The sequence below is a fragment of the Bos mutus genome, chromosome 19, assembly GCF_027580195.1.
Source record: "Bos mutus isolate GX-2022 chromosome 19, NWIPB_WYAK_1.1, whole genome shotgun sequence".
NCBI classification, from domain to species: Eukaryota; Metazoa; Chordata; class Mammalia; order Artiodactyla; family Bovidae; genus Bos; species Bos mutus.
This window is the reverse complement of record NC_091635.1, coordinates 25,589,250-25,733,428: the sequence shown is the minus strand read 5'-3', so window position 1 is coordinate 25,733,428 and position 144,179 is coordinate 25,589,250. Positions and strand designations below refer to the sequence as shown.

General features: G+C 38.7%; 1 protein-coding gene and 1 non-coding gene across 2 annotated transcripts; both read left to right on the top strand.

Annotated features, from left to right (window-relative positions):
• The first annotated feature begins 33,583 nt into the window (after positions 1-33,583).
• Positions 33,584-138,046, top strand: NPEPPS (aminopeptidase puromycin sensitive). The gene is made up of 23 exons (XM_070389753.1): positions 33,584-33,954; positions 41,655-41,739; positions 89,660-89,737; positions 98,809-98,930; positions 106,630-106,737; positions 107,998-108,198; positions 108,644-108,740; positions 108,856-108,889; positions 110,318-110,432; positions 112,654-112,818; positions 113,656-113,760; positions 114,191-114,251; positions 115,796-115,905; positions 118,663-118,726; positions 120,491-120,630; positions 122,483-122,617; positions 123,866-124,085; positions 128,810-128,952; positions 129,569-129,625; positions 132,655-132,762; positions 133,242-133,397; positions 133,668-133,715; positions 136,566-138,046. Exons 1-23 carry the CDS (start codon positions 33,832-33,834, stop codon positions 136,716-136,718), a joined length of 2,628 nt encoding a protein of 875 aa, XP_070245854.1. The 5' UTR covers positions 33,584-33,831; the 3' UTR covers positions 136,719-138,046.
• LOC138984070 (U6 spliceosomal RNA) lies at positions 97,683-97,786 on the top strand. The gene has a single exon (XR_011461423.1). It is a non-coding gene; the product is annotated as a U6 spliceosomal RNA (small nuclear RNA).
• Positions 138,047-144,179: the final 6,133 nt, after the last annotated feature.

Below are 144,179 nucleotides of genomic sequence, written 5' to 3'. Positions count from 1 at the left end.
TTGGGGATGTTCTTCAGTTCCAGCTCTTCGGGGTGGAAGCTGTGTGAATGCAGGAAACTTCCACTAGAGGGTACCAAGGTTTCACTGGCATCTCTGATCACAAAGAGGCCTATGCAAACCCAACAGTTACAGGGTTTTTTTAGTACTTACATTCAGAGATTAAGAGATCTCCATTCATTATTCCTTACCTGGTCTGCTTCTTACTGCTCCTGGAAGGCTTAAGAAGTCTCCACTCTTGACATTATTTTGATTTAACTTGACATCAAATCAAAGGCAGCTTGGTATAGTGGAATTCAACTGGCTGGGTCCACTACTTTGGAATTCTATGGGCACATTATTTAACTTTTCTGAGGCCCAATGTACCCATCTGTGAAATGGGGATAATAAAATTTACTATTTTAAATAAGAAAATTTACCATGTAGGGCTGTTGTGAACACTAAAATCCTATATGAAAACTTGTGACTGGTACACAGTAGGTACATAAAATTGTGTCTTAACTAGTGGAGAGTCCTCAGAATTGCCACAAACAGGGAATGGTGTTGAGGAAAGAAAGGTGAATTTTTGGAAGCCAAGTATACCTCCAAACAAGAAATGTAACTTTTTGCCATTTTGCTCTTGAGTCTTAGAGGTTTCCGGGCTTGTGCTTCTTGGTCCTGCCCAGCCTCCGCCCTCGTTCCTATTCTGTTCTCTGTGTCAGCCCAGCCATGGCACTCTTCTGCCTTTTTCTCATCTTGATTTCCTTGGAGGTGGGTTTATTTTCTACTTCCTTCTCACTTCCTTGACAAAAAGTCCTTTGTATTTTGCCCTGCGTTTTCTGAAGAGCCACCTCTCCACCTGGTTCTGTTCTTCCCTTCTCATCTCTCCTATAGTCATTTCTGGGGTGGAATGTACCATCTGTTTCTGAGACTGAGCAGAAGTTTGGGAAAGAGGGAGGGCGAGCATGTCAGGGCTTGCATGTCAGCAGACACGTTACAGCTGCAGGGCAAACCAGGGTGAAACCGCAAGCCAGAGGCCCCAGGGCAGGCAGCGGTAAGGCCCGCCCCTCAGCTCCTCTCTCATCTCTCTCTCACCCCAGAGGTTTCCTGGCAGGAGTGGGAGAGGTTGGTATCGAGTCCTTGAGCCCTGACTCATTCCCTGACCTAGTTGGGTGTTACCCAGTTATCTCCCAAACCTTTCTCCAAAGGCCTTTACAACACCAACAGTGTCATCCCAGAAAACAGAAGAAGCAAGCACACCACCTATGAACTCCATGCCCATCTGAGGATCCCAACAACAAATAAGTTTGCCGTTCTCATAGCTTTATATACCACCCAGGAGGTTACACTGGTTATAAAGTAAACAAAATCATCTCACCCTGAGAAATCAGCTATTTTTGCTTTACAGAAATAATCATGTTTAACTTTTTCCAGAGAGAATAAAATTATGATTTTATTTTTCTTGGGCAGGGGAAGGGGCTGGGGTAAGGGTGGATGAGGTGAACGAGGACTGGAACACTGAGCCAGGAAGTGACTGGCTGTTATCACAAAATGAGTCAGGATTCTATATAGGGACTAACTCAGGTCTCCTAACCCCACCCCAAATTCCATTCTCTTTGCCTCAGTCTAGTTACTTTTGGACTTTTGTAATGTTCCAGGTTTTCTGGACCCTCACAGAAGTTCTTAAAATCTCCAAGATTCCTGAGAGCTTAATAGGAGCTTCTAGACTTCATACATGTCCCTCTCACTGTTTGTCCTGTGGAAATGTGAGTTGTATGTCTGTTTCCTCCTCAACAGACTGTTGAAAACACGTCAGAGTTATTTAAGATTCAAAGAGCGATGTAGTAAGTTATCTGTGTGAGCTGAGATCTTGGAGACAGGAGATTCCATTTTTAAATCATTCGTTGGTGTTCACCTATTACTGTCCTTCTGTGCCACCGTGCTAGCGGATGCTGACGGTTATTTCCTTACCTCCCCTTTACGCAAAGGTCCCAGTCACTCCCTCACTAGGGTCATGCTTCCTGAAGACAGGAGCTGGTTTCCAAGAAAGCAGATTTTCGCTTTATCCTTTGGCAGAGAGAATGGAGTCATTGCACACAGGCCAGAACATTCTTTCTGCCAGAGCTTCCCATCTGGAAGAAAAGAGAAAAAGAGTTTCAGAGTTTCCATAAGGTCTGCCTAAAAAAGGGGAGGAAGGCATAGTGAGCCCTCGGGAGGGAAGATGAAAGCTACAGGGCTGGAACCCCAAGTTCCATTGTCTGCAAAGAATATCAGATTCTGCAGGCCTGAAACCCTGACCTGGCAGCTCCTACCTTCCCCTTCCTCCTCACCCTTAGCCAGGATTTATTCTGTTCCCTATTCCTTTAACTTTTCACGTGTATTTATCTGTCTTGCCTATCCCATCTCAGAATTTTCCCTCTATTCTTTGTTCTTTATGTACTTCCCTTCCAGTTTTGTGCTCTCCCTATGGGTGACTCTAAAATACTCCTAGACTACTTCTTGATGCGTCTCACAAAAATAAGATTGAAGCATTAGAAGGAACTTTCTCACAACCTGTGATGTATGGAAGGACTGCAGTGGGTCCAGAGAGCCTCTGAAATTGAATGCTAATTTAATGCATATATGCATCTTTCTGGAAGAAGGCCCAGAGCTCCTATCAAGTTCTTAGATCTTCCATTCAGATCCCTGCCTCTTGACCCTGTAGTTCAGTGTGTTTTAGTGTAAAGCTGAGAACCCAAGTTAATTTTGGAAACTAGAATAATTCTATTTTTTAAAATGAAAAAAAATTAGAAAATATCAATGTGTATCACATGTAGTAAGGACACTAGTTTTGATTAATGTGATACAAAATGTATTTGTATGATAATTTGTTATTTTTATATATAAAATCAAAACATCTAATCTCATTCATTTCATGAATATTTATTGAGTTACCATAGATGTTGCTCTGGTCACTGGGACTATGGAAAATGAAAAGAGACATTTCTGGTCCACAAGCAGCTTGCATTTAGTAGGAAAGAAGTACACAAAAACATTGCAAAAGAATATTAAGTCCCACTGCAGAAGGTGCAGGGTATAAAAGAGAGTATGGGACTTCCCTGGTGGCACAGTGGCTAGGAATCCACCTGCCAATGCAGAGGCCCTGGGTTGATTCCTGGTCGAGGAAGATTCCATGTGTCTCGAGCAAATAAGAGCCCATATGTCACAACTACTGAAGCCCATGCACCTAGAGCATGTACCCCACAACAAGAGAAGCCACCAGAGTGAGAAGCCTGTGTACCACAACGAAGAGTTGCCCCTCTCACTACAACTAAAGAAAGCCTGAGTGCAGCAGCAAAGACCCAGCGTGACCAAAAATAAATAAGAGTATGACACATTATTTAGAGTTCAGGTGGGGCCATGCTCGGGTAGTGTGTGGAGAGATGAGTAAGAATTTGCAGGATACATAGCAAGAAGATGTGCAATTCGAAGCATGGGGATTGACACGCACCAAGACACAGCAGTGTAAGACAACACAAGGATGGCCTGGGCTGCTGTCAGAGTGGTCTGGTGTGTTGTCCCTGTACTGTGGAGAGGTTGGATTCTTAGGCGAGATCATGGACAGTCTCCCACTAAATACAGAAATGCTTAATATTCCTAACAGACTGCTCTGCCTGGGCTCTTTCAATGAGATAGAACTGAGAATTTTGTGAAGCAGCTCATTGTATTCTTGAGCATCTGATTGTGACAAATTCCTTCCTATACTGATGTAATTGCTTCCCTTGTTCAACCATTGATTCTCATTTACCTTCTGCAGCATAGCAAAAGGAGTTGACATTGCCTTCTATTAGGTTGAACCAAATGAAGTTGCGTTTTTATAAATCAAGATAGTAGGATGGTTGGCGATTTCATGTTGTTAGCCTGTGCTTGAAAAAAGCCAGTTATTTGAGGACAGTTATTATTTATCTACCTTGCTCTTCTCTTCCCAATATCTAATATCTTTAAACTCCATCAAATTCTTCCTTACTTGGGAAGTTACTAGATCCTTTTTCAACCTGATCTCTCCCTGGACATACACTGGTTCATCAGTGTCTTTTTTTTTTTTTTTTAATATTCATTCATTTATTTATTTTGACTGTGCCAGGTCTTAGTTGCGGCACACGGGGTCTTTGATCTTCGTTGTGGCACGCAGGATCTTGAGTTGTGGTATTTGAACTCTTACTTGTGGCATGTGGGATCTAGTTCCCCAACTAGGAGCTGAACCTGGGCCCCCTACATTAGGAGCACAGAGTCTTAGCCACTAGACCAAAAGAGGGAAGTCCCCATCGATAGCTTTTTAAACATGAGGTACCCAGAACCGGTCAGATCTGGGTAAAAGATCTTTTAATTAAAGCACAGATCTCTTTTTATCCGACATTGTGTCTTTTCATGAAACTGTGACTACATTTGGTTTGGTGAATCCTAAATCTTTCATATAAAATGCTGTCAAGGCAGCCCCACTCCTTCCTATACAATTGATTTTTCTTGGCTGCACCACCCAGCATGCAGGATCTTAGTTCCTTTATCAGGATAAAACCCATGCCCCCTGCAGTGGAAGCTCAGAGTCTTACCCATTGGACAGCCAGGGAAGTCCCCTACATCTGGGGTTTTATTTTATCCTTGTCAAGTTTCATTTTCTTGATTTTGGCATTTTGTTCTAATCTGTCAAGATGAGTTTATTTTAAAACATTTTTAATTGAAGGATAGTTGATTTGCAAGGTTTCAGGTGTTCAGCAATTCAGTTATACATATATTTCTTTTCCGTTATAGGTTATTACAAGATACTGAGTACAGCTCTCTGTGCAGGTCCTTGTTCTTCCCTATTTTACATATAGTACTTTGTATCTGTTCATTTATCCCTCCCCACCTTTTGCCTTTGCTAACCATGAATTTGTCTTCTGTATCTGTGAGTCTATTTCTGTGTCGTAAATCAGTTCACTTGTATCATTTCTTTTCAGATTCATATATAAGTAGTATCATAGGATACTTGTCAGTCTAAGATCATTTTAAATCTCGCTTCTAACTGCTGAACCTGCCCCCCACAACTAGACAGTCCTTGCACCACCACGAAAGATCCCACATGATGAAAGGAAGATCCTGCATGACACAACTAAGGCCCCATGCAGCCAAATAAATAAATATTTATATGAATAAATAAATCCTGCTTCTATCATCCATTCTATTATCTTTCCCAGCTAGATCACTATCTAAGCTACTGATTTTAAAAATATCTAATACACCAGTGATTCCTTCATGGATCACAGCCTTGTCCTGGTGAAGGGACTTGTATAACTCAAGCTATGAGCCATGCCGTGCAGGGCCCCTAACACTGATGGATCATAGTGGAGAGTTCTGACAAAATGTGGTCCACTGGAGGAGGGAATGGCAAAACACTCTAGTATTCTTGCCGTGAGACCCCGTGAACAGTATGAAAATGCAAAAAGATCTGACACTGGACGATGAGTCAGCAGGTGTCCACTGTGCTACTGGGGAAAAGCAGGGGGCAATTATGAATAGCTCCAGAAAGAATGAAGCATCTGGGCCAAAGCAGAAATGACACTCAGTTGTGGATGTGTCTGGTGGTGAAAGTAAAGTCTGATGCTATAACAAACAATATTGCATAGGAACCTGGAATGTTAGGTCCATGAATCAAGGTAAATTGGACGTGGTCAAGCAGGAGATGACAAGAGTGCACATTGACATCTTAGGAATCAGTGAACTAAAGTGGATGGGAATGGGTGAATTTAATTCAGATGACCATTATATCTACTGCTGTGGGCAAGAATGCCTTAGAAGAAATGGAGTAGCCCTCATAGTCAACAAAAAAGTCCAAATTCAGTACTTGGGTGCAATCTCAAAAATGATAGAATGTTTTTGGTTCATTTTTGAGGCAAAGTGTTCAACATCACAGTAATTCAAGTCCATGCCCGAACCATTGATGCCAGTGAAGCTGAAGTAGACCACTTGTATGAAGACCGACATGATCTTCTAGAACTAACACCAAAAAAAGATGTCCTCTTCATCATAAGGGATTGGAATGCAAAAGTAGGAAGTCAAGATATACCTGGACTAACAGGCAAGTTCGATGGTTCAAGGGCTTACCTGATGGCTCTGATAGTAAAGAATCTGCCTGCAATGCAGGAAACCTGGGCTTGATCCCTAGGTTGGAAAGATCCCTTGCAGAAGGGTATGGCTACCTACTCCAGTATTCTTGCCTGGAGAATTCCATGAATTGGACACGACTGAATGACTAACACTATCACTTTTTACTTTCATTTTTTTGGCCTTGGAGTACAAAAAGAAGCAGAACAAAGGCTAACAAAGTTTTGCCAAGAGAACACACTGGTCATAGCAAACACTGTTTTCCAAAAACACAAGAGATGACTCTACCCATGGACATCACCAAATGGTCAATAGCAAAATCAGATTGATTATGTTTTTTGCAGCCAAAGATGGAGAAGCTCTATACAGTCAGTGAAAATAAGACCTGGAGCCAGCCGTGGCTCTGATCATGAGTTCCTTATTGTGAAATTCAGGCTTAAACTGAGGAAAGTAGGGAAAACTGCTAGGTCATTCAGGTAAGACCTAAATTGAATCCTATATGATTATACAGTGGAGGTGATGAATACATTCAAGGGATAGATCTGACAGAGTGCCTGAAGAACTATGGACAGAAGTTCATAACACTATACAGGAAACAGTGACCAAAACCATCCCAAAGAAAAAGAAATTCAAGAAGGCAGAGAGGTTGTCTGAGGAGGCTTTACAAATGGCTGAGGAAAGAAGAGAAGTAAAAAGGGAGAAAGGAAAAGATAATACCCAACTGAATGCAGAGTTTGAGAATAGCAAGGAGAGATAAGAAGGCCTTCTTAAATGAACAATGCAAAGAAAAAGAGGAAAACAGTAGAATGAGAAAGACTAGGTATCTTCAAGAAAATTGGAAAACTAAGGGAACATTTCATGCAAGTATGGGCACAATAAAGGACAGAAACAGTAGGGACCTAACAGAGGCAGAAGAGATTAAGAAGAGGTGGCAAGAATACACAGAAGAACCATACAAAAAAGGTCTTAATGATCAGGATAACCACGATGGTGTGGTCACTCACCTGGAGCCATGCATCCTGGAATGTGAAGTCAAGTGGGCCTTAGGAAGCATTACTACAAACAAAGCTAGTGGAGGTGATATAATTCCAGCGGAGCTATTTCACATCCTAAAAGATGATGCTATTCAAGTGCTGCACTCAATATGTCAGCAAATTTGGAAAACTCAGCTGTGGCCACAGGGCTGGAAAAGCTCAGTTTTCATTCCAGTCCCAAAGAAGGACAGTGCCAAAGAATGTACAAGCTACCGAACGTACAAGCTTCGCTCATCTCACATGCTAGTAAGGTTACACTCAAAATCCTTCAAGCTAGGCTTTAGCGATAAGTGAACTGAAAACTTCCAGATGTACAAGCTGGGTTTAGAAAAGGCAGAGGAACCAATGATCAAATGGCCAACATTCGCTAGAATCATAGAGAAAGCAAGGGAATTTCAGAAAAGCATCTGCTTTATTGACTACGTGAAAGCATTTGACTTGTGGATCACAACAAACTATGAAAGATTCTTAAAGAGATGGGAATACCAGACCACCTTACCTGTCTCTGAGAAACTTATATGCAGGTTAAGCAACAACAGTTACAACCTTATATGGAACAACTGACTGGTTCCAAATTGTGAAAGGACTACGTCATGGCTGTATATTGTCACTCTGTTTATTTAATATATATACAGAGTACATCATACAAAATGCTGGGCTGGATGAATCACAAGTGTGAATCAAGACTGCTGGGAGAAATATTAACAGCCTCAGATATGCAGATAATATCACTCTAATGGCAGAAAGTGAAGAGGAACTAAAGAGCCTCTTGATGAGGTGTGAAAGAGGATAGTGAAAAACTGGCTTGGAACTCAATATCCAAAAAACTAAGATCATGGCAGCTGGTCCTGTCACTTCAAGGCAAATAGAAGGGGGAAAAGTGGAAGCAATGACAGATTTTATTTTCTTGGGCTCCAAAATCACTGTGGACAGTGACTGCAGCCATGAAATTAAGAGACACTTGCTCCTTGGAAGAAAAGCTGTGACAAACCTAGACAGCCTATAAAAAGCAAAGACATCACTTTCCTGACAAAGGTTTGGATAGTTAAAGCTATGATTTTTCCAGTAGTTATGTACAGATGTGAGAGTTGGACCATAAAGAAGGTTAAGCACTAAAGAATTTATGCTTTTGAACTGTGGTGCTGGAGAAGATTCTTGAGAGTCCCCTGGATTGCAAGAACATTAAACCATGTCAATCCTACAGAAAATCAACCCTGAATAGATGCCAAGAGCCAACTCATGGGAAACGACCCTGATGCTGGGAAAGACTGAAGGCAAAAGGAGAAGAGGGTGGCAGAGGATGAAATGGCATCACGGACTCAATGGACATGAATTTGGGTGGACTCCAGGAGATGGTAAAGGACAGAGAGGTCTAACGTGCTGCAGACCATGGAGTCACAGAGAGTTGGACACGACTTAGTGACTGAACAACAATACGACAGTGAAGTCCCTCTCTTTATTGATATCAAATTTTTTAATCAGTATCCTTTGAGCTCAGTTGATAAGCTAGTTAAAAATCTATATAGCTGTGATTATCCACCCACATTGCTTCAGGCTCATTTTCTTAGCCCTATCTACCTGCTCCTTTACTACCTTTCTCTGATCTGTTCCTAGTCCATTAAGCAAACCAGAACCACTCAGGCACCACACAAGTACAGATCTGTTTGGGCCCTACAAACACCAGCAGCTTTTAAAGGTATTTTCAGTGACTTCTCCATTTGCTAATTCCCCACCTGTTGTCATGCCGCTCTTCCCTCTGTGAAACTCTGCAGAGACTTGTCATTCCCAACTCTCATTACCCGCACCACCCACTCCATACATGATGTCTCTGTGTTCGAGGATATAGACTCCAGCTTAGACTTCATCATTGCTCCTCCACTTGGCTCTTGGTGCTCTCTCTCTGCCTGTGATAGAGCTCTTTTTTTATTTAGCTTGGCTATTATTCCATAAATAATATGTGTAACTTTGCCTCAATCTTTTTAATGACTACATAGTATTCTACTGCATAGATAGACAATACTGACGGACGCTTAGGTGGTTCCCCAAATTTTGGCATTACAAAGAGGCCATAAGTCTGTTTGCAAATACCAAGGTAGGATAAATACCTGGAAATAGAATGGAAGGATCAAAAGATATGTAGCTTTTATTTTTATTTTTTATTTTTTTTCAGCATCCATAAATAATATTTTATTGGAGCATAGCTATATCCATTCATTTACATATTGTCGTTGGCAGGTTTCTGGTTCATGCTTTTTAAATTGTGTTGAAGGTCTAGAGCCTATACCTTGCCTAACCTAGCTAAGAAGTCTTTGTTGAACCCAAGGCCACACTTTTCTTCAATGTTTTCGTCTACAAGTTTTATACTTTTAGTCATTTTATTTAGTTCTGTAATCTATTGTTTACAGTTTTGTAATACATTGAGTTAGTTTTCATATAGGTATGAAGTATGGGTTGAGGTTTATTTTTTTACACAGTGGATTTCCAATTACTATTTTTACACATGGATTTTCTGTTGTTTTAAAGGACTATACTTTATTGTTGAGTTACCTAGGCATCTTTTTAAAAAAGTAGTGACCATTTAAGTATTGGACTGTTCTGGACTCTGTTTTATTGTATGTGTGTTGATGCTTTACCAATATTTGATTACTTCTGTAGTTTTTATGGTAAGTCTTGAAATTAGGTAGTGTGAGTTCTTCAGTTGTTTTCTTTTTCAAAATGTGTTGCCTAATTGGAGAGTTTTGCTTTTCCATACAAATTTTAGATTTAGCTTGTCAATTTGTTTAAAGAATTCTTGCTGAGATTGTGATTTGAGATGACATTGAATCAATTTATAGAGAATTGATATCTTAACAGTACTGAAACTTCTCATGATGAATATAGAATATTTCTCCTATTAATTAGACCTCTTTTAATTCTTAGTATTTTATAGTTCTTACCAAAGAAAGTCTGCTTATATTTTGCTAGATTAATACCTTAGACTTTTCTTTCTTTTATTTTTGATGCCATTTGCATACTACTTTTAAAAATTTTGATTTCCAACTGTCTATTGCTAGTATACAAAAATGCAATTGTTTTTTGTATATCGAGCATGTATCTTGTGACTTTGCTGCTGCTGCTGCTAAGTCGCTTCAGTCATGTCCGACTCTGTGTAACTCCATAGACGGCAGCCCACCAGGCTCCCCCATCCCTGGGATTCTCCAGGCGAGAACACTGGAGTGGGTTGCCATTACCTTCTCCAGATGTGTAGCTTTTAATTTTGGTAGTGCCAAGTTACTCTCCAAGGAGTTGTACCATTTTACCTCAGTGGTAGTTTAGAGCTCAGCAACATAAACAATTTTGATCTTGTTCTTAAAAGATATCTTGCTATTATACTATTGGAAATTTGAAATGGCTTTTAATTTTTCCCTTCTCCCTCATTTCTCCTCCTTACTCTGATTGCTCCCCAACCCTGAACTCCAGATTCTTCTCACTCATTTGTACAAAGTCATTCCACTGTCTCCAGACCCTGATGATTAACTCTGCCCCAGCCCTGCATTTACACATACAAACCTCAGCATAGTAAACCTGCTTCCCTCCAAAGGCATCTTTCTTAGTAATAACAATATTGAGCGTGTTCATGTATTAACTGATTTAATCAACCTTGTGACGCAGCTACTGTTGTTATCCCTACTTCATGTGTAAGGAAATTGAGGTATAAAGAGGTTAAGTAGCTTGTCCAAGGTCACACAGTTTAAAAATTGCACAAATACTATTTGAACCTAGATAGCATGTCTCTAGAGATCACACTCTAAACCCCTACAGACAGATTCCTCTCCTGAGAGATTAGTCTGTTTAGGTTCTTATCAAATTCTAACCTTTCTTAGGGCTTCCTATGGTATAAATCAGACTCTGGTCTCTACCCTGATCCCTATCTAGCCCACAGCAGGTTCTATTAGTAGCTCTGCCCACAAACGTGTCTGGAAAAAATGAGTTTCAGAACCGCCTTATTTAGCCTGTGACAGAGGAAAAAGTATGGGGTGGAATCACAGGCAAAGGGGACAGCAGTCAAGCCCTCTCTCTCCCTTTGCAGAGGTGCGGCCTCCCTGTTCTGTTCTCTGGGTGGTTCTTCCCAGACAGGAAGGGAGCAGTTGGCTTAGTCAGTCTAATTTTCCCTGGAACTCAGCACACTGAAATCCAGGAGTGCCTGAGGCCAACTTAGGCAAGTTCTTCTATTCAATTAACATTCGTTTGAGTCCCAACAATGGGCCAGACCCTATGCAGTGTAAGGGTACAACATAAGTCACATACTCTACAAGTGAAGATAAGCACTTCAATTACCAATTACCTGCAACATGGTATCTCAATAGTTTGAACCTTGAGTGCATTGTTTGGAGTGGGGGAGGGCAAGAGGAGAAAGGGAAAATGGAAAGTACAGATAAAGTGCGTATCCCTGGTGTTTTAATTGTAAGGAAACAATCCAGATTAGGGAAAGTTAGAAAGTTAGTAACTCAGCTTCAGGAAGGATTTCTGGCAGAAGGAAGGCACCTTTGCAAGTACTGTAGTTCTTCAAATGCAAGTGAGGTCAAATACCTAGCCTATTTATCTGTGGGTAGGAAGGTATGAGGGCAAAGGGCAGTCAGGAAAAGTTCCAAGATCCATAATAGTGGGGGCAGGGGCATCTGTGAAATGCTAATTCCTACTTGGCAGCTTTTCTGGAAATTGTGATGGTAGCTGGTGGTGGGAAAAATCACTGAAATCACCAGTGACCACAACCCTTTCCCTGCCTCTGGGTGACTGGCTATCATCTGAGCCATTCCAGTTGTTGACAGGCTGCTGTGGATCCTTTCTTTTCTTCCTCCCTCCCTCCTTCCATTCCTCCCTCATTTCTTTCTTTCTCTCCCCCACCCCAACCACCACACAACTTGTGGGATCCAAGAGTCCTAACCATTGGACCACCAGGCAACCCCTCTTTCTTCTTTTCTTTCTTTCTTTTTGCTTGTGGGATCTTAGGTCCCTAACCAGGAATCAAACCCATGCTCTTGGTAGCAAAAGCATGGAGCCCTAACCACTGGACTGCCAGGGAATTCCCTCTTTCTCTTTCTTTCCTTACTTCTTTTTAGGTAGGAGGAAGGGAGGAATGAAAAAAGATTCATTTTTCTATGAGCAAATGAATAAGCAAGCCACATCTTCTACATTAACTAGACAGCCTCTTGTAGGATAAAAAGGCCTGGCCAAGGGATTCAGTCAGCAGAGAGACCCAGTTTCTGGCTTCAGATCTTTGTGAGCCTTGGAAATTCACAACCTATCTGTACACCACTTCTCATTTGTGCTGTGGGAATAATACGTTTTTGTCCCTCAATGATATTCCAAAAAAGGAAAGAAAGGAATAATAGATAAACATTTAAAGGCCTCAGGAAATGGTACTCAATAGGGATATATTTTACTTTTTTAAATAATTTCTCAGATTGTTTCAGTAAAATAAAAAGGCCACGGTTGATATGCTGTTTTATTAAATGGGTGCTGAGTGTTGCTAAGGGGCCTCTTTTGAGTAATTTCCTCTTCTTAATTGGGACAGAAATTCTGGCCATTGATAGAAACATAAAAGGGCCAAAATAGAACTCGACTGTTCTACAGCTTCTGGTTCTCAATAGACTTCCACTTAAGGATTTTGTTCTATTCCAAAGCTAAGTCATTAAAGCAGGGGCTAGTTCTAATGAAGAGGATATTTATGAAGAAATATAGATAATGCAAAGAGAAAGGAAAGGCAAGAAAAAAAATGCACTGATGAACTACAAATGGTCATAAAATTTGGAAACATGGGTGAATATACTTAATAAAAGATTTATGAATATTACAATACAAAACATGCTATGTTCAATAATATTACACAATATGTTCCTCACTAAAGATGCCTTGTTCAATGCCATGGGCCAAGCTGCAGTGCATACAGTGCTAATGCTATTCCTACCATCCCTTGCAAATGAGTCTATGATGCCTTATCTCATATAATTTATCTCTGATTTTTTTCACTGAATAAACATACATATCCCAGAAGAAGTAATCAAGGGGGTTCAATCTGTAAAAATATAAACTATTCTCTATGTTTGCAGACTTTATGACTATCTCGTAGCTTCTACAGAAATGAACATAGAGAACAGATGCAAAGAGGATGGTAGAGAGTCTAGAGAAAGATAGAGGGTAAAAGTAGAAACACAGAGGGTGTGACCATGGAAACAAAACTGGGTGGGGGGGCAGGGAACAGAGAGCGAAATAGGCAGATAGACACAGTCAGAGATCCTTTGGAAAATAATGCAACGTATCAGGGAGACAGGACAGAGAAGGACAGAAAAGCAGGTCAGAAAGGAAGGAAGTATTTTTTTTTTAACTTTTTATCTTATATTGGAGTATAGCCAACTAACAATGTTGTGACAGTTCCAGGTGGATAGCAAAGGGACTCAGCCATATATTTACATGTATCCATCCTCCCCCAAACTCTCCTCCCATGCAGGCTGCCCCATGGAATTGACGGAGTTCTGTGTTTTACACAGTAGGACCTTGTTGGTTATCCATTTTAAATATGTGTGTGTGTGCGTGATGATCCCAAACTCCCTAACTCTCCCTTCCCCCCATCCTTCCCTCATGACAACCATAAGTTCCTTCTCCAAGTCTGTGAATCTATTTCTGTTTTATAAATAACTTCATTTGTATCATTTCTCTTTAGATTCCACATAAAAGGAATGTCATATGATAGCTCGTCCTTCCTGTCTGACTTACTTCACTCAGTACGGCAGTCAGTCCCTAGGTCCATCCATGTTGCTGTAGCTGGAATTATTTTGCTATTTTTACGGCTTCCCAGGTAGTGCTTGTTGTTCAGTCACTAAGTCATGTCTGACTCTTTGCGACCCCATGGAATGCAGCACAGTAAGCTTCCCAGTCCTTCATCATCTCCCGGAGTTTGCTCAAATTCATGTCCATTGAGTCAGTGATGCTATTTAACCATCTCATCCTCTGTCGCCCCCTTCTCCTCTTCCCTTCAGTCTTTCCCAGCATCAGGGTCTTTTCCAATGAGTCAGCTCATCAGGTGGCCAAAGCATTGGAGCTTCAGTTTCAGCATCAGTCCTTCTAATGTATATTCAGGGTTGACTTCCTTTAAGATTGACTGGTTTGATCTCTTTGTTGTTCAACTCTCAAGAGTCTTCTCCAACACCACAGTTCAAAAGCATAAGTTTTTCAGTGCTCAGCTTTCTCTAAGGTCCAACTGGCACATCCATATGTGACTACTGAAAAAACCGTAGCTTTGACTATAGGGATATTTTTCCACAAAGCAAAGAATACACAGGTGGCGCTAGTGGTAAAGAATCTGCCTGCCAATGCAGGAGACATGGGTTCAATCCTTGGGTGGGGAAGATTCCCTGGAATAGGAAATGGCAACCCACTCTGAATTCTTGCCTGGAAACCTTCATGGACAGAGGAGCCCAATGGGTTACAGTCCATGGGGCCGCAGAGACAGAGTGACTGAGCACAGCACATGGCTGAGTAGTATTCCACTGTATATATGCACCACCTCTTCTTTATCCATTCATCTGTCGATGAACATTTAGGTTGCTTCCATGTCTTGGCTATTGTAAATACTGCTGCTGTGTACAGCTGTCAATATTTAAATGAAACAGGTGATGGAAGCACATCTGCTCTTGCATGGACCAAATTCAGATCAGATCAGATCAGTCGCTCAGTTGTGTCCGACTCTTTGGGACCCCATGAATCGCAGCACGCCAGGCCTCCCTGTCCATCACCAACTCCCGGAGTTCACTCAGACTCACGTCCATCGAGTCAGTGATGCCATTCAGCCATCTCATCCTCTGTCATCCCCTTCTCCTCCTGCCCCCAATCCCTCCCAGCATCAGAGTCTTTTCCAATGAGTCAACTCTTCGTATGAGGTGGCCAAAGTACTGGAGTTTCGGCTTTAACATCATTCCTTCCAAAGAAATCCCAGGGCTGATCTCCTTTAGAATGCACTGGTTGGATCTCCTTGCAGTCCAAGGGACTCTCAAGAGTCTTCTCCAACACCACAGTTCAAAAGCATCAATTCTTCGGCGCTCAGCCTTCTTCACAGTCCAACTCTCACATCCATACATGACCACAGGAAAAACCATAGTCTTGACTAGACGAACCTTTGTTGGCAAAGTAATGTCTCTGCTTTTGAATATGCTATCTAGGTAGGTCATCACTTTCCTTCCAAGGAGTAAGCGTCTTTTAATTTCATGGCTGCAGTCACCATCTGCAGTGATTTTGGAGCCCAGAAAAATAAAGTCTGACACTGTTTCCACTGTTTCCCCATCTATTTGCCATGAAGTGATGGGACCGGATGCCATGATCTTCATTTTCTGAATGTTGAGCTTTAAGCCAACTTTTTCACTCTCCACTTTCACCTTCATCAAGAGGCTTTTTAGTTCCTCTTCACTTTCTGCCATAAGGGTGCTGTCATCTGCATATCTGAGGTTATTGATACTTCTCCTGGTAATCTTGATTCCAGCTTGTGTTTCTTCCAGTCCAGTGTTTCTCATGATGTACTCTGCATATAAGTTAAATAAACAGGGTGACAATATACAGCCTTGACGAACTCCTTTTCCTATTTGGAACCAGTCTGTTGTTCCATGTCCAGTTCTAACTGTTGCTTCCTGACCTGCATACAAATTTCTCAAGAGGCAGATCAGGTGGTCTGGTATTCCCATCTCTTGAAGAGTTTTCCACAGTTTATTGTGATCCACACAGTCAAAGGCTTTGGCATAGTCAATAAAGCAGAAATAGATGTTTTTCTGGAACTCTCTTGCTTTTTCCATGATCCAGCAGATGTTGGCAATTTGATCTCTGGTTCCTCTGCCTTTTCTAAAACCAAATTATGCACCATCTATTAGGGAAGAACTAAATGGGAACTCAAGCTCTAGACTTGTCTTGTTCCAGGCATTCTTTGGGTTATATCACACCAACCCTGGAGTTCATGGAAAGAGATCACAGGAAGACTGAGTGTTGAGGTGGAAAGAGTGCCTCTTCTGTGTCAGGTTGGCCTGGGTCTGCCAGTAACTGAAAGTGAAAGTGAAGTCGCTCAGTCATGTCTGACTCTTTGTGACTCCATGGACTATAGCCTACTAGGCTCCTCCATCCATGGAATTTTCCAGGCAAGAGTTCTGGAGTTGGTTGCCATTTCCTTCTCCAGGGGATCTTCCTGACCCTGGGATCGAACCCGGGTCTCCCGCATTGAGACTGAATGTTGAGGTGGAAAGAGTGCCTCTTCTGTGTCAGGTTGGCCTGGGTCTGCCAGTAACTACCCACTGCAATCCCAGGCAGGTCAGTTAATCAATGCATTTCTCAGTTTTCCAAAATGAGAATACCATGTGCTTCATGTGGTACTTGGAGGGATAAGTGAAAGAAATACATAGTATCAAGTGCATAGCAATTCACCAAAGCAATTAAAGTGGCCAGCTTTAAAAGAAAAAAGTGCTTCCTAACTAGGAGTCAAAGAAATGCAAATAAGGAACAATGGGATAGCACTTTCACTTACTCAATTAACAAAGATAAAACAAACTTTACAGCCTGATGCTGGAGGGTATGGAACCAGATATTCTCATGCTTTGCTAAAAAGAAGGTAAGTTGGTACATTTCTGGAGGGGAGTTTGACATGTATTAAGAGCCTTAAAAGTGTCGATGCTCTTTGATTCAGGGTTTCACTTCTAGATATTGAGCCTAAGGAAACAATAACATGTAGGAGGAAAAAGATAATCTATATATCTATGAGTTTGTTCACATAGGTTCTTTATACGACAGAAAAAATATAATCAGTATGAATTTTCACAACCTTTATTTCTCCCAGAGGCAAAAAGAGTGTTTTTCTACCAGACTGGTAAAATGAGGGTTGGGTCCTAGAGAAAATGCAATAGAGCTTCAACTTAATTTATATTGAAAAAGGCAGATATTTATAGGAAAATGAGAAGAATTTAATCAGAATGGTGTCAGGGGACAAACAGACATGGGGGAAAGAAGGAAGGAAATGGAAGAACCAGGAAAAGTGGAGTTAGGAGAAAGTTTCAAACAACTGTCCTCTGAGTGAAGTATTAAGAGAAAGAGGAAGATGAGAAGAGAGGACTTCAGTGAAATCTTCCTTTGGTTTTATCTTAAGAGTAAAGATTTACTTCTCTTGGACTTTCCTGGTGGGACAGTGGATAAGAATCCGCCTGCCAATGCGGGAGATACAGGGGGTTCCATCTCTGGTCCAGGAGGATTCCCTATGCCACAAGACAACTAGGCCTGTGTGTTACAACTACAGAGCCTGTGCTCTGCAATAGGAGAAGCTGACACAATGAGAAACCTGTGCACTGCAACGAAAAGTAACGCCCACCTACTGCAACTAGAGAAAGCCCATGTGCAGCAAGGGAGACCCAGTGCAGCCAAAAAAAATTTTTTTACTTTTTCTTTTCTTTGTTCTCATTTTCCTCTTTTTCTTTGATTATTTTATTTTTAAATGCTGGAATGATGTTTCTTTAAAATCTTAGCTTGGGCTACCCATCTGCTTGGTTTTATATTGTTCAGTTGCTCAACTGTGTCCAGCTCTTTGCAACCCCATGGACTGCAGCACGCCAGGCATCCCTGTCCTTTACATCTCCTGGAGCTAGCTCAAAGTCATGTCCGTTGAGTCGGTGATGCCATACAACCATCTCATCCCCTTCTCCTCCTGCCTTCTATCTTTCCCAACATCAGGATCTTTTCCTGAGTCAGTTCTTCTCATCAGCTGGCCAAAATATTGGAACTTCAGCTTCAGCATCAAGCCTTCCAATGAATATTCAGGGTTGATTTCCTTTAGGCTTGACTGGTTTGATCTCCTTGCAGTCCAAGGGACTCTCAAGAGGCTTCTCCAACACCACAATTCAAAACCATCAATTCTTCAGTGCTCAGGCTCCCTTATGGTCCAACTCTCACATCCATATGTAACTATGGAAAAACCATAGCTTTGACTAGACTGACCTTTGTTGGCAAAGTAATGATTCTGTTTTTTAATATTTTGTCTAGGTTTGTCATCACTTTCTTCCAAGGAGCAAGTGTCTTTTAATTTCATGGCTGCGGTCACCATCTGCAGTGATTTTGGAGCCCAAGAAAATAAAGTCTGTTACTGTTTCCACTGTTTCCCCATCTATTTGTCATGAAGTCATGTGACCGGATGCCATGATCTTAGTTTTCTGAATGTTGAGTTTTAAGCCAGCTTTTTCATTCTCTTTCACTTTCATCAAGAGGCTCTTCAGTTCCTCTTTGCTTTCTGCCATTAGTGTAGTGTCTTCTGTGTATCTGAGGTTATTGATATTTCTCCCGGCAATCTTGATTCCAGCTTGCTTTTCATCCTGCCCAGCATTTCACATGATGTACTCTGCATATAAATTAAATGAACAGGGTGACAATATACAGCCTTGTATACTCTTTCCCCAATTTTGAACCAGTCCATTGTTCCATGTCCAATTCTAACTGTTGTTTCTTGATCTGCATACACATTTCTCAGGAGGCAGGTAAGGTGTCTGTTATTCCCATCTCTTGAAGAATTTTCCACAGTTTGTTGTGATCCACACAGTCAAAGACTTTAGCATTTGGTTCTTTATGGATTGTATTTAAAACAGCAAACATAATTGGAAACACTTTAAATATCCAAGAATAGGAAATTAATAAGATAATCACGATGGTGTGATCACTCACCTGGAGCCAGACATCCTGGAATGTGAAGTCAAGTGGGCCTTAGGAAGCATCACTACGAACAAAGCTAGTGGAGGTGATGGAATACCAGTTGAGCTATTTCAAATCCTGAAAGATGACCCTGTGAAAGTGCTGCACTCAGTATGCCAGCAAATTTGGAAACCTCAGCAGTGGCCACAGGACTGGGAAAGGTCAGTTTTCATTCCAATCCCAAAGGAAGGCAATGCCAAAGAATGCTCAAACTACCGCACAATTGCACTCATCTCACACGCTAGTAAGTAATGCTTAAAATTCTCCAAGCCAGGCTTCAGCAATACATGAACTGTGAACTTCCAGATGTTCAAGCTGGTTTTAGAAAAGGCAGAGGAACCAGAGATCAAATTGCCAACATCTGATGGATCATCAAAAAAGCAAGAGAGTTCCAGAAAAACGTCTATTTCTGCTTTATTGACTATGCCAAAGCCTTTGACTGTGGATCACAACAAACTGTGGAAAATTCTGAAAGAGACAGGAATACCAGACCACCTGACCTGCCTCTTGAGAAACCTATATGCAGGTCAGGAAGCAACAGTTAGAACTGGACACAGAACAACAGACTGGTTCCAAATAGGAAAAGAATACGTCAAGGCTGTATATTGTCTCCCTGCTTATTTAACTTATATGCAGAGTACATCATGAGAAACGCTGGGCTGGAAGAAGCACAAGCTGGAATCAAGATTGCCAGGAGAAATGTCAATGACCTCAGATATGCATATGACACCACCCTTATGGCAGAAAGTGAAGAAGAACTAAAGAGCCTCTTGATGAAGGTGAAAGTGGAGAGTGAAAAAGTTGGCTTAAAGCTCAACATTCAGAAAACTGAAATCATGGCATCCGGTCCCATCACTTCATGGGAAATAGATGGGGAAACAGTGGGTAACTTTATTTTTCTGGGTTCCAAAATCACTACAGATGGTGATTGCAGCCATGAAATTAAAAGACTCTTACTCCTTGGAAGGAAAGTTATGACCAACTTAGCATATTAAAAAGCAGAGACATTACTTTGCCAACAAAGGTCCGTCTAGTCAAGGCTATGGTTTTTCCAGTGGTCATGTATGGATGTGAGAGTTGGACTATAAAGAAAGCTGAGCACCGAAGAATTGATGCTTTTGAACTGTGGTGTTGGAGAAGACTCTTGAGAGTCCCTTGGACTGCAAGGAGATCCAACCAGTCCATTCTAAAGATCAGTCCTGGGTGTTCATTGGAAGGATTGATGTTGAAACTGAAACTACAATACTTTGGCCACCTGATGCAAAGAGCTGACTCATTTGAAAAGACCCTGATGCTGGGAAGGATTGAAGGTAGGAGGAGAAGGGGACGACAGCAGATGAGATGGTTGGATGGCATCACCCACTTGATGGACATGGGTTTGGGTGAACTCCGGGAGTTGGTGAGGACAGGGAGGCCTGGCGTGCTGTGGTTCATGGGGTTGCAAAGAGTCGGACACGACTGAGCAACTGAACTGAACTGAAAATAAGTTAACTAGTTTATAAGTTAATTAAATAAGTTCGCATATATTTATAGCCATTGTCATAATGGAGAATATTTAATAATGAATGAATGATATAGTAAGTGAAATTGGTTATGATCCCTAAATGGTAAGTGTGTGTGTAAGTGCATGTGTTGTGTATCACTGGAAAAAATACAGGTGGTCAGTGTACTATTAACAGTGATTTTGTTTAGATTTACTGATACTATTTTATTAATGCTCATCTAAAATTTCTGTATTCCCTACATTGATCAAGTAATCCTTTTATAATCAAAAACCTCCTTACAGTAAACCTTATTTAAAAAAAATTTTTTTTAAACCTTAGTTTTTAAAATAGCACAAGAACAGCTTTTAGAAAAAATTACAGAAGAGAATCTTTGTAAATTTGAAGAAGGAAAACATTTCTGAGCGGGACACAAAAAGCACTAGCCGTAAAAGAAAAAAATTGAAAAATGGACTTCATCAAAATGACATCACTAAGAAAATGAGTAGACAAATGACAGACTGGGAAAAATAGTAATCACTGTATATACTTGACCAAGGAGTCATATCCGGATAATTTATGGAGTGCCTGTAAATTAACAGCAAAAAGTTGAGCTACCCAATTAAAAAATGGGCAAAAGACTTGAACAGATGCCTCACAAAAAGAGAGATATAAATGGCCAATAAGGCATGAAAAGTGCTTGTAGCAAATGCTATGATATGCCACTCTGATTCTCCTTTCTCCTTTGGAATGAAGGACTTATTCTTCAATGTTGGAGAGGCTGTCAGGAAACAGCCTTCAATCAATCCACTTCATTGACTGCCTATGCTGAAGAGCACTGACTTGCCCAAGGTCACAGTGGCCATTAATATGGGGGCAGAGAAGTCCAGCCACTTGCCTAAACTCAGAATATTTTGTATTTTTTCAAATGCATTTTCAGTGCTCTTGATTAAGGTCAGCTGAGGTCTCTGAGACTCCATTGTACAACAAATCAACTTCATCCCTTGTCCAATAGTGCTTCTGTCTTTTTTCTTGCACAGAGGTTGAACCCAAGTGCTCTCCCTGAAAAAACCTACTGCTAACTAATCTCCCAATGAGTCTGCTTCCAAGGGAATTCAACCTGTGACAATGCTCAACACCAGTAATCATCAGGAAAATGCAAATTAAAGCCATAAGGAGCTATCAATTACATCCACTAGAAGGGCTAAAAAAAGACTGACAACACCACATGTCCATGAAGATGTGGAAAAAGTGGAACTTTCATATAGTGCTGGTGGGAGTGTAAAAAGGAACCACCACGTTGGAGAATTGTTTGGCAGTTTCTTACAAAATTAAACATATTTTTAACCCATGATCCAGGAATTGCATTCTTAAGTACGTAGTCAAGAGAAATGAAGACATATATGTATAAGACTGTATAAGAATCCTCATAAGTAGCCTTAGTTATAATAGCCACAAACTGGAAATAATACAAATGTCATTTAAATTAGAGAAGGAATAAATAAATTCCAGTATCCTCCTACCATACTACTCAGCAATATGATGGAATGGAGTACAGATACAACACATGTAGATCAGAAACATTATGTTGTATAAAGCCACACACCACACATACACACAAACACACGTAACACATACTAAATGATTTCACTGACATGAAGTACAGGAACAGGCAAAGAAAATCTATGGTGACAGAAAGCAGGAAGTCCTCGGGTTGCTTGGGTGAAGTGGGTGAAGTAGGGGCAGGAGTGGGGATTGACTGAAAGTGCCATGAGGAAACTTTCTGGGGTGATGAAAATATTCTGTATCTTGTTTTGACTAGTAGTTACACAATGGTTACAATTGTCACTAAGTACTGACCTAAACATTTAAGATTTGTCCATTTTATTCCTGAACATTATATTTCAGTCAAGTTATACACATACATGGGGCTTCTCAGGTGGCTCGGTGGTAAAGAATCCACCTGCAAATGTAGGAGACACAGGAGACACGTTCGATCCCTGGGTCGGGAAGATCCCTTGGAGGAGGAAATGGCAACCCACTCCTGTATTCTTTCCTGGACCATCTGATGGACAGAGGAGCTTTGTGGGCTACAGTCCATGGGGTTGCAAAGAGGCAGACCCAACTGAGCGACTGAGTGTGCACACATACACATACACACACAATGAGTTCCTCTAGGCATTCAGTAAATGTTTAATAAACAGGTGAAGAGATGATTTTTCTTAAGAACCAAATTATTAATAATTATGGAAAAGATTTCTCTCCCTGGCTTATGGCAAGATGTGATTCTCTTGAGATATTCTTTGATTTCAGCTCTGTAAATATTTATTATTCACAGTTGTTTTTTTCCCTCCCACATTGAAATGGCTAAGCTTTGATCTCTCCCAAAGTGGCAGAATCGGGTCTATAATGTCTGCCTGAATCATTTGCAGGTGAGTGGAAACGTTAAAAGGATATTAAGATAGTAACAGTGGTAGGAGAAAGAAAGAAAAAAACCATCATTGGTTTCCCAGTGTGGTAGATAGCATTTGGCTGCTATTCCACATAATCTTGCCAACATCACTCTCAAAGCAATTTCTCTTACAAAATATGGCACAATCACCACCCTATTTTGAACATGGGTATTTAATCTCAGAAAAAGTATTTAAAGTGTTTGAAATATTTGAAGAGACAAGTTGATTTTTATGGAGCCAGCTGATATCAACCTATGCTGTTTTACTTTCCAGGTAAAGTTAATACCCTGGGGAATATGAAAATTTGAAGAGAGAGAATCCTTTTAGGGGTTTCATAACCTAAAAAATTAAACAAGACAGAATGCCAATGACTCTCAAGAGAAAGATTTTTGCAAACACACAAAGCTACTTTTAAATTCCCTTTAATAAAATCAAACAGTTCAAAAGCCATGGCTGCCATCTTCAAAATCTGAAAGTAGACTACTGGTGGAGTTGCCAGATTTAGCAAATAAAACTCTAGAGTCGAATCTTCAATTAAATTTGAATTTCAGGTAAACAGTTTTTTAGTATAAGTGTTCCTCCCAAATATTGCATATTTTAGTGTTAACAGCTCCTATGCCAACAAAGGTTCGTCTAGTCAAGGCTATGGTTTTTCCTGTGGTCATGTATGGATGTGAGAGTTGGACTGTGAAGAAGGCTGAGCGCCGAAGAATTGATGCTTTTGAACTGTGGTGTTGGAGAAGACTCTTGAGAGTCCCTCGGACTGCAAGGAGATCCAACCAGTGCATTCTGAAGGAGATCAGCCCTGGGATTTCTTTGGAAGGACTGATGCTAAAGCTGAAACTCCAGTACTTTGGCTACCTCATGCGAAGAGTTGACTCATTGGAAAAGACTCTGATGCTGGGAGGGATTGGGGGCAGGAGGAGAAGGGGACGACAGAGGATGAGATGGCTGGATGGCATCACTGACTCGATGGACGGGAGTCTGGGTGAACGTGAGTTGGTGATGGACAGGGAGGCCTGGCGTGCTGCGATTCATGGGGTCGCAAAGAGTCGGACACGACTGAGCGACTGATCTGATCTGATCTGATCTGATGAAATACCTAAAACATATTTGTACTAAAAAACAACTTTAAAAACTTATTTTTTATCTGAAGATCAAATTTAAATAGCCGTCCTGTACTTTATCTGGCAATCCTAGTATTTGGGAAAGCTACTTGGCCTACTCCACAGAACAGGAGCCCTCCCTTGCCCCCTGCCACCCCCCACCCATGCCTGCCAATCTGGCTGATGAGAATGTACCTTGAGGGTTATTGCATGGAATTACAAGGTTAGCAACACTCATGTTGGGGCTTATCCGGGGGCTCAGCAGTAAAGAATTCACTTGCAATTCTGCAGGAGATGCAGGTTTGATCCTTGGGTTGGGAAGATCCCCTGGAGAAGGAAATGACAACCCGCTCCAGTATTCTTGCCTGGGAAATCTCATGAACAGAGGAACCTGGAGGGCTAGAGTCCATGGAGTTGCACGGAGTCAGACATGACTTAGTGACCAAAAAACAACAATGGTCATGATAAAAGAAAAAGAACTGAACCTTTCTTCTGCTCCACAGATTCCCACACTCACACAAAAAATACTGTGAAAAACATTTAATGTGTCCCTATTATTTAGAGTGGTAATGGGTTAGTTATACTAAGTAAAGAGTATACTTCAGTTGGATCTCTAGAGTTTGTTTGTATAGGGGCTGACAGCCTAGGATTAACCATATGGATTTATGAACCTAGAGAACTTGTTTCTCTTGTTAGGTTTGCTAGTCCTGAGGAATGAACAGACCTGATTTGTAAAGCACCTGGAAGACTTCAAATTTGCTGCATGAAAATATTTTTTTTCTAATGAGATTATCCCCCCTCACCTCTTTCACTAAAGGATTCCTGGCATTGTTCTACTTTATAGGACTTGTTACTATGGCAGATCTCCCTCTGTCAGGTCTCACCCTGTTTAATGGAGGCTGGAGTACCAGTACTCCAGAGGCAGGCTGAAAACAGCAACATTGTTCTGAGTCTGCTTTGAATGCTCATGGAGGGAGCATTCTTCTTAGCATTAGCTGATGCTCCATGGTGTGGGATTCTGTTACCTTCATTTGAGCTGTGAGCTGCCTGGTTATTCTAGCAATCAGATCTTTCTGTCTCCTTCCTATTACCTGGCCTTGACACCAGCTATCATGTGCCCTCTTTATCTTGACTCCCAGGCCCACAATTCTTCTTTCATTTTCTTTAAACTCAAATGCCAGAATTTTGGAATTTTTAGGACATTTACATGGTTATGACAACAGCCATGGAGAATATTTGAAAACAGGACTGTCCAGTAAAATCTAGGACATGTAGTCAGTCCTCCTAATATTTCAGCACTTGTCCTCTGACAGTTACCTATGATGGCATGGATATTTTGAAAGGAGACAGGACCGGGAATCAGAAATTCTCTTCATGGCTTTTTTTTGCAGTTAATTTGGGGCAAATTTCTCCCCCAAATTAACTGCAAAAATCTATCTCTGTAACTTTCTGATCCTTTTTATTTGAAATCCCTTATAAAAATAATAAAAAAAGAACAAAGCAAAAGGAACTTATTTTCAATTTACTGTGCCTATCCTTTAAGTTTGAATCCTAGTGTTTGTAATACAGCATATTGGGCTTCTCTGTCCCTTTACCATGAGGGTGGGAAAAGCCAGAGAAAACTAAGATTTTAAAGATTTTACCATTTAGTTTTAATTTCTTGTTTAGGAGTATAAAACAAGTGTCAGCTTTCAGGACTGCAATTTGTAAACTTCAAGTTTGAACCCAACCTGGACAGAACTGCAGTATTCTAACTCCCAGAAAAAATAAAAGGGGCTTATAAACCAAAGAAAGTGATTTACCCTGTCAAACAGTAAGAATAGCACTATCGGTAAAATAGCAACTCCTTTTCCTCTCCTCTACCTTTTCTTTTTTTTCCCTCCTCTACCTTTTCAACTCCTTTGATCCTGTCAGCCTCCCCTCTACATGATAGCCTTTTAAACTGAGATAAGATAGTAATGAATCACTTTATTAAAAGTACATAGGGCCAAACAAAGATGTCATATTTTGGCATCACTTGGCACTGAGACATATCAGAACAGGACAGAGAGTTCAGGGCTTCCTGATGTAGAGTTCCTAAGATTGTTTTCCTACTAAGTAGCTAATCTAGGTTTGGGGCAAAAAAAAAAAAAAAAAATATATATATATATATACATATATATACACACACACACACACATTGTTCCCAGGACTTCCCTGGTGGTCCAGCAGTTAAGAATCCACCTTGCACTGCAGGGAACGTGGATTCAGTCTCTGGTTGGGAACTAAGATCCCACATGCTAGGGAGCAATTAAGCCTACAACCTGATGCAGTCAAATAAATAAATAAATAAATATATATATATATCTTGAATGTCTGAATTGTGCCTTTTTGCCTAAAGAGTTTTGTCTTTTTTTTTTTTGGCCTGCCCTAATTTCTGATGTCAGGTCCCCAGGGTATCTGTGCTCTGCCTCCTTCTCAGTGAATGTATATTTTATACAGTGTGATCGCACTTTGAACTAAAATAGACCATATCTAGAAATCTGCTGGTATGGCTTCCCAAGGACTAAAGAATATGAATAGTCTGAATTGCTTTTTGTTTCTGTGGCTTCTTCTTGAGTCAATCCACAATACAGAGATGATACCCTCTAAATTTTATTTTGGAAAAAACAGGCACCAGATCTCAAAGGCTAGCCTCCATATTCCAAGACTATTTTCCTAGAATAAAGCAGAACATCTGCAAATGAAAGGGGACTAGATGCCTACCTTTCAATCTCTCTTCCCCTCTGGCATTATTATCTTATTCATTTTTTATTGAGAACAAGATAACTTTCAGTTCAGTCCTGTGCATAAGCAGACCACAAGCTAATTACTAGCTCCCCCTACACTTTTTAAGTGTTTATTTATCTTGACTCCAATGCAAATTCTGTAGGGAGCCTGGCAGCAGCAGATTTTCATCCTGTTATTTAAGATATGGCTAAAATTTCAAAGGCAGGTTGGCAGGCCTTAGTATTTTGAGTGTCTTTTCTTCACCCCACCCTTAACCTAGGGTTAGACATGGGTGAGATTATTCTCTTTGAGGTAAGGGGTCAAGACTTAAGGGAGGGCTAATTCTGATGTAAATTATTCTTGTCAGGGATTTAAAAAACAAATAGAAATAGAGCCAAGGGTGGAGAAACTGAGGCTATGTGACTGTTGCTAAGTTGCTAAGACAATGCTCTTGGCTACTTCACTGGTCTAGTTCAATCTGAGCCCTCACTTATTTCTTTGGGATTTGAAGTCAAGGCAACACCATTGCTAAGTTAATTCTAACATGCCAGCTCCAGAAGAACACTGTAACCCTTAAAGACATATGATTTCAAGGGAAATGTAGCAGCATTCCAGGGGCCCACGCATCAGACACAGATATATGCATTCTTCCCTGCAGCAGAGGGCGTTGGCCTTATTTTCTAATTCATGTTCTGCAAGAGCCTGGTGACTGACCCTTCATGAGAGGACAGGGCCAAACAGGCTCATCTCAACTTGAAGATCATCAACAAAGGGTGTGCGTTTAGTCATAGAGTTGCCCAGTCACTTGGGATTGGTAAATAATCCTGGACTGGTGTTAGTGAAAAAGGACGCAGAAGTACTCGGAAAGGAAAAAAAAAAAGAGGAGAGGCGCTAGAAAGGAAGTAAGACAGGTGGAGGTGGAAATGCATGACTTTTTCAACTTCCTGATGGAAAGATACCAAGAGAAATAAAACTCTTTCCAACTCTGAGGGCCTTTCTTTGGCCATATTTGGATGTATATAATGTCATATTGCCATCCTCAAATAAATAAAGGAATGAATACATACAGACACACATACATATATCACCTGTTATGTATCGTTATTATCCACATTTTAAATAAAGCATATGGAATTAATCTACTTCTCTTTAATGAAGAACACAGGATAGGTAGGCAACATTCTATCTACTCCCCAACGGTCATTCCAACAGCCATTTTAAGTTACAGAAAAGAGTGAAGGCTGGGATCTCATGGCATCAGCTACCTATGGATTGCTCTCCAACTTTTTGTTTCCCTGGTTTTTGGAACCCCTTCACCATCTTCCGCAGGTAAGACTCTCCTTAGTGGAACTAGAGTTACAAGTTCAAAACTGACATTGAAGCCTATAATTTCTAAGTCAGTGAAACTAAATGGTTACAATAACGATTTACTTTCATGTAATGTGGGGAATATTTTGGATCCATAACCCAGTTCCTTCATATTCTCTTTGCTGTGAAACATCTTCAATGACTTACATTTGCCCTATATAGTTGAACCTTGAACAGCATAGAGATTAGGGGCGCTGACTACTCCCTCCTGTCAAAAAAATCTGTCTCTTAATATAACTTTATAGTCAGTCCCCTGCATCTGAGGATTCAACTACAGATCATGTAGTCGTATAGTTTGTATTAAATGAAAAAAAAAAAACAAACCCAAATATAAGTGGACTGCTGCTGCTGCTGCTGCTAAGTCACTTCAGTCGTGTCCGACTCTGTGCGACCCCATAGACGGCAGCCCACCAGGCTCCCCCGTCCCTGGGATTCTCCAGGCAAGAACACTGGAGTGGACTAGCATAGTTCAAACTTGGGTTGTCCAGTTAGGTGCCAACTGTATATCCTTTTACTCCAACTGGTGCTATGAAGATCATTCTGATATTAAGAACATGACATTTTTTTTTTAGAAATTCTCAAACCACAAGTGAATATAATATACTTTGAGAAAAGTATATTATACTTTTGAAATATATATAAGAAATTATATATTTCTTTGAGAAAAGTATACATTATGCACTTATCTGCTTTAAGGCCATTATTGTCAGTTAAAGAGAGAAGCCAAGAAATCTGTTGGAAGTGCTGCTAATGACCTTGAGATATATTGCCTTTTCCATTCTTTCTGAAGCCCCATTGGAAGGAAATTAATTTCTGAGAGCCTTAAACTTCATTTAAGTTATCCCAAAGAAGACTGTCTGGAACATATGTCAGATCCTTAGTCTTTTTATGGGAACTATATGCTATCTTCCATTCCTCTATCCCAGGAGGCCTGGGTTCAGTCTTGACTTGCTGCATTGGAACCTCTGGGTCATGGGACTAGGGATGGGGCCAAGTAAGTTTCTCCCCGTTATCCTCAGCAGGGTCACAATTACTGTTGCCATGAAGTCCATTAGCCCTGGTAGGTTTTTTGTTTTGCTTTTCAAAAATTCCTGTGATTTTATAAAAGAAGGTTGCCTCTAACCTTAGGTTCACATAGTTTCTCTATGAAGCACACAACACAAAGGGTTTTTTTTTACCCTTCAATACAAAGGGTAAAGTATTATCTCTTGGTCAACTGGTTAGTCAGGTCAATAACAATTGAGATGTACTTTGTGCAGGGCTCAGTCCTGACAGTTACAGGAGAAGTAGTCAAGCTCTTGCGTCTTACATCTCAAAAAGATATGTATATAAGACAAATTAAAATGACAGAACAAGTACAAATAAGTCAGCAAAAGCCAGTATGTGAGAGATGATGGGAAATGGGTTACAGCTGGGTGGAGTCAGTCAATGAGGACTTTCTGGAAGAGGTGAGTTTTGAAGGAAGGGAGGGGCATGGGTTTGCCAAGAAGGATGAGGAGGTCTTTCCAAGCAATAATGCATGAGCAGTGGTAAAGAAGAGATAGTGAGCAAGCTCTAAGAACCAGGTTAGCTTGCTAAGACTGGAGAATCTGTGTTAAAGGGTAAAGAGAAACAAGTCTGAGAAAATGGTAACGACAGCTCATGGAGAGCCTTAAATGGTTATATATTAAATTTGCTTTAACAGAAAAAGGGAGCCTCATGGGTTCTTGCATAATGAAAATAAAGAAGTTCAGGTACAGATCAGTTGCTCAGTTGTGTCTGACTCTTTGTGACCCCATGGACTGCAGCACGCCAGGCTTCCCTGTCCATCACCAACTCCCAGAGCTTGCTCAAACTCATGTTCACTGAATTGGTGATGCCATCCAATTATCTCATCCTCTGTTGTCCCCTTCTCATGCCTTTGATTTTTCCCAGCATCAGGGTCTTTTCCAGTGAGTCAGCTCTTCCCATCAGGTGGCCAAAGTATTGGAGATTCAGCTTCTGCATCAGTCCTTCCAATGAATATTCAGAACTGATTTCCTTTAGGATTGACTGGTTTGATCTTAAAGTCCAAGGGACTCTCAAGAGTCTCATCCAACACCACCGTTCAAAAGCATCAATTCTTCAGCGCTCAGCTTTCTTTATGGTCCTACTCTCACATTCATATATGACTATGGAAAATCCACAGCTTTAACTAGATGGACCTTGGGCGGTAATGTCCCTGCTTTTTAATATGCTGTCTAGGTTTGTCATAGCTTTTCTTCCAAGAAGCAAGTGTCTTAAATTTATGGCGGCAGTCACCATCTGCAGTGATTTTGGAGCTCAAGAAAACAGTCTGTCACTGTTACCATTGTTTCCCCATCTATTTCCCATGAAGTGATGGGACCGGATGCCATGATCTTCGTTTTTTGAGTGTTGAGTTTTAAGCCAGCTTTTTCACTCGCCTCTTTCACTTTCATCAAGGGGCTCTTTAGTTCCTCTTCACTTTCTGCCATAAGGGTGGCGTCTGATAGCTGAGGTTATTTCTCTCAGCAATCTTGATTCCAGCTTGTGCTTCATCCAGCCCAGCATTTCAAATGATGTACTCTGCATATAAGTTAAATAATCAGGGTGACAATACACAGCCTTGATGTACTCCTTTCCCAATTTAGAACCAGTCCATTGTTCCATGTCCAGTTCTAACTGTTGCTTCTTGACATACATAGATTTCTCAGGAGGCAGGTAAGGTGGTCTGGTATTCCCATCTCTTGAAGAATTTTCCAGTTTGTTGTGATCCACACAGTCAAAGGCTTTAGTGTAGTCAATGAAGCAGAAGTTTTTCTGGAATTTTCTTGGTTTTTCTATGATCCAATGGATGTTGGCAATCTGATCTCTGGTTCCTCTGCCTTTGCTAAACCCAGCTTGAACATCTGGAATTTCTTGGTTCACATTCTATTGAAGCTTAGCTGGGAGAATTTTGAGCTAAGCTAGCTCAAAATTACTTTGCTAGAGTGTGAGATGGGAGAAGGCAATGGCACCCCACTCCAGTACTCTTACCTGGAAAATCCCATGGAAGGAGGAGCCTGGTAGGCAGCAGTCCATGGAGTCCCACAGAGTCGGACACGACTGAGCGACTTCACTTTCACTTTTCACTTTCATGCATTGGAGAAGGAAATGGCAACCCACTCTAGTGTTCTTGCCTGGAGAATCCCAGGGACGGGGAAGCCTGGTGGGCTGCTGTCTATGGGGTCGCACAGAGTCAGACACGACTGAAGTGACTTAGCAGCAGCAGAGTGTGAGATGAGTGCTATTGTGTGGTAGTTTGAACATTCTTTGGCATTGCCTTTCTTTGGGATTGGAATGAAAACTGATCTTTTCCAGTCCTGTGGCCACTGATGAGTTTTCTAAATTTGCTGGCATATTCAGTGCAGCACTTGAAAAGCATCATCTTTTAGGATTTGAAATAGCTCAGCTGGAATTTCATCACCTCTGCTAGCTTTGCTCATAGTGATGCTTCCTAAGGCCCACTTGACTTTGCACCCTAGGATGTCTGGCTCTAGGTGAGTGATTACACCATTGTGGTTATCTGGGTAATTAAGATCTTTTTTGTATAGTTCTGAAGAATTAGGAAATAGGGAAGCTGCAACAAAATTTTCCAGGAGGGAAAAAAAATGGCTGAGTCTTAATGCCAGCTCTGCCATTTACTAGCTGTACAACCTTGGGCAAGTCTCTAAATCTCTGTGTGTCTGTTTTCTCATCTGTAAAATGGGGATAATGGTGTTGACCTAAAAGAATTGTTGAATGGATTAAATGAATTAGTACATGTAAAGTGTTTAGTAAGCACTCAATACATTATTATTAGATTAACAAATTATATTAGAATTATTAGTTTATGACCAAAAATGGTCACAGAAATGCATCCATGCAACAAAAGGCCCCATCTCACATCTTAGTTCGAAAGGACTGCAGCTTTTCAGTCTGTCTTAAAAGGTTTGTAGGATTCAGAGGATAGCAGGACAGGCCTAGAGTCCAAGATGGTGCTGATCAATATATTGATAATAGCTACTAGTCACATGTGACTGTTAAGCACTCAGAATGTGCCAAGTCAGAATTGAGATGTACTGTAAATGTAAAATATACACTGGATTTCAAACTCTTATTTTGGAAAAAAAAAGTTGCATATATACACATATATATACTATATGCATATATATATATATATATTTTTTTTGGCTGCGAAGCTTGTGGGATCTCAGTTTCTCCAATCAGGATTGAATCTAGGCCATGGCAGTGAAAGGAATCCTAACCATCAGGCCACCATGGAACTCTTTCATTAATATTTTTTATTGGTTACATGCTGAAATGATAATATTTTGCATATACTGGGTTAAATAAGATGTATCAATTTCACCTTTTTCCTGTTTTTGATGTGGCTATTAGAAAATTTAAAGTTAGCCAGATTGCATTATATTTCTATTGGACAATGCTGGTTCAGTACAGCCTTCAGCACTGAGTTTTGACAAGGGGTGCTATATAAGAAGGTTTTATAAAGGAACATGGGGATAGATAAAATCTCCTCATCCTTGACACTTTAAAACATCTAAATATATACACATTTATGTATAATATATATTAAAAAATATATGCCTCAGTGAGATGGCTATAAAACTGAGGGAGCCACAGCTAATTTACCTTTAAAGAGGCCACAATTGGTAAAAGGTCTTTATGACTATAATTTTTTTGGCGCACTGCAGGGCTTGTGGCATCTCAGTTCCTCCACCATGGATAGAACCCAGACTCTGTGAGGGCACAGAGTCCTAACCACTGGACGGTCAGGGAATTCCCAGGTCTTTTTTTTTTTTTTTTTTTTTAAGTAGAAACAAAGATGAAAGCAGAAAAAAAGTGAAACATATCTTACTTTTTAACATGAAATCATGAAAACAAAACTTCTAACTTTTGAAAGCACTTGCCCAAAGGTCCAAATCTTACTGATTTTAGTAACCTGGATTATTAAAAGATTTTCTGACAAAATTTTTCATATCATCCCTTGAAGTTACACTGAAAATAACAAGAATAATTACGGCCAAAGAGACTCCAGTCAGGGCTTTCTGTTGATCTGGAGCTAAAAATCTAGGCTGGGATTTTGCTCTAAATTGGTATTTTAACATTTTGGACTGACCAACTGCATAGGTTTCTACTCCAAAGACAGGCCGGGGGTGGAGATTGGGGTGGTGAAGGGAATGTGGGGGGCGTGGGGGTGTGATAAGGGAGCCCTCACACCTTTTCTCTGCTTCTCAAACCCTTCCGGGCTTCTTCCGGCTCCGGGAGCAGTCCGCTGTCCGCGGCGGCGCGGACAGGTGCAGCGCCAGCAGCCCCCTCCCGCCTCCAAGGCTCGCTCGCTAACCCGCATCCTCCCGCCCAGCCGGCCGCGCCCTCGCCGCTCCTTCCCCTGCCTCGGCGCGTGCGCGCACATCGGCGGAGGCGCGCCCGCCCCGCGGGGCCGCGCACGCAGCTGCCGCCGCCACCGCCTTCCCTCCCCGCTGGCCCTCCTCCCCTTCCCTCCCCTCCGCCCCCTTCCCCGTAGGCAGCCGGCCCGCCAGCCCGCCCGCCCGCACTCCCTCCCTGCTGGCCCCTGGCGCTCGGGCTGGGTCTCTCCCCCGCCCCCAGACTCCCCCGGTCGCTCTCCTCAGGCGGTCGCCGGCGCTCGGTGGATGTGGCTGGCAGCCGCCGCCCCTCCCTTGCTCGCCGCCTGCTCTTCCTCGGCCCTCCGCCTCCTCCCCTCCTCCTTCTCCTCCTCAGCCGCTCCTCTCGCCGCCGCCGCCGCCTCCACAGCCTGGGCCTCGCCGCGATGCCGGAGAAGAGGCCCTTCGAGCGGCTGCCTGCCGACGTCTCCCCCATCAACTACAGCCTCTGCCTCAAGCCCGACTTGCTGGACTTCACCTTCGAGGGCAAGCTGGAGGCCTCCGCCCAGGTACGGCGACCCTCGGGCGCCGGGGGCGAGCTGCCGGGCAAGCAGTTAGGCCGCGCCCGCGGGCTGGGCTGGGGGCCCGACCTGGCGGGCGGGCCTGGGCGCTGCGGACCTGGGGCTGGGGAGGCCGGCTCGGGGACGGGCGCGCCCCTCTGGGGCGGCCGCTGGGTGCCCGGTCTATGTGCTCTGCCCTGCTGGGCTGGGGCCCGGGCCGCGCGCCTCTGGGGCCAGCACACCTGTGTGGGGCCTCCCCCAGACCCTGGCCCTTCTGGGCTTGGTCGTGGTCTGGGAGAGGCTGGAGGGTGTTGGGGAGGCCCGAGGGGTCATCGGAGTCCATGCTCAGCCTTTTCCGTCGTTCTCCCTACGCTCCACGGAGGACACTTTGGAAGGGGCAGTCATCTGGGACTCCGGTTGCCGCGCGTTAAGAGAGGAGGGGATTCTAGAAGGGGGAAGAGAGTGAGAAGGGGAATGTTAATCCCGTGCAGCCTAGCTGAGTTCTCCCCGCCTGCTCCGGCCCAGGGGCAGGGTTTCTAAGATGATCCGCCCCCTCCCCCTTCCCCTCTAGTGACAGTGCAGCAGTGACTTTGTTCTCTCCTAACCTCTAGAGAAGCTGAAGGAGGACCCTCGTCTCCGCTTTTCCTCCCATCTTCTGGCTTTGCAGCCTTTGAAGCAGGTGGATTTATTGCTACAGCGATGGTTGCTTAGCAGTACCCTCCTCTGAAAGAAGCCATTAGTTTTAGTATACCACTGGTGAAAATATTCCATTACTCTTCATTGCAGTTTTTGGTGAATCATGCTCCCCCGCCCCTCCCCCCGCAGATTATCTAAAGTATTGTTTGATTTTGGAGATCGTTAGTATTGATGCCCTACAAAGGTCAGGAACAATAGACATTTGTGATACCGTGTTATGTGATGTATTATGTGAAGTTCCTGATGAAAAATGGGAACTGTTTACTAGTACCTTTAAATATCTTGTTGTAACGATAGCTTTAAATGTCTTGTTACCTTGAAAAAGAATGATGATAAATATATTTTGTTTCATTTCTTTTCCTACTGCAGTTAGGGGGAAAAATCAGTAGGCCTCAATCTTAAAGAACAGGGTGTATGTAGCAATGAAATAAAAGAAATGTAGACTAGCATAGCGTTGGAATGAATTGAAAGTTGGCAGTTGTATTTGAAAGCCGAGTACTCAGGTTGAAAATGTGTCTAAAAGTGTAGAATTAAAAAGTATACTGTCAAATTTGGGGTGCTTGTAGGAAAGCATGAGGGCTCTGCATCTAAAGACGAAACTTACCCCTGTGAAAGTCAGGTGATGAAAAAATTTTCCATTGAGAATATGAATCAGAAAGAGTGCACCCTGGGTCTAAATTAGGATTTGAGAGGGTTATTTGGGAGACTGTTTGTTTGAGCCAAGTGACTATAGAATGTTTGATATATATTGGCTGGGGGCAGATGGGAGGGAGTGTAAACAGTAGTGTGTCTTGTGACTTGGCAGACCTGCGGGAAGAAGGACCTAGCAATGAATGAGTTCGCATTATGTCAAAAGGCTAACATTGAAAAAATCATTTTTTTTTAACTCCATAGTTGTTTTACCCCATAATGGATTCATAATTTTGAAAAGTATACCCTAATAGGTTCATAATTTTGAGAGGTATACCCCATAATGGGTTCATGATTTTGAGAGGTAAAGGGAAAATTTTCAGAAAAAAATTGCTAATAAAGGTTTTATTTAAGTGTTAGCGTAGAACAGCAAGCAGTGACATGCTTATCCGTTTTCTACTTGGCCCATTTTCTACTTGGCTTTTTGAAAGAAATGAGAAATATATGGCAGGCTGGTTCGGGACACTGAGGGAGCACATGGTAATGTACAAGGTATTAGCAGGGACTTGTTAATCTTATACAAGGAAGAAAACAGGTTTTATTAAAGGAAGAATGGACTTTTTAATTGTACACATTGCCGCTTTTGAAAATGTAAAGAGGAGTTAACATTAGTAAAAAGTTAACAGTTGTTAGCATATATTGATGTTTTTGAAATAGATTGGAGCAGTAAGTTTAACCTGTGGGATTAGGTGGTATCTGATTGTGGAAGTCTAAAAATGTGAACACAATTATATCTCTGGAAGCCAAATTGATAACTGATATTGTGTCAGTCCCCTAACAGTTTGGAATTACATTGCACAAAGTATGCAAGTTGCTTGGTTGCTTTAGTTACAAAATTTTGTAATAAGCCCAGAGTATTTGTACAGGTTACATGTTAGAAATTTAGTGGATTTTTAACCAGGCCTGGGTGTGGACTCCTGGGGAAGATGAATTAGTCAGTGTGCACTGATTTAAAAAGTAGTTGTCTTTTACATAAGTGTGTGTGGTCTAATTCAGCAGGTTTTGAAAATGTGTTATCATGGGCCTAGAAAAATGGGACATTCCCTTTCCCCTCGTTTTACATTAGGATATGTGAGAGGAATAGACTTTCATAGCTATTTCAAATTCTGACTCTCTTGCTTTGTAGGTAATTCATTTAAAAATAGATTACAAGTTTATGTGAGTGGTGACAGTTCCTGGTTATGAGTGTATAGTGCTTTATACAGTAATTGTGTTATGGAAATAGTTTACCTGTGCCAGAGAAATAGGAGTCAGGATATACTAAACAATCCCTGGCCTCTGCCAACAAAATATTCATGATGGAGATGACTAAATTGGCACTTTGAGGAGAGTTACAGATACAGTAGATTGTTTGGCAGACTGAAACTTGGCACCTAAATGGATGTTATTGTCAGCCCTGTGTTACAGAAGTTTCTGCCCAAATTTTGCAGATTTTCTATGCAGTCATTTTGGTAGGGTTTTTTTTTTTTTTTTCTTTTTTACTTTTAAAAAAGATAAAAGTAATCAATTTTGTCCAGCATTATGCTAGATCACTAAATGGTCTTAAAGTAAATTTGAAAGATTGGTCATAAGGAATTGAATTTGTTCAGATTTCTATTATGTTTCTTGAAATGTATCATTGAGGAAACCCCCGAGTATAAGAAAGTTTTGTTTGGTAAGTTTTATCCAGTATCAACTGGCAGTGAATTCTGCGGTGAGTTTTCCAGATAAATGAAGCTTACTCTTTGAGACACTCAGACTTTAAAAAATATTTACTGATTCTATGGAAATATTTACCTTTTTAAACTCTGTGATTGCTCATATTCTAGGTTTTCTAAATACTGAAAAGCATTCTCAATATGTCACTGATACTTATAACCATAGATTACCCAGAACTATGTACTATAATTTATTAGTTTCATATTTGTTCTTTATAAAGTTTTTTTGTTTTTCTTATTCTCAGGTTATTACTTGCTGCTTACTGTGTGTTGTTGCTCCCTATTGTGCAATTTTTTCCCTGTTCTGTTTTACTAAATTTGATCTGAATAGCTCTAAGTAACCAAATAAACAAGCTTGTTTGAGCTTAAAATTTTTTTCTAAATGTGTTTGATGGATTCTCTTCTGAGTGAAAGGTATGAGCTTTATTGTATGGACTTTGTGTCATCACTTCTGGTTTCCATAAAGGCTTTATTTTTTTTTTTAACTTCCTGGTTCTTGATAATTGATATTGTACAATGCAGCCTACATAAATGTGGTCTTGAATAGTAAATTATCAGTGAGACGTCTCTGAACTTTGCTACATAAATGAGACTGTTCTTACTGTAAAGTAAATCTTACTGTAATCTGTATGTGAGTCGGTGTCAAAGGACTGAGCCTTCAAATAGCTGTTTTGTTGTTAATTGAGATTAGTTCTCTAGATCTTGGAAATTCCATTTTGAACACCATACAAGTATGTAGTTCTCAGTTTATTTGGCCATTTGCAATCATTTTGATATTTTAAATTTAGAAATATTTTAAATACAGAGAAGTAACCTACCACTTAGATTTAGCAGATGTTAGTGCTTTGTCCCCTTTGTTTTAGACTTTAGATGTTTTTTGGAAAATAATATGTCACAGATACCACTAAAGTCCATTTCCATCTCTTCCCACCCTCACCCTGAGCGGTAAATTCTCTTTTTTGGTAGCTGTTACTTCTATGTATAATTTTAAAGTTTTATGGTATATAAACAATAAATAGTAACGTTCTGTATGTTTACTTGTTTGACTTTCTGCAGCTTGCTGTTTTTAGTGGCTCTTTTGTTAGAAAACTTGGCTCAATTTGTGTTTACTAATTATTTGCTCCTTATTGTCTTTAGAAATTATAGTACTGTTCCACAAAGGCAATGATTATTACAAAATTTTAATGATGAAATTGCTTGTTAGGCAAAGTGAAACTTGTCAAGCTTCAGACTGACTGGTTTTTGGAATTGTCAGACTGGAAGTTTCCTTTTACTAAAATCTCAGGGTTTTAGCAATCAGGAAAAAACCCTTTTGAGTCTTAATAGTACACGTAAGGCGTGTTCCTGAGTGACTGTGGTAAAGACTCATTCAGGAAAAAAATTGTCTCAGATGGCTCCCTTTCTCTCTCTTAGGAAACTTCCATTGCAAAATTGTTACCAGTGGTCAAGTTGTCTCTTCAGTAGAAACGTTACTTAGGGTGGTTTGGTTTAGTTGAAATACAGTCTGTATGGGACCCCAAGAAGACTTAACTAGCCCTAGTTTGAATTAAAGAAAGAATACACTAATAACCCATTTATTCAGATGGAAAGGTTGAAAGTAAGTTTGTTATCAAAACAATTTATATGCCCACCTTTAACATTCTGCTTCTATTTTAAGCTTGGAAAGTGAAGATCTTAATGCTGAAATTCTTTTGATTTATTACTAGTTGTTTTTTTTTTTTTAATTGAAGTATAGTTGACTTACATTATTACCTGTATTTTTGATAGTGGAACATACAAGCAGTATTCAGTAACATGATGATGTTAACCTGTGAGAAATCACTGAATCATCAGGTTAGAGCTCTTGTTGGTAAAGCATCAAAAAGATCAGTGTGATAGTTGAGTGCATTCTTAAGTCCTGGATGTTTTAAATTACATTCCTTGGATGATACATAAGAGTATGCTGATATCCAATATAATATATATGTGCTTTATAATACAGCACATTATTCTTAAGTTTGCTATCCTTTTGATTAAGTGCTTTGTAAACCATTAGGTGAATGCTGTTAGATGACATTCAGATTAATATCTTTATGAGTAGAGCACATTTAGTCTTGTTCTCTGTGCATGTGTCTGAATAATAACATCTATTAAAAGATTACCTTGTGTGAGGCACTAAGTGGTAAAAGAAATACTTTCTATGGATTATTCTGTTGTCTATAAAGTGCATTTCTAATATGAGACAGAATATACTGTCTGGTTTTTGAAATTTGAGTATTGCCTTCCAGAAATGGCAGTACTCTGGGAAAAAAATTAGTTGCTGTTCAACAAGCAGCTTAATTCATTAGTATAAACTGGTCGTGGTGTTTGTTGCTCAGTTGCTCAGTCGTGGCTGACTCTGTGCGACCCCACGGACTGCTGCACACCAGGCTTCCCTGTCCTTTCTACAAACTGGTGGGTTTTCTCTAAACCCAGGAGGAATTGGAATGTACTTGTAACTGGATGTTGTGTCCTGTGCCTTTCCAAAGTACAAACACTTTTCCTCAAAACGGTACAATAGTGAGATAAATGTCATTTGGCATATGTAGTGTAGTACAGGTATCTTGACATAGTAGATTAATTGCTTGGCTACCATTAAATTCATTGTAGATGTTGATGGATGAAAATAAAAGTTGCCTAGGTAAAGATTAAGACATGTAACTAAACCACTGTTGTTATTCTGTATGCTAACTTCAAACCCTGGAAAGTTTTTTATTCATTTTACCCTTTGGTGCATGTGCTAGAAAATGCTTTATTCCTGTGTTTCTGAAAAAATTTTTTAAAGTCAGTTTGTGAAAAGGCAAGGTTGTTTTTTTCTTTTTGTTTAAATGTAGTGCTATAAACAGTCAGTTGGGACTAAAAGTTTTAGTGTTGTTTAGATGTGTTCTGGCAAAATAAACAGTGTGAAGAAAGGAATATTACCACTTACAAAATTAAAAAACTGTTCACTGAATGGTATTTTTGTTTAGAAACAGGAAGATTTATGAGAAGATTTTGTTTTTTATAAGCCAAAATAGTTTCTCTTTATATGTTAGAGACTTTGACAATCTAAGTTTAATAACATACTGTCTATAATTTAGGCCAGGTAATTTTAATTTAATATTAATCATATGTATGTATTGGTTCCTAATAAAATAATTACTCTTAGGTAGGTTTTTCATACAGATTTTATATTACTCTGTTTCTTTACTTAGTGTTGTGGTCTGTTCAGTGACCTCAAGGCACTGTTGGCTACAGTTGGTTTTGTTTGATCTACACAGTGTTTTTAAAGAATCTGAATTAATTGTCATTAGTTAAAAGTTGGGAGATTGCACGTAAAATTTGTATTTGTGGCTTTTTAAAATGGAAAGATCTGTCAACATTGTTTGTTTTTTTTTCCCCCGTATTTACCAATAATTGGTTGGCTCCAGGAAATGTATACTTCCTCCTTCCTTTGCACATAGCTTTCCTTTATGCATAGCCTTCACCTGGCCTACTGTACTCACCTGTTTCATTGGCCTCTGTGGGCATTTGTTTGTGATTTAGGACATCTGTGTTTTTGTTATTTTAGATTTAGACTGTTCAAATGTCTGAAAATGAATTTGAACAATTATATAAAAACAAGGTTACAACCAAATTGGAAAATGAGCAGGGGTTATGAATAAGTTGCAGAGGAAAAACTTAAGGGCCAAAAAAGAAAGAAAATGAGAGAGGGAGGGAGGGAAGAAGGGAGGTGGGGGGGTGGTTGTAGAAGTTGGGGAGAGAGAGAGAGAGAAAGAAGAAACAAAAGAGATAACTAATGTTACTAGCGATCAGAAAAATTCTCGTTTAAACAACAATGGAATACAGTGCAAAGGTTATACACACTTTGATATCATTTGTATAAGATTAAAAACATTGCTGTTCTTTATATAACTAACAAAAGTACTAAACATATATGAGAAAGATATACATTAGCTTAGGATAGTGGTTATCTCTAAGGAATGAGGAAGAGAGGAAGGGGCATTCTTTGTACCTATATTTTACTTTTTTGGATCTAAGTCAAATAAGACAAAGCTGTAAAAGTTTATTTAATCTTGGTGGTGAGTCATTAGTGTCTGTTACATTCAAGATGTTTCTTTGGGAAAATAAAAAATTTAAAGAGTGTTTTATGAAGTTTTGACATAGTTTACGATACCAGATTTCTTCCTCTATTTTTACAAAAAGAGTGTACACTCATGATGGGTATGATATGCAGGTTGAGATACATAATTATTTGCAACATGTAAGAAAGGTTTCCTAATTAAAATTTTTTTGAAATTAAAAAATTTAAGTTGTTTTAAATCAAGGTTTAAGTGGGGGGAAAAAAGGCTTTTATTTAGCTCGTTGGTCAGATACTTGAATTCTGTGAAATACCTAAGTATTTATTATTGCTTTGAATATTACCACAAAAATGTGAATTGCTTTGGATATTTAGAACTAGTCATTTATTTCTACCATTGTTGCATAAATACTTAGTTTAGGTTTTAGTCATGTCTGGATTTTTTAAAAAATTGCCTATGACATATATTAGGCCAAGATGAAGATGTACATATTAATAATCTAGGCTATTTCTGACACTGCTGACTTTTTTTTTTTTTGCCATCTTAGGTGAGGCAGGCAACCAATCAGATTGTGATGAATTGTGCTGATATTGACATTATTACAGCTTCATATGTACCAGAAGGAGATGAAGGTAAGCGCTGTTTTCCCTTTTAGTTTGCTGTCTCCATGTTTGTGTATAATATGTACTTTTGTGTGTGCTTTGGTGTGTGTGTGTGTGTTTAATACATACACTTCAGATTAAGATATCAATGTTTGTTACCTTCAAAATAGGAAAATTCTTTAGATGGTTATAGGAGATATTTGAATAATATGAAATAAAGAAAATGTCACAATTTTATTTCTACTTCAAACATTAAGTTATTTTGTGACCCTAGGCAGATCACATTTTCATGAGTGTAAAATAAATATAATACCATTCACATAGATCTGAAGAGTTATTTTGAAAAATTAAATACTTTGAACATGAAAAGTTTCTCAAGCAGACTAGTTTATACGTGAGTTTCTTAAAGTGTTTTTTTTAATTCTCTTAAACAATAGATTAAAATTGAGATAGTGTTACTCATAATTGGGAGAAAATATTTGCTTTATGAGATCTAATGTGAAGGTTAGAAACTAAATGATGGAGTTAGTTATAGAGGAAGAAAATGTTGAAAAGAAACATAGCATAGAATGTGTGGGAACTCAGCATCTTTAACAAAGAAATATTTTAGATCTTGTAATTACAATAAGAATTAAACTGAATAATCCATTTCTGCCTGAATTCTTATTCCACATAAACTGCTTTTGAAAAAGTTACCAAGTTTGTCATGAACTCACAAGTATATCAGTTTTGGATCTGGATTGCGCTTTACTTTTGACTTGACATTCCCTGTTAAAATGGCTTATTGGTTAGTCTTTGCTACTCAGACTTTGCCTCTTAGAAAATCTTCTCTTTCGTTATACATTGTTAGAAATTTGACCTTTTGATTTACATTCTGTATTGCTATTTCCCTTTTTCATAGTATACTGAAAATAAGCATACAAGTAACATTTTAAGGCCTGGCTATATGTGTCTCCTCAATTTTTCTTAAATTATCTTGTCTATAGAAAGATAAGATACGTATCAGTTGAGCATATTATTGCCAAGAAGTACTTAAGTTCAGTTGATTGTAAATGAGGTCAACTGCTGCCATTTTAAGTTAGAGGAACAGATCCTTCAAATGGACTTTGTTTGAGTGCCAACTTAAAAAAAAATCTTTGGTAAATGAAAGAGATTATTTAATTTCTTTAACGGAGGAAAAATGGAAGCACCTTAGGTAAGCATATCAAGGCAAGCTTTCTTTGTTGTAGGTAGAGAGCGTTTAAATTCAATGCAGGGTTTCAAAATGTTGTTAAGTTTAGCTAGATAGAACTAGCAACATAAATGTGTATCCTCCAGTTGGCCTAGTTTCAGCTCAGGTTTGTTTTTATCCTCCTCTACTAAAGTGGCAGGAAAAGAATTCAGAGAATTTAAATGTTTGAATATGTGTAACTGAATGTGCCAAGTGCATAAAGATCTGAATCTTAAGGAAGCAGTGTTAGTATTCTTAAGGAAAATTGATAAGCAATAGGATTTGGAGAGAGATTCATATAAAACATTAAATGTTTTTAGATACATAAAATATTTTCTTCAGAACTAGCTAAGGTACATTTCTCAACTCATAGCAGTAGTCATGTGTAAACCCACTTAATTTTAGAGTATAACAGAATAGGAAGTTACATTAATTTGATACTTTAAGGAGACAGAAACAGATTTGGCCTTCCAGATATATACAAAGCTTAATTTTGCCCTTAGATATGGAAGTATTTCTTGATTTTTATCTTATTGGGAGACTATAGCACTGTTTCTTTAGAAACTAGTAGTTATGAACTTGACTATCAGCTTCTTCCAGGGCTGTAAGCCGGTGGCAGGGTAATAAATGAGTCAATAGGAGAGATAGGATTTTTTAACCCAGCTAATCTTATCCAGTACCTATTAATATTTATGATTGCCTTCTGGAAGACGGCTTTACGTATCTGTAGCCAAAATCTTGGTGCTTTAAGGTAAAATCAGAAAATTATTTGAAGGCATGAAATTGTTGCTTCTGTGTGTAAATTTTTAATTGATGAAAAAGGCCATCTTGTGATATGTGCAGTAATCCAGATAGATCTATTGGCATGTCTTTTTAAACTAAGGCACTGCCTTTTAAACAGAAATAATTTATTTTAAAACCTATTTGAAATCTTACTTTGTAATTTTTAAAATGAGAAATCAGTAAGAAAAACGGCTGAAAACTGTTTTTTTACTGTTCTGCACTTCAAGGGTTGGTGAAATCATTAGCACTTAAGCCAGTGCAAGGAATGCACCTCCCTACACAGTGCAGGGATTAGTATTGTCATCAGCTTCTGCAAGAGAAATACGAAACTTTTGAGTGCCTGAACTCAGGTCCTGACAGGTAAATAGTCTTTTAATTTATCATTAATAGTTGATGCTTGGGCATAATCACATAGAGAATGATCACTTGAAAGTTTTGTACCAACTTTTCCCTTAGTATACTCTGTCAGGTATGTGTTTGTAGAATTAGCTATGTAAGAAAAAGCTTTTCCGTTGGTTACATATCACGCAAAGTTCTATTATATAGTTTCAGATCCACCAGCATCACTTTGGTTTAGCCATATAAAGCATGTAAATTTTAACACATTTATTCTTGAAGTAGAATTGTGTATTTCAGTATGACGCATATGTGCATGTGTATTTCATGAAAGGATAAAACAAACAAATATTGCCAAATATTAATTTTGAGTAAAACTATTCAAAAAAGAAGATTCCTCGCATTTGATTATAAGCTTTTATACAATTATTAGTAACCTTTATTCTTCCATACAATTATGTGTGGGTTAGTAAAAACATTAATATACCACTTTCTCTTTGTGATAGAATTGTTTATGGCATTGTTCTGAAAATACATATGTGACTAATTAAGTGCTAGCTCTCAAATCGGGAAGAGTGAAAGAAGGGAAGGTACCTTTTCCAGTACAAATGTACTAAAATATGATACCACTATTCATATGAAAATTTTTAAAGAAATCTGAATATAACTTTAGTTATACTAATAACAATATAGGGTAGGGCCTAAAACCAATTCATTCAACAAACTTGAATGAATTGGGCTGGATGTAGGAAGATAAGAAATCGGGGCAGAGGCTGAACCGAAGAGTCTATATCTCACATAAATATATTAACATTTTAAACAACTTTTCTGGCCAAACAGAACATTTTTGTGGGTCAGAATGCTGTTGATTTTGCAACCTCTGAAGAGGGATTTCAGGGAACTCTGGTGTGTTGTGCATATTCTTTATCACTTGGACATGAAGATAAGACTTGAGCATAGATGTATCATTAAAAAGAGGAAAATCCCTTATTAGATTCTTCTTGGTTCTTAATTGAAACTGATACAAATTATGTATAATATGCTATTACTATTAAATATGTTAAGCAAATAGTTTTAGTTTGCGATATGAGTTCCATGGTATGTATTTTTAAAAAATTCAAAATGTAACATAACATCTTTTTTTAGGTAGCTTTTAGAGTTTTTGAACACTAAAATGGCATTATTTTTGAGAACTTGTTTTTATTTTGTCTTTTTTTTATTTGGGGACTTCCGTTATAGCTCAGTTGGTAAAGAATCTGCCTGCAGTGCAGGAGGCCTGGGTTCAGTTCCTGGGTTGGGAAGATCCCCTGGAGAAGGAAATGACAACCTATTCCAGTATTCTTGCCTGGAGAATCCCATGGGCAGAGGAGACTGTCCATGGGGTCACAAGAGTCGGACCTGACTTAGCGACTAAACCACCACCACTTGTTTATTTGCTATTGTTTTTTCTGGACTGCACCACTCTACTTATGGGATCTTATTTTCCAAACCAGGATTGAACCTGGGCTCGTGGCAGTGAAAGTGCCAAACCCTAGCCACTGGATAGCCAGGGAGCTCCCAAGTTTTGGAAATTTTGAACATAAAGTCTATTATGTGCTGTTACTCTTCTGAAGAATAGATAAATTATTGCATAAGCTTGCCATAGTGTCCAGGCTACATTAAGGAACCAAATATTTTCCTGGTTCTCTGGTAACTATCAGGGCAGCTTGTTTTCAGAATTAAATGTTGATTTTATTTTTTAAATTAAAAAGCTTTCGTTTTTAGAGTTTTAAATTTAGTGCAAAATTGATGAGGAAGTACAGAGATTTCTCTCGTACCCATACGTACAGCCTCTCCCACTATCAACATCCCAAACCATAGTGGTACATTTGTTACAGTAAATGAGCCTACATTGATGTCATTCTCACCTAAAGTCCATAGTTTAGAGTTCACTCTTGCTGTTACACATTCCATGGGTTTTGACAAATATGTAATGACGTGTATCTGCCACTGCCATTATAGTATTGTACAGAATCTTTTCACTACTCTAAAAATCTTCCTGTGCTCTGCCTATTTACTTATCTTTCTCCCTGGCAACCACTAATCTTTTTGCCATAGTTTTGTCTTTGCCAGTTTGTCGTTAGTTGGAGTCACACAGTATGTTGCCTTTTCAGGTTGGCTTTTTTCATATAGTAATAAGCATTTTTCCATGTCTTTTCATTGTTTGGTAGCGCCTTTCTTTTTATCTCTGAGTACTGTTCCCTTGTCTGTACATAAGTTTATTTATCCATTCACCTGCTGAAGGTCTTCTTGGTTGCTTCCAAGTTTTGACAGTTATGAATAAGGGTTCTTTCTGTAGAGGACATAAGATTTGAACTCCTTTCACTAGATACAAAGGAGCATGATTGCTGGATCCTATGATAAGAGTGTGTTTAGTTTTGTCAGAAATTGCCAAAATGTCCTCCAAAGGACTCTTATCATTTTGGATTCCAACCAGCAATAAATTAGAGTTCCTGTTGCTCCTCATACTCCCCAGCATTTGTTGTTGTGTTTTGGATTTTAGCTATTCTATAGATGTGTAGTGGTGTGGCATTATTTTAATTTACAGGACCGTAATGATTTCTTGCCATCAAAATATCTTCTTTGGTGGGTATGTTCAGGTCTTTTGCACAACATTAGTTGCATTCATGCGTGCTCAGTCTTGTCTGACTCTTTGCAACCCCATGGACTATAGCCTGCCAGGCTCCTCTGTCCATGGAATTTTCCAGGCAAGAACACTGGAGTGGGTTGCCATTTCCTTTTCCAGGCGATCTTTCCAACCCAGGGATCGAATTCTGTGTCTCTTCCGTCTCCTGCATTGGCAGGCGGATTCTTTACTACTGAGCCACCTGGAAAGCCTGGCACAATATTAGTTGGAAAAAGAACAATAGAACAATATTAGCTGGATTGTTCTTTTTCTTATTGTTGAGTTTTAAGGATTGTTTGTACATTTATTTGACTCCATAGGGTCTTATTTGTGGTGCACACGTTCTTTGTTGCAGCATGCAGGCTTCTCTAACTGGTTTGTGGTGCACAGGCTCTAGAGTGCAGGCTCTGTAGTTGCGGTGCACAGGCTTACTTGCCCTGCAGCATGTGGGATCTTAGTTCCTGGACTGAGGATCAGACCCGTGTCCCGTACATTGGAAGGGAGATTCTTAACCACTGGACCACCAGGAAAGTTCCTGAAGCTTTTAATTTTAATGAAGTCCAGGTTATTTACTTCTTTCATGGATTGTGTCTTTGGTGGTGTTGTATGTGAAAAGTCTTCACCATACCCAAGGTCAATTAAATTTTCTTGTATGTTATCTTCCAAGAATTTTATAGCTTTGTATTTTACACTTTGGTCATTGATCAGTCCCTCCCTCAGTTATGTCCAGCTCTTTGCTACTCCATGGACTGCAGCACGCCAGGCTTCCCTGTCCTTCACCATCTGGAGCTTGCTCAAACTCATGTCCATTGAGTCAGGGATGCCATCCAACCATCTCGTCATCTGTCATTCCTTTCTGCTCCTGCCTTCAGTCTTTCCCAGTATCAGGGTCTTTTCTAATGAGTCAGCTTTTCTCATCAAGTGGCCAAAGTATTGGAACTTCAGCTTCAGCATCAGTCCTTCTAATGAATATTTAGGACTGATTTCCTTTAGGATTATACCACAGTTCAAAAGCATCGATTCTTCAGTGTTCAGCCTTCTTTATGGTCCCACACTCACATCCATACATAACTACTGGAAAAACCATAGCTTTCACTAGACGGATTTTGTCGGCAAAGTAATATCTCTGCTTTTTAATACATTGTCTAGGTTTGTCATATCTTTTCTTCCAAGGAGCAAGCATCTTTTAATTTCATGGCTGCAGTCATCATCTGCAATGATTTTGAAGCCCAAGAAAATAAAGTCTGTCACTTTTTCCATTGTTGTCCCTTCTATTTGCCATGTAGTGATGGGACCGGATGCTATGATCTTAGTTTTTTGAGTGTTGAGTTTTAAGCCAGCTTTTTTCACTCTCCTCTTTCACCTTCATCAAGAAACTCTTTAGTTCCTCTTTGCTTTCTGCCATAAGGGTGGTGTCATCTGCATATCTGAGGTTACTGATATTTCTCCCAGCAATCTTGATTCCAGCTTGTGCTTCATCCAGCCCGGCATTTCGCGTTATGAACTCTGCATATAAGTTAAATAAGCAGGGTGACAATACACAGCCTTGACGTACTCCTTTCCCAATTTGGAACCAGTCTGTTGTTCCATTTCTGGTTCTAGCTGTTGCTTCTTGACCTGCATACAGGTTTCTCAGGAGGTAGGTAAGGTGGTCTGGCATTCCCATCTCTTTAAGAGTTTTCTTAGGACTGTAATCTATTTTGAGTAAATTTTTGTAAAACAGGTAAGATCTGCCTGGATTATTATTATTTTTGCATTTGGGTGTTCAGTTTCCAACACCATATATTGAAAAGATACATCCATTGTATTACTTTTGCTCCTTTTTCAAGATCAGTTGACTGTATTTATGTGGGTCTGTTTCTAGGCTGTCTGTTCTTTTTCATTTATCTGTTTTTCTCTTACTTCTCCAATGCCACATCATCTTTATTATTTTTAAGTCTTGAATGAAGTTGGGTAGTGTCAGTCCTCTGACTTTGTTCTTCTCCTTCTGTATTGAGTTGGACATTCTGGATTGTTTGCTTCTCCATATAAACTCTAGAGTCAATTTAAAAATATCCACAAAATAACTTTCTAGGATTTTGATTGGAATTGGTATTGAGTCTGTAGTTCAGGTTGGGAAGAACAGATAGCTTGACAATATTGGGTCTTCTTATCCATGAACATGGAATATCTTTTTCTTCTTTTACTCCTTTAGTGTCTTTCATCAGAGTTTTGTAGTTTTCTTTGTATGAATCTTATACATAGTTTGTTAGATTTATACCTAAGTATTTCATTTTGTGGGGTGATAATGTAAATTATACTTTTTTTAAAATTTCAGATACTACTTATTCATTGCTGGTATATGGGAAAGCAGTTGACTTTAGTGTGTTAACCTTGTATCCTGCATCCTTGCTTTAATGGCTTATTAGTTGCAAGTGTTTTTTGTTGATTCCTTTGAATTTTCTATATGACCATATCATTTGTGAACAAAGATAATTTTATTTCTACCTTTCCAGTATGTATACTTTTTCCTTTTCTTGTCTTAATTGTATTAGCTAGAACTTCCAGTATGATTTTGAAAAGCAGAGGTGAGAGGAGCCATCCTTGCTCGTTCTTCATCTTAGCTGGAAAACTCAGAGTTTCTCATTAAGTATGTTAGCTGTATGGTGTTTGTAGATATTCCTTATCAAGTTAAAGATGTTCATCTTCATTTCTAGTTTGTTGATTGTTTTTATTATGAAAGAGCGTTGTATTTTGTCAAATGTTTTTTGTGCATCTATTCATTTGGTTATGTGGTTTTTCTTTAGCCTAACTGTGATGGAGTACATTAATTGATTTTTAAACATTGAAACAGCCTTGCATACTAGGTTAAATTCCACTTGGTCATGGTACATAATTATTTTTATAATTTTTTTTTTCAAATTTAAACTTTTTATTTAGTATTGGAGTATAGCTGATTAACAATATAATGGTAGTTTCAGGTGAACAGTGAAAGGATACAGCCATACATATACATATACATTGTTGGATTTTATTCACTAATATTTTGTTGAGAATTTTTGCATCTGTGTCTCTAAGAGATTTTGGTCTATAATATTCTTGTAATGTCTTTGTCTGGTTTTGATAGTGAGGTAATGACTAGTCTCATAGAATGAGTTTGGAAATATTCCCTCTGCCTCTGTCTTCTGTAAGAGATTGTAGAAAATGGATCAAGCCCATGTCCCTTGCACTGGCCGGTGGATTCTTAACCATTGACCACTACAGAAGTCCTGCCTTTTTATGGTTTGAATTGAACATTTTGTATGATGCCACTTTCTCTCCTTTTTTAGCATATCAGTTATACTTAAAAAAATTTTTTTAGTGATTGCCTTAGAGTTTGCAGTACACATTTACTTCTAATCTAGTCCACTTTCAAATAAAAAGATAATATTTCACAGGTAATGTGAGTACCTTATAATAATATATTCCTAATTCTTCTTTCCCATTCCTTGTATCATTGATGTCATTCATTTCACTTATGCATACGCTTCCACACAGAAGCCAACATAGTCAAATACATTGCTGCTATTAGTATTTTGAACAAATGATTATCTTTTAGATGAATTAGGAATAAGAGAAACATTTTTATTTTACTCTTATTTATTCATTCTTTGATGCTCTTCCTTTCTTACGTAAATCTGAGTTTTTGGCTTACATAATTCTCCTTCTCTTTAAAGAACTTTTAACATTTCTTGGAAAGTATGTGTACTGGCAACAGATTCCCTCAATTTTTGTTTGAAAAAGTCTATTTCTTTTCACTTAAAAAGACTTTTTTTTTTAAGAGCAGTTTAGATTCACGAAAAGATTGAAAGATTTTCCTACAGTTTGAAGGACGATTTTGAAAGGTCCAGGATTTTAGGTTAGTAGTTTTTCTCTCTCAACACTTTAAAGACTTCATTCTATTCTTTTCTTGCTAGTATAATTTCTGAGAAGTCGAATGTAATTCTTATCTTTGGTTCTCTATACTTAAGGTATTTTTTCCCTCTAGCATCTTTCAAGATTTTTTTTTTCTCTAGCTTTTATTTTCTATATTTTGACTCTGATATGGCTAAGTGTAGTTGGTTTTTTTTTCCTCCCCTCTTCTTTCCACCCCCTGCCACCTCCCCATTATTCTCTCGATCTTTTCTGTTTCCTGGATCTGTGGTTTGGTTTCTGACATTAATTTAGAGAAATTATTACTCTTTATTGCTGTAAATACTGTTTCTTTCTTTTTTAAAAAATACTTATTTATTTGGCTGCATCAGGTCTTAGTTGTAGCACACAGGATCTTTCCTTACAGCATAAGGGCTCTTTGTTGTGGTGCTCGAGCTTAGTTGCCCCTTTTCCAACCAGGGCTCAAACCCATGTCTCCTGCATTGGAAGGTAGATTCTTAACCATTGGACCACCAGGGAAGCCCCTGCTTCTGTTTCTTCTTCTTGTCTTTCTGGTATTCCTTTTGTATGTACTTAATGCCTTTTGTCAATGGCACCCCACTCCAGTACTCTTGCCTAGAAAATCCCATGGATGGAGGAGCCTAGTAGGCTGTGGCCCATGGGATCACAAAGAGTCGGACACGACTGAGCGACTTCATTTTGACTTTTCAGTTTCATGCATTGGAGAAGGAAATGGCAACCCACTCCAGTGTTCTTGCCTGGAGAATCCCAGGGACGGGGGAGCCTGGTTGGCTGCCGTCTATGGAGTCGCACAGAGTCTAACACGACTGAAGCGACTTAGCAGCAGCAGCAATGCCTTTTGTACTTTTTTCACAGTTCTTGGATATTTTGTTCTGTTTTGTTTTTGCTTTTTTCTTATTTTTTGTCTTCTCAGTTTTGGAAGTTTCTAGTGTCATATCCTCAAGCTCAGAGATTCCTTTCTCAGCTGTGTCTAATTGTGAGCCCACCAAAGACATTATTTCTGTTAGTGTTTTTGATCTCTAGCATTTCTATTTCTTTAGAACTTCCATCTCCCTGCTTGTGTTATCCATCATTAGATGTTATTGTTGTTGTTCAGTTGCTAAGTTGTGTTCGACTCCTTGCAACCCCCTGGACTGCAGCATAACAGGCTTCCCTGTCCTTTACTCTCTCCCAGAGTTTGTTCAAATTCATGTCCATTGAGTCGGTGATATCTTCCAACCATCTCATCCTTTGTCGCCCTCTTCTCCTCCTGCATTCAATCTTTCCCAGCGTCAGGGTCTTTTTCAGTGAGTAGGCTCTTTGCATCAGGTAGTCAAAGTGTTGGAGCTTCAATTTTTAGAAAGGTTACTGATCTGATAATTCTAACATTTGTGCCATATCCTCCCATATCTGATTCTGGTTTTGATTCTTGTTCAGTCTCTTTAAATAGTGTTTTCTGCCTTTTAGTATCCCTTGCAATTTTTTGGTGAAAGGTAGACATGACGTCCTGGGTAAAAGGAACTGTGATAAATAGACCTTTAATAATGCAGTGATGAGGTAAGAGCAGAGGAGAAACATTCTTTAGTCCTATGATTAAATCTTACTCTTTTGGTGAGCTAGTACTCCCGGGCAGAGCTTCACTGGTGCTTCTCAAGTTTTCTTACCCGCTTAGGTGGGACAGGATGACTGGAAGGGCTGGAGTTAGGCATTTCCCTTAGGTTAGGCTCTGATAAAACCCTAGCAGGTTAAGTTCTGGATAAAACAGTTTCTCCTGAGAGCAGGTTTTGTTAAGAAGAACCAGAGTATGCCAGCATATTTCAGAATGGTTTCTTTTACCCTCCCCTTGCCAAAAGCTTGAGGGGATTTTTCCCTGATATTCACTTTTAGGACCTTGTATAGCTCCTAGAGGTAAGACTCACAAAAGCGTGAAGGTCCCCCTATGACGAGGTCTTCCTGGAATTTTAAACTCTCAAACTTTTTCACACTGAGCCTCCAGCACTTCCTCAGTTACAGTTCAGGTTTTCCTCCCCCAGCACTGGTTGCCAGAGGTGATTTCTTCTTTTGGGTTTCTGCACTGATAAGTTGTGATTTTCTGCCTGTCTCCAATTTTTCAGCAGTGGTTTACTATTTGTCCTCACTTCTCTGGTGGATCTGAGGAGAATTGGTGATCTCCAGTTTCTCCAGCTTTTTACTTGTGGTCTTAGGATGGGATGTCAGCTTCTAAGATGTTTACATGTGTGACCAGATATCAGAAATCCTCTTGGTGATTTTATTTCCAACATAAAAGGTTGTTATTTTTAAGATGTAAAAGCAATCTGTGCCGTTTGTGGACATATGCTTTCATTGCTCTTGGGTAAATACCTGTAAATAAAATGGCTGCATCATATGGTAAATGGAGAATTTTAAAAGAAACTGCCAGTTTTCTAAAATCTCTGTACCATTTTATATTCCCATCAACTGTGTGAGAGTTCCAGTTGCTCCATATCCTTACTAACATTTGTTATATTTCATCTTTTCAATTTTAGCTATTCCAGTGGTTGTGTAGTAGTGTCTTATTGTGGTTTTAATTAATATTTCCCTAATGGCTATTGATGTAAAGTCCTTATTTGCCATTTGTATTATCTTCCCTTGATGAAGTGTCTGTTCATACCTTTTGCCAACTGGAGGAAGTTGTTTATCTTCTAAGTGAATTTTAAGAGTTTTCATATATTCCAGGTTTAAGTCTTTGGTGGATATATGTTTTGCATACTCTCCCAGTCTGTGGCTTGCCTTTTTTTTTAAAAAAAAAAATTAATTTATTTATTTATGGCTGCACTAGGTCTTTGTTGCTATGTGTAGCTGTATCTGGTTGCAGAGATCAGGGACTACTCTCTAGCTGTGGTGCACGGGTCTCTCATTGTGGTGGCTTCTCTTGTTGCAGAGCACAACCTCTAGGCTCATGGGCTTCAGTAGTTGCAGCACAGGGGCTCATTAGTTGTGGCTCGCAGACCCTAGAGCGTGCAGGTTTCAGAAGTTGTGGCTTAGTTGCTCTATGGCATGTGAAATCTTCCCGGACCAGGGATTGAACCCATGTCCCCTTCATCGGCAGGAGGATTCTTATCCACCGCTCCACCAGGAAAGTTCTGTGATTTGCCTTTTTATTTTTTGAAGAGCATAAGTTTTAAATTTCAATGGATTCCAGTTTGTTGAATTTTTCTTTTACAGTGTATGGCTTTTTTAATGACTTACTTAAGATGTTGCAGAATTCAAGGACATTATGATTATCTTCTAGAAGTTTTATAACTTTAACTTTTACATTTAGATATTTTGATCCATTTTGAGTTAAAAATTTTGTTTACGTAATGAGATAAGGGTAAAGGTTCTATTTTTAATTAATTGATTAGTTATTGGTATATGGGTGTCTACTTTTTTTTAGCAATATTTATTATAGAGGTTATTTGTTCCCCCTTGAATTTCTAGACTCTTTCTGTTGTATTTTGAGTCTTGAAATCAGGTAGTGTGAGGGCTCCATACTTGTTCTTTTTAAAATTATTTTGGTCCCTTTAATTTTCATTTTAAAATCTGCTTGTCAATTTCTATAGAAAAGCCTAATGATGTTGTTATAGGAATTGCATTGACTCCATTGGGGAGAGCAATATTGAGGTTTACCATTCATGAAGAACATACATTTCTCCCTTTATTTAGATCTTCCTTAGTTTCTCTCAGCAGATTTTAACTTGTTCTAGAGAGGAATTTTCTTTTCTTCTGCAGACAGAATACAGCTAGGTCATCTTTTTTAAAAAATTGTGGTAAAATTCACAAAACAAAATTTATCGTCTTAACCATTTATAAACGTAGAGTTCATTGGTACATGTTTACCTTGTAGAACCATCATTCCTACTATCCATCTCCACGATTCTGTCTTGCAAAACCAAAACTCAGTGCACATTGAATAATAACACCCATTTCCCCTATCCCTCAGCCTCTGGCAACTACGATTATACTTTCTGTCTATGAATTTGACTACTCTAGGTACTTTATATAAGTGGAATCTTCCAGCATTTGTCATTTCATGACCAACTTAACTTCAGTAACGTCTCTAAGGTTCATCCATGTTGCGGCGTGTTTCGTTTTAAAGGAAATGTAGTTTGTATACTTTATCAATAGACACTTGGTTTGTCTCCAACTTTTACCTATTGTGTATAATGCTGATATGAACATAAGTGTATAAATATCTCTTTCAGACTCTGTTTTAATTCTTTTGGATATATACTCCAAAATGAATGGCTTGATCATATGCTGATTCTATTTTTACTTTTTTTACCATACTGTTTTCTGTACAGGCTGTACCATTTTTCATTCCCACTGATAGTACACAAGGGTTCCAATTACTCCATACCCTTGCTAGCATGTATTATTTTCTTTTTTTGGTAATAACCATCCTAATAGGTCTGAAGTGGTAACTCATTGTGGTTTTGACTTGTATTCCCTTAATGATTAGTCATACTAAGTATCTTTTCATTCACTTATTGGCCAGTTGTGTATCTTGGAGAAATGTCTGTTTAAGTTCTTTGCCATTTTGGATTGTTTGTTTGTTGTAGAGTGTAGGAGTTCTTCATATACTCTGAATATTAACCCCTTGTCAGATATATTATGCAGATACTTTCTTTCATTCTGTAGGTTGGCTTTTCACTTGGTTGATTGTGTATTTTTGTTGTTTGTTTGGCCCCACTGCATGGCTTTTGGGATCTTAGTTCCCTGACCAGGGATTGAACCTGGCTTTCAGCAGTCCTAACCACTGGAATTCTCTGTGTCCTTTGATGCACAAAAGTTTACCATTCATGAAGAATATACATTAAATTTTGATGATATCTAATTTGTCTATTTTTCCTTTTGCTGCCTGTGCTTTTGGAATTATTGCCAAATCCAATGTCATGAAACTTTTCTCTTTTATTTTCTTCTAAGAGTTTTATAGTGTTAGTTCCACATTTAGGTCCATTTTATAGCATTAATTCCCACATTTTGATTCATTTTTGTATATGGTATAAAGGATCTAACTTCGTTCTTTTGCATATGGATATCTGGTTTCCCAAATACTATTTTTTGAAGACTGCCCTGAGATCCAACCAGTCCATCCTAAAGGAGACCAGTCCTGGGTGTTCATTGGAAGGACGGATGTTGAAGCTGAAACTTCAATACTTTGGCCACCTGATGCGAAGAACTGACTCACTTGAAAAGACCCTGATGCTGGGAAAGATTGAGGGCAGGAGGAGAAGGGGACAACAGAGGATGAGTTGGTTGGATGGCATCACCGACACAATGGACATGGGTTTGGGTGGACTCCAGGAGTTGGTGATGGACAGGGAGGCCTGGCATGCTGTGGTTCATGGGGCTGCAGAGTCACACATGACTGAGCAACTGAACTGAACTTTCCCCATTGAATGAATGAATGGTCTCAGCACTCTTGTTGAAAATTGTTTCTGCACGTCGAAGAGTTTATTTCTGGGCTCTTCATTCTATTCCGTTGGTCTGTATGTCTGTCTTAATGCCAGTACCACACTTTTTGGCATTAACACTAGCTTTATTAGGGACTTCCTTGTAGCTCAAATGGTAAAGAATCTGCCTGTGATGCAGGAGACCAGGGTTTGATCCCTGCCTCAGGAAGATCCTCTGGAGAAGGGAATGGCAATCCACTCCAGTATTCTTGCCTGGAGAATTCCATGGACAGAGAAGCCTGGCAGGCTGCAGTTTGTGGGGGTCACAAAGAGTCAGACTTGTAGCTTTATTATCAGGAAATGTGAGACTTCCAAATTTGTTCTTTTTTCAAGATTGTTTTGGCTCTCTAGGGTTCTTCGAGATTCTGTATGAATTTTGGGGTGGGTTTTTAAGTTGCTGTAAAAAATGCTGTTGGGCATTTGAGAGGGATTGCACTAATCTATATTTTAGGAATCAGTGAACTAAAATGAATGGAAATGGATTATTTTAATTCAGATGACCATTGTATCTACTGCTGTGGGCAAAAATGCCTTAGAAGAAATGGAGTAGCCCTCATAGTCAACAAAAGAGTCTGAAATGCAGTACTCGGGTGCAGTCTCAAAAATGACAGCATTATCTCAGTTTGTTTCCAAGGCAAACCATTCAATATCACAGTAATCCAAGTCTATGTCCCAACCACTAATGCTGAAAAGCTGAAATTGAACTGTTCTGTGAAGACCTACAGAACCTTCTAGAGTGAACACCAAAAAAATGTCCTTTTCATCATAGGGGACTAGAATGCAAAAATAGAAAGTCAAGAGCTACCTGGAATTACAGGCAAATTTGGCCTTGGAGTACAAAGTCTGGAGAGGGGAAAAGCAGGCTTACTTAGTACTGTATACTTACTGCAAAATTCAGATTTAAATTGAAGAAAGTAGGGAAAACCACTAGGCTATTCAGTTATGACTTAAGTCCCTTACATTTATACAATGGAAGGGACAAATAGATTCAAAGGATTAGATCTGATAGAGTGCCTAAATAAATATGGACAGAGGTTTGTAACGTTTTACAGGAGGTGGTGATCAAAACAATCCACACAAAAAGGAAATGCAAAAAGGCAAAATGATTGTCTGAGGAGGCCTTACAAGTAGCTGAGAAAAGAAGAGAAACAAAAGGCAAAGAAGAAAGGGAAATATATGCCCATCTGAATGCAGAGTTCCAGAGAATAGCAAGGAGAGATAAGAAAGCCTTCCTCAGTGAACAATGCAAAGCAACAGAAGAAAGCAATAGAATGGGAAAGACTAGAGGTTGTTGAAATATTAGAGATACCAAGGGAACATTTCATGCAAAGATGGGCATAAGAAAGGACAGAAACGATATGGAACTAACAGAAGCAGAAGAGATTAAGAAGAGGTGGCAAGAATACACAGAAGAACTATACAAGATCTTAATGACCCGGATAACCACGATGGTGTGATCACTTACGTAGAGCCAGACATCCTGGAGTGTGAAGTCAAGTGGGCCTTAGGAAGCATCACCACGAACAAAGCTAGTGGAGGTGATGGAATTGCAGCTGAACTATTTAAAACCTGAGAGATGATGCTGTGAAAGTGCTGCACTCAATATGCCAGCAAATTTGGAAAACTCAGCAGTAGCCGCAGGACTACAAAAGGTCAGTTTTCATTCCAGTCCCAAAGAAGGGCAATGCCAAAGAATGTTCAAACTACCACATAATTGCACTCATCTCACATGCTAGCAAGATAATGCTCAAAATCCTTCAAGCTAGGCTTCAACAGTACATGAACGGAGAACTTCAAGATGTACAAGCTGGATTTAGAAAAAGCAGAGAAACAAGAGGTCAAATTGCCTACACCCATTGGATCACAGAAAAAGCAAGAGAATTCCAGAAAGAGATCTATTTCTGCTTCATTGACTACACCAAAGCCTTTGACTGTGTGGATCACAACAAACTGGAAAATTCTTCAAGAGATGGGAATACCAGGCCTCCTTACCTGCCTCCTGAGAAACCTCTGTGCAGGTTCAAGAAACAACAGTTAGAACCAGACATGAAACAATGGACTGATTCCAAATTGGGAAAGGAGCACATCAAGGCTGCATATTGTTACCCTGCTTATTTAACTTATATGCAGAGTATATCATGCAAAATGCTGGACTGAATGAAGCTCAATCTGGAATCAAGATTGCAGGGAGAAATATCAATAACCTCAGATATGCAGATGACACCACCCTTATGGCAGAAAGTGAAGAGGAACTAAAGAGCCTCTTGATGAAGGTAAAAGAGGAGAGAGAAAAGGCTGGCTTACAGCCAAGAAAACCAAGATCATGATCCGTTCCCATCACTTCATGGTAAATAGATGAGGAAACAGTGGAAACAGTGACAAGGTTTTTCTTGGGCTCCAAAATCACTGCTTATGGACTATGCCCATGAAATTAAAAGATGGTTGCTCCTTGGAAGAAAAGCTGTGACCAACCGAGACAGCATATTAAAAAGCAGAGACATTACTTTGCCAACAAAGGTCCGTATAATCAAAGCTATAGTTTTTCCAAAAGTCATATATGGATGTGAGAGTTGGACCATAAAGAAGGCTGAGTTCCAAAGAATTGATGTTTTTACCAATATTGTGGTATTGGAGAAATTTCTTGAGAGTCCCTTGGACTGCAAGGAGATCCAACCAGTCAGTCCTAAAGGAAATCAGTCCTGAATTATCATTGGAAGGACTGATGCTGAAGCTGAATCTGTAATACTTTGGCCATCTGATGTGAAGAGGCAACTCTTTCCCTGTTGCTGGGAAAGATTGAAAGCAGAAGAAGGGAACAACAGAGGATGAGATGGTTGGATGGCATCACCGACTTAGTGTACATGAGTTTGAGCAAGCTCCAGGAGATGATGAAGGACAGGGAAGCCTGGCATGTTGGCAGTCCATGGGGTTGCAAAAAGTTGGTCTCGACCGAGTGACTGAACAACAACATAGATTTCCTTTGGTAGTAAAGAATCCGCCTGCAATGTGGGAGACCTTGGTTCGATCCCTGGGTTTGGAAGATCCCCTTAAGGAGGGCGTGACAGTTCACTCCCGTATTATTGCCTCGAGCATCCCCATGGACAGAAGGGCCTGGTGGGCTGAGTTGGACATGACTTAGTGACTAAGCGCAGCACACAGGTTTGTGGCAGTCTTAACAGTATTGTCTTGTAATCCACGAACAGGGGCTTCTCAGGTGGCTCAGTGGTAAAGAATCCATCTGCTAATGCAGGAGGTGTGGGTTGATCCCTGAGTCAGAAAGATCCCTGGAGAAGGAAGTGGCAACCCACTCCAGTATTCTTGCCTGAAAAATCCCATAGACAGAGGAGCCTGATGGGCCATAGTCTATGGGTTGCAAAGAGTCAGACATGACTGAACGCATGCATACCCACACACGCACACAATCTTTGAACAAAGGATGTCTTTCCATTTATCTTTGTGTTTTTTAAAGTTCTTTGAACATGGTTTTGTAGTTTTTTGTGTACAAGTCTTCCACCTCTTTGGTTAAATTTTTTCGTATTTTGATTTTTTGATGCTATTGCAAGTGGAACAGTTTTATAAGTTTCCTTTTGAGATTGTTTACTCTTAGAGTATAGAAATGCAGCTGATTGTTTTAATTGATTTTTTTATCCTGCAACATTACTGAATTCATTTATTAGTTCTAACGTGTATATGTATATAACCTTTAGGGTTTTCTACATACAACATTATTTCATCTGCAAACAGAGATAATTTTACTTTTTCCTTTCCAATTGAAGGCCTTGTATTTATTTTTGTTGCCTAGTTACTCTAGCTAGAACTTCTAGTCCTGTGTTGAATAGAAGTGGCAAAATCAGGCATCCTTATTCCTCATCTTAGGGGGAGAGCTTTCAGTCTCTCACTAAGCAAGGTCATCTTGGTCCTGTTGAATCTCCCCCCCCTGCCCCCAATTTGCCCTTCTTTCTAGTTTGTAGCCCTGTTAGAGGTTTTTGCTAAGATTTTTCCTTTCTTTCTTGGCCCTGAAATCCAACTTCTAGTTGTCTACCATCATAAAACTACTGTAATATAGGAGGCAGTAAATATCTTGAGGGGAAGTTGAATGAAGAATGTTAGACTTTATCTATTATTCCATTTTTCTGGCCATATGAAGACTGGCTGCTTTGGTAGTCCTGAATTCCAAGTTTTATCTCCTCAGCCTAGTGAAATTATTGCAAGCTTTATTACTCTGCTTTCTCTGTTGGCCTGTATGTTCTGCTTAGAAGTCAGCAAATGCCAACAAGGGAATAAAGAGCCCGTGAATCTAGAGCTGATCTGTGTGTGACTCACATTCAAACACTTATTTTTAAAAATTCAGTATTTACGGTTATTCTAATACCAGCTAAGCTGCTAAATAGCCAGAGTGGAAGTCTAGATGCATCGTTTTTTTTCCTTTGTACTTCTCTGTTTGTTGTTGTTTCGTTGCTGAGTTGTGTCCAACTCTTGTGACCACATGGACCATAGCCTGCCAATCTCCTCTGTCTTTGGAATTTTCCAAGCAAAATACTGGAGTGAATTAGATTCATCATTTTAAAATGTGAAATATATTTCCTTATGAAATCTGTAGCAGAAGGTGATATTTTACTTGATTGTGTAAGTTCAGCGGTTTACTGGCCAGATACAGATGATCATTTGGGCTTTCCAGGTAGTACTAAAGGTATTAAAGTCACTAAAGTACTTAAAGTACTAAAGATGCAGGAGACATGAGAGCTGTGAGTTTGACCCCTGGGTCAGGAAGATCCCCCCCAAAAAAGGAAATGGCAAACCCACTCCAATATTCTTGCCTGGAGAATTCCATGGACAGAGGAGCATGGCAGGCTACAGTCCATGGGGTCGCAAAGAGTCGGACACAACTGAGTTGAGGTGTGCATGCGTGCTCACACCCACACACACACACACATGATCATTAGGAAGTGTTTTAAAATGATGGTTTAATGATTCGAAGATTGTTATTAAAGTGTAAAATACGTTCAAAAACATTGCATAGGAACAATTTTTAAAATGAACAATTATAGGTTGTGTTCTTGACATGGTGTTTAATATATTGTTTTGCCTGTCTTTTAATATTACAAAAGAAATACATGCTTGTTGTAATAAAATCCAACAATAGAAAATATGAGATGTGAAAGTCTTCTTCCCTCACTTTATTATACCAGGTGGTACTACCCCACTAGTCTCAGAAGTAACCCTTATTAATAATCTGATGTGAATTCTTTTTTATACATGCAAGTTTTTTCCTGTAGTTACAGAAGTTAGATTATGATATATATGCATAATGTTTTACAACTTGCTTTTTTTTAATTTATTTTTTAATTGAAGGATAATTGCTTAACATAATTTTGCTGTTTTCTCTCAGACCCCAACATGAATTAACCATAGATATACATATGTCCCCTTCCTCTTGAACATCCCTCCCATCTCCCTCTCCACAACTTGCTTTTTTTTTAAGCTAATATGGTATACATCTCTTTTCTTATTTTTGGCTGTGTCGGGTCTTCCTTGTGGCCCTCAGGATCTTTGTTGTGGCATGCGGAATCTTTTATTGAGGCCTCTCTAGTTGTGGCACACAGGTCCCAGAATTCTTAGGCTCTATAGTTGAGGCACACCGTCTCTCTAGTTGTGGCTCATTGGCTTTCTAGTTGCAACTCATGGGCTTTGTTGTCACTTGGCATGTGGAATCATAGTTCCCTGACCAGGTATCAAGCCTGAGCCCTGTGCTTTGGAATCATGGGGTCTTAACCACTGAACTGCCAATGTGCTAAGTCACTTCAGTTGTGTCCAGCTCTTTATGATCCCACGGACTATACCCCACCAGGCTACTGTGGCCATGGATTCTCCAGGCAAGAATACTGGAGTGGGTTGCCATTCCCTTCTCCAGAAGATCTTCCTGACCCAGGGAGTGAACCCTTGTCTCTTAGTTTAGGTCTTTCATATTAGCAGGTGGATTCTTTACCACTAGCACCACAGGGAAGTCCTGTGTTATACTAACTATACTGAGTATGAGATGTCTACTCTTCTATCCTGTCTTCCTTGAAAAGGTGAAAGTGAGATCATTTCAAGTAGAAACTAAAACTTTCTCATACCTTTTAGTCCAGATATATTACCTGTTGATACTTTTTTTATTTTGGCCATGCTACATGGCTTGTGGGATCATAGTTCTCCAACCAGGGATTGAGCCCAGGCCCTCAGCAGTGAAAGCTGAACTCCTGACCACTGAACTGCCAGGGAATTCCCTGCAGATCGTGTTTTGGGTGCTTTGACAACTGTAAGCAATTCAGAGACAGTTTTGGAAAGTATGTTTTTTTTTTTCTCTCCCAATATTTTGCAATTTTCTATTTTAATTGAATTTTACTCTGAAGGTATATCTATTCTAACATTTAAGCACTGGTTCCAAACCTACATTATGTGGCTGCTTTATAAACATTTAGCATTTTTGGTTTATTTGAGTCTTTTTTTCTTTTTCCCCTCTTTGGTCATGCTGTGTGGCTTTTTGGATCTTAGTTCCCCAACTAAGGATCAAACCCAGGCTCACATCAGTGACAGCACCGAGTCCTAACCACTAAACCACCAAGGAATTTCCTATTTAAATCTTGCTGATGTGTAAATAAGTAATTATTTATGTTAATTATGTTAGAGGCACCTGCATACCTTTGATTATTGTGGAACTGCAAGTAATGTGCAGAAAGTTCCCCTCTATCTCTCAGGTTCTGCTTGCTTTTCAGATAAATTAGTTAAGGAAGTTTATTATTTATTTGAAACCTTTCTGTCCCCAGTGTCAAAGTTTTGTTTTGTTTTGTTTTGTTTCTTAAGTGGCCGTTGTGTAGTCTTTCAGGTTTTTATTTAATATTGATTTTTAAGTGGTAAGTGTGAAAGCATGTCTGAAGTATCCTTTATCTACAAGAAACTTAAAAGCAATTGCAAAAAGAATAGAGATAAACAGATGACATATTCTTCAAGAGAACTTATATATGGTATTAACAATAAAATAAAACGTCACATTTTTAATTCCTTATCTTGTTGGGATTTCTGAGTGTATCTGTGAACTGTATTCTGCTTTCTGTACAGAATGGATCTTTTTTTTTTTTTTTTTGGCAGCACCATGGCTTGTGGGATCTCTCAGTTCCTGACCAGGGATTGAAAGCCATGGCAGTGAAAGTGCCAAATCCTAACCACTAGACCACCAGGGAACTCCCAGAATGGATCCATTTTAAAATAAGTAGTCTTCGGGAGTTCCCTAGTAGCCTAGTGGTTGGGATTTCGGGCTTTTACTGATGTGGTCCAGGTTCAGCCCCTGGTAACTGAGAACTCATTTGGGAAACTGAGATCCTACAAGACCTGCTGTGTGGCAAGAAAGTAAACTGGAGTCAGACTGAATAAATCTTAGAAGGAACAAATGATAGCTTTAGCCAACTCTTTTATTCCTTTTTAGTACAAATCAGAGATAAAGAACATGAAGTTTGCAATTGTACATGCTTGAATTTTTTCACTTTCACTTTAATTGGTTTTGAATGATAGTGAAAGACTGATGAGCTGAGAAAAGAAGATAAAATAGCTGAGAAAACAAGAGAGGCCAAAGGCAAAGGAGAAAAGGAAAGATATATCCATCTGAATGCAGAGTTCTAAAGAATAGCAAGGAGAGATAAGAAAGCCTTCCTCAGTGATCAATGCAAAGAAATAGAGGAAAACAATAGAATGGGAAAGACCGGATATCTCTTCAAGAAAATTAGAGATACCAAGGGAACATTTCATGCAAGTTCAGTTCAGTTCAGTCGCTCAGTCGTGTCCCACTCTTTGCAACCCCATGAATCTCAGCATGCGATTCATGTCCATCACCAACTCCTGGAGTTCTGTCAGACTCACGTCCATCGTGTCAGTGATGCCATCTAGTCATCTCATCCTCTGTCATCCCCTTCTCCTCCTGCCCCCAATCCCTCCCAGCATCAGAGTCTTTTCCAATGAGTCAACTCTTTGCATGACGTGGCCAAAGTACTGGAGTTTCAGCTTTAGCATCATTCCTTCCAAAGAACACCCAGGGCTGATCTCCTTCAGAATGGACTGGTTGGATCTCCTTGCAGTCCAAGGGACTCTTAAGAGTCTTCTCCAACACCACAGTTCAAAAGCTTCCAGTCTTCAGCGCTCAGCTTTCTTCACAGTACAACTCTTACATCCATACATGACCCCTGGAAAAACCATAGCCTTGACTAGACGGACCTTTGCTGGCTAAGTAGTGTCTCTGCTTTTCAATATGCTATCTAGGTTGGTCATAACTTTTCTTCCAAGGAGTAAGCATCTTTTAATTTCATAGCTGCAGTCACCATCTGCAGTGATTTTGGAGCCCCCAAAAATAAAGTCTGACACCATTCAATATCACAGTAATCCAAGTCTATGCCCCAACCAGTAACACTGAAGAAGCTGAAGTTGAACGGTTCTATGAAGACCCACGAGACCTTTTAGAACTAACACCCAAAAAAGATGTCCTTTTCATTATAGGGGACTGGAATGCAAAAGTAGGAAGTCAAGAAACGCCTGGAGTAACAGGCAAATTTGGCCTTGGAATACAGAATGAAGCAGGGCAAAGACTAATAGAGTTTTGCCAAGAAAATGCACTGGTTATAGCAAACACCCTCTTCCAACAACACAAGAGAAGACTCTACACATGGACATCACCAGATGGTCAACACCGAAATCAGATTGATTATATTCTTTGCAGCCAAAGACGGAGAAGCTCTATACAGTCAACAAAAACAAGATCAGGAGCTGACTGTGGCTCAGATCATGAACTCCTTATTGCCAAATTCAGACTTAAATTGAAGAAAGTAGGGAAAACCACTAGACCATTCAGGTATGACTAAATCAAATCCCTTATGATTATACAATGGAATTGAGAAATAGATTTAAGGGACTAGATCTGATAGATAAGAGTGCCTAATTTCATGCAAAGACAGGCACAATAAAGGGCAGAAATGGTATGAACCTAACAGAAGCAGAAGAGATTGAGAAGAGGTGGCAAGAATACACAGAAGTATAACACAAAAGATCTTAATGACCCAGATAACCATGATGGTTGATCACTCACCCATAGCCAGACATCTTGGAGTATGAAGTTAAATGGGCCTTAGGAGGTATCACTGTGAACAAAACTAGTGGAGGTGATGGAATTCCAGCTGAGCTATTTCAAATCCTAAAAGATGGTGCTGTTAAAGTGCTGCAGTTAGTATACCAACAAATTTGGAAAACTCAGGCCACAGAATTGGAAAAGGTCAGTTTTCATTCCAGTCCTAGAGAAAGGCAATGCCAAAGAATGTTCAAACTACTGTGCAGTTGCCGTCATCTCACATGCTAGCAAAGTAATGCTCAAAATTCTTAAAGTGAGGCTTCAATAGTTTGTGAACCGAGAACTTCCAGATGTTCAAGCTGGGTTTAGAAAAGTCAGAAGAACCAGAGATCAGATTGCCAACATCCGTTGGCTCACAGAAAAAGCAAGAGAGTTCCAGAAAAAGATCTACTTCTGGTTTTTTGATTACACCAAAAGCTTTTGACTGTGTGGATCACAACAAACTGTGGAAGATTCTTCAAGAGATGGGAATACCAGACCACCTTACCTGCCTCCTGAGAAATCTGTACGCAGGTCAAGAATCAACAGTTAGAACCAGACATGGAACAGTGGACTGGTTCCATATTGAGAAAGAAGTACATGAAGAGTGCATATTGTCACTCTGCTTATTTAACTTCTATGCAGAGTACATCATGCAAAATGCTGGGTTGGATGAACCATAAACTGGAATTAAGATTGCAGGGAGAAATATCAGTAACTTCAGATTACTGATAAAATCTGAGTTTAAATTGGTAAAATCAGATAATCACTGCAGATGATGACTGCAGCCATGAAATTAAAAGATGCTTGCTCCTTGGAAAAAAAGCTATGACCAACCTAGACAGAATATTAAAAAGCAGAAACACTGTTTTACTGATAAAGGTCTGTATAGTCAAAGCTATGGTTTTTCCAAACTAGTTATGTGTGGATGTGAGAGTTGGACCATGAAGAAAGCTGAGCGCCGAAGAATTAGTGCTTCTGAACTGTGGTGTTGGAAGACTTGAGAGTCCCTTGGACAGCAAGGAGATAGACCAGTGAATTCTAAAGGAAATCAGTCCTAAATATTCATTGGAAGGACTGATGCTGAAGCTGAAGCTCCAACACTTTGGCCACTTGATTCGAAGAACTGACTCATTGGAAAAGACCCTGATGCTAGGAAAAATAGAAGGGAGGAAGAGAAGGGGGCAACAGAGGATGATATGGTTGGATGGTATCACCGACTCGATAGACATGAGTTTGAGTAAGCTCCGGGGGTTGATGGACAGGAAAGCCTCGTGTGCTGCAGTCCACGGGGTGGCAGAGTTGGACACCTCCTGAGTGACTGATTGAAAGACTAATGAATAGTTTTTTCCATATGGCTGTGTACAAATATAAAGTATATGAGTGTATCATAGTTTAAAAGTTTTATTTGGGGACTTTCCTGGTGGTGCAGTGGATAATCATCCACCTGCCAATGCAAGGGACTTGGTTTTGATCCCTGGTCTGGGAAGATTCCACATGCCGAGGGATAACTAAACATGTGCACCGCCAACTACTGAGCCCTTGAGCACGAGGGCCCACGCATCCCAGCTTGTGAGCCCACATGGTACGACTACTTAAGTACGTACGCCTAGAGCCTGTGTTCTGCAACAAGGGAAGCTACTGCAATGAGACGCTCATGTCCTGCAAGGAAAAATAGCCCCCATTCACCGCAACTAGAGAATGCCAGTGTGCAGCGACAAGGACCTAGTGCAACCAAGAATAAACTAATTTTAAGAAAGCCAGCAAAACTCATGGAAACATTATAAAAATAATAAATGAAAAAATCATCTGTATTTGGCGAGTTTTAAAACATTAAACAGCTTCAAGGTGATATAGATTGCTTTAGTGACTATTAGTTTAAGCATTTAGATGATGTATTGTTTGATTATACAAGGTATATTTGTCTTCCTGTTAGGTTTCCTAGCCTTCTGAGCAGGTGCAACCAAGGGTATCATTTTTCTTAAGAATGATAATGTTAATAGTAATGATAATAAAAACAATGAGTTCATTGTTTACTTTGTGCTAGGCACTAAATACAGAATCATACAGATACTCCTCCTTACAGAGAGGTTACTTTTAGGTCATAAAATTGGCTCCTAGGGTCCATGCCCTTAAATCACAGCCTGTCATTAATTTAACCATACCATATTTTAATTATATGTTTGTGTCTGTGCTGCTTCCTATTAGAATCTAAGTTCCTTAAGGTCTAAGAGCCATGATTCATTCTTTTTCATGTGTAGTCTTCCATGGTGTCTGACATATAGTTGGTGTTCAGTAAATTTTTATTGAGTGAACTAAAGCAGAGTCTAAAAGAATAGAGTAAGTCTGTCATATTTGTTAGGCATGAATTTCTTCATATGCTTATTTATTGACTTTATGTGTAACAAAATTATATTTGGGATTATTTTTCATTAGCTTTAATTTGTATTTTACTTCCTTTTGAGGAATACAATCAAGATGTCTTGTACCCAATACAAAATAAAAAGTTTAAAGTTAATTAAAAAAGGATAGTTACTAATTGTAGAGATTCTGTATGGTGTTTTACTATTAAGGAAATGGAGAACATAAAAATTGTAAATTATATACTTTTTAGATTAAATGGGGAGAAAAATGATTCCATAGTATTATATAATACTATATTATATGCTATTGTTTTTTCCAGTTTTATTGAAGTATAATTAGCAAAAGCTATCTATTTTTAAGGTATGTAATTTGATGTTTTGATATACATGTACATTCAATTCAGTTCAGTCGCTCAGTCGTGTCCCACTCTTTGTGACCCCATGAATCGCAGCACGCCAGGCCTCCCTGTGCATCACCAACTCCCAGAGTTCACTCAGACTCACGTCCATCGAGTCAGTGATGCCATCCAGCCATCTCATCCTCTGTCGTCCCCTTCTTCTCCTGCCCCCAATCCCTCCCAGCATCAGAGTCTTTTCCAATGAGTCAACTCTTCGCATGAGGTGGCCAAAGTACTGGAGTTTCAGCTTCAGCATCATTCCTTCCAAAGAACACCCAGGGCTGATCTCCTTCATAATGGACTGGTTGGATCTCCTTGCAGTCCAAGGGACTCTCAGCAGTCTTCTCCAACACCACAGTTCAAAAGCATCAATTCTTCAGCACTCAGCTTTCTTCGCAGTCCAACTCTCACATCCATACATGACCACTGGGAAAACCATAGCCTTGACTAGACGGACCTTTGTTGGCAAAGTAATGTCTCTTCTTTTCAATATGCTACTCAGGTTGGTCATAACTTTTCTTCCAAGGAGTAAGTGTCTTTTAATTTCATGGCTGCAGTCACCATCTGCAGTGATTTTGGAGCCCAAAAAATAAAGTCTGACACTGTTTCCACTGTTTCCCCATCTATTTCCCATGAAGTGATGGGACCAGATGCCATGATCTTCGTTTTCTGAATGTTGAGCTTTAAGCCAACTTTTTCACTCTCCTCTTTCACTTTCATCAAGAGGCTTTTGAGTTCCTCTTCACTTTCTGCCATAAGGGTGGTGTCATCTGCATATCTGAGGTTATTGATATTTCTCCCAGCAATCTTGATTCCGGCTTGTGCTTCTTCCAGTCCAGCGTTTCTCATGATGTACTCTGCATATAAGTTAAATAAACAGGGTGACAATATACAGTGCTAATTAACATGTCTATCACCTCACATAGTTAACCATTTTTCTTTTCCTTGCTTCATTTTGATCACCATTTTCATCATCATCTGTGATCTACCCGCTAGCAAGTTTTAAGCATGCAGTACAATAAACACATTGCTGTACCTAGATTTCCAGAACTTAGTCATCTTCCATAACTGAAACTTCATACCCTGGACCAATATCTCTCCATTTCCCCCTCCCTCCAGCTCCTGGAAACCACCATTCTACTTTCTGCTTCTGTGAGTTTGATTATTTTAGATTCCACTTATGTGCTGTCATGTAATACTTGCCTTTTTGTGTGTGGCCTATTTCATTTAGCATAATGTCCTCCAAATTCATCCACGTTGTCACAAATGGCAAGAATTTCTTAAGTCTGAATAATATTCCATTTAGGGCTCCCCAGGTGGCGCTAGTGGTAAAGAATCCTCCTGCCAGTGCAGGAGACAAAAGAGGCGAGGGTTCAATGCCTTGGTCAGGAAGATCCCCTGGAGGATGGCAACGCACTCCAGTATTCTTGCCTGAAGAATCCCCATAGACAGAGGAGCCTGGTGGGCCATAGTCCACACCGTCACAAAGAGTCTGACACAGCTGAAGCACCTGAGCAATATTCTGTTTACACATATACACAGCCACACACACAAACACATCATGTTTTCTGTATCCATTCATCCATCATTGACAGACATTTACGTTGTTCCTGTGTTATACTTATTGTAAGTAAAACTGCAATGAACTTGGGAGGTACTGATTTCATTTCCTTTATGTATACAGAAGTGAGATTGCTGGATTATAAAGTTCTCTTTTTTTTTTTTAATTTTCATTTATTAAATGCTGCACTGGGTCTTCGTTGCTTTGTGTGGGCTTCCTCTAGCTGTGGCGAGCAGGGGCTGTTCTCATTACAGTGCACTGGTTTCTCGTTGCCGTGGCTTCTCTTGTTGTGGAGCACAGGCTCTGGGTACATGGGCTTCGGTAGTTGGAGCACTCAGGCTTAGTAGTTGTGACCCTCAGGCTTAGTTGCTCCACGTCGTGTAGAATCCTCCTAGACCAGAGATAGAATGCATGTCCCCTACATTTGCAAGTAGATTCTCACCCATTGCACCACCAGGGAAGTCCCTGTAAAGTAGTTCTTTTTCTAATGTTTTGAAGAATCTTTATACTGTTTTCTGTAATGGCTGTACCAGTTTCCATTCCCAACAGTATTACCAAGTTTCCCTTTTGTACATATCCTTGTCACCACTTGTTTAGTATCTTTTGTCTTTTTTCATAATATATATGCTGTTCTTATATGCTAAAGAGTTAATTGTTCTCCAGATCAGTGCTTCTTAGCTTCCCCCCCCCCCAAGATATTAATAGAAAAGGATATTTTCTTGGTACACTGGAAAGGAGAAGCTCACAGAAGGGTGAGCCTCTCATTGTTCAGGATCTGCTGGCTGACCCAAAGGCCAAGGAATCAATATTTGGGCAAACCTGTAATCTATAGAACTGCCGTAGAACATTGTGTGAAAAATCTCTGCTGTGAATAGTTTCAGATTTTTAGAATTGCAAGGCATCTTTGCTTTGAGATCCTTATAATAAAATATCAAGACCACCAGGGAAACCCTCACTTTTGATTTTTTTAAAAATCCTAATTAAATGTTTGTTTTCTGTTTCCTTAACTTTTGCTCTTACCTTAATTATTTCCTTCTACTTTCTTTGGCTTTGTTTATAAAACAACTGTAAGTTTTTGGTTTTTTTAATTTCTTGAGATGGATGCTTGGCTTATTAATTGCTTTTCTAGTATATTCATTTGAAGCTGTAAATTTTCCTCCTAAAAATGTCCTGATTTTAGCTATATCCCACAGTTTTTTGGATTTTTTTGGGGGGGGGCGGGATTTGTTTGTTTTGCGGAAAATTCTCCAGGCAATGACTATAGCTCTTGTTACTTGCTATTGCTGGTGCTCCTTTCCTCCTCTCCCCTCCCACCCCCCTTATAGCTTTGTGAAGGTATATGCAGTATTCATATATAATAAGCTGCATATCAGAAAATGTATAATTTGATACTTTTTGACCTGTGAATGCAAGGGTCATGACCATAGCCATCACCCACACAGTATTTCCTCATGCCCCTTTGTAATCCGTTTCTCTCCCTTTCCTTATCCCCAGGCAGCCACTGATCTGCCTCTACATTTTTTGATGTTCAGTTTTTATCATTCAGTGAAAAATATTTTCTAATTTTTAGTCTATGGAATTTTTATATGTACCTAAAAATTTTCTAGTTTAATTTACTGTATGATGTCTGTATGTGTGCTATGTGCTCAATAAGACTTGCTTTATGGCCTAAGATATGGTCAACTTTTAAAATGCTTGTGTGTGCTTCAAAAGACTATATAGCTGGGATTTCCTGGTGGTCCCATGGTTAAGAATCTGCCTTTCAATGCAAGGACTGGAGTTCTGTCCCTGGTCCAGGAACTAGGATCCCACTTGCTGCAGGGCAGCTAAGCCCAGGCACTGCAACTATTGAGTCCTTGCACCACAACTAGAGAGCCCATGTGCTGCACCTATAGAGCCATGCACTCTGGAGCCCTTGAGCCACAACTAAAAAGAGAAGCCTCTATGCTGCAACTAAGATCTGACACAGCCAAAAATAAATAAATAAAATTTAGAAATAAATTAAAAAAACTTGAAACAGAGTATAGCTGTTGGATGTATTTTTTTATGTATGTCTTATAAAGTCGTTTGTTAGTTTTGTTTAAATCTTTTTTTTACCAATTTTTTCCTCCTGTTTGTTTTATGAATTATTGGTTAATGTTTGTATGCAATTTTTTCTCATTCTTTACCTTCACTCTTTTCAAATCTTTATGTTTTAGGTAAAGAGCTCTTTTTACTTTTTTTTTCCTTTTAAAATCCAGTCTGAAAATCTTTGTCTTCTAAAGCATTTAATCTATTTACATTTAATGTAATTACTGTTATTTGGCTTTTTATGTACCATTTTCTTACGTATGTAATTTTAGAAAAGTTAAAAATTTTTTTTTTTTAATTTGTAGTTGTTTTTTGGATGTGTGTCAATACTCTGGGAATTAACAGCCATCCCTGACTTAAAAAAAAAATCCAGTGTTGGGACTTTCCTGGTGGTTTGGTTGTTATGACTCCATGCTCCCACTGCAGGGGGCAAGGTTTTATTCCTGGTCAGGGAATTCCTGGATGCCACACTTTGCAGGTGGAAAAAAAAATCCAGTATTAATTGATCATTTTACCCTTCTGGGTAGTACAAGTATCTTAGAGCACTTAATCTCTATTTATCATCCTCTGATTTATATGGTATTATTGTGGTATAGTTTAATTTTTTTAGCTACATATGTATATTTAGCTAGTTACATGTCTTTGAGTAATAAAGACATTGTTTTAACTGTTTCTATTTAATTTGTCTTGTCCTCCATGCCAGGCTTTATTCGATTATTGGATGTTCAATTAGGAAAATTGTGTCATCAAAATAAGATGATATTTTTTTCATCTAGGGAAGACTTTTGTTTACTTTATCTGGGAGTCACTAGTACTCAGTTACAATCTTTTTCCAGTATAAGGGCTTTAGATTTTCTGAAGTCCAAGTGTGGACTTTTTTTTTTAGTCACCTTTACTGTAATGTTATCACCTTTTGAGGTTCAGATCCACAGGAGGAATTGGTTTACCTGGACCCCCACCCCGAAATCTTAACAGACCCTGAATTCCACTTTTTGTCCCAGGAGCCCACCAGACTCAGCCTTTAAGACATGTATACCAGATCAGCAAGTGACTTTAGAACAAAAGTGGCCTGGCATACAAGAGCTTCCTATTTCTGGAATTCTATTTCTTCTTCATCTTGGCTTCCTTATCTTGTTTCTTTGTCATACCTTTGAGATTTTTTTTCTCCCCATTTAACTTTTTTAGTTTTAAGGGAGCTGGGTAAGTGAAGAGGAAAGTTTCTTTACATACTACTCCATTATTTGAAATAAAGTTTCTAATTGTTTTATACATAAGGAAAACAGATCCAGAGATTTAAGTAGTATTATAATACCACATAATCAGTGGCAGAACCAGGCCTAGAATCTGTTTTTGTGTTACTCTGATACTTGCATTGCTGATAAGTCATTTTAACTAATTATGCAGCAGTCATTTTGGGTTTCATGTGTATTTAGTATATGGCTAATTCTCTTTAGAATTTTTAGATTGCTTAATAGGGTAGGATGATTATTATATAAATCCATTTCAAAATATGGAACTTTGAATATAGGTATTGCTTGAAGTGCAACTGTGCATACAGCAGAATGGCTTCTAAAACCACAAACATAATATGGTGGGTAGCTTGCCAAAAAAAAAAAAAAGCACCTCATCACATGTTTAATCTAGTACTGAACTATACAGGCTTATGAGGGCTATATAGAACTACTTAGGCTAGGTTTCCTGTTACTTACATACAGCAATGGCTTGGAGGAAATAACATTCTGAGTTCCACTTAGACAGTTTATAAAGAAACCTTACAAGTACAGTTGAATTGGAGCTTCTAAGTTGAGATGTTTAGATTTTACATTTGTTCAGTTCAGTCGCTCACTTGTGTCCGACTCTTTGCGACCCCATGGACTGCAGCATGCCAGGCCTCCCTGTCCATCACCAACTCCTGGAGTTTACCCAAACTCGTCTCCATTGAGTCAGTGATGCCATCCAACCATCTCATCTTCTGTCGTCCCCTTCTCTTCACGCCTTCAATCTTTCCCAGCATCAGGGTCTTTTCCAGTGAGTCAGCTCTTCGCATCAGGTGGCCAAAGTATTGGAGTTTCAGCTTCAACATCAGTCCTTCAATGAACACTTAGGACTGATTTCCTTTAGGATGGACTGGTTGGATCTCCTTGCAGTCCAAGGGACTCTCAAGAGTTCTCCAACACCACAGTTCAAAAGCATCAATTCTGCAGCGCTCAGCTTTCTTCACAGTCCAACTCTCACATCCATACATGACTACTGGAAAAACCATAGCTTTGACTAGACGGACCTTTGCTGGCAAAGTAATGTCTCTGCTTTTTAATATGCTATCTAGATTGGTCATGGCTTTTCTTCCAAGGAGCAAGTGTCTTTTAATTTCATGGCTACAGTCATCATCTGCAGTGATTTTGGAGCTCCAAAAAATAAAGTCTGTCACTGTTGCCACTCTTTCCCCATCTATTTCCCATGAAGTGATGGGACCAGATGCCATGATCTTAGTTGAGCTTTAAGCCAACTTTTTCACTCCCCTCTTTCACTTTCATCAAGAGGCTCTTTAGTTCTTCTTCACTTTCTGCCATAAGGGTGGTGTCATCTGCATATCTGAGGTTATTGATATTTCTCCCGGCAATCTTGATTCCAGCTTGTGCTTCATCCAGCCCAGCATTTCTCACGATGTACTCTGCATATAAGTTAAATAAACAGGGTGACAATATACAGCCTTGACACCCTCGTTTTCCTATTTGGAACCACTCTGTTGTTCCATGTCCAGTTCTAACTGATGCTTCCTGACTTGCATACAGATTTCTCAAGAGGCAGGACAAGTGGTCTGGTATTCCCAACACTTGAAGAATTTTCCACAGTTTATTGTGATCCACACAGTCAAACGCTTTGTCATAGTCAGAAAAGCAGAAATAGATGTTTTTATGGAATTTTGTATAATATAATATGAAGGCAGAATCCATTATGGATTTCATAGATGATGTAAGCACTGACAACTTTGGCTGATTTTATATAATTTTTTCCATTTCAATCTTTTTAAAAATGTGGTCTCTTGAGTGTACCACTTTGTAGTTCTCTCTTTGTACTTCCTTTTCTGTGATTAAAAATTTCATTATGTTTATACAAATGGGGAAGGCCTATTAGGTCTTGGCTCATTAGTTTCATGGCTCAACTAATGATTACCTTTCAACCCAAGATTATCATGCTCAAGTATCAATATAGGAAAACTTTCTGAATGCAGAGAGAGAGACAGAATATATATGTGTATGTAGAAGACTAATATTAAAAAGTTAGATAAAGTAAGGAAGAAGAGGTGTTGTTCTAAACTTAAAACTTACTGCTTCTGGTAAATTTTACTGGTGAAGTACCAACTTTTGTTAATTGTGACATGAGTTGGGAAAACTCCAGGAATTGGTGTTGGACAGGGAGGCCTGGCATGCTGCGATTCATGGGGTTGCAAAGAGTCGGACAGGACTGAGCAACTGAACTGAACTGAACTGAGACTTCCTTCTTAATATAAATGTAGCATCTTCTGAGAAACTGGTCTATACTTTGGAGCTTGTTGTAAATCAGTACATAAAGAGCTTCCTCTTTTTTATGATTTAATGGAATGAATTTATAATAAATCATTAAGAACCCATACTGCAATGAGTAGTAGTATACATATTTCACATCATTTTGCACGTGTGAATAGGTCTCTAGGATAAATTCCTGGAAGGCAATTTCTGGGTCAGGAGGTATATTCATAATTTTGCTTGATATTGTCAAATTTATAGAGATCATGTTGTCAGATTTACTTTATAGAGATTGTACCAACATCTACCAGCTTGTTAGCCAAACAGCGTGCTTATTAGCAGCTTCTCTTCTCAAATTTTTTGATCTTTTGTTAATCTGATGGTAAAAAATTTGTTACTTTGCACTGCTTTTACTTTGCATTTCTTTTACTTTGCATTTCTTTATACTGTAAAGTTAAAAATTTTTTTCATGTATTTAAAAAGAAAATTGGTAGATATCAGTGAACATTTCATGCAAGGATGGACACAATAAAGGACAGAAACATTTGGGACATAACAGAGGCAGAAGAGATTAAGAAAAGGTGGCAAGAATACATGGAAAAACTATGCAGAAAAGGTCTTAATGATCTGGATAACCACAGTGGGGTGGTCACTCACCTAGAGCCTGACATCCTGGAGTATGAAGTCAAGGGGGCCTTAAGAAGCACTACTATGAACAAAGCTAGAGGAGATGATGGAATTCCAGTTGAGCTATGTAAGATCCTAAAAGATGATACTGTTCAAGTGCTGTACTCAGTATGCCAGCAAATTTGGAAAACTCAGCAGTGGCCACAGGACTGCAAAAGGTCAGTTTTCATTCCAGTCCCAAAGAAAGGCAATGCCAAAAAATATTCAAGCTACTGCACAATTGCACTCATCTCACATGCTAGCAAAGTAATGCTCAAAATTCTCCAAGTTAGGCTTCAAAGGTACGTGAACTGAGAATTTCCAGATGTTCAAGCTGGATTCAGAAAAGGCAGAGGAACCAGAGATCAGATTGCCAATGTCCATTGGATCATAGTAAAACCAAGAAAATTCCAGAAAAACATCTGCTTCATTGACTACGCTAAAGCCTTTGACTGTGTGGATCACAACAAACTGTGGAAAATTCTTAAAGAGATGGGAATACCAGACCACCTTACCTGCCTCCTGAGAAACCTGTATGCAGGTCAAGAAGCAACAGCTAGAACCGGAAATGGAACAACCGACTGGTTCCAAATTGGGGAAGGAGTTCATCAAGGATGTGTATTGTCACCCTGCTTATTTAACTTATATGCAGTTCATAATGCGAAATGCCGGGCTGGATGAAGCACAAGCTGGAACCAGTATTGCTGGGAGAAATATCAATAACCTCAGATATGCAGATAACACCTCTAATGGCAGAAAGCAAAGAGGAACTAAAGAGCCTCTTGATGAAGGTGAAACAGGAGAGTGAAAAAGTTGGCTTAAAACTCAGCTTCAAAAAACTAAGATCATGGCATCTGGTCCCATCATTTTATGGCAAATAGATGGGGAAACAATGGAAACAGTGACAGAGTTTATTTTCTTGGGCTCCGAAATCGCTGCAGACAGTGACTACAGCCATGAAATTAAAGGATGCTTGTTCCTTGGAAGAAAAGCTGTTACGAGCTTTGACAGCATATCAAAAAGCAGAGACATTACTTTGCCAACAAAGGTCCATCTAATCAGGGTTTTTCCAGTAGTCATGTATGGATGTGAAAGTTGGACCATAAAGAAGGCTGAGCATCAAAGAATTTATGCTTTTGAACTGTGGTGTTGGAGAAAACCCTTGAAAGTCTCTTGGACTGCTCAGAGATCAAACCAGTCAATCTTGAAATCAATCCTTAATATTCATTGGAAGGACTGATGCTGAAGCTTCAGCTTCAGTACTTTGGCCACCTGATGCGAAGAGCCGACTCATTAGATAAGACCCTGATGCTGGGAAAGATTGAAGACAGGAGAAGGGGACAGCAGAGGATGAGATGGATGGTATCACGGACTCGATGGACATGCGTTTGCGCAAGCTCTGGGAGTTGGTAAAGGACAGGGAAGCCTGGCATGCTGCAGTCAGTGGGGTTGCAAGGAGTCAGACATGACTGAGCGATTGAAAAATAATCTACTTTTTAGGTGCAGTGTGAATCCAGATCCCAAAGCTTGGCTTTTACTCCTTAATGGGAATTCTGTTGTCTCAGTACTGCTTATGAGAACATGATCCTTTCCCCACTGCTCTGCAGTGTTCCATTTAGTAGATGACATGGAGGAAATGATACCTTTAGTATCTGATGATTAAGTTCTTGGTCAGCCTTCTGTGGATTTAGTACTACTTTAAAATGGAATTTATGTGACTACTGGTATTATTTAAATTTGAAAAAAAAAAAGTGAGCCACTTTAGCATCTAAATAATTTTTTTTTTGGCTGGACCTCATGGCACATGGGATCTTAGCTCCCCTACCAGGGATTGAAACGTGCACCCTACATTGGAAGCATGGAGTCTTAATCACTGGATTGCCAGGGAAGTTCCCAGATAATGTTTTATGTTTACATTATCAGTGCAATAAAGAGATCAGATAACCAGTGAGACCTGTACGAAGCCTGTGCTTAATAGGAAGGAAACTGTTTACTTATTCTTTATTTTTTATATTTAATGCTTTACTTTTTAATATTTAGGTAGCATGGTACAGATGGAATAAAAGATTAAATTGAAATACAGGATTGTAAGTGCATATGGATATATTTAGAAATTTTCAGTTAGGAGAAACTCTGACCTAGATTTTTTTAATAGGGAAAACAGGAGTTACTTATAATTCCTCATTGTGTTACTCATTGTTAATGCAAATTGGCCTTAACAGCTATAGGTTCCCACATAGGGGTAGGTGCTTACTAAATAAAAAGCATTGTATCCCTCTTGAGGCCTACTATGGCAGAAGAGAGCACAGAATTAACATATTAAATGATAAAATGAGAAAGGCCAGCAGAAAGGGAGAAAATTACAATGAAGACATTTTTAATTTTAATATTTTTAATTGGATGATAATTGTTTTACAGTATTGTGTTTCTGCTGTACAACAAGGTGAATTCACTATAAGAATATAGATATCCCCTCCCTCTAGAGCATCCCTCCCACCACCCTCCTATCCTACCCCTCTATGTCATTGCACAATACCCAGCTGAGCTCCCTGTGTTACACAGCAGCTTCCCATGAGCTGTCTATTTACATGGTAGAGCATATGTGTGTGTATCAGTGCTGCTCTCTCAGTTCGTCCACCTTCTCTCCCCACCCTGCTGTGTCCACAGATCAGTTCTCTGTTCTGTTCTCTATGTCTCTACTTTGTCTTTACTTCTCTATGTCTGCGTCTTTATTCCTGCCCTGAAGATAGGTTCATAAGTAAAGTAGATTTATGAAGGGACCTGAGAATCCTGGTATTCTTTGTGGAAGTGAGCATTTTAAAGGAAAGGTACTGATCCAGATAGCATACCTACACAAATATCAAACAGAAAATAAACTCTGTATTCTAGAAGAACTCATATGAGAAAGGTTCTCAAATTTTGTCAGAGACTTAAGTGGTGATTGGTCAGTTTTCATTCCAATCCCAAAGAAAGGCAATGCCAAAGAATGCTCAAACTACTGCACAATTGCACTCATCTCACACGCTAGTAAAGTAATGCTCAAAATTCTCCAAGCCAGGCTTCAGCAATACGTGAACCGTGAACTTCCAGATGTTCAAGCTGGTTTTAGAAAAGGCAGAGGAACCAGAGATCAAATTGCCAACATCCGATGGATCATCGAAAAAGCAAGAGAGTTGCAGAAAAACATCTATTTCTGCTTTATTGACTATGCCAAAGCCTTTGACTGTGTGGATCACAACAAACTGTGGAAAATTCTTCAAGAGATGGGAATACCAGACCACCTGACCTGCCTCTTGAGAAACCTATATGCCGGTCAGGAAGCAACAGTTAGAACTGGACACACAACAACAGACTGGTTCCAAATAGGAAAAGGAGTACATCAAGGCTGTATATTGTCACCCTGTTTATTTAACTTATATGCAGAGTACATCATGAGAAACGCTGGGCTGGAAGAAGCACAAGCTGGAATCAAGATTGCCAGGAGAAGTATCAATAACCTCAGATATGCAGATGACACCACCCTTATGGCAGAAAGTGAAGAAGAACTTAAAAGCCTCTTGATGAAAGAGAAAGAGGAGAGGGAAAAAGTTGGCTTAAAACGCAGCATTCAGAAAACTAAGGTCATGGCATCTGGCCCCATCACTTCATGGGAAATAGATGGGGAAACAGTGGAAACAGTGACAGACTTTATTTTTCTGGGCTCTAAAATCACTGCACATGGTGATTGCAGCCATGAAATTAAAAGATGCTTACTCCTTGGAAGGAAAGTTATGACCAACCTGAGTAGCATATTCAAAAGCAGAGACATTACTTTGCCAACAAAGGTCCATCTAGTGAAAGCTGTGGTTTTTCCAGTAGTCATGTCTGGATGTGAGAGTTGGGCTATAAAGAAAGCTGAGCACTGAAGAATTGATGGTTTTGGACTGTGGTGTTGGAGAAGACTCTTGAGAGTCCCTTGGACTGCAAGGAGATCCAACCAGTCCATCCTAAAGGAAATCAATCCTGGGTGTTCATTGGAAGGACTGATGTTGAAGCTGAAACTCCAATATTTTGGCCACCTGATATGAAGAGCTGACTCATTTGAAAAGACCCTGATGTTAAGAAAGATTGAAGGCAGGAGGAGAAGGGGATGACAGAGGATGAGATGATTAGTTAGCATTACTGACTCAATGGACATGAGTTTGGGTAAACTCCGGGAGTTGGTGATGGACAGGGAGGCCTGGCGTGCTATGGTTCATGGAGTCCCAAAGAGTCGGACACGACTGAGCAACTGAACTGAAGTGGTACAGTAATTAAGTGTGTCTGCCTTCTTTTGGTTATAGTGAAAGCTTTTTGCACTGGTAGACTGTGAAAACAGGATGAGCCACTTCACCTTTTATGTTCTCTAAGAATGACTGTGGTTTTTTAATTATGATTGACCAGAGTCCTAAAGATCTAGGCAAGAGTGCCTCCTCCTTAATAAGCCATACTTGGAAAGCCCAGAATGAGAACACATAATCATTAGATTTGTTTGATAAATGGACATGCTATACAAATTTGATCAGGATCTCAGAAGGAGTATCTTTGAAAAGATTTTACCATTACAAAATTTTTCATAATTAATATGTTCAGGACCCTGGTAGGCTGCAGTCCATGGGGTCGCAAAGAGTCAGACGCAACTGAACGACTTCCCTTTCACTTTTCACTTTCGTGCATTGGAGAAGGAAATGGCAGCCCACTCCAGTGTTCTTGCCTGGAGAATCCCAGGGACGGGGGAGCCTGGTGGGCTGCTGTCTATGGGGTCACACAGAGTTGGACACGACTGAAGTGACTTAGCAGCAGTAGCAGCATGATGCCAAATTCAAAAGTTATACAGTACTAAGTAAGCCTGCTTTCCCCCTCTCCAGCCTTCCATCTCTCCTGCCTAGAGAAAAAGTTGTCAGGTTTGTGTGTATCCTTCCTCAGATGTTCTAAGCATTTATAGACATATATGTTCATGTGTGTCTATATATCTACAGATATCTATAGATATATGTATGTCTATATATCTGTATCTACGTATGTATTGTGTGTGTGCTCATAAATGATAGCATTTTGTGTATATAGTTCTGAAATTCTTTATACTTCTAAGTCAAAATTATATCAAATTATTTTTTAACTTTGTAGATATATATTGTCATGAATAACCTTTTTTAATCAAAGTGAATATTGTTAGTAGTTTTGGGTATAAGGTTTTTTTGTTATGGTTTTATACATGCTATGATTATATTCAAGTTTTGCTTCTGTTTATTTGATTACTAAAATACATACTCAACACATGCATGCTTATACCCAAATATGTGTGTTTATGTCCACATATTTCAAAATGCCAATTATGTTTAGTTTTTTTCTGAAATGTAGTGCTCTGTTGTAAGTAATTTCAGCAAGAGTCCTTATTTATACAGGTATAATGAATTAGTGGGCTTTCCTGGTGGCAGTAAAGAATCCTTCTGCCAAATAGAAGACACAGGTTTGATCCCTGGGTCCGGAAGATCCCCTGGAAAAGAAAGTGGCAACCACTTCAGTATTCTTGCCTGGGAAATCCAATGGACAGAGGAGTCTGACGGGCTACAGTCCATGGGGTTGCAGAGTTAGATATGACTTAGGGGCTCAACAACAACAATGAATTAGTTGTAGTTAACAAAGAACTGTTAGATATATTGTGATCTAGAAAAAGAGTGTTCGTTTTTTTGAAGGTCATAACCAGACACTATGCTAAGCACTTTACATAGAGTGCATTATATATAATCTTCAAATAACTAAAGAATAGGTAATGATTTTAATTTTATAGATGTGACAGTGAAGGCTCAGATTTGAATAACTGCATATGCCTGATTATAAGGTTACTATTTTCACATTTAAAATATTTTTTTAAAGATTTTTTTGTCAAGGTTAAGTTTGGTTAAGCTTCAGTTCAGTTCAGTCGCTCAGTCATGTCTGACTCTTTGTGACCCCATGGACTGCAGCACGCCTGGCCTCCCTGTCCATCACCAACTCCCAGAGTTTATGCAGACTCATGTCCATTGAGTTAGTGATGCCATTAGACTATGTCATCCTCTGTCGTCCCCTTCTTCCCCTGCCTTCAGTCTTTCCTAACATCAGGGTCTTTTCAGATGAGTCAGCTCTTCGCATCAGGCGGCCAAAGTATTGGAGTTTCAGCTTCAACATCAGTCCTTCCAGTGAACATTCAGGACCGATTTCCTTTAGGATGGACTGGTTGGATGTCTTTGCAATCCAAGGGACTCCCAAGAGTCTTCTGCAACACCACAGTTCAAAACCATCAATTCTTCGGCGCTTAGTTTTCTTTATAGTCCAACTCTCACATCCATACATGACTACTGGAAAAACCATAGCTTTGACTAGACAGACCTTTGTTGGCAAAGTAATGTCTCTGCTTTTTAATATTTTGTCTAGGTTGGCCATAACTTTCCTTCCACGGACTAAGCATCTTTTAATTTCATGGCTACAGTCACCATCTGCAGTGATTTTGGAGCCGAAAAAAATAAAATCTGTCACTGTTTCCACTGTTTCCCCATCTATTTGCCATGAAGTGATGGGACCAGATGCCGTGGTCTTAGTTTTTTGAATGTTGAGCTTTAAGCCAACTTTTTCCCTCTCCTCTTTCACTTTGATTAAGAGGCTCTTTAGTTCTTCACTTTCTGCCATAAGGGTGGTGTCATCTGCATATCTGAGGTTATTGATGTTTCTCCCAGCAGTCTTGATTCCAACTTATGCTTCATCCAGCCCAGCATTTCTCGTGATGTACTCTGCCTATAAGTTAAATAAGCAGGGTGACAGTATACAGCCTTGACATACTCCATGTCCAACTCTTTGCAAGCCCGTGGACTGCAGAACACTAGGCTTCCCTGTCCATCACCAACTCTCGGAGCTTCCTCTAACTCATGTCCATTGAGTCGGTGATTGCATCCAGCCATCTCATCCTCTGTCATCCCCTTCTCCTGCTTTCAGTCTTTCCCAGCATCAGGGTCTTCTCCTGAGTCATTTTTTCACATCACGTGGCCAAAGTATTGGCATTTCAGCTTCAGCATTAGTCCTTCCAATAAATATTCAGGACTGATTTTTTTTACGATTGACTGGTTTGATCTCATTGCAGTCCAAGGGACTCTCAGGAGTCTTCTCCAATACCACAATTCAAAAACACCAATTCTTCAGCGCTCAGCTTTCTTTGTAGTCCAACTCTCACATCCATACATAACTACTGCAAAAACCGTAGCTTTGACTAGATGGACCTTTGTCGGCAAAGCAGTGTCTCTGCTTTTTAATATGCTGTCTAGGTTCATCATAGCTTTTCTTCCAAGGAGCAAGCGTCTTTTCATTTCATGGCTTCAGTCACCATCTGCAGTGATTTTGGAGCCCAACAAAATAGTCTGTCATTGTTACCATTGTTTCCCCATCTATTTGCCATGAAATGATGGGACTGGATGCCATGATCTTAGTTTTTTGAATGTTGAGTTCTAAGCCAACTTTTTCACTTTCCTGTTCCACCTCATCAAGAGACTTTTTAGTTCTTCTTTGCTTTCTGCCGTAAGAGTGGTGTCATCTGCATATGAGGTTATTGATACTATTTATTCATGATGTAGGAAACTATCTACTTATAATGGTCAATTTACATATATACAATTTAAATTATAACTGTATTAATGTAAACATTAATTTGGTAATATTGCCTTTTCTCTACTTTATTGAAGCATATTTATTGATACTTTTCATGTATCTTTAGTATTAATGGCTTTGCACACTTTGAACAATCTGATTGTTCCAGAGCAAATACTATCTTCTAAGGCCTTTTTGAATTACTGTATTATGTTTTAATTGAAAATTTTCTCTCTAGCCATAAATCCCTATTCATATATCATTAGTAAAGGTACTTTTTATTAATATATTTTATATGGGTACTATTGATGATCTTCATGATGTAATCACTTAGAATGTTGTTTTTGAAGTGAGCTATTCATTCTGCTGATGATTACTAAACCTACTGTGTGCCAGAAATCATTCAAGTATTGGAGGTAGAGTGGTGGACAAAACTAGGAGTCAACATTCCAGATACATGTATTCAATTTGGGAAGATAAGTAACAAATAATGTAATGTAATGAATGTAGTGATAAGTACTCAGAAATCACAGGAACAGAATATTGAATGAAGCTTGTTGTTTAAGGTGATGGAACAGATTTCTAAAGAAATTATTTGAGCAGAGACCTGAATGACATAAAATGTGTAGGTAACTGGATAAAGAATTTTTCGTGAAGTTGCAGAAACTCTGAGGTTAGAGAATGCTTGCAGTCTTTGAGGAACAACAGTGAGGCATCAGTGGCAAAATATGAGTTCTAGTTGTTGCTCCACATCGACAACAGCATTTTGTCATATTTTTCACGTGCACAGCATTGTATTTCTACTTCTGTATGCCCTTACGGTGTGCTTACCACCAGATCATCCCAGGACCTTTAGTTGTGGCATGCAGACTCTCAGTTGCATCGTATGGGATCTAGTTCCCAACCAGGGATTGAACCTGGGCCTCCTGCATCGGGCGCATGTTGTTTTAGCCACTGGATCACCAGGGAAGTCCCTAATTACTTTATATGTATATAATCTCAGTAGTATCATATGGTATGTATCCTTTCTCTATCTGACTTATTTTACTTAACGCAATAGCCTCAAGGTCCGTCCATGTAGTCGCAGATGACAAGATTTCATCTTTTTATGGCTGAGTAATATTCCATTTTTTGTATATCCCACATCTTAGTTCATTCACCAGTGGATGGGTCCGTAGGTTGTTTCCACATCTTTGCTATTGTAAATGTGATGAACATAGGGATGCATATATCTTTTTGAATTAGTGTTTTTGTATTCATTGGATAAATACCAGAAGTAGGATATCTGGGTCATATGGTAGTTCTATTCTTAAATTTTTGAGGCATATCCATACTGTCTTCCATAGTGGTTATACTAGTTTACATTCCCACCAACAGTGTGTGAAAGTTCCTTTTCTGCAGATCCTTGCCAACATTTGTTACCTTTTTTAAAAAATTTATTTTGTTTAATTGGAGGATAATTACTTTACAATATTGTGATGGCTTTTGCCATACATCAGGGCTTCTTTGTGGCTCAGCTGGTAAAGAATCTGCCTGCAGTGTGGGAGACCTGGGTTCAATCCCTGGGTTGCGAAGATCCCCTGGAGAAGGAAAAAGCTACCCACTCCAGTATTCTGGCCTGGAGAGTTCCATGGACTGTATATAGTCCATGCGGTCACAAAGAGTCGGACACAGTTGAGCGACTTTGACTGTACATCAAGGTGAATCGGCCATAGGTATACATGTGTCCCCCTCATCCTGAACCCACCCATCCTGAACGCCACCTCCCTCCCCACCCCATCACTCCATGTTGTCACAGAGCACTGGCCTGTTATTTTTTGTCTTTTCGATAATAACCAGTCTAACTGGCATGAGGGAGTATCTCATTGTGGTTTTGAATTGCATTTCCCTAAAAATTAGTGATGTTGAACATCTTTTCATGTGCTTATTGGCCATTTGTATGTCTTATTTGGAAAAAGTGTCTATTTAATAGTTCCTCTTTTTAGTCCATTTTCAAATCAGGTTGTTTTTGTTGCTGTTATTGTTAGTTGTATGGGTTCTTTATATGTTTTGTAGATTAACCCCTTATAGGATATGTTGTTTGCAGATGTCTTCTCCCATTTGATAGGTTGTCGTTTTGTTTTATTGATGGTTTCCTTTGCTGTGCAAAAGCCTTTAGTTTGATGTAATCCCATTTGTTTATTTTTGCTTTTTTCCCCCTTGCCTGAGGAAATATATCTAGAAAGATATTGTACTCCTGAGACCAATGTCAAAGATTCTGTTAAAGATGTTTTTGGTTACCTGTCTTTTTATCACTGGGTTGTAGAAGTTTTTATGTATATTCTGGATATAAGTTTTTTGCATCTATACAAAGTAAAATATTTTCTCTTCGTCTGTGGTTTGCCTGTTCGTTTTCTTCATAGTGTCTTTTGATAATTACAAGTTTTAAGTGTTTTTTACATTTATATTCTTTTTTATATAATTCTTTTCCATATGGTTTATCAAAGGCTGTTGAATATAGTTCCCTGTGTTATACAGTAGGATATTAATGAAATCTGATCTGTCAGTTTTTTTATTTTGTGGTTAGTGCTTTTTTTGGATCCTCTCCAAGAAATAATTGCCCATCTCAAGCAGATTTAGATTTTCATTCTGAATATTGTAGGACTCCCATTAGAGGCTTTGATCTCACCGATTACCCTAGCTGCTATAACGTAGACTATAAGGCAGCAAAAATGGAAACAGACCAGTTAAGAAGCTATTATAGGGACCTAGGAGAGAAGTAAAACCTTGAAAATTCTGGGATTAAGAATGTTGAACTTGCTTGTTGAATATATGGTGTTAGAGACAAAGAGACATGGAGGGGGAGGCAGTTAGGATGATTTCTTATTTTTGGCTCACGCCACTGAATAGTGGTGGTGATGTACAAAACTACAAGTGACTGAGGTTATTTCAAACTCGACCTTTGCAAACGTAGTATGTTGTCCACGCGAAGCAATTAGAAGAGTATCCCATAATCCAGGAGACTTTTAAAGAATTCAGATATATGGCTACTTTCTTTTTACTGAGAGAGAATTTTGGAGGAAATTTTGCTCTTTGTTTTATACACAGGTGTAGTTGATATGTGTACATTTGGAAGGATATGCAGTAGGATATAATCTAGCAATACAGTATTTGATTGTTTCCATTTAAAAACTGCTATTCTTTTGCTTTTCTGTCTTCATTTCTTAGCAGTTTGAAGCTTGTGCATTTATAAAAACAAGTTAGTTTTAGTAAACTTTTATAGAAATAGTTTTTGATCAGAGTACCTTGCTGTTGCTGCTGCTGCTAAGTTGCTTCAGTCGTGTCTAGCTCTGTGCAACCCCATAGATGGCAGCACACCAGGCTCCCCCGTCCCTGGGATTCTCCAGGCAAGAAAACTGGAGTGGGGTGCCATTTCCTTCTCCAATGAGTGAAAGTGAAGTCGTTCAGTCGTGTCCGACTCTTGGCGACCCCATGGACCACAGCCTACCAGGCTCCTCCGCCCATGGGATTTTCCAGGCAAGAGTACTGGAGTGGGTTGCCATTGCCTTCTCCGCAGAGTACCTTAGAGGTACCATAATGCTACTTTATATCTGAGTTAGAAAAGTGCATTCTTAATCTTTGAAGTGCTTTTTAGCTTCCCTGTAGGCTAAGGAATATTCTATTCTTGGGGATCAAGTTAGAGCAAATCTCAGATTTTTGCCAGCAAAAGTCATTGTTTCAGTAGAGATTTGTTTCATCAGTATTGTATATATACCAAACTTTGAATTTCTGTTCAAATTTAGGAGCTATCTTATGATAGTAGAAAGAATTTTGGCAATAGGAATAGCAAAGGAACTGAGTTCTAGTCCAGCAGTGTGATCTTGAGTAAATCATTTACTTTTTATACATCATTTTCTTCATCTGTAAAATGAGGAATAATTGATTATAAAGTTCTTTTAAAAACATATTATAAATTCTTATTGGTTTTATAAAGATTTTGGCTTTATAAAACATGTTTGAACCATCATATTAGAAACATTGGGAATTTAATCTTTGGTAATTTATGAGAAGAGAGTGAATTGTGGGCATCTTGCCTGACTCATAGAATGTTATTAAATCTGAATCACTGTTACCCGTATCAAACTTAAGCCTGTGACTGGTAAGGCTGCCTCTCTTTTAATGAAAACTTTTTGAGATAAAATTCACACACTATAGAATTCAATTCAGTGGTTTTTAAGCTACCGTCAGAATCAATTTTAGAACATTTTCATCACCCCAAAAACAAAGTATCCATGAGCTGTCACTTTCCATTTCTGCATGACCTTCCAGCCCTAGGCAGCCACTAGTTTACTTTCTGTCTGTATGGATTTACCTATTTTGAACATTTCATATAGACATGTGGCCTTTTGTGTTTGATTTCTTTCACTTAACATGTTTTCAAGGCTTGTCCATATTGTAGCATATATTAACACTTCTTTTTATTGTCACATAGTATTCCATTGTATATCCCATATTATCTGTTCATCAGTTGATGGACATTTGAGTTGTTTCTACTTTTTGAGTGCTAAGAACCTTTGTGTATACATTTTTGTGTGGACATATTTATTCATTTCTCTTGGGTATATACCTAATTTCTGGGTTATACAGTTAATTCTGTGTTTAGTCTTTTGAGGAACTGCCAGGCTGTTACCCAGAACATTTGGAAACATTTTTACATTCCGATCAGCAGTGTGTGAGGGTTCCAGATTCTTTACATCTTCCCTAAACTTATTATTGTCTTTTTGGTTATAGTTGTCCTAGTGGGTATGAAGTGGTATCACACTGTGGTTTTGATTGATTAAAGATGTTGAACATCTTTTCAAGTGCTTATTAAGGCTACCTCTTTGGGCACTTTTTCTTTTGGAGTGAAGATGTGGGTGGGAGTTGATCTGCTTAGCTCTTTTCCTAAAGTGTCAACTAAGTATTCTGAAGTATCATTTAAATAAGCAGGCTCTTCTTACTACTACTAATACTACTACTACTAAGTCACTTCAGTCGTGTCCGACTCTGTGCAACCCCATAGATGGCAGCCCACCAGACTCCCCCGTCCCTGGGATTCTCCAGGCAAGAACACTGGAGTGGGTTGCCATTTCCTCCTCCAATGCGTGAAAGTGAAAAGTGAAAGTGAAGCCGCTCAGTCATGTCTGACCCTCAGCGACCCCATGGACTGCAGCCTACCAGGCTCCTCTGTCCATGGGATTTTCCAGGCAAGAGTACTGGAGTGGGGTGCCATTGCCTTCTCCGCTTCTTACTACTGGTAGGGAGTAAATCAAAACCTTAATTTAATCCGCACACCTGTTTTTACCTTCCTTATTTCTATAAAATGTAACAACAAAGAATTTCAGTGGAAATACGACTTACATCTTGTTGGAATTGTTACCTGTGTTTGAGTGGGAGAACAGAACTTTCACTGATAAATCTGTTTCTTTGTTTTGTTTATTTTTATACGACTTACATCTTGTTGGAATTGTTACCTGTGTTTGAGTGGGAGAACAGAACTTTCACTGATAAATCTGTTTCTTTGTTTTGTTTATTTTTTTGAATTATTTTTGACTGTGTTGGATCTTTGGCTTTTCTCTAGTCATGGGGAGCGGGGGTACTCTCTAGTTGCAGTGCGAGGGCTTCTCAGTACAGTGGTTCATCTTGTTGCAGATCCTGTGCTCTAGGTGCACAGGCTTCAGTAGTTGCGGAACGTGGTCTCAGGAGTTGCAGTTTCTGGGCCCTAGAGCACAGGCTCGTTAGTTGTGTTGCATGGGCATGCATGGGCTTAAATTAGTTGCATGTGGGATTTTCCCAGATCGGGGACCTAACCCGTGTCTTCTGCATTGGCAGGCAGGTTCTTTATCACTAACATATCTCTGACACTGAAATCTTGGCAACCTATTCTGTATTTTAAATGTTCAGGAGTAAGACTGCAACGAATAAAGCAGTATCATTATCACACAAAGAAGGATGCAGTGTGTCTGGGAATCTGTAGAAAACCTTTTCACATTTATAGTAGCCCTATTTCCTTATATCATGGAAGTTTTGCGAATTAATGTAGGATGTGTAGTTGTTTTTAAGGAGCATACTTAGGTTACATAGTCTAAAATAGGTTAGTTTGAAATGACACTCTTGTTAATAGGAGCTTAATTTATTAAATTCAGAATATTTAATTTTATTTGAGATTTTGCTCTTGAAAATGTTAATTGCTGCAGCCTGGATTTGGTCCAGTCAGATCTGTGAAGTAATTTTTTTTTTTCCATTCCAGAAATACATGCTACAGGATTTAACTATCAAAATGAAGATGAAAAAGTCACCTTGTCTTTTCCTAGTACTCTCCAACCAGGTAGGAGACATGGCTTTTATTAAATCCCATAATGAATAGCGACATCTTACTTCTTCCCCCCAAATTTATTACATGTCTTTTTTGTTGTTGTTGTTTAAAAAAAAAGCTCTTTGTTTTAGGGAGATTAAGTATTAAGATCTTGGGCAAACTCCGGGAGATGGTGAGAGACAGGGAGGCCTGGCGTGCTGCAGTCCATGGGGTCTCAAAGAGTCAGACACTACTTGACAACTGAACAACAATAACAAAGTATTAAGACAGAGCTTAAAACAGTCAGGTTCGTTTCAACTTTTAGCCCACCAGAAAAAAGTAAAAAACGACAGTCATTCTATTCCAGAACATAATGCATTGTTTTCACTTTTTCGGTTTCAGTTTTTTAAAATTACATCTACCTAGTTCTTCTACTAATTGAATCCAAATATCTGAGGCAAATGTTCCACAGTTGATTTTGAGGTATAGTTAGAGAGATTAGAGAGATGCTATGCTAAGTGAGGACATGAAAGGAAAGATTCGTTGATACATTACTATATGTGCTATTTAAAAGCACAAAGAAACTAGACGTTCTGAGCTTAATATAATGGAAGAAATTATATACAAATCAGTTGGTAAAGTACTGAGACTTTGATAAATGAGCATATAAAAAGCCACAGATAATATGAAAGAAAATGCAAATGAATAATAACAGTGTGTGAAGATATTTGTCCTCCTCGTAATGAGAAATATTAAAATAACTGCTACTGATAATACCAGTTTTTGTCTGTCACGTAATCAGAAGTAAAAAAATGAATCTCAATGTGACTGCCTTAATATTACTACTAAGAATGTAAATCCATGTAATTTACTTGGAAAGCAGCCTGGCAGTATTTGTTAAGAGCCTAAAGATATTCATGTCTTTTGACCTGGAAGTTCTGGTATTAGGAATATAGTATCCTAAAGAAAAGTCATAAATACAAGAAATACCTTATGCCTAGAAGTGTCTGTTCAGACATTACTAAGATAGTAAAAAATTAGAATTAATACATTTGTCCAACACTAAGGGAATAATTAAGCTAATTATGACATATATGTATGGTGAATACATCCAGCAGTTAAAAGTAAGGTTTATGCATTCTTAACACTGTAAAGTACTTATTATAATTTAAAATTGAAAAGCAGAATACAGAATTACACATACAAGGTGATGAATCATATCTCTAAAATGGTATGAATAATATTATATGTCTGGTTGTTGACAATTGATGATTTTTATTCTTATTTATACCCTTCTCTGTTTTCCATAATTTTTATATTGAGAATATATTCCCTCAATATGAAAGTATTTATAGAAAAATTTTAAATTGGAGAAGTTTTATCCTGGTACTCTTAAAGATCTTTCATTTTGTCTTTTTCTCACTAGGATTATTTTTGTGTGAAATTATTATAAAAACAAATGTTTGCCATAAACCTGTATTAAAAGATACTGAAGATTATAACCTGAAAATAGAGAATTTCTCTCTCTGAGAAATTTTATTGTCTAGTGAATTTTCTACTTTTACTGTCTAGTGAATCCTTCCAGAAATATTCTATGTATACGTAAGTGTATGTGTACATTTTAACCCACAAATGGGATCACAAATATCAGTGGCTTACAACAGATATTTCTTGTTTACACATCGCCCTGAGGACTGCTGATCATCTGCAGACATATTGCCAACTTCCCTGAACTCCACTGAGCTCATATGACTATTGATGCCAGGCTCTGTAGTGAGTAGCTGCTATGTGCAGCATGCTTTTCTCTCATATGGCAGAGGGGAGAAGCTTGGGGCTGGAGACAGCAACAAATCACAAACATTTAAAGATTCTACGTGGATGGTGATGTTCCTTCACATTTCATTGTGCAAAGCAAATAGCATGGCCAATCCCAAAGTCACTGGGGCAACAATTACCAGACATTTGATAAACTTCTAAATGAAACATAAAGCAAAAAGGAAAGCAATAAGTATAATAGAAATATAGAAAATTGAAAGAAGCAAAGAAAAATGAAAAGAAAGCCCCCAAACCCAAACAGATTAGTATCCTAAGGAGTATTACTAATATTACATTCATTAAATAAGAACAGGATGGAATAGAGTAAGAACACCTTTGGAAATTATAATATATTAGGAGTAAAAAAAACAAAAGAAGTTTTGAGAGGTGAAATAGAGGCATCTTCCAAATAGGAAGATTGGAGGACTGATCTGTCAGGACCAGACATCCAGCTAGTGAAAGAGAGGACATAGAAAATGGGAAGGGGAAATTTTGAAAAACACACAACATGAAAATTTTTTTGAACTGATGAGACAGAAGCCTTAAGTTTGAAAAAATACACTATCAAAAGGAACCTCAATTAATATAAGAAGTCCCACACCAAAGCAAATTTTAGAATTTTCAGGGGGTAGAGTGAGGCTCTCAAAGAGTTTCTACCTGAGACAGGGAGTTAGGAGGAAGTTACCTTCAAGGTTCAGAAATCAAAACAGCAGTAGATTTACAATGGAAACTGGACTCTTTTTTTTGTGTGTGTGTAATAAAGTTTTATTAAAGTATAAAGGAGATAGAGAAAGCTTCTGACATAGGCATCAGAAGGGGATAGAAAGAGTACCCCGAAACTGGACTCTTAATAAAGCCATTCCTTGAAAATTATAAGTGAATCTGACTCTCAATTTAGAATTCTGTGCTTAGCCACGCAATGAAGTTAAAGAAAATATTTTTAGATCTTTGAAGTTATAGACAATTTTAATTCTTTGTGAAAGATATAGTAGTGGAGATGTAGTTTAGCTCAAACTTCACTTGTTATAGTAAGAAGAAAATTGAAAAGTGAAAAAAATAGCTAAATAAGCAAGGTATTTAGGAATCACAGAGTTGTTACTGAGGCAGGTATAGGGAATAAGTAGCATTGGGCGTGCCTGCAGCTTATATGGGTGGGCCTGTAGAACTGTATTGTGTGTTAGCTGTTCAGTCGTGTCTGACTCTTTGCAACCCCATGGACTAAAGCTCGCCAGGTTCCTCTGTCCATGGGATTTTCCAGGCAAGAACACTGGAGTGGGTTGCCATTTCCTTCAGGGAATCTTCCCAACTCAGGGATCGAACCTGGGTCTCCTGCATTGCAGGCAGATATATGAGGTTTAAAACTGTGAACTATTATTTTGATAGAAATGATAGGAAATTTTTTAAAAATTTAAAATCTGTATCATTACAGACTATATTCTGTGTTCATACTGTGAAAAGATTAAAGTCAGTAGCAAAAGACGAACAAAAAATGCCTTCTCATATATTGGAAAAATGATACTTCTGAAAATTAATGAGTCGAAGATTTGTTACAGGAATTAGAAAATATTTATAACTGAATAATAAAATTGCTACATATGGAGCATGTGGGATGCAGGTAAAGCATTATTTTCAGAGAGGATATTTAGCTCAGAAGAAAGGCTAAAAATTAATTAAGAGGGCATCAAGCTCAATGTTAGACAAAAAGAATAGATAACTTGAAGAAAGTAGAAGAGAAAGATTTAAGAGCAGAAATTAATGAAATAAAAATGAGGAAGAGAGGAGCAAAAATATTTAAAGGTGGCTTAAAATAGCCTAAGAAGAAGATACATAAACCTAGTTAGCATGTATAGAAAAAAAATAGCATAGATTCAATTGTTTAGCATTAGGAAATTTGACATAATTTTTTAAATCAAAAATATTAGTGTGTTTATCAAAAGAAGCCAGAATATATTTGCTGGAACTCATCAGATAAGAAAGGACATAAACTCCCAGAAGGTATATGTGTACGTGTGTGTGTGATGTATACCTGTATATGAATATATGTATGTATTATATATTCACACATGTATCTCCTGAGTGCTTAATCTGTGCCATGTACTGTTTTATGTGCATCATAAACATTTGTTAATCCGTTTTGAAATAGATTCTATGATCTCCGCTTTAAAGATAAACTATTGCACCAAATGATGTATTTAACTTAAATAACTTGCCCAAGGTCAACAGCTAGTATAGTGGCAGTCATAGAACACACGCAGTTTGATTCAAAACTTTGTACTACTAACTACCACATTATGCTCCTTTTATTTTTTAAATGTTAAAAAAATATAACACATGTACATGGTTTGAAATTCAAATGATACATAGTGATAATTTGTTGTTTGTTCTATTCCTGTCTTTTTCTCAGCTCCACTTCTCTGAAGTGATCAGTTTCCTATGTATTCTTTCAAAACTGCTCCATGCTTTTATAAGCATTTATGTTTATACCATTTAAGAACACAGAAGTTAGCATGTCATGTGTATTCTCTACCGTTCTTTTCTCCTTTATATATAAGAGGTCATTTATTATCAGTATGGAGAAGGCAGTGGCACCCCACTCCAGTACTCTTGCCTGGAAAATCCCATGGATGGAGGAGCCTGGTAGGCTGCAGTCCATGGGGTCGCTAAGAGTCGGATACGACTGAGCAACTTCACTTTCACTTTTCACTTTCATGCATTGGAGAAGGCAATGGCAACCCACTCCAGTGTTCTTGCCTGGAGAATCCCAGGGACGGGGGAGCCTGGTGGGCTGCCGTCTATGGGGTCGCACAGAGTCGGACACGACTGAAGTGACTTAGCAGCATTATCAGTATATAAGAGCTACATCATTCTTGATAAGGACTTTTTACAGTAGACATGGTAAATTGTTAAGTCATTTCTAATAAAAGCAGGAACAAGTCATTGAAGATTATGACCGTTAGTATACACTATACTTTGGTATAGTATACACTATAGTATACACTATAGTTAGTATACACTATACTTTTTTCCTAGGTGATGCTAGTAATGAACCCGCCTGACAATACAGCAGACTTAAGAGATGCAGGTTTGATCCCTGGATCTGGAAGATCCCCTGGAGAAGGGAATGGCAACCCACTCCAGTATTCTTGCCTGGAGAATCCCATGGACAGAGGAGCCTGGTGGGCTGTGGTCCATAGGGACTCTAAATAAGAGTTGGACGCAACTGAAATGACTTAGCGCACACATACAAAGTATATTTGACAAAGTTTTGGAGATTTTTAGCTAATATGATATACTTAAGTAACTAATATGAATATTAGAATTAAAAGTTATCTCATTTACAGATGTGATTGTATTAAATTATTGAATATATATAAATATCTGTTTGAAAATCATTGGCTTTCACATTTTCTTCAGATATCTGGGTCAAAGTTACCTAGTCATTCTTTGCTTTGAGAATAAAATCCTGATTTTTTTTTTTCAAATTTCAGTAAGTGGTCTCTCTTCTGGTAATAAATACTGAGCATGTATCAGGAGGACATTAGTAACCTTTGTGTTTAGCCAATTCAAACTTAACAGTCGTGCCAAATACTATATAACAAAGTAAAACATCTTCGTTTCTGAAATTGGCACCATTTTAGAATATTGGTTAACTTCCCATGATCATTGTAAGGCCTAACAACCTTAGAATCAGTGGTTAAGGATCCTGTAGAGTGACAATCATTTGTGAAATGCTAGAAGATACTAACATTTTGAGGAGTAGAAAACAGGATCACAAGAAATGGTGACAAAAAGTCAGAGACTTATTCTCTTTATATAAAGTAATCTGTCTTAAATTTCATAGCTAGACGCATTAAATTTTTTATAATATAATTTTTAGTAATTTTGTTACTTCAGATTTTGCAACAAGGCAATGGCACCCCACTCCAGTACTCTTGCCTGGAAAATCCCATGGACGGAGGAGCCTGGGAGGCTACAGTCCATGGGGTCGCTAAGAGTCAGACACGACTGAGCGACTTCACTTTCACGCATTGGAGAAGGAAATGGCAACCCACTCCAGTGTTCTTGCCTGGAGAATCCCAGGGACGGGGGAGCCTGGTGGGCTGCTGTCTGTGGGGTCGCACAGAATTGGACACAACTGAAGCAACTTAGCAGTAGCAGCAAGCTTTGAAAACCAAAGTTTTTTGGAGTAAGTCCTAATTTTTCAGTTGTTTAATTAATAAATGAGCCTATATGTATTAAAAGGCTTATCACCCCAAGAAGGTAAATACTGTATACCTTGGCTATTCAAATAAGGCATCTAATTTGAGGAAGCAAAGTCAGTTATATGTGAAAATAGGTATAAAATCAGACTTTCTGGCAATTGGTTCTTTAGTGTGGTATAAAATTGACAGATGAAATTTATCATGAAGTCCTTTTTCCTCTTGTTTTTGCCCTAAAATTCTGTATCAATAGCAAATATTCTATAATTAGTACTGTATAATGTGACACCAATTAAATTTAGTAATATATTTAAAAAAAACAAAAACATGTTTTTTTTGAATTTCAGGTAATAACCCTTCCCAATAATTTGTATTTTGTAGTCTGCCACTTTTCAGAAATGGTCATTGTCAATATCTTGTTATAGTATTAATGACCCTGGAGATTTAAGACTGAGTAAAAATGTGAGCAGACTTTCTTATTTAGTTAAAAGTTTTAAATCCACTTTTATTCCAAGTAGGAAAAGTCAAAAGTAGATTTGCCATGGAATATGAAGACATCTTAATAGTTGACTTATTGAAAAACAGACTGACCAATTCCATTTATGGAATTGTAACATAAAATTTCATCAAACAGTTCTATTTTTAAAGAGGTTTTCATAGTCTAATAGATATTCTTTACTAACTTTATTGGGGCTTCCCAGGGATGGCTCAGCAGTAAAGAATTCGCCAGCCAAGCAGGAGACATGGGTTTGATCCCTGGGTTGGGAAGATCCTGGGAGAAGGAAATGGCAACCAACTCCAGTATCCTTGCCTGGGAAATCCCTTGGACAAAGGAGCCTAGGTTGCAGAGTTGGACATGACTTAGCAACTAAACAACAATAACAAAAACTTGATTACTGTGAACACATATGCCTTTTTTCCTAATCAATGAATTCCTAATGAAAATAGAGAAATGTTATATTATTTATAGCTAAATTCTTTAGTATCAGTCAGAATTGTTTCAGATTCTTTTAGTGTTTTTATATTTACTGTCCCAGTAACTATCATTCTCTTTAAAAAAAAAAAAATGTATTTATTGACACCTTCAGCCAGAATGTCCGATTTAAAAAAAAAAATACTATCACAAATGTCTGTTCAGTGGACCTTCAGGTGAGTTATTTGGTTTTATTTTCCTAGCATGATTCAGAATGTGGTACTTTCCTTAGTTGTGACTTTGCTGCAAATGTCTGAAATTTTTACTTGAAATTACTTTCAGAACCAGTTTGAGGCATATTAGGAAATTAGCTTAATTACTTAATAGGCACAATTAGTGTTTTGGCTAAAAATAGATTGCAATTTGTTATTCACATAATCTGCAGACTTGAACTTTTTATGACTTGGACCTTTCCAAAAAGCAAATTCAATTTTGGAAGGTGAAGATTTGACTTTGTGAACCTCGAAAAGGATATGTCAGAAAGTCAAGAACGTTTTGAACAATGTCAGTGTCATTGCTCTGCAAGCATTACAAAATGTCAGTTTGAAGCATTAGGATATGAAAGTTCTGATTTAAGTGGCTAATTACTTTATGGTCATACTATATCTCTGATTTGTTAGATTCCCATGCTCTGGATTCTTTTATAAATAGGCACTTTAAAGGGATCAATTAAAAGTCAACATTTTGGGGGATTTTTGTGACTGGATTTATAAAATGTAGAATGGGATTATTGTTTTGTCATGCATCTGAATTTAGTAGATGACACTAGATAATAGTGATAAGGTTTTTTCTGTTATGAAAGAAAGTATAGTTGGTGCTTAAACAACGCAGGTTTGAACTGCATGGGTCCACTTATACTCAGATGTTTTTCAGTAGTAAATAGCGTACCACACATTCCAAGGTTGGTTGAATTTGGAGATGTGGAGGAACTGCAGATATGGAAGACCCCTGTCCCAGTGGTGTCTCTGGAAGCGTTAGTTGCTTTTCTTGTGCTTGCTTAGGCTGTGCGTATACTAAAATTGGAACAATACAGAGAAGATTAGCATGGCCCTGCGCAAGGACAACATGCAAATTTGTGAATCGTTCCATGTTTTTTGGGGCTACTCAGGTGGTTCAGTGGTAAAGAATCTGACTGCCAAGGCAGGAGACCCAGGGTTCGAACTCTGGGTTGGGAAGATCCCCTGGAGAAGGAAATGGCAACCCACTCCAGTATTCTTGCCTGGGAAATCCCATGAATGGAGGAGCCTGGTGGGCTACAATCTATGGGGTCGCAAATAGTCGGACACGTCTTAGCAACTAAGCACCTATAAATTATAGGTGGATTAACCCCCATAATATTCAAGGGTCAGCTGTATATATATTTGTAAAAACTCTCATTTTGTATATAAAAAAAGAATGTCTCTGTGTATAACTTGAGTCACTGTACTGTACAGCAGAGATTGGCACAACATTGTAAATCAACTATACTTCAATTTAAAAAAAACCTCCTATTTTATCTAAATTGATTTTGTTCTTATATAACAATAGAATATGTATTTAGGTATTTTTATTTGCATTTAATACTTATTGGTTTAAATTTATTTCTTTAATATTCTTAGATTTCAGGAAAGGATCAATGTATATGGCATAATTGGCAGAGAGCATGAATTTTGGATTAAACAGACCTGAGTTTTTAATCTCATTCTTGCTACTTACTAATTGTGTGACCTTGGGCAAGTTATTTAACTTTTCAGGGTTAGTTTCTTCATCTCAGAAAATGGAGACAATGCCTACCCAACTAAATATTTTTAAAGCACCAGTGCATAATAGCCGGTCATACATTGAATATATTTATTTCTTTTCCTGCTTTTCATGTATTGGTGATTTGAAACTCACTAGTAAAATTAAAGAACTTTCTTAGCAGTCACTCCAAACATGACTTTAAGGTTTCCTTTAGGATTAGTTTGCCATTTACTTTAGTAAATACTGTATTTTCTACATTGCCAAGAAGAGTGTTTGAGAAACGAAGGAATGATTTGAACATTGTCAATAGCTATGAATTAATGCTTAATGACATACTTCTGATAACTTGTACTTAATATCTCCATGAAAGTATTTTCATTTATCTTCAATCACAGGTACAGGAACCTTAAAGATAGATTTTGTTGGCGAACTGAATGATAAAATGAAGGGTTTCTATAGAAGTAAATATACTACCCCTTCTGGAGAGGTGCGCTATGCTGCTGTCACACAGTTTGAGGTATGGTATTCTTTAAAATATGAGCTTCCCAAGTGGCGCTAGTGGTAAAGAGTCCGCCTGCCAATGCAGGAGACATTAAGAGATGCTGGTTCAATCCCTGGGTTGAAAAGATCCCCTAGAGGAGGAAATGGCAACCCGCTCCAATATTCTTGTCTGGAGAATCCCATGGACAGAGGAGCCTGGTGGACTACAGTCAGTGGGATTGCAAAGAGTTGGACACGACTGATGCGACTTAGCATGCATGCATTCTTTAAAATATTATGATCTTGGGACTTCTCTTGTGGACCTGTGGTTGAGAATCTGCCTGCCAGAGGCTTCCCTGGTGACTCAGTGAAGAATCCATCTGCCGGTGGAGGAGACATGGGTTCTATTCCTGATCTGGGAAGATGCCACATGCTGTGGAACAGCTGAGCCCATGCACCACACCTATTGAGCCTGTGCTCTAGAGCCCAGGAGCTGCAACTACTGAGCCTGCCTGCCACAACTGCTAAAGCCTGTGCACCCTAGAGCCTGCACATCACATCAAAGAGTAGCCCCCGCTCGCCACAACGTGAGAAAAGTCCGTGCAGCAACAAAAACAAAGCACAACCAAAAATAAATAATGAAATAAAATTATTGTTTTAAGAACAGAAAGAAAGGATCTGCTGCCAATGCAGGGGACCTGGGCTTGGTCCCTGGTCCAGGTGCTAAGATTCCACATGCTGCAGGGCAACAAAGTCCACGCACCACAGCTGCTGAGCTAGCACCCTAGAGCCCATGCTCTGCAGTAACAGAAGCCATGGCAGTGGGCAGCTTGCACACCGTAACCAGAGAGTAGCCCCCGTTTGCCACAAGTAGAGAAAGCCCGTATCAGCAATGAAGAGCCCGTGTGCCACAACAAAGACCCAGGGCAGCCAAAAAAAATCATGATCTTCAGTGAGACATTCTGACAAAGGTCTGTTCTCTTATTTGCCTGATTATTTGAGGCTAGATGCCTGTAACCATAATTGTATTAATGATTTTGGAATTTTTATTCTATATTCAGTTCTCTCTATTATACAGGGGAGAGAATTAGGGATGTGGGCTGGGGAATGATATTTTTATAACAGTATCAGTATTCATTTAGTAGGAAAAGCCACAGGTACAAAGTATAAAAGCAATCCAGGTGTTGAAGTTTTTTTTACCTGTATGTATGCATATATAGCTATACACAGATATATATGGATTTTATATATATATGTAAATATAATTTTGTTACCTGTGTGTATGTGTGTGTATGTGAGAGTGTGATTCCAGTGCTTATCTCTAGCCCTTTTGAGCACTTCTTCATCTTGGAATGATTTGTTGCAGTGTGTCTCCAAATGATTTTTAAAGGGAGAGTATGTGGGTGGTATACTTCCTGAGTGTTGGGATATCAGAAAATCTTTCATTTGCCTTTATATACAACCAGTTTTACTGAACATATAAAAGATTTGTTTGGAGGAGGGGGAAGGAAGAAAGAGCAGCCCCTGACATAAGTTGTCCTAGCACTGAAGCTAATAGATGTTTTCCTGTTGGATGTAGACAAAGTGCCAGCCTCAGACAAGGTTACTACTTTGACACCATGATAAGGTGAGACAAAACAAGGACCCTTCGTAATTTCCTCCAGGCACAGACAAAAACAAGGTCATTTTGTTCATCACAAAAGACAAACAACTCCCTTTCTTGGTTAAAATGAGTGACTGCTGGTTGTTTTTTTTTTTACCAAATGCAGTCTTAGGCTTTCTCTAGTTTGCCCTCTTTATATTAACAGAAAAGATAATACTTGCTGGTAAAATTGCCTCCACTTTCTGACAGCACTCAACTTAGAATTCTTTCTTCCTTAAATCGACTCCAAATCATTCAGGCAAATTCCAAATCACATAGTAGTTTCTTTTAACTGAGACACCCCATAGTTTCTTTTGAGTGAGTTTTCCCTTGACAAGCCCAACTTCTTCAGTAAGAGTGATACAATTGGCTTACAGTTTTTCTCTTTCAGAGGTGCATAAATGTTGGTCTAGGGACCACCCTGGTGGTCCAGTGGCTACGACTCTGAGCTCCCAATGCATGGGGCCTAGGTTTGATTCTTGGTTAGGGAACTAGATTCTATGTGCTGCAACTGAAGATCTCGCATGCCACAACTAAGACCTGGCACAGCCAAATAAGTAAGTATTAAAGAAACCCAATATAGTTCAGGTTAATATGAAAAATTTTTTAATGTATAAAAACTTTGCTTCATTGTAGCTCCTGACTCCTTCATGCTATAATTGTCATAAAAATTTGATCTTTATATAGTACTAATACATCTAAGCCTATCAGTCATTTTCTAATTATTACCTTATACAGTTGCCTTTTAAAGACAGATGTAAAGACAAAACAGAAAAGAATTACAAATAAAAATGTTTATGGGAATTCCCTGGTAGGCTAGTGGTTAGGACTTTCCACTACAGGGAGCTGGTCAGGGTTCAGTCCCTTGTTGGGGACCTAAAATCCTGTAAGCTGTGTGGTGCAGCCAAGAATGAAAAACAGACAAAACCCAGATAAAAATATTTATGCTGTCTTTATAATTCCTACGTGTTCCCCTTCACGGTGTTCTTCATTTCTTTGTATGGATTTGAGTTACCATTTACTGTATTTCACTTGAGCTTACAGGACTCTTTTCAGTATTTTTTATAAGGCAGGTCTGCTAATAATAAGTTCTCTGTCTTTTGGCACAGCCTAATAAATAAATAAAAATAAATATTACAAAATATGTTCTAAAGTCTTTTACATCTCATTTTGTCAAATAGGAGGAGTCAGACTAAAATGTGTCTTATCCCTTTGTAGAGTAACACAATTTAAAATTTTGCTGTATTTTCTTTGTGATTGCTTGTTAAATTATTTCTTTGTACCTAGTGTTCACTTTTCATTAACTTTTAATAATTGGTGAACCCTACTCACATTCAGATTTAGATCTTTCATCAGTATAGCAGTATTTTCTTCTGTTGCATCTTCATTATGTTTCTGTTCTGATCTCTTCTTCAGGAACATCATTTAATAATAGATTTAGCTCTAGTGTCTGTCCCCTAAATGTACCTGTGATTGCTTTTATCACCTGTCCTTTGTTTGTTTGCTTTTTGCTTAATATGTATATTATTGAAGTATAGTTGACTTACAGTGTTTCAGGTGCACAGCAAGGTGATTCAGTTACGCATATATTATTTTTGAAATTATTTTCCATTATAGTTTATTACAAAATACTGACTATAGTTCCCTGTGCTATACAGTAAACCTTTTTTGCTTATTTCATCTTCCTAATTAGAAATCTAGCATTCTATTCATACTAAGTCAAACAAGTGGAATCAAAATATCATACGTTTTTAGTTAGGCAAAAATTCATAAGTTTTCTAAAATATATATGTCATACATACTATTTATGTGTATACATAAGCTTTTCTACTATGCTTGATAAAGGCTTGAGAAAGAACATTAAAAAGAAAGAAAAAGATGGAGAAATTGGAAAGCATAAACTAAATGAAATGGGAGGACTGAATGTGAAATAGAAAAAAAGTAAAACAAACTAGATAAAAGATCATCATGTAGTCCAGTTGTTTTTAAACATGACTGCTCATTAGAAGCATACCTTGAGCTCTGGAGGAAAAAGTGCAATACCTGGGCATTTGTATTTTTCAAAAAATTTCAAGATAATTCTAATAAGCATCTGGATTTTAAAAAGTGATTATAGGTTTTTCTGTAAAATTGTAGTTTTGTTTGGTGATATAGAGTTCAATTAATTTTCTGTTGACCAATCATGATACAGTGGTATAAAGTGAGTAATAGTTATATAATCACCATAGTTAAGGTGTTTATCAGTTTTCCCAATCAATAGCCAGACAAAAAATAAAAGATAATTATAATTTTAAGCCATAATGGGAACATGATTAACTTAACAATATAAAATAGTTCCATACAGTTTGGGGGGGTCAAGCACAGTGATGTAAGTGGAAGTACGTACATGCACATGTTTTCATCTGCCTAGCCAGTGTATGTCTTTTGGTTGGTGCATTTAATCCATTTACATTTAAGGTAATTATCAGTATGTATGATCCTATTACCTTTTTCTCAATTATTTTGGGTTTATTTTTTGAAGGTCTTTTCCTTCTCTTGTGTTTCCTTCTTAAAGTTCCTTTAGCATTTGTTGTAAACCTGGTTTGGTGGTGCTGAATTTTCTTAACTTTTGCTTTTCTGGAAAGCTTTTGATTTGTCCATCAAATCTGAAGGAGAGACTTTCTGGGTATTCTTGGTTGTAGGTTCTTCCCTTTCACAACTTTAAATATATCATGCTGTTTGCTTCTGTCTTGTAGAGTTTCTATTGAGAAATCAGCTGATAGCCTGATGGGAGTTCCCTTATATGTTATTTGTTGTTTTTCTCTTGTTGCTTTTAATATTTTATCTTTGTCTTTAATTTTTGTCAGTTTGATTACTATGTGTCTCAGTGTGTTCCTCCTTGGGTTTATCCTTCCTGGGACTCTCTGTGCTGCCTGGACTTGGTTAACTGTTTCCTTTCCCATGTTAGGGAAATTTTCAGCTATTACTTCAGATATTTTCTCAGGTCCTTTTTCTCTCCCTCCTCCTTCTGGGACCCCTATAATGTGAATGTTGGTGCATTCAGTGTTGTCCCAGAGGTCTCTTAGGCTGTCTTCATTTCTTTGCATCCTTTTTTCTATATTCTGTTACGTAGCAGTGGTTTCCACCATTCTGTCCTCCAGGTCATTTATCTCTTCTTTTGCCTCAGTTATTCTGCTCTTGATTCCTTCTAGTATATTATGCATCTGTTTTTTAGTTCTTGTAGGTCTTTGGTAAACATTTCTTGTATCTTCATTGTTTTCACGAGATCTTGGGTCATCTTCATTATCATTATTCTGAGTTCTTTTTCTGGAAGGTTGCCTATCTCCACTTCATTTAGTTGTTTTTCTGGGGTTTTATCCTGTCCCTTTATCTGTGATATACCTTTCTGCTTTTTCATCGAGATTAACTTTCTGTTTGGTTATGGTTTTTGTCTTAGCTGCTGTGGGACTGTGCTTCTTGCTTCTTCGATCTGCCCTCTGATGGAGGAGGCTAAGAGGCTTGTGTAAGCTTCCTGATGGGAGGGACTGGCAGTGAGAAAAACTGGGTCTTGCTCTGGTGGGCAGGGCCTTGCTCAGTAAAGCTTTAATCCAATTATCTGATGATGGGTGTGGTTGCACTCCCTCCCTGGTAGTTGTTTGCCCTATGGTAGGGTTAATGGCAAACTCCAAGAGGGTTTACTATGCCAAGGGAGGGGCCTTCCTTGTCTGATGCTGCCAGTGCCTCTGTCCCTGTGGTGAGCCCCTGTCAACCCATAACCTCCACAGGAGACCTTCCAACATTAGCAGGTAGTTGTGACTCAGTCTCCTGTGGGGTTACTGCTCCTTTCCTCTGGGTCTTGGTGCGTGCAAGATTTGGTTTGTGCCCTCCAAGACTGGAGTCTCTGTTTCCCCTAGTCCTGTGGAAGTCCTGTAATCAAATCCCACTGACCTTCAAGGCCAGATTTCCTGGGGATTCCCAGTCCCTTTGTCCAGTACCCAGGCTGGGAAGCCTTACTTGGGGTTTAGAACCTTTACCATAGTGCAAGAACTTCTTTGGTATTATTGTTCTCCAGTTTGTGGGTCACCCACAACTAGGTACAACTAGAGAGAAGCCCACCCACCACACCAAAATATCCTGTGTGCAGCAACTAAGGCCCAATGCAGCCAGATAGATAAATAAACTTAGATCTTACTATCTGTGTCATTTTATTTAGTGCTACTCCTAATTTGAATTTTTCTGTGTATTGTTTTCCTTACAGTCTACTTACTTTTTCAAACATCTTATTTACTGTTTAGTAGAATTCATAATTTATTTAATTTCTTTGACAGTGCAGTCAGACATGTCACATTTTTCCTTCGAGAAATCCTTTTTTAAAAATATTTATTTACTGGCTGTGCTGGGTCTTCATTGCTGTGCAGGCTTTCCTCTAGTTGTGGTCCGCATGGGCTGCTCTCTAGCTGTGGTGTGCAGGCATTGCCATGGCTTATCGTTGCAGAGCACAGGCTCTAAGGCACCTGGGCTTCGGTAGCTGCAGCATGTGGGCTCAGTAGTTGCGGCTCCTGCGCTCTAGAGCACAGGCTCCGTAGCTGTGGCACAGGGGGCTTGTTGCTCCATGGCACATGGAATATTCTCAAATCAGGGACCAAACCCTTGTCTCCTGCATTGGCAGGCGAATTCTTTTACCACTGAGCCACCAAGGAAGCCCCAAGAAATCCTTTTTCAGAAGTATATGTTTTCCTGGCAGGCCAGTGGTTAAGATTCCACACTTCTACTGCTGGGGGCATGAGTTTGATCCCTGATGAGGAACTAAGATCCCACATGCTATTCAGGGGAAAAAAAAAAAAATGAAGAAGCAACAGAACCGAACGTGAAACAACAGACTGGTTCAAAATTGGGAAAGGAGTACGTCAAGGCTGTATATTGTCACCCTGCTTATTTAACTTATACACAGAGTACCTCATGCAAAATGCCAGGCTAGATGAAGCACAAGCTGAAATCAAAATTGCCGGGAGAAATATCAATAACCTCAGGTATGGAGATGACACCACCCTAATGGCAGAAATTGAAAAGGAACTAAAGAGCCTCTTGATGAAGGTGAAAGAGGAGAATGAGAAAACTGGCTTAAAACTGAACATTCGGAACACGAAGATCATGGCATCCGATCCCATCACTTCATGGCAAATAGATGGGGAAACAGTGGAAACAGTGACAGACTTTATTTTCTTGGGCTCCAGAATCACTGCGGACAGTGACTGAAGCCATGAAATTAAAAGATGCTTGCTCCTTGGAAAAAAAGCTATGACAAACCTAGACAGTGTATTAAAAAGCAGAGACATCACTTTGCCAACAAAGGTCTGTATAGAGTTGTACCGTGAAGAAGGCTGAGCACCAAAGAATTGTTGCTTTTGAACTGTGGTGCTAGAGAAGACTCTTTTCAGAGTCCCTTGGCCAGCAAGGAGATCAAATCAGACAATCCTAAAGGAAATCAACCCTGAATATTCACTGGAAGGACTGATACTGAAGCTCCAATACTTTGGCCACCTGATGGGAAGAGCCAACTCACTGAAAAAGACCCTGATGCTGGGAAAGATTGAGGGCAGGAGGAGAAGGGGGCAACAGAAGATGAAATGAATAGACGGCATTATCAACTCAATGGACATGAGTTTGAGCAAACTCTGGGAGATAGTGAAGGACAGGGAAGCCTGGTATGCTGCAGTCCATTGGGTCACAGAGAGTCGGACGTGACTGAGGGGCAAGATACAGAATCTTGTCAGCGGTTCTATTTCTATTTTATGAAAGATTCTTTATTTTATAACTAATATTCTGCTGCACCACTAAATCTTATTTTGTTTTAAAGTTTATTACTTTTATGTTTACAGAAAGAATGAGATCTCTCTAAATAAGTAGGCCAAATGCTGACAGTTTTATGTGTTGTATATGAAAGTGCTACCTTGCATTTTCTTTGTTATCAGTGCCTAGCTTATTGCCTAGCGCTAAGTAGAAAATAAATATTTGAAAAAGTGAATGAATGAATGATAGAAAGAAATGGTTGTTACGTGAAATAGTCCGGTAGGTTCATTCAGTGATAGTTCATATTTCATATTCTTTTTTTAAGGCTACTGATGCCCGGAGAGCTTTTCCTTGCTGGGATGAACCTGCCATCAAAGCAACTTTTGATATTTCATTGGTTGTTCCTAAAGACAGAGTAGCTTTATCAAACATGGTATGTATGTGTTAATGAGTATTCTTATATTTTGAATAAGCATTTAGCATATTTTGTTTGCTGATTAGATGGGATAGCATGGAACTACCTAGTCACCCAGCACAGTACTTGACACATAATGGGAGCACAAATGTTAGTGTTCTTAGTTTCTTATAAGCCCTCTTTTTTTTTATTGCCTCATTTGCGGAGTTTTCCCGCACCCTGGAAGAAATTTCTTGTAAGCTATGTTAACAAGATTACCTGCTTTCTTTAATTTGGAAATCTAAGTAAGAAATGAACTTAATAACTATTACTTGAGAGAAAAAAAATCTGATACTGTTACTAAATGCCAAAAGTTACAGCCACATAATGAAGTGTATTTAGGTTTTAACTGATTGTGTTCTTGGATGTGCTCCCTTCACTGATGTCATTGAATGTCATTCATAGTAGAATAAGCATTTACTACTTGAAATGTGTTGTCTAAGACTGCCTTATTTAAGACATAGAGTAGCCGGTAGACTATAATAGGAGTCTAGGGAACTTGGAAACACCTACTGGACCTGAAATAACTGGCTTTTGCTTCCTTTATTAGTGGAGAGAATTCTGTAGATTCTCTTCTTAAAGATGCTTTTCTCAAATGTTCTTAGAGAGGAAGCTAATAAATTACACTGAAATGTTCATTTGCAGTTTAATGCAAATGAATTTATCAGATCAGTTCTTGAATAAGTCTTGCTTGGAAGAAAAAATAGCAAGAACTTGAGGAAACTGAGAGCCTGAATAGGAAAAAGAGGGAAATTAGGGAACTCTCAAAGTAAATGAGATTTGTCACAAATTTGCTTAGAGCCAACCTTCATATAGAATATGCTCTAAATCTAGAAATCTGTGCCCTTTTGAAATGTCCAGTTTCACAACTACATTTTATTTTCATTAATATTTGTTGTCTTCTATCCTTCGTTCACTTGAAAAGTATTAAAGTCTTAAAACATCCCAATACCTGTTATGTTAATAGGTATTCAAGAAAAGTTGCTTCTTTTACCTTACAAATCCTTGGTAGTTTTAACACTTCAGCTCCAACTTCTTATTGTGTATGCTTCATCAGTTCACTTTCTTTATTAACAGGAAAAGCCTTGAGAGTGTAATAGTACTGGGTAAATTAGGATAGAGAAGTAAGCAGTGCTGGAAAGGGGGAAGAAAAGGTTACAAAGCCTACAGTTTGGGGGTAGTGTTTGCTTTAAGGTATTTAATGTAAATCTGTTAAATTTTCCTTTTTTTTTTTTAAAGAATGTAATTGATCGGAAACCATACCCTGATGATGAAAATGTAGTGGAAGTGAAGTTTGCTCGCACACCTGTCATGTCTACATATCTGGTGGCATTTGTTGTGGGTGAATATGACTTTGTAGAAACAAGGTCAAAAGATGGTGTGTGTGTCCGTGTTTACACCCCTGTTGGCAAAGCAGAGCAAGGAAAATTTGCGTTAGAGGTAAATGTACTTGAAGAGGATTGTTCCAACAGTCCATAACTCCAGGTTGGGGAATTTACATTTCTGATCAATTATTAGTACAGTTATTTATAATCTAATCTGAAATATCTTGTGCTGCTTTGGTTTTACTTTTAATAGAATCTTGGAACTAGCAACTTTGATGTTAACATTTTGAAAGATAATGATTAAGAGAATATTAGAATGGAATTTATTAACCTGGGGGGGGGGACATATATAATTGTACTTTTCATACTGAGTTATAAATGGATTAAAGTTTGGCTGACATATACAAAGCTTAGGGCTAAAGCAGTCTCTGGAGGTGGGGTCCCCCAGGGTTGGTTTCTTATAACTTGAGATATTTGGCTTGCAACTGGATTCCTTTGTGGATTTCTGTAGGAATGGCAATAGGATTTATCAGATGGTTCTTTTCTTTATACTTTTATAGGTTGCTGCTAAAACTCTGCCTTTTTATAAGGACTACTTCAATGTTCCTTATCCTCTACCTAAAATTGATCTCATTGCTATTGCAGACTTTGCAGCTGGTAAAGTAAATTTCACTTTATTGATAAATTGTAATAACTTTTATTTTGAATTTTATGATTTTCAAGAAGAAGTATGTATAAATATCAATAAATGTTTGTATTTTATTTTATGAAGGTGCCATGGAGAACTGGGGCCTTGTTACTTATAGGTATGTTAATGATGTATTACCCTACCTTGTCTTTTAAATCACTGATTTCATGAGTGCTTCACTCCTAATTACAGTTCAGTAGCTTCTGCTTTATGATCTGCCATAAATTTTCCTACCTTCCCCCATTTCCTTGAACATTTCAAGAATGCAGATGAACACCCTCTGGTGCTACTATCTGAGAGTGTAAGATTTTAAAGTGAGCATCTGGCATTAGTAGCATTTCTAAATGTATTTTTGGCTGAGTTTCTCATTTCAGTGCCTTCTCTTCCTCCTGGTAGTTACATAGTTACATATCCAGCTTGAAGAACTTCCCCTGATTTAATGTCTTCTAGTCAAGTTCTCCAGAGAAGGCAATGGCGCCCAACTCCAGTACTCTTGCCTGGCAAATCCCATGGACGGAGGAGCCTGGTAGGCTGCAGTCCGTGGGGTCGCTAGGAGTCGGACACCACTGAGCGACTTCACTTTCACTTTTCACTTTCATGCATTGGAGAAGGAAATGGCAACCCACTCCAGTGTTCTTGCCTGGAGAATCCCAGGGACGGGGGAGCCTGGTGGGCTGCTGTCTGTGGGGTCACACACAGTCGGACATGACTGAAGCGGCTTAGCAGCAGCAGCAGTCAAGTTCTCGGAGAAGGCTATGGCACCCCACTCTAGTACTCTTGCCTGGAAAATCCCATGGATGGAGGAGCCTGGTAGGCTGCAGTCCATGGGGTCACGAAGAGTGGGACATGGCTGAGCGACTTCACTTTCACTTTTCACTTTCATGCATTGGAGAAGGAAATGGCAGCCCACTCCAGTGTTCTTGCCTGGAGAATCCCAGGGACGGGGGAGCCTGATGGGCTGCCGTCTATGGGGTCACACAGAGTCGGACACAACTGAAGTGACTTCGAAGCAGCCAAGTTCTTACATGTCTGTCACCACAATACAAACATGTGGGTTGTATAATTTTAAAAGCAGTGTCTGTAAACAAGTTTTGGCCTTCTACTTTCAATTGCCTTCTTCGATGAGCTAAGTTTTGGACACTGTGTTCAGTGTTCTTTTTGGGACTGTGGAATGCATCTTCCCCCAGCTTGCCACTTCTCTGCTTTTAATGGAAGAACTGTCTTCTCTTTCTGTCTAGCACAGTAATGCCTAATTCCTTTAGATAGTTTTCCTAAAATTTCAGGCAGCTATCCTAGAAACAAACTGATAATTAAACTTGTGTCACGTCTTTGATCTTCTTTTGTATGAATTCAATTGGAGTAGTCTTTAATCTTCGCAGAGCTTTTTCTATCCTGTGTACTCTGAGGAAATGTTTTCTTGACATCTTTAAAGCCTAACTTGACCATCTTATTTACTTTTTGAATCTCCCTCCCCACTTCTGCATGCCTGCTTTTATTGAAATACTTTTATTTAAAAAAAAAAAAATTTTTTTTTTTTTAAACACAGGGAGACTGCATTGCTTATTGATCCAAAAAACTCCTGTTCTTCATCACGCCAGTGGGTTGCTCTGGTTGTGGGACATGAACTCGCCCATCAATGGTTTGGAAATCTTGTTACTATGGTATTTAATATTTTTAAGTGCTCAAATATATTTTTTTCCTGCTACACTTTATGTTGGCTAAATAGTATTTCAGGTTTGGCTGGCAATTTGTACCAAAAAAGTTTTTTTGATAGAAAAACTTTATTTTGAAAAGGTTTTATCAGGATATCCATGTTAATTAAGAACATACAGGTAATCTTTATTCAACAGAAAATACTACCTAAACTGTTCTAAATACTGCCTGTAAATGGGGCAAGTCAGGATATTAATTTGGGTGAAAGGAAGAGATTCCACTTAGATAGACAATTTCCATGCAGTGAGATTCAGGCTAACTGAAGTTTCTTGTGTCATATGTCACTTGCTGTAAAGTAACCTGATGAATAGCAAACTATCTTTAATAAGGTTGAAATGTTTTTAAGGGTCATTTTCTTCATTGCCTAAAGTTTTAAGCTGATATTTGATAGAAATGAAGGCAAAGAAACTACAGAATAACTGAAGAATATTAAAATGTCCAGCTCTCCTATTGAAGTCCTTGTTTATTGTAATGTTTGTAGTGAATGATCTCTATCCTCTAGTCTTGACCTTTCCCTTTTACTCTAAATGAGTACTATCTATAGCAACCAACTGTGTTAGAGCTTGGAAGCACAGCTTTTAATAAGTGAACTAGAAGTACCTCTGCAAAGAAAGAACTGGAGATTGTGGAGCCAGCCAAATTCCCTGATGGCATTTTAGGCTGCCAAAGAGCAGAGCCCAACTTGGATGTTAGTTGAGACCACATGTCACAGAAATAAGCAAGAAAGAAAAACATTTAGCAACTCTTAAATGTCTGAGTTTGAGCAAACTCCAGGAGATTGTGCAGGACAGGGAAGCCTGGCATGCTGCTGTTCATGGGGTCACAAAGAGTTGGACATGTCTTAGCAACCGAAACAGCAATGTGTCTGAAAGAGTTCCTAAGGAAAGTCAGCCCTTGAAAGTAAATCCTTTCTTTTTTGCTTTGGTTGTTTAAAATTTTGCTTAGGGGTTAAAAGAAAAAAGAAGAAAAGGTTGTTTGAAATATACTTTTACATGAAATTAAGTATGCTAGTTCCTGTGTTCAAATATGTCAGAAATGTTCCTTTCTCCTAACGCAGCAAATTTGTTGCTACCAAACAATTTTTTTTTTTTGCTGTGTGAGCAGATTTTATTTTTTATGATTTTATTTTTAAACTTCCAGTATTAAATTTTAGTAGGGGAAATGTGTGCATTCTCATGTTGCTTTTAAACATCTTTCTGTTGTATTCGAGTAACTTCTAGTTATTGGATGTCAGTTTTTTCATTAACTGAAATACAGGGGTTTAGAGAGAGTTGGAAAATTACTAGCTTTGTACCAGCTTATCCCAATGGAGTCTGTTAGTTAAATAAGTACGCAAAGCATGTGGACAGATAGCCATTTATCACTTTATTGAAAACATTTGATCTTTTCAGAATTTTTAAATACCCTTTTGTTTTTCACCATTACATTTGTCCTTTATCTTGAATTCATATAGTATTGCTTTTTTAATAAGAGATTTAATCAACTTTAATGAAAATTAGATTGAAATCTCTTTCTAGCAAGTTTGTTTCTATTTTAAAAAGTTGATTTTGTCTGTGACCCATTATATTCTTTGTCCACTCCACTATTCTTATTATTAACAAATGAGAATTTTATATTCTATAAATGTTTAAATACCAGTTGTATTTAAACTTACTGCTATGACATTTTGTTAATTTCATGCAATTCTTGTATAAGCAATACTGCTTTTCTGTTTATCTAGAAAGTTTAATTTGTCACTCAGCAATGATTTTTTCCCCTGTCATTATGGAGATAGTTCCCAGTTTTCCTTGTTTGGTCCTAATAACTTTCTGATTTCTTAAAGAGAGTTGTTTATTAAACTGAATTTTATATGACAGTGTAGCTCTTACACACATTTATGCACTCCCTTCCCATTTTCCATCTTGAGGGTGTTTTTCATCCCCCTTCCTCCTCCTCTTCTACCTTTAGTACCAAAAAGTTACTTAACAGTGGTGATAATGCGAGTGTCACCAGTTGGCTGTTCTTGGCAATTCTTTTGTTTATAGATGTGAGTTATTTACTAAATGTTTTGAATTGAATTTTAGCTCATTAAGAGTTTTAGAGTATAATGGAAGGGACATAAGAGTTTTTTATATTAGTGGAGTGACAAGCATCTTCTTTTCTTTACATATTTCCATCTTCTGTTTTTAGGAATGGTGGACTCATCTTTGGTTAAATGAAGGCTTTGCATCATGGATTGAGTATCTGTGTGTAGACCACTGCTTCCCAGAGTATGATATCTGGACTCAGTTTGTTTCTGCTGATTATACACGAGCTCAGGAGCTTGACGCCTTAGATAACAGCCATCCCATTGAAGTGAGACGTAATTTTCAGTCATTGGCCTTTGCTTTCACTTTCAATGAAATATGTAGTTTTTAAAATTTTCTTTGAAAAGAAAATTGCATGAGTGATGTCACTTTTATAGTTTATATTTCCATCTTGAAACTGCAGGCAGATTCTTTATTGAGTGAGCTACAAAGGAGATCCCCTTGAAATTCTACAAAGTTCTAGTTCTATTTCATTTTAAAATCTGTATCTTTGTAGAAGCAAGTTTTCTGTATCCATAAACATTCACTGAATAGATTTTTACTGAATTGTAATGGGGGAACCATACCTGTTGGGTAATATTAGGATTCTGTTGTTTCAAAGAAAATTCTAAACATACTCTTTTGTTGTTGTCATTGCTTTATATATATTTTAATTCTTTTGACTTAATCTGTCCTATTTTGGCTAGTTTATATGTATAAATTTTGCCTCCAAAGAGCTAGACTTACAGTCTACTTTGACATATTTAACCTGGGTCCTATGTAACTGTTAGCCATTACAATAAGTGCAAGAAGTCCAATGTTTTTCATCTCTCCCTTCCTTACCTTCACCTCCCTATCTCCAAAGAGATCCACAGTGACTTGCCTTCCAGCAAAGCAGTGTCAAGACTGGAACCCAGGCCCTAAAGAGATGATGGGGATTGTGTTATGTATTCTGTTTTATTAGTATTAGTTATTACACCCTTTTAAACAATTACACAGTATGAGTCACCTAAAGGCAAAAAGTATCTTATTGAGTTAGAAGAGTTTTCCTAGAAAGCTCTTTATGTAATTCATTATTACAGTTTGTCTGCTTCCTGTTATAACCTTGAATCATATTGTCTGCCAGGTCAGTGTGGGCCATCCTTCTGAAGTTGATGAGATATTTGATGCAATATCATACAGCAAAGGTGCATCTGTCATCCGAATGCTACATGACTACATTGGAGATAAGGTAAGAAAAAAAAATAATAATTAATTCTTTTATGGTGATCCCACAGAGTTTTACATAAAAAAGAAAAGTTTGATTTTATTTAGGTTAAGTTCCTAAGTAATTTTTCTAGAATCTATAAGAATATTACTCTGGCTTATCTTTATTTCTTTTTATGTTGACTGTTTTGGTCTCTTAAATGAATGATCTTGCAAATATATTTTGGGGGTTGGTGGAAGTCTGGTATAAAACTTAAAAGCAAAAGTAGAAGGCAAAGCGTATACATTCTTAAACGAAAGACAATAGACATTACTGTGTTTTAGTAAATCTAATACTCAATTAATTTTGAGTAAATTAGTTCTTGAGTAAATTAGTTCTTGAGTACTCTGTAGTCAAAATATACTATAATTCTGAGTTCTCACTCTCCTGGATTTTAAAAATTGTGTTTTCTCAGGACTTTAAGAAAGGAATGAACATGTATTTAACCAAGTTCCAACAAAAGAATGCTGCCACAGGTAATTTTTAATAACTTGAGGTAGAAATGGAGAGAATGTCGGCACATTATCCAGAGTACGATATTTTATTTTTTTCTAAATACTCGATTTTCCATGTGATGGATAGGAAATAAAGTCGACTTTTTTGAAGATATATTACATCATAGATCAGTATGAATCAGGACCTGTTATCCTTTTGGTCAACCTTTAGTAGTCTGCTTTCCACAGCTCAATGTTTTGCTGAAGAGTCTGAAAAGTTCTGTTTACTTTACCAGAGCTTGTTCTTTTTTGGTGATTTGTGGGTATTGTTGCCCTTAATTGACCATTGGACATTAAAATAGCTGCAGATTAACCATTTGTAGGAGTTGAACTTGTGGAACTGCAGATTTTCATTGAAGGAAATTCTTAAAATTTTATGATAGTCTATGATTTATTAGATATTAGAGTCAAAAGGAAGAATAAAGGTGTACTAGTTGATTGATTCGGAGAAGGCAATGGCACCCCACTCCAGTACTCTTGCCTGGAAAATCCCATGGATGGAGGAGCCTGGTAGGCTGCAGTCCATGGGGTCACTAAGAGTCGGATATGACTGAGTGACTTCACTTTCACTTTTCACTTTCATGCATTGGAGAAGGAAGTGGCAACCCACTCCAGTATTCTTGCCTGGAGAATCCCAGGGATGGGGAAGCCTGGTGGGCTGCCGTCTGTGGGGTCGCACAGAATCGGACACGACTAAAGTGACTTAGCAGCAGCAGCAGCAGTTGATTGATTATGAAACTGAGTTCCTTAATGAACAAAAATAGTTTAAAAAGCAAGAAGATTTGTGTAACGTCATTAATGTTTAATAGAATCCCCAATCAGGAATTTAATAGATCGCTGATCAAGGATCCAACCCAGGCTCACAGCAGTGAAAGGGCAGAGTCCTAACCACTGGACGGCCAGGGAATTCCCCAGTACTTTCCTTTTTGTACATATAGTCCGTATATTTGGAATGTTCCTTTCTCCCCTGTCTAATAAGCAACTCCTCTTCAAGATTCAGAACAAAAATTATGTCTTGTGAAACTTTATTCTTTGGATTTTTCTTTAAGGACTTTTTCCTCTGTTCATTCCTCTGTTATAGTTATGCTACATTGTATGGTTGTTTTGCTTATTCAGCCACCAGAGTTGTTTGACCATATGGACTTTACCTCGGCCTCATCAGCATTGAATATTTTTTAACTTCTGTTAGTTGAATGGGTATAATGGTTTTAATTTTGTGAATGATCATCTTGTAGTATTCTTGAATATGTTTCCATTTGTTTGTTCCTGTTTCTTGTTTGAACTCACCTGTTTGTCTTTTGTTTATAATCTGTAATTTTTTAATAAATTGGAAACAAATTATAATATAGTTCACTTAATGGCAAGGCAAGGGTAACATTAATTTGGTCCACTGTTTGTTTCCTGAACCTGAAAAAAATACAAAATTGGTCAATGATGCAGTTTCGAGTTATATAAAATTTCTGGTTTGTTTACAAAAATAAAAATGTAAACATTTTAGATTTTCATTGTTTGTATTTATCTTCTAGAGGATCTCTGGGAAAGTTTAGAAAATGCTAGTGGTAAACCTATAGCAGCTGTGATGAATACCTGGACCAAACAAATGGGATTCCCTCTCATTTATGTAGAAGCAGAACAGGTAAACTTCTACCAAGTTCTTCAACTTGTCTGATATATTAAATGAAATTCAGTCGGTGTTACAAATTTGCTTTTCTGTACTTTAAATATTCTAGGTAAGATTTAAACCAGCCCTTACACTCTTTTCTCAGTGATTTATTATCTCTATACCCAAAAGTTTGCCCCACATCTTTAAAATTATACATGGGTACGGTAGAAAACAAAATATTGTCTGCTCTTACTGTCCTCGAGGAAAACACTGTAACATTGTTGATATAACTCTAAAATCACCAAAGGAGATTTATTCTAAGAATGCAGAGTTGGTTTAATATTAAACAAATTAAGCAAGATATTGACTCATAATTACTACATTAACAGAATCAAATTAGAAGAACCATATGCATTACTAGATGCATAAAAAAGATTTGATAAAATTCAACACCCATTTATAATACCATTCTTCAAAATTAGTTTTTAATATTGGATGGCAGTGTGATGTGACTTTGATTAGAATTACATTCATATTAGTTGAACTGTTATCTGAATTCAGGCAGGTGTAGTTCAAAATGAGTTGTCCTCCAGAAGGATTGAAAATTACACATCATCCTATAATGCACATCAGAAAGTTTGTCTTAACTTAGTTTAATTGTATGAAATTGTGAAATCTTTCTCTTAAATTTCTTTGCCATAGGAGAAGGAAATGGCAACCCACTCCAGTATTCTTGCCTGGAAAAGTCCATGGACAGAGGCGCCTGGCTGGCTGCAGTCCATGGGGTTACATGACTGAGCATGTGTGCGTGAGGGTGGAGGGTGACGGGTTGGTAGCAATAAACTGGTAGAACTAAAAAAAAAAAAAAAAATTCTTTGCCATGGTTTTATGAGCTGCATAGAGAATTAATTCTATTCATTTTTAGGGAGGAAGATTCATAGCTCTTTTTTTGTATGTGTTTGTCCTTGTGGTTCTGCATTGTCCCTAAAGCTAATATTTTACAGAGCCTTCTCATTGTGGCAGTTTAAGTTAGTAAATTTGCTTTTCTGTAATTTAAGAATCTAGATGACATTTAAATCAGCCCGTGTACTCTCAGAATGCACCCAAGTGCTTGCAAGTTAACCTTTTAGAGACACATCTTAAGCTTAAATATGACTGTATTTTATAATAAAGTATACACATTGGAGGACCTCTCAGATTGGCTGCAAGCATTTGAAAAGGCAATTTAGATAACACAATTAATCCTACTTGGTGGGAAAAGATATCTAAAACTTTAATGAGCTACCATTGTGACCATTCTGTTTCTTTCTAGTCTTCTTTCTCCACTTTGGAGTTATAGTCTGTTATAGGAGATGACTTGATCAAACTTGACATTGACACTCTATACAGATTGACAGATGGTTTTCATTTTACCTGTTTAAAGAATAATATACAAAGATGATTGTTGCTTTTACTTCTGGGAATTTCTATCCCTCAAAAACTGTCAACACCTCAAAACTATTAAAATATTTAATGATTATACATAAAGCAAACTAAGGCCATAATTTTTTCAAGTAGAGTATACTTTTAAGAGCATAATAATTTATCAGAAGAGAAGACACTAATACTCCACTTCCTCCCAATGTTATTGAGACTCAAGGAACTTAAAACATCAAGCTACTTTCAAGCTACTTTTTTTGCACTTTTTTCGTCTGCAAGCATAGCCAAATTCATCCTCCTTTTTACATTACAATAAAATGCATGCCTATGACTTAGTTCTTTTACAAATAGGAGAGCTCTGCAACATAGCATCTTGATTATGATCTCTCACCTTATAGTCCCTAAATTTAAATATTTTTGCTTTATTTCTGAATCTATTTAAAGGTTACCTAATAACTTTTTCAAGGAAATCTGTGTGATACATAACTAATCAGTGATGTAGTTAAGTTCATTAGTAGTTCCTTTATGGCATTGAAGTGGCCATTGCTTCCCCACTCAGATTTTTAAGTTTTCAGTTCTATCTCTAGTTGATCCCTTTATAAAGGTCATTGACCCAACTTTACATTTGATTCAGGTGATCTTAAATCTGTTATAGCTTGTGTTATTTAAAATGTTCTACAGTATAGTAACAAACAATAAGCAAAAGATTGAGTATTGTTGAAGTATTTTTTTTAATGTACTTGGTTTTGTTGCTTCTGTTTTTTAGTTGATTGCAGTCTCTCCCCCTGCCTTTTTTGTGTTTTCTTTGCAAAGCTTATCCTTTGAAATAGGTTGTGTTCTGCTTTCATGTTTGTCATTCTTTTTTTACCCAAACTTGAAACTTTTTATTTTGTGTGGGGTAAAGCCAATTAACAATGTTGTGGTAGTTTCAGGTGAACAGCTGGAGGGACTCAGCCATCCATATACATGTATCTATTCTAAATGACTTTGAATATTGAATCCACATGCTAATTTAATGTTGCCACTTTTTGGAAATGGAAAAGACTAAACATATAACCCTCCTTCATAAGTTAACTGTGTCTCCCTTTTGAAATTTTGAAGTTCTCATCTGGATACATCTCTGTTCTCATGGGCAATATTACTCAGTACCTGGCCTTTTATTTTTAGAGTATTGTTATTTTGAGACCTTACTGAGAAATAGTGAGTTTTCTTCCATTCTGTAGTATCATCATGTTTATCACCATTGCATTTTGTGTATTCGGGAGCCATTTGGCTGTACTGGTTTCACCTCTGCTTTGTCACAGAAATGTCTCCTCTAAGGAAAAAAAGTGTTAATGCTCCTACAACCTTTGTTTTGTTTTGCTTCTTTAGGTAGAAGATGACAGATTACTGAGGTTGTCCCAAAAGAAGTTCTGTGCCAGTGGACCATATGTTGGTAAGCAAATGGCTATACATGGGAGCTAATCAGTAAATTTGGATACTATACCAGTAGTGTTCAAACTAATAATAAATAATTATCCATGTAAAAATAATAGAATTAAATAGAAACAAGGAAATGGTAATAGAATAAAAATGATAGGGAAGGAAAAGGAGGTTCATGGGGTATTGTAGTATTCTGCGTCTCTCTGTGTTATTGGAGGCTATAATGAATGGATAAAGATATGAACATCAAGAAATGATGTCTCTAGCCTGAATCCCTGAAAGAAAACTTGGTATGCAATTTTGTACCAAGTCTTATGCCCCTGTGTGCTAAGTACATTTGGTATACTTGTGTACCCAGTGTATACACAGTGACTTTTTAAAAAAAAAAACTCTTGGTCATAGTAAGTAACTAAGCAGATAAAGCCCAATGATTATTTAGATTTATTTTGTACCAGTCATTGTGCTAGTAAGCACTATAGCCGATCCTTATTTCATACTCTTACCAACCCTACTAAGTGGGTCGTATTATTTCTGTTTTACAAATGAGGGAGCTGAGGCATAGCTAGGTACGTTAGATTGTCCAGGATCACCTATATAATGAGTTAAAGAGTAGGAATTCAAATGAAATAGTTGCGTTATATAAGTTTATACTCTTAACTGCCACTCAACTGTGCTTTTTCAAATATTTCTACATGACAGTAGACTCTTGTACCCAGGGAATTAAAGATAAATTGAAAAATTAAGAAGTATTTTTATGCACCTTTATCACTTCCTTTAAAATCGTTGTCAACAGGGAGAGAGGTTTATCAGAACCACCAGTGCCTTTTCATGTTCGACCCACCAAATGATGATGCACTCTACCAAGGTTACAGCCTTCAACTCTTAGCCTTGCCAGCATCGAGAATTGCTGTCTTAGTAAATGTGCCTGACAAGTCCGACGACAGGTTTATTATCTAAATAAATAATATCGCAGATGCTATTTTCCACATATACCAGCAGTCTGCACTGTATGACCGACAGGTTTTGCGGGTTTTTCTAGTGCTCTGTGACCACTGTAGGCTGTATTAAAACCTGAATTATCCTAGCGTCAGGAGAGAATTTTCATTTGTGGTTTAGCCTGATAGCATAAAGCTATTTAAGTGATTAAGATAGTTCCATTAATGTACTGGGCTATGACTTTCTTTTGTTTGGCATCTTAATGCAAAATCTGTTTTGCTAATACTTGAGAGAGTATATGTATTTGTCTTACAAAACCTTTGGCTTTTAGCTATGACTCCTCAGTGACGGAATCCAACAGCTCCCAAGGTGTATCCTATCACAGTGTCTTAGCAGTATATATACCTATTAAGGACTGCACTTTAGAGTTTGTTTAAGTGCTGTATGAGAGATTTAACCCACTCGAAATGTCTTTTATCATTAAAATCATTATCTCTATTGCTACAATCCATAGGGTGACACAGAGTTGGACACGACTAAGCAGACTAAGTGTGATATTGCTCTGAAAAGGGAAAAACAACAAAATCATTGTATTTGTGATTTTACACAAATACAGATTCTGTTGTTCTCTTTTTTATAGGCTGTTATGATTTTGTTAGTAAGTTCTTTATTCATTATTACTCAGGTTACCTAGAAGAGTTCATGCATCATTAAAAAGGAGCTGTTGGCTTAACAGGTTCAAGCCCATACATGGGACACCAGTCCCCTCTCTACCTTACTTTACATTTCTTCCAGTGAAAAATTATTTTCAAGTTTTCTGTTTGTTATTCTCTTGCTTAAGGAGAAGACTGTCCCCAATGGATGGTTCCTATCACAATCTCTACTAGTGAAGATTCCAGCCATGCCAAAATGAAGATTCTGATGGACAAGCCAGAGATGAATATAGTTTTAAAAGATGTCAAACCAGACCAGTGGGTGAAGGTGAGTCCAGAAAGGCCGTTCCATTTTTATCTTAACTAAATTGATTTATTTCTTTCATTTCCTGTATGCATTTTATGGCTGGCTCTAAATTCTACTGATTCATTTTGGTCTAGGACTTGAAAAGAAAAAGACATTTCTAAACTTTCTTATGTGAAATTTAGTATTGTCTAGATATTTGCCTTTATGTCAGGTAAGGGAGTGGTCAATAAGCAATTAAAAAGGGATAGGATTAAAGATGAAAAAAAGAGTAGTCTCTGTATAAAGTCGCATTAACCAAAACATTTGTAGTCTTGCAACTTCAAACTGCCCTGTCGTTGTAGTGACATGTTAACTTCAGTGGTATGTTGTCATTGTGTGTGTACAACTATAATCAAGTGAGATCAGACATAATAATCAGTTTGTGTCACTGAAATGGGAAGTTCCTTTTAGCTGGTGTTTTAAAGGCATTTCACAAAAATAACAGTAAATATTATTTTTCATCATTCTGTACTCTACCTTTCATAATGAAAATATCTGCTACAAATTTTTCTCCCAATTATAGATTCCTGATAGGAATTATGGGCTTCCCAGGTGGCTCAGTGAGTAAACAATCCATCTGCAATGCAAGAGATGCAGGAGACACAGGTTCAGTCCCTGGGTTGGGAAGGTCCCCTGGAGGAGGGCATGGCAATCCACTCCAGTATTCTTGCCTGGTGAATCTCATGGACAGAGGAGCCTGGCGGACTATTGTCCATTGAGTCAAAGAGTTGGACACAACTGAAGTGACTAAACATGCACACATGCAATAGAATTACATATTGTCTCAGCCTTTCATGCTTGCAGAACTATTTCTTACTCTGTTTTAAATATATTTTAAAATATTCTCAGTGGTCTACTATATTGCCATTTGAAATTATAACCTGGAGCATATGTAGCAGTATGAAATTTTTCTTATAAGAAAAAAGTACAGTATGGTTATAATTAGGTAAATAAAGGTATTCTTCCTATAGTAAAAGATACAGGGAATCAAAACAATTACTGTATTAGAAATGTGAAGTGATTTTTAAGTACATATAAATAGTAAAATATGTATATCTTATACTGTCATTTTATCATTAAAATATTTTGTATATAAGTATTATAAAACATATTTTTGAGTGTTGGTAAATAATGCTTTGGTCACTAAGTTGTGTCTGACTCTTGCTACCGTGGAATTTCCCAGGCAAGGATACTGGGGTGGGTTGTGATTTCCTCCTCCAGGGGATCTTCCTGACCCAGGGATCAAACCCTGGTCTCTTGCATCTCAGGCAATCTCCTGAATTGGAAGCAGACTCTTTACTGACTGAGCATAGAAAATAGTGATAGTCAATGATTATTACCTCACTCCAAAAATCATATGAAGTTGCCTTTTAAGTCCATATAATTCTTTAAAATCTAGGTCCTGGCAGTTGCTATTCTGTTGAGACTCTGGGTTCAGCAGATCAATGTTTGTAAAGGTTTAGTCTTCCTTGGAGACTTTATTATCCAAGAGTTTTTATATACAGTAAATATTTTCTATGAACTGAAAACTATCCACTGAAATTAGAAACTTAGCCCGATTATTTCCTCCTTTTCAGCTGTGTTCTTCCCACTGTCACTCACTTTGCCTCTCACTTATGTCAAGTTTCTGTTTTGTATTGCCTCTGTTTTTATCTTTGACAAGTGATTACTATCTTTATGTGTTGTTTCATTTTATTCCCTGTCTGTTAACATAAATGAGCTTCATTGTTTTTCATCCAGGTGTACTAAAGCTAAAACTCTTTTCATATCTACAAAAAACTGATTTAAAAAATAATTGCAACTGTTTAATAATACCTGTTGGATGTCTTTCCAGTTAAACCTGGGAACAGTCGGGTTTTACCGGACCCAGTACAGCTCAGCCATGCTGGAGAGTTTATTACCAGGGATTCGCGACCTTTCTCTCCCCCCAGTGGATCGACTTGGACTACAGAATGACCTCTTCTCCTTGGTGAGCCTCAAGTAGTATGATGGATTTTGTTGATTAAATGGTTTTGTTTTTCCTGGAATGGCTGACTAGAACATAATTAGAAGAATATAGTTCTTCCTGAGAGGTGCATGCCTTTGGGACTAAAGAAAATGACTAATTATTAATTGATATGCAAGATTGAACCTATATAATTTTCCAGAAACAAATCTCACTTTCTTAAGCCAGCTTTCTGCAACTGTACATAACCAATCATTTGTAAGGCATAAATTCTTTTCAATAGACACAGACATGAACCTTGCAGAGATTTCTCTATTGATGATTTTTTAAAAATAATTCAGAGTGATTTATATTTTTCTAAAATAGTGGTTGTACTTTGCTGGGAGACTCTAGAATTTTTTAAACATTCCATTACTATTCAAATTATAATAGCCCATTATCATTCTAAAATGATATTTATATTTAGCTTTGTTCAAGAAAAAATTTAAAGGAGCACTTAGTAGTATTATCTTTATAACTCCAAAACATAGGTTAGATAATTTCTAGATGTCTTTGTGATAAAATTGTCAGATTCCTCCTAATGTTCCTTTAATTGGACTTGAAATTTTCATTCCCGTCTATAGTAACTGGTTTTGGATTCCTCCTTTGTATAAACACAGATTAGCATTGATGCACAAAACCTCACATCTGCTGAGCTCATTGCTGAGAGAGACCTGTCCCAGGAGAGTGGTGTGTTTGTGCAGTTGGCTGCTGTAACAGAAGTTCTTTTTCCTAACTCTGTTAGTTAATTCTGAAAGGGATGAATTTGTAGTACCTTCCAGTTTGTCTTCTTTTAGAAATGAGTAAAGGACAGGCTGAAGTTGACACAGTTTGCAGCTCCAGTTTAGAAAGCGCCTCTGTCAAAAACCAAAGCCCCAACTGTTTTTGTACCTTTTCTGACAGTATGAAAATTTTCAAAAGACAAACAATACCAAGACCCTAGAAACTGAATAGAAATAGGAAGTTAACTGTTCTTTCTTCTTTGTTCTTTCTAAATTGGTGAAATTTTAACATTTTTAAAAAGTAGCTGTTTTACAAGTAGCAAAAAAGTAAGGAATGTCATAATACAGTTTTTACTTTATAAAATTCTACAGTGTTCTGAACTTATATAGTCTTAGTCTCTTCCCTAAGGAATGACTAATTAGCATAAGACAGTGCCAAAAATGCATGCTTGTGCTTTTTGTTTTGTTTTTGTTTGAAGATTAGATTGATTTATGTTTTTTCCTATCCCAGGCTCGAGCTGGAATCATTAGCACTGTAGAGGTTCTAAAAGTCATGGAGGCTTTTGTGAATGAGCCCAATTATACTGTATGGAGCGACCTGAGCTGTAACCTGGGGATTCTCTCAACTCTCTTGTCCCACACAGACTTCTATGAGGAAATCCAAGAGTTTGTGAAAGATGTCTTTTCACCTATAGGGGAGAGACTGGGCTGGGACCCCAAACCTGGAGAAGGTAATGAATGTACTAAATGCGGAAAGAATTGATCAGAAATTGGTCCTTTTTACCTCAGCTATTTGCTGCTGTTGTTGTTCAGTTGCTCAGTCATGTCCGACTCTGCGACCCCATGGACTGCAGCACACCAGGCTTCCCTGTCCTTCACCATCTCCTGGAGCCTGCTCAAACTTGTGTCTATAGAGTTGGTGATGCCATCCAACCATCTCGTCCTTTGTCGTCCCCTTCTCTTGCCTTCAGTCTTTCCCAGCATCAGGGTCTTTTCTAATGAGTTGAAAACTCAGCTGTGGTTAACAGTAACATCATCTTTGTATCTATTGGACATTACTATGTATTCAGCTAACTAGAAATTAAGACTTGGGACTTTTAAGCCTCCTGGTGAATTTACATGGGTAACCAACATAAAAACAGTAGTATGTGTATTTGTTGCTAAATATGATTTACGCACAGAGCAAATGGTGGAAATAAGTCTTGTACAGAGTTCCAAAGGCCCATTTTTAATCAAGAAAAGCTAAAGGGGATTTTGGATTATTTTGTTGTTACCATAAATACCAGACACCTATGTACGACCTGAAATGGTGTTGAGAGACACAGAGGCCAGTTTTCTGCGTTAAAGGAGTTATTTGCTTTCTACATGTGTTCTCTTTATTTCTGTAATCATGTATTCTTTTGCTATCATGTAAATGTTAGGAATAGTGAGTACAGGCTTTAGATATATTTTCTACCATATGCTAATAACTGAATGTTGTATTTCCTCCTGCCCTTCTTGTTCTGGGAGTCTTTTGCAATAAGAATAATAGTAAAAATTGTCTAGAGCTCTATATCTTTCTTCCACTGATTCAGCAAGCACTTATGCACCCAGTATATACCAGGTACTACACTAAGAGCTGGTAGTATAACAGTGAATAAAAAGTTGCCCTGTGTGGCTTTCATTCTGGGGGAAGACACAGCAAACAATTCAATAGATAATATTTTAGGTGGCAACAAGTATCATGAAGAAAAAGTTTAGGTAAGGTAGGTCAGGAGTAGGAGTAATAAGCCACTGTTTTATAGGATAGAGAGTGGACGGGAAAATGCAGGAAAACCAGTGAGGTGATATTTAACCATAAGCCGAGACCTGTAGAAGAGAACTGTGAGGCCATGTAGTAGGGAAATGGTCCAAACCGAAAACAGCAAGTACAAGAGACCTGAGATAGAGGCATGCTTAGGTGCTCAAAGAGTAACACGGAGGCTGGTAAAGTCAGGACAGAGTAAGTGTGGGAGAGAGGAGGGTGAGAGCAGAGCAGCTCCAACAGGACCTTTGGGACTTTCACATTTAGTGGTATGAAAAACTCATTTGGAAGTCTGAAGCAGAGGAACATGACTTGATTTACTCAGCTGTGTGAAGAACAGGCTGCAGCGGGGGAGGCAAAAGAGGAAGTAGGAAGACAAGTTAGAAAGCTGTTTGAGTAATGCATCTGGATGCTGCCTGCGACTAGCATTTGCAAGTAGTAAATTCTGGGTATGTTTTGAGGGTGGAACTAAAACTACTTGGTGGTGGCCTGACTGTGTGGTGGAGAAAGAGGGGAGTCATCAAATTTTGGCCTGAAGAACTGAAAGAGTGAAGTTACCATATACAGAGACAGGGAAAACTTCTGTAGAAGCAGGTTTGGGTGCAAAAGGGAATCAGGAGTTTCATTTTGGACATGTTAAATTTGAGGTCCTTTTAGACATCCAAGTAGAGTACCATGCCTAGAGGTGCAGGCTGAGTAATACATTTAGTGCGTAGATGGTATTTACAGCCATAAGATTGGATGAGACCACCTATGGCTTGAGTGTAGGTGGAGAAAAGAGGTGTGAGGACTGGGTCCTTGGGCAGTTCAGGATTCAAAGATTGGGTAGAAGAGGGGGAATCAGCAAAGGAGACTGACTGGCCAGTGATGTAGGAGAGTTAGGAGGAAGAGGAGTGTCCTAGAAGCCTTAAGCAGTAGAGGGGGAAAAGCGATCAACTGTGCCAATACTGTACCAAGTCAGGCAGAATGATGATGAACTGGTGGTTACATTAACTGGGTTCTATGGCATGGTGGAAGTCCACCAGGACTTCCCATCCTCAGATGGTAAAGCATCTGCCTACAATGTGGGAGACCCGGATTTGATCCCTGGGTTGGGAAGATACTCTGGAGAATGAAATGGCAACTCACTCCAGTACTCTTGCCTGGAAAATCCCATGGACAGAGGAGTGTGGTAGGCCACAGTCCGTGGGATCACATAGAGTCACACATGACTGAGCAGCTTCACATGGCGTGGTGGTGAACACCACCAGAATGGAAGGAGAGGAAAAGGAGGCAGCAGTTTCAGACAACTTTTTAAAGTTTTGCTAAAAAGAAAATCAGATAAAAGGGACTAGGAGAGAGATGTGGGACCAAGGAGGCACTTTTTTTTTTTTATGGTGGGGAATTTTATAATATGTCTTTGTTGATGAAAATGATACAGTAAAGAAAAATTCATGATGTGAAAGAGAGAGGTAGCTGCTGGAGTGATGGCTGAATACTTGAGAGGAGTTGGCTTTAGGTTGTAAAACAGCAGATCCCTAAGAACAAGACAGGAAGTAGATGGACACAGATGGAGGTAAATTGATGGGTGTTGCACTTTTCTTTCATGATGATAATATGTGAGACTTCAAGGGCTCAAAAACACCTTTTTTAAATAGGGAGAATGTCTTCAGTTTTCCAGTTTTACAGATGGAAGAATCAAATATAGCAAAATAATAAAGATTCTACATAAACACAGCAAATCAGCACCAGAATTATAAATTGGTTCTTTTAAGAACCTTAACTAGTCTCTAGTTGTGTTGTCTATTGATTTCTTATGGTTTCCTTAAACCTTCTATGGAGTTACAGTTTAAATACAGCAAAACGCATACGTTCAGTTCAGTGACTGGACAAATGCATACCACATTTCCGTCACCACAGGAGGTTGTTCTGAAGCTACTTCCCAGTCAGTTCCTGCCACCCCCCTACCCTTCCACCCCCTGCAGGCAAACGCTATTCTGACTTCTGTCAACCTAAATTAATATAGTCTCTTCTAGAACTTTATATAAGTGGGATCATAATATATATTCTGTTCTTTTATCTGGCTTCTCTCAGTATAATGTTCTAGAGATACATATAGGTTGTTCATTTCTTTTTATTGCTGAGTGGTATTTCATTGTATGAATATATCACAATTTATTTGTTGTACTGTTGGAATCTATCAGTTTGTGTGCTAGTATTAACTTTTTTTTTTAAGATATAATCAATATACCAAAAAATGCACCCTTTTAAATATACAGTTCAGTCTTTTCTCACAGTGCTGTACAACGACCACCACCACCACTATCTTAATTCTAGAAAAATGTCTTTACACTCAAAAGAAGCTCCATACCTGTTGGCAGTTACTCTCTACTCCCTGGCAACCCAGTCCCAGGCAACCACTGATCTGCTTAGTGCCTCACAGATCTGCCTGTTCTGACATTTCATATAAATGGAATCGTACTCTGTGTGGCATTTTTTATTTGGCTTCTTTCACTTACTACAGTATTTTCAAGGTTCACCTGTGTTACAGCATGTATCAGTACTTCCTTTTTATAGTCAAATAATATTTCATTGTATTGCATGATTATACTACATTTTCTTTGTTCGTTCATCAGTGTATATATGCTTGGATTGTTTCTACTTTTTTACTGTTATGAATTCATTTCTCCAGAGTGGAACTGCTGGTTCATACTCTGTGTTTATTAATTCCTCAAAAGGAATTACTGGACTTTTTTTCAAAGTGCCCACACCATTTTACATTCCTACCAGCAGTATATGAGGGTTCTAATTTCTCTCCATCCTTGCCAACACTTGGTATTGTCTTTTATTTTAGCCATCCTAATTGGTTTGAAGTGGCATCTCATTGTGGTCTTGATTTGCATTTCCCTAATGGCTAATGGGGAGAAGGCAATGGCACCCCACTCCAGGACTCTTGCCTGGAAAATCCCATGGACAGAGGAGCCTGGTAGGCTGCAGTCCATGGGGTCGCTGAGGGTCGGACACGACTGAGCAACTTCACTTTCACTTTTCACTTTCATGCGTTGGAGAAGGAAATGGCAACCCACTCCAGTGTTCTTGCCTGGAGACTCCCAGGGACAGAGGAGCCTAGTGGGCTGCCGTCTATGGAGTCGCACAGAGTCGGACACAACTGAAGTGACTTAGCAGCAGCAGCAATGGCTAATGGTATTGGTTCATGTGCTTATCAGCCACCTGCATATCTTTGGAATAATCCATCAGATTTTGATTTAAAAAATCTAAGATTCCAATTTAATCTCCCTGGCATACTAGTTTTGTATGTGGCCTTCCTCTAAATTTTGGGTCAAAACTGTATGATCTAAGTGTATTCCTTCCACACATAATTCTTACAGGTGTAACTACCTAGATAGAATATTTAATAAATATTTAAATAGATACAGTTGGCATTTAATAAATATTTAATAAATACAGTTGGCATAGACAGAGTCAGCGTATTTGCCTATCTTAGTGTGTTACGTAGTTCATTCTTATTGTTTGATAAATTTAAATTAAGTGTTCTCTCAAGTACTAAGGTAATTGATTTTGTTTGTTCAAGATTGTAGGCATGGTCTAACACAATTATACAATATCCAGGTGGCATATTTGTAAAAACTAAGCTTTTTAAGTAGTTCTGTATCTCTTTTACTTCTCAATCAGGTCACCTAGATGCACTCCTGAGGGGCTTGGTCCTGGGCAAACTAGGAAAAGCAGGACATAAGGCAACATTAGAAGAAGCCCGTCGTCGGTTTAAGGACCATGTAGAAGGGAAACAGATTCTCTCCGCTGATCTGAGGAGTCCGGTAGGCTCATAATAAAGTACTTTGATTTCTAGGTGTCTGCATCATTCTGTGTAGTGTGGAATGTATTTAATAATAACCAAAAATGACCTAAAGAGTCTGCTTGCAGTGCAGGAGACCTGGGTTTGATCCCTAGGTTGGGAAGATTCCCTGGAGAAGGGAATAGCAACCCACTCCAGTATTCTTGCCTGGGAAATCCCATTGACAGAGGAGCCTGGCAGGCTACAGTCCTTGGGGTTGAAAAGAGTCAGACACGACTCTGATTAAACAACAACAAAAATGACCTAAGTAGACCTAAGTATTGACCTACAAATCATGCCTAATTCTCTTAACACACACCATCTAGGGAGCCTGTAGGCAACATCTCATTTGTGTAGTTTCTCAGTCCACACTAGGGTACTAAAAGGTGATTATCGGTGCACAGTCTCCTGTGCTCTGCTGTTACTACCTGCCATCTACCTTTCTGGTTGTTCAAGTGGGCTCTTAGATTGTTGCCATAATTTCTATGTAATATCCACACAATTTTTTTTTTAACTTGCTTTCTGTCTTAACATTAGAATATTTGGAATAAGTTACATACAATCAGATGCCCTCTTTTTTGTTCCGTATTCTCTTGTAGGTCTATCTGACTGTTTTGAAGCATGGTGATGGCACTACCTTAGACATTATGCTGAAGGTGAGTAAATTTGGAAAGGGCTCCTATTTTCTGCTTTTGAAGTTGAATTGACACAGAGGGTATGACCTTGAATGGTTTAAAAAAAAAAGTCATAACAAAAGAAATATATGCTGATATGCATACTGTAGGCATGCATATATTTAGGAAGCTATAGGAGAAATATCTGGAGAAGGCAGTGGCAACCCATTGCAGTACTCTTGCCTGGAAAATCCCCTGGGCGGAGGAGCCTGGTGGGCTGCAGTCCATGGGGTCGCTAAGAGTCAGACACGACTGAGCGACTTCACTTTCACTTTTCACTTCCATGCATTGGAGAGGGAAATGGCAACCCACTCCAGTGTTCTTGCCTGGAGAATCCCAGGGACAGGGGAGCCTGGTGGGCTGCCATCTATGGGGTCACACAGGGTCGGACACGACTGAAGTGACTTAGCAGGAGCAGCAGCAGGAGAAATATCTGCTCATCTATACTACCAATACAAATGCCAGGTCATCTCATTTATTCACTTTTATAAATCACAAGTTTATGTATCTTCAATTTTAATACTAAAATGTTAAGTTAGATTAAAAAGTCCAGTTCTTAAAAATTTTCCCATCAATGCAAACTTACTCAGGGTTCTGCCCATTTTAAGTTTATTTCTGTGCCTAGGAAAGGGATAGATGAATAGGTGCCTCAAGGATTTGGTCTAGGCTGGTGCCTCTTATGAACAGACAGAAAATTAATTCACTTGCTTTCATAGCCTCTTGTAGTTTCCCAGGGTGGTTGGCATATAATTAAACTCTGACTTAGAAAAAATATATATTTAAAACTTTCCATGTCCTTATAATGGCAGTGATCTGTTCGAAAGTCCTAATACTGTAGAACAAGTGCTGTCTCCAGTCTGTATCCATGCAGTTATTAGTCTAACCTGGTTGCATTAGAGGTGGAGGGAGCTGATTCTACTTATCAAATAAAACATGCAATACGTGCCTAAATACCCAAATCATCCATCAGACCCATTCATTAAAAGATCCACACTTAGGGATCTTAATCAGAATACTTTTCTGACCCCAAGTGCATCACAATTACAAATCTAACTTCTGGTATTTTAGTTTTAAACAAATCATATTTAAATGACTAGAATGTTTTAAAAATACACAAACTTTATTTAAGAAACTAAATTGCAATTGTATTGCGTTAACTGCCTATGTTGTATAAGGGTTTCCTTTCTAATAACATAAAAAATTATACTTTGGGTTTACCTTTCAACTAAATGACATTAAGGTCTCTTTCTCACTCTTAATATTCTGTGAACCTGTGCACTATAAATCATGCATTTCTTTGCATGTGAAATGAGATAGTTGGTATATTTTGTCTATTCCATAAAGATATGGGAAAAATAAGGGTTCTGAAAATTTCATGACAGGTCGTTTGACATTTTCATGTCATGGCATACGTTTAAGAATTTATACCAGTGTGTTTATTTAATAAGAGTTTGCATCTGCTTAACACAAGGGAGCCCACAATGATTCAACTTTACTATGCAAAGAGCTCTAATGAAGGCAGAATCAGGGTTCTTCAAGAAACCAGTTAGGAGAGGTTGGGGAGGGATGGACTGGGAGTTTGGGGTTAGCAGGTGCAAATTATTATTATATATGTATAACTGAATCACTTTCTGTACACTGAAAACACAACATTGTAAATCAACTATACCTATATAAAATTAAAGGAAACAAAGCCAGTTGATGAGAGATGAGGATTTTGTGTAAGAATAATGAAGTAGGCTAAATAACTAATTCAGAGTATATTTGAAATGTAGTGTTATGGTGCCATCTAGTGGACTCCTATAACAGGTCCTCTTGGGGGTGGGGTGGGGAATGCTTCCTAAATGCCAGAGTTCAGACCTTGAATATTAGAGCTGAAAAGGACCTTAGAAATCATCTGTCCACCCCGCTCATTTTACAGATGGGGAAACTGAGACCTGGAGAGGTTAAGGACTTAGTCAAGATCACACAGCTAGTTAGAGGCAAAACTGGGTCTAGAACCCAGGTCTTCTGACCTCCTATCTATTTTACTACACTGCTGCTCAAAAGAGTCCAAAGGAAAGGAAGAGGAAACTGGGAGCTGTGATGGGGTCTCCAGACACTGGTCAGTGTTAACTCTTCAGAGGGAAAAAAAAAAGGTCAAGAGAGTCTATAAATTAAGTTGTCTTAGAGAAGTATCTCATCTACATTTGAAGTTCTAATTTTTAAAAAACATAATAATGTTTTGTTTCTAATTATGAAAAGAGATTTTGGTATACTCACTATGGAAGATTTAGAGGCTAGAAAAGTATAAAGAAGAAAATAGAACTTACTTGTAATTTTAAAAAGATCACAAATATAGCATGTATAATATAATCTTATTCATGATTTGGTTAATGTAAATATAGTAATTTTTTCTTTATGCTTTTCTATTTTCTTAATGCTCTGCATTCATAATACTTCGCAGTTAAAAATGTGATACTGCATAATCCTACTGATCAGAGACCATTATTAATGTTAACATTTTGATGTGTTTTCAGGGTTTTTGTCTCCCCTTCTCATTAAATTTTTTAAAATTTAGAACCATTTTGCTTTGTATCTCTTCTTTTAGTTAATATATCAGTGGCATGTTTATGTCATCAAATATTCTCAAAATATTACTTTCAATAATGTTTCCTGTATTTTTTAACTGATGAGTTGAATTGATTTCCAGTGGTATTAGTAATGATCATTTTGCCTATCTAACATAGAACATTGGTCAGACATCAATGAATAAAGAATTTGGTCATGACGGGCTCACCCCTTAGATCCTGAGGTTGAACTGCTCAGAACTGATGACAAGCTATTTATGTAGTGAGCACTTAACAATTAATGACTTACTCTAGGGGCACAGGACAAATTTAGTGCTCAAACCTCTTGAAAAATATTGTTAATTTCATATCCTGCAATCTTAGCCAATGAGAATGTAAAGCAAAAGTTTCACCTTATTCAGCGAGAAATTAATTGTCTCTTTCTGTATTTTTTCACTATAGCTTCACAAACAAGCAGATATGCAGGAAGAGAAAAACCGAATTGAAAGAGTCCTTGGGGCTACTCTTTCACCTGAATTGATTCAAAAAGTCCTCACGTTTGCACTTTCAGTAAGTTACAGTGAAAACTGCTTTTAGAGGGAATTACTACCAACTGATCTATAGCAAGTGTCTTTGATTCAGTATTCTCTTGATCTGTCTTAATCCTAGACTAAAGGCTTCCTCTTTCTTGAAAAACTGGAGTAAGCTTTTGTTACTAGCCACTGTATTTCCCTCTAACGGTAAGAATCAGAATAGTTGGGAGACGAAATAAACTGTAAGGTTGGCACATCCCTGTGCCTACTTCCTGGCTCTTCTTTCTTTACCCTAGAGCAGGTATCTATTGAGCAGCCATCTATTGTACCCATCTCAGTGCTTCATTCTCAATTTGGCTGATCTGTAGGTTAAACATTCTCCTCTTTGCTAGAAGCTTCTGGTGCCAGTTACTCCTGAAACAAGAAGGGGATTACTTGGGTACCTCAACAGCATTTGCCCTTTCTGGCATCAGACAATATTCTGGATACGCTAGACTTATAGTTCTCTTTTTTTAGGAAGAGGTACGTCCACAGGACACTGTGTCAGTAATTGGTGGAGTGGCTGGAGGCAGTAAGCATGGAAGGAAGGCTGCTTGGAAATTCATAAAGGACAACTGGGAAGAACTTTATAATCGATACCAGGGAGGATTCTTAATATCTAGACTAATAAAGGTAGGTGAAAATGTTTGAGTAGTTTGCTTATCGTGGATATTATTGAGAGACATTCATGATTCATTCAACCCATAGATTATTGTCTTTGCTTTTTAAAAGTTTCCTTAAGTAGTTACTAGCTTTACTAAACAGTTTCTCCATAGCCCATCCTGTACCCTGTAGAATAAACTGAAGTTGGGAAAGAGTGGAATGATTTGTTTTTATGGTAAATGGAAGTTTGTTCCTAACCTCTTAGTTGTACTTACTGTTTATAAACCATTGTTTTTTCAGCTATCAGTTGAGGGATTTGCAGTTGATAAAATGGCTGGAGAAGTTAAGGTAAGGAAAATACAGTTTACTTTTCACTTTTATTTCACTTTTATTATTATTTTCAATCCAGAAAATAAAAATACTAATCAATTATAATCATAGATTATTGGGGTGATGTACTTTAGTAGTGTCTCCATGTTTTTCTGGGAGAAAGGTTAGGTTGTATCCTTAAGGCCTGAAGAATTTAGAGTTGGAATCATCTTTGAGGGCATTGAAGTGGTTGAAAGAATGTGGACTTTAGAGTCAGTCAACCTGGATGTAAATCTGTGCTCTGCCCCTTGTTAGTTGCGTGACTTCAAGCGGGCTTTTTAACCTTTATGAGCCCGTCTCCTCTTCCATAAAATGAGGTGATAAGATGTCTAGACTAAGTAATATAGGGGGCCTGGAACATAGTAGATCTTTCATATTAGTTCTTTTTCCCTTCTAATACCTTTCAGAGGTCTTTTATGTGCACAGAGAGACAAGATGACTACGTAGGGACTCTACTCCTGGCCCTTTAAGTGTCACTTCCACTTTGATTCTTGAAAGCAAGAAGGTTTCAGGGGTGGATTTGGAAATTCTGAGAGCTATAATGTTTGGTTCACATTATGAGTTAATTTACTCAGTCACAGGTTAGTACATAACAGAGAGTCTAGATCAAGATTCAATATTATGCATTGTATTATGTAAATAATCACTTTATTGTAAAGGTAATAAATATTCCTGAAGGAGAAATACATATAATTAGTTCAAGGGGAGGCCAGTGGCCAAGTTAAGGCTAGTGTAAAGTAGAGGCCTGACTGAAGAGGGCCTTGTAGCCCATATGAAAATGCTCCTAAGAATGGGAAGCCCTTTTTGAAATGGCTTATAAACAAAGGGGTGACTTAATCTGGTTTATATGATAAGAATTTCAATCTGGCTGCAGTATAGAGAATGCAATTTGGAAAGGGGAGATATTGGGAAGCAAAAATGATAAAGTAGCTTGGAGGAGATAGAGTAATGAAAGAGATTCAGTTCAGTTCAGTTGCTCGGTCGTGTTCGACTCTTTGCGACCCCATGGACTGCAGCTCGCCAGGCTTCCCTGTCCATCACCAACTCCCAGAGTTTACCCAAACTCTTCTCCATTGAGTTGGTGATGCCATCCAACCATCTCATCGTCTGTTGTCCCCTTCTCCTCCCACCTTCAATCTTTCCCAGCATCAGGGTCTTTTCAAATGAATCAGTTCTTTGCATCAGGTGGTCAGAGTATTGGATTTTCAGATTTAGCATCGGTCCTTCCAATGAATATTCAGGACTGATTTCCTTTAGGATGGACTGGTTGGATGTCCTTATAGTCCAAGGGACTCTTCAAGAGTCTCCTCCAACACCACAGTTCAGAAGCATCAATTCTTCGGCGCTCAGCTTTCTTCACAGTCCCAACAACTCTCACATCCATACATGACTACTGGAAAAACTGCATCTTTGACTAGACGGACCTTTGTTGGCAAAGTAATGTCTCTGTTTTAATATGCTGTCTAGGTTGGTCATAACTTTTCTTCCAAGAAGCAAGCATCTTTTAATTTCATGGCTGCAGTCACCACCTGCAGTGATTTTGGAGACGCAAAAAATAAAGTCTGTCACTGTTTCCATTGTTTACCCATCTGTTTGCCATGAAGTGATGGGACCAGATGCCATGATCTTAGTTTTCTGAATGTTGAGTTTTAAGCCAACTTTTTCACCCTCCTCTTTGACTTTCATCAAGAGGCTCTTCAGTTCTTTGCTTTCTGCCGTAAGGGTGGTGTCATCTGCATATCTGAGGCTACTGATATTTCTCCCAGCAATCTTGATTCCAGGGCTTGTTTTGTTAGTCTTTAATACAGCCAGTATTTATTGAATGTTTTGTCTGTATTGTGAACATATCTGGGGAGGAAGAGGGAAGTAGTCAAGGGTTTCTTATATGTAAGCAGTGGTACTATTTGTTGAGATAGAATGAGAAGTCTTACTCAGGCCCTAAGAACCCAACTGTGATAGGAGCCTTGGAGCAGGAGCCATTGTCATCCATGTCAATAAAGTAACTGATTTCTAAGAGGTTTAGACTTAATCTGATGAATTAGTCATTCTCTCTTATAGACCTGTGATGACTCTTTCAAAGGAAAGACCCCCCCGCCCCCCGGTCCCCATCCTTTTGCTGGTTGATATTTTCTATGAAACCAGGTGTACTTCATTAGAAAACGGTTTATTCAACCTTTAATCAATAAGCACTGCAATAATTACAATGAACTCTGAAGTAGTTTACTGTATGAAAATGTGTCTATAAAATTTTAAATTATTAGAATATGGCAGCAATTTAAGCTTCTTAGTTTTATTATCCCTTACAAATTAATCTTTATTGGAAGTAGCCAAAATGTGTTGAATCCTTAACTACTCTCTGCCAAGTATTATATTTTCTCATAGATGATAAAACAGAGCAGTTAATTTACTCAGTCACACTTTAGTACATAATGGGGGCTAGATCAAGTCCCAAGGCTGATTTCAAAGTCTAGACTTCAAGTAGGTTTTTTTAACCCCTGTGAATTGGGTGATAAGATCGTCATTTAGATGAAGTAACACAGGGGGCTTGGTCCTTGATAAACGTTCTGTTTTGTTTTTTGCTGCTTGGACAATGAACCTTAAAGAATATAGGTTCTTTCTCTGTGATTAGGCTCTTGAGCATATAATACATTAGGGGAAGAATCTGCAGGTCTAAGGTGCAGCTTGTTTTCTTTTAGCCTGGCAGTGGTCAGTTTTCATGAGTGAAGCTTATGAATCCTTCATAGACGGTGGGTATTTTTTCATGACCTGTGATATTAGCTTCTTACTATTGCTAGTAACGATCCTACATTCTGGATTGTCTCATGCCAGGCTTTCTTCGAGAGTCACCCAGCTCCTTCAGCTGAGCGTACCATCCAGCAGTGTTGTGAAAATATCCTGCTGAATGCTGCTTGGCTAAAGCGCGATGCTGAGAGCATCCACCAGTACCTCCTGCAGCGCAAGGCCTCGCCGCCCACAGCGTGACCCTGAGCACACCGCCACTGCGGTCCTGCTTTGTGCAGGGAGAAGGTGGGGCGGCTGACAGCTGATTCACACACCAAGAATTTGGAGTCTTCTTTCAAGCCAGTGGGGGTTGGACAATGAATGTAGTTAACTGGTTCCTGCTCACACTCCAGAATTAAATTCTATTGAAAAAGGAAAATCAGCAATTCAGCAAAAAAATAAAAATGTAAATATGATAGTAATAAAATAGAGCATAACGAAACTGTGAAACTTCCTGAAGCCTTGTCAGTGGTTAAAAGTATTTAACACTCTCCTGTTAATGACAGATGTTCTGTTTTTATAACCTACGAAAAGGAAACTAGAGGCTTCTGTAAAGAGGATTTTTGTGAAGTGGGTTCTCCAAGCAGCCTACAAGCCAAGTGTCCATTGCTGGGAATGGTTAACATTAAAGGCTGATAGCTGGTATAATATAGAGTCTGTGCATAATCTCAAGTGGGGTTTCTTGTTTTTTGTTTATTTGGCATGGGGACTGATCAGGAAGATATATTTTCCTGCATAACTCAATCTGAACCAAGGATTGTAGTTTTCCTCCTTGCCTTCCCTTCTGTGTGACCCCTTGGCAAGAAAAAAAAAAAAAAAGTTTGAAAAAAACAAACAAAACCTATCCTGGTCTGGGTTTTTTCCTTCCCTTAGTTCCATCCCAACCCACCACCCCGGTGTCCTTCTTAGAGATAAATAATAAGGAAACATCTTTTATAGCCACATTAAATAAGAGAAACTGATATACATTATTTTTTCTTTCTTTTTTAAGATGACTTTTAAGAATCCTGAAATGCATATAGGTGAGACAATAGAAATGAAAAGTTTTCAGCCAGGCCTTTCTGAAGGAGTTATTCTGCTAAAAATGACAGGCCAACTGTTGACCCTCTTTCTGACAGTATCAGCACTGGCTTCTGGTTCAGTTCGGCCTGTAAGAAGTCAGTGGTTGCTGATGCAGGGCCCATGTATTAGTGGTAACTGATTTAAAAAAAAGACTGTAAGCCTGTGTGTGCCACTCTGCTTCCACAGTGTATCCTACTAACAAGCCTCACCAACCTAATCCAGTGAGTTTTAACTCTAAATCTCATTCCTTTCCTCTTTCCCTACTTTTTTTCTTTTCTTTTTCTTAAAAAAAAAAAAAATATTTTTGTGTGTTATTAACAGGAATTCATATTTGGTGTGGCTTAACTGTATTTCAGAAGGTCATCAGATTGTGAGACTGCTTCCTTGAAACATTTTTGTGCTATTGTTTTAAAAAAATAATAATTAAAAAACAGTTGGCGTTAATAAAAATGTCAATGTGAAATTGATGTCCTGATGTCCTTTATTCTCTTCGGTAAGCAACTAAAACCTTTTCTGTCATTCAGTAGGATTATAAGAAGTTTTACTACCATAGGGGTTTTTTGAGTCTAAGAAAATCCAGTGGCTGAATTTCTAATGAATAGTACCTAGCCAGAAATACCCTAAGATTCCTCCTAAATTACTTCTGGATTAACTCAGAAACTTCTTATAGCTCCTTAGAGTCAGCATTAAGGAGCTAACCTTAGCCTGTCAGTTCCTATGTCCTGAGGCTTCCTTTTATCTAGGCATGTGCTTACGGTACCAGCAAAGTAAAGACACCAACAGACTAAGAGACATTGTTTTAATGAAAGAACTCACAATCAAATGCTGGAAAGAAGTTGTCTCAGTTTTAGCACACATGCAAGTTGTGTGTATATAACAGTTGAGTGGTTTGAATCGTGTTGGGGAGGAGATGGTGCTGGCTGCATTCCTCTTCAGAACTGCTGCTCGTCCTGTTTGGTGTCCCAGGTCTTGACCCCCGTGGACTGCATCAACAGGTTCCGTTGCCTCTGACTTCAGGTTGTGTTGATCCAATTAGTAACACCCTCAGAAGATCAAAAGGCTGAGGAATGGATATTTAGAAGCCTGGGTATTTATTTCCCTGGCTTCTAAGTCGCCAGGTCACATAGGTTGTCTGTGTTCTTCTACCAAAGACTGTGACTCCTAACAAGCAGCCCTCCTTAGCTTCCAGACGTAGGGATAGAATGGACCACTTATTTACTAGCTCCTGAACTCTGCCCATGTCTTTGTGAACAGTCCCTTTATTAAACCTTCCTCAAATTACCCAGTTTTAAGTGTATTCTCTGTTTTCCACTAATATCTTGATTGATTTGGGCATCATAGTCTTGATGCTTTGGGTCTCTAAAGGTCTTAATCCAGCCTTTTCCATGTCAGATATTTTGTTTTGTTTTATGTGGCTGCGCCGTGAAGCTTGTGGAATCTTAGTTTCTCGACCAGAGATTGAACTGATGCCCTCGGCAGTGAAAGCATGGAGTCCTAACCACTGGACTGCACAGGAATTCCCTGTCAGATGTTTTAGTTTATTGTTTGCCTTCCAAATAGCTCCCTATCCTAGGTAATATACTCATTTTACAGATGAGAAAGCATTAGCTTTCAGAAAAATTAGCTAGTTAAACAGCAAATAACTCTCAGTCCTAGTGGTCAACTCAAGCTTGCCAGTCTGCACAAACCTGTGTTCTTCCGGCTGATTGTTAGGTTTCCACAATTAGAAGATCATGCAGTCACAATGGATACAAGCAATAGCTTTAAAAATACTTAGTGATTCTCCTTTTCCCTAATGTTTGTGAAAGTTGCTCAGTTGTGTCTGCCTCTTTGCGACCCCATGGACAGTAGTCCATGGAATTCTCAAGGCCAGAATACTGGAGTGTGTAGCCTTTCCCTTCTCCAGAGGATCTTCCCAACCCACGGACTGAACCCAGGTCTCCCGCATTGCACACAGATTCTTTACCAGCTGAGCCACAAGGGAAGCCCAAGAACACAGGAGTGGGTAGCCTATCCCTTCAGCATATCTTCCTGATCCAGGACTCGAACCGGGGTCTCCTGCATTGCAGGTGGATTCTTTACCAATGGAGATATCAGGGAAACCCCTTTTCTGTAATATCCCTTGGTTAAAATTTTTAGAAATGAGGAAGTTAGGAAGAAACACAAAAGTGTTAGTTTCTTATAGAAAATGTTATTTTATATTCATGGGAAGCAGTAGAGGCTTTTGGGACAGTGGGCAGCGGTGGATGAATTCTTATCTGGCATTTTCTAAGAATGAGTTTCAGGAAGTAAGGAACCCCTTTATAAAGAATGTATCTCTGTAGTGTGCAATTTGGGGAGTATGAGGGGGTTTATAGCTTTAAATCAAGTCTTTCAACTCTGTTATCCAAATGAGTCCTGGACTTGGAGCCACATTTGTAGGGCTAGTGATTTTTTTCTCAGCAAGAAAATAAGCTTTTGGTAATATAATGTTGACTTTATACTTACAGTATCATACATGACTGAAGAATAAAGCTGCTGTTACTAGATACTAGTTTTAGGATCTCGGAGTTGTTTTTAATAAGACTCTGCCTTCTGTGGGCTTATACCAGGTGGCTCAGTAAAGAATCCACCTGCCGATGCAGGAGACTCGGGTTTGATTCAGGAAGTTCCCCTGGAGAAGGGATAGACCACCTACTCCAGTATTCTTGCCGGGGAAATCCCATGGACACAAGAGTCTGGTGGGCTACAGTCCATGGAGTAGGATAGCAAAGAGTGCATGACTCAGCATGCATCTTTTCTGGTAATGCAAAATACCCACCCCAAATTGACCTGCCTTCTTAGAACAATCCTAGTACCCACCCCAAATTGACCTGCCTTCTTAGAACAATCCTAGTACAAGTGAAGTGGTCAAGGTGTTTGGTTTCTAATCCAAGAGTGAGACAGGGGACCCTGATAGTAAGGAAACGTGTGGGCCAAATAACTTCCTTTCCCTAGGAAACCAAGTCAGAGGATGATTGGTCCTTCTAATGGTTTGATGGTTAACTTTGTGATGAATGGTAGTGTCAGGAAGGAAAGTTGATTGGGTTGTTACTGCCACTTGTACATAAGTCTTGCTGTTGTTCAGTCGCTAAGTCGTGTCCGGCTCTTTTGACCCCATTAACCGCAGCAGCCAGGGTTCCCTGTCCTTTGCCATCCCCCGGAGTTTGCTCGAATGTCGTTGAGTCAGTGACGCCATCCAAACATTTCATTCTCTGTCACCTCTTTATCCCGCCCTCAGTCTTTCCCAGCATCAGGGTCTTTTCCAATGAGTTGGCTCTTCACATAAGGTAGCCAAAGAGAACTCTGCTTCTCTCATTTAATTGCTGATACCTGGCAGCTGTAGCCTTCACTCCTGAGCTCCTGGTACAATGCTGGGGTGGAATTAGCAACAGAGAAGGAATATAGCTTACTATCTATTGTAACTTGTGCTTTCTCAGGAAGCTGCTGCCAGCTGCCAGTAGATATGCTATACACCAATTACAATGAAAACCAAGAAGGGAAAAACAGTCTTGCCATAGTTTGGCTGATCATACCAGTATGGTCCTCTGTGACATCCACCTCCTCTCACCTCCAAACAACCTTAACCTTTATCATAAATTTGACTAATTGTACAGGTATACATTACACTGCAATCTTAACCCACTCTGATTCATTAAGGTGTTGATTACCTTGTATTATGTATACTAACCTTATGGATATACTCTTCTTCATGCTTATTAGACTTTTAAAGACATTAAGAAGGAAACAGTACACTGAATGGCTGATGATTTAATAGGAGAAATCTTAAGACAACACAGGATACCAGATAGTGGAGGAGAGGTGGAGAGAAACAGTTTATAAGAAAAAAAATACAAAACATTAAAAATATTTGACATGAATGAGGATGCGTGAGATGACTGCTGCTTTCCTAATAGGTCAGTGGCTCTTCTATCAATGGAGCATTTAAAGTCAGGAGACTATGAAGGATGTAGAAGGATGAAGTTAATGCTGTGGCCTTTACAAGTGTAAAGAAGTGCCTCCTCTCATGTCATCCTCGAAACAAAAAGATTCTATCTCCACTGGATGGACAGCATGTCTTATAGAAGATCTCTTGGCTACCAAAGCTGGTCTTTCCCTGCCTCTGCTGACATTTTGCTCCCTATAAATGGAAAATTCTAGACCTGTGTGTCCAAATACAGTAGCCACCAGCCATATGCAGCTATTTAAGTTTCCCATATGCAGCTATTTAAGTTTAAAGTAAGTTCCACATTCAAGTGCTCAGTAGCCACCCATGGCTGCTCCTGCTGCTGCTGCTAAGTCGCTTCAGTCATGGCTGCCATGTTGGGCAGTACAGATATAGATCATATCCATAGCCGAAGACAGTTCTATTTGAGCACCCTGTTCTATACCCAGTATGTGCAAATGTGTGTTTTGTGTATGGTAGAGAATAATTAGATAGTCTACGCTCTTCTTTCGGAGAAGGCGATGGCACCCCACTCCAGTACTCTTGCCTGGAAAATCCCATGGACGGAGGAGCCTGGTGGACTGCAGTCCATGGGGTCGCGAAGAGTCGGACACGACTGAGCGACTTCACTTTCACTTTTCACTTTCATGCATTGGAGCAGGAAATGGCAACCCACTCCAGTGTTCTTGCCTGGAGAATCCCGGGGACAGGGGAGCCTGGTGGGCTGCCGTCTATGGGGTCTCACACAGTCAGACACGACTGAAGCGACTGAGCAGCAGCAGCAGCAGCAGCAGCAGCAGCAGCAGCATGCTCTTCTTTGGGCCTCCCAGGTGGCGCTAGTGGTAAAGAACCCGCCTGTCATTTCAAGAGACATAAGGGACATGGGTTTGATCCATGGGTGGGGATGATCCCCTGGAGGAGGGCATGGCAACCCACTCCAGTATTCTTGCCTGGAGAATCCAATGGACAGAGAAGCCTGATGGGCTACAATGGGGTCACAAAGAATCGGACAGGACTGAAGTGACTTTGCACGCATGCATGCTTTTACCAACCTCATTGTAACAATTTGCTATTCATCTAACAAAGTATCCCCTTAAATTTTTAATTCTGTTCACAAATGTAATACATATCCATTTTCCAAATTTTGAAATGAAAAAAAAAAACCATCCCAGAGAATGACTATCCCTTCTTATAAATCCACCTCCTGAAGACAATCATGCTTCCCAGATAAGTTTGGGGCATATTCTTCCAGCTATGTTTTTATACACTAGGCATCTAATTATTTTTAGTACGAAGACAGGCTGTGCCCTCTTTGCCTGTTCCCCTTTGTAACCAGTGCCACAGAGTTTCAGTCTTTGCCTTATGCATCTAAGTATGCCAGGCATACACCTGCAACCCCTGATGTCAAGCTCTAAGTCATGGAACTCACCACCAAAGATGACTGGAAAACAAAGACAGTTGGCAAATGCACACCTTGAGAAAATCTTCCTTGTTTAGATTCTTTGGTTCACAAATGTTTTCATCAGCCTGACTGCCTGACGCTAAGTGCCAGTTCTGTGGAGTGTACATATTTGAAGAATGTGGCTTTAAGCTCTTGGGTTCAGTTAGTTTAAGTGGTTCATGTAATGAATTCACTCAATGTTCTTTCCTCACTGGCAATGTGAACTGCACTATATTTGGAACTAACATTTGCAACCTTATACACCACTGCCTGGCTATCTAGCCACACATTTTGATTACCATGAACTGGACTGAGGAAGGTATATGGTGATGGATTTCACAAAGACAGTGCTATGCAGAGACAGAGCTGGCTTGAAAACCCACAGGGAGGTCAGCTTGCTGCAGCTGTTGAAATAAGGCCATGACTTCCTCCCACTGGCCCCTGCTTACCTGCTTGATGCCTGCCTTGCCAGCTTGGGCCACTGTGTTACTTCCACTCCTGTGCTTGTACCACTAATTTGGTAACTATACCTCACTGCTTCCAACATGGAAAACAAATGTGCCACACAACTCTAAAGGACCCACCTGTGTGCATCAAACCAAGGCAAGACCTGAGACAGGAGTAGTCTGAGTAGCTTTCAATGTCCCTGTCATCTGTGATCCACCCTTGACTATCTCAAAAGGGTGCTGGGCAAAGGTGGTCACTGGTACAGGAGCATCACAGAGACAACCGAAGAGGTGAGAACAGCACCAGTCTCTTCTAGTCATTAACAAAGAATACAGTGGCACTGTGTTCCAACCTCCCCACCTGCTATTTGATGCGGGAGGTGTGCCTTTTGGTCACAAAGGACCCTGATTATTGTAATATCAGAAGAAGCCCCACAGCGCTGGACTAGAAGGCAAGGTTCTGATGCATTAGTCTCATGGCCACGGAATCCAGACAGCAGACTCGTTACAAAAGCATTCAGAGTAAAAGTATATTATACAAGACACAGAGCAGGAACAAGAACTACTGAATGAATAATATATACTTTTATTTTTGGCTGCACAGGTCTTCGTTGCTATGTGGGCTTTCTCTAGTTGCAGCAAGCAGGGTCTTCTTCTCTAATTGCAGTGCACAGGCTTCGTGCTGCAGTGGCTTCTCTTGTGGAGCACAGGCTCTAGGCGAGTGTGCTTCAGTAGCTGGGGCTCGCACG

Excerpts from the sequence above, each read along its gene's own strand:
- NPEPPS (XM_070389753.1), top strand. The coding sequence starts at position 33,832 with ATGCCGGAGAAGAGGCCCTTCGAGCGGCTGCCTGCCGACGTCTCCCCC. Across the intron at positions 113,761-114,190 it reads ATGACTACATTGGAGATAAG|GACTTTAAGAAAGGAATGAA; the intron begins GTAAGAAAAAAA and ends GTGTTTTCTCAG. Across the intron at positions 115,906-118,662 it reads TTTATGTAGAAGCAGAACAG|GTAGAAGATGACAGATTACT; the intron begins GTAAACTTCTAC and ends TTGCTTCTTTAG.